Source organism: Mesoplodon mirus (genome assembly GCF_964341445.2).
Source record: "Mesoplodon mirus genome assembly, chromosome: 18".
Taxonomy (NCBI): domain Eukaryota; kingdom Metazoa; phylum Chordata; class Mammalia; order Artiodactyla; family Ziphiidae; genus Mesoplodon; species Mesoplodon mirus.
In genome coordinates, this window is record NC_138994.1 from 37,652,473 (window position 1) to 37,796,651 (window position 144,179).

The window sequence follows — 144,179 nt, forward strand, 5'->3', positions numbered from 1 at the left end:
TAGTTCACGAAGTACAAACTGTAGGATACTTTTGGAGAATCCCATCGCAGCTAGATAATTGGTCCAGGACCAAAAGTAAATACTGGAAGAAAAATGAAATCAACAGTGTACCACAGAGGTGGTAGGCACACTGGCCTGCACTAAGACATGTTCAGTAATAGATAATAAGGGTGGGGATTTGTAAGCATCATTCTCGTCCCACTGTGGACTTCCTTCTGCAGCAGTATAAGGATACCACCAGATCATCTTGAAATCAAGTCATGAAATGTACTTTTATATACTTAAAAATCAATGATTGTCCTTAAATTAACTTTTATTATTAACTTAGTCATGGTGCTCTTTTACTTCTAAAACATTAAATCTTATTTGATTAGAGACAGACTTCAAAAAATAAAAATAAACTGTGATCAAATAGCAGGAACAAACAGTAGTAACTGAAATTTCTTCAATCTGAACTGGAGATGATTTCTGTATCTCTGTCTTTTACATTTGTCTCCATTAGGGGAAAAAATATGTACCTCATAATTAACTTGGCTGGAATGAATCAGACTGCATTTGTAAAAGTTTCAGAAGACCAATGAGCTGTGCTAAACAGTACCACTATCCACCTGAGCAGAAATTACTATCCTTAAGTTTCTATACATAACTAACAAAACAAAAATTTAAACAAAAGAAGACCTACTAGAAAAAAATTAGAGATTCATGTTTTTAAGTCAGTAATTTGCCTTTAGTCAGTAATTTGCCTCATACATTATGATTTTCCCTGTGGAAACCCAATTATTATCCTGAAAACAAGACCACTTTAGAAAGCAAATGCATTGTGACAAAAGAAAGTAAAGGCAGATTGATACACTATTAAAATAACTCACACGCCATACCCTGAGGAGTAAGGAAGCCATGGCAGAGCAGGCCCCCTTCTCCTCCATGGACAGCACAGCTGTGGGGAAGACAATGCAGCTAGCAGAAGCGTGTCACACTTCCTCAGGGAGGAAGCAAGTTACAGACAACTCTAGAGAGGGCACCCATAAACTGACGGCCACGCTCATTACCCAACGTCCAGGCCACCCACAGGCTGACTGCAGCCCAACGTTCCCACCATTCCCACACAGGCCCCAGGAACCGTCAGGCCTCTGAGGCTCTGCCAATGCCCTTCCCTCTACCCAAATATCCTTTCCCTCCTCTCTCCGGACCTCAATCCTGCCCAGCTCTAAATGAGCACTTCAAGGCCTATTTCCCTAAGAATGCCTCTCTCAAAACCAAAATTACTTCCTCGAGAATGATCTGCCTCTTACTCATCCATCATTATCTTGGATTAAATACATCATGTAAGATGCTGACCAACACAACTAGTTTAGAAATAAGAGTCATGTTTTAGACCATCTATGACATGACATGACAACCATTCAGCTCACTAAAACCATTCAATAAATACTCTAATTGAACTGCCCAAAGAGTTGACCTAAAATAACCTAAATGCCAAGCATTCCAAGAACCGTCCTGAACCAAATTCACTTCTCATTCGAATGCCAATGTCATAGACAGGGATGTTGTATTGTCCTTCAATGTACTTGCCTTTATCCAAAACTAGAATCTCTGATGAATCTATGGGACACACATGTAAAATATTCTGCAAAGTAAAAAAGCTTTATTTAGTGTACTGGGCTTAATATTCAGCCAGACCTGCATTTTTCTCTAAACCTTATACAATTACTGAGTATGCAAGAAGCATGAGAAGAGAGACTAAGTCTATTGAGAAGAATACTGGAAGCGAAGGTCATCAATCATTTTCTACTTTCAATAATCTCTTTCATAAAGAGGTAAATCCTCCTAAATTCCAGAATGAATGGAATTCAATACAGCAAAGTAAAATGCTTTAAATACATAAAATAAATATCTTGGTGGACCTTCCACCATCTGTTTTACTAACTTAAATTATAAAAAACACCCTAAATTTAAGAAAAGTTATCTCAACAGCTAAAATTGAGATTGTTTTTCCATCTATTACTTTGATTTTCCTGACCCATTTTTGAGAATTGTCAGCATTCTGGATCAATAATTCCAAATTATTTCTTGAAGACAGTGAGATTCCTCCCAAGTCATCTAACATGCTTACTAATCAATAAAGATAAAACAAACAAGAAAGCCATATTTATGAAGCAAGCAAATTATATTAAAAGACTGACTTTGAGAAAAGGTTGCTGCTTGCCAAGAAAATTTTATTATTATAAAACATTTTCTGTCATTTGTATTACTTCATTTTCCCTTCCAGATTATCTGTGTAGCCTTGTAAACACATCATAATCCAAAGCAGTTGAGCTTTACCAATAAAATGTAAATCAACACAAGAGAGCCAACTGCATAATTAAAACAAAAGTGTACCGGGCTTCCCTGGTGGAGCAGTGGTTGAGAGTCTGCCTGCCGATGCAGGGGCCCTGGGTTCGTGCCTCGGTCCGGGAAGATCCCACATGCCGCGGAGCGGCTGGGCCCGTGAGCCATGGCCACTGAGCCTGCGGGTCGGGAGCCTGTGCTCCGTAACGGGAGAGGCCACAACAGTGAGAGGCCCACGTACTGAAAAAAAAAAAAAACATACCACCATCAACCCAAGCAGATTACACAATAGCAAGCAGATTTTAAAATAATAGTCTACAAGCCTGCTTTTTTAAATATATAACTAAATGCATTGAATACCTTATATAAAAAGCCAAGAGATAGAGTTGAAACCGAATATTAAAAGTAAACATCTCCTTCCCCAAAACCCTAACTCCACTCCAGTCATGAGGAGAACATCACACAAAACCAAGTTGAAGGACAGTCTATGAAATACGTGAACCAGGACTCTTCAAAATTGTCATTAAGAAAAGGAAAGTCTGGGACATTCCTGGTGGTGCACTAGTTAAGAATCCGTCTGCCAATGCAGGGGACACGGGTTCCAGCCCTGCTCCGGGAAGATCCCACATGCCGCTGAGCAAGTAAGCCCGTACATCACAACTATTGAGCCTGCGCTGTAGAGCCCGCGAGCCACAACTACTGAGGCCACACGCTGCAACTAATGAAGCCCGCGCACTCTAGGGCCTGTGTGCCGCAAATACTGAGCCCAGGTGCTGCAATTACTGAAGCCCGCACTCTTAGAGCCCATGCTCCGCAACAAGAGAAGCCACCACAATGAGAAGTCCGCGCACCACAACAAAGAGTAGCCCCCACTTGCCACAACTAGAGAAAGCCTGCGCGCAGCAACAAAGACTCAACCCAGCCAAATATAAACAATAATAAAAAAATAAATAAAGGCATCATCACATAAAAACAAATGAGGAAATATTTTTTTAAAAAACAGAATAACGGACGGGGCAGTGGTTAAGAATCCGCCTGCCAGTGCAGGGGACACGGGTTTGAGCCCTGGTCCGGGAAGATCCCACATGCTGCAGTGCAACTAAGCCCGTGAGCCACAACTACTGAGCCTGCGCTTCTGGAGCCTGTGCTCCGCAACAAGAGGCGCCACGGCAGTGAGAGGCCCACGAACCACGATGAGGAGTGGCCCCTGCTCGCCGCAACTAGAGAAGGCCCTCGCACAGAAACGAAGACCCAACACAGCCAAAAATAAATAAAATATAAATAAAAATAAATACATTTAAAAGGAAAACCTATACATTTCCCTTTCTGCAAATGTAGGTTTTCGAGGCAAGAGTAGAGCCTCAGAAAGAATGTCCGCAAACAGAACAATCACTAGTTCACGAAGTACAAACTGTAGGATACTTTTGGAGAATCCCATCGCAGGTAGATAATTGGTCCAGGACCAAAAGTAAATACTGGAAGAAAAATGAAATCAACAGTGTACCACAGAGGTGGTAGGCACACTGGCCTGCACTAAGACATGTTCAGTAATAGATAATAAGGGTGGGGATTTGTAAGCATCATTCTCGTCCCACTGTGGACTTCCTTCTGCAGCAGTATAAGGATACCACCAGATCATCTTGAAATCAAGTCATGAAATGTACTTTTATATACTTAAAAATCAATGATTGTCCTTAAATTAACTTTTATTATTAATTTAGTCATGGTGCTCTTTTACTTCTAAAACATTAAATCTTATTTGATTAGAGACAGACTTCAAAAAATAAAAATAAACTGTGATCAAATAGCAGGAACAAACAGTAGTAACTGAAATTTCTTCAATCTAAACTGGAGATGATTTCTGTATCTCTGTCTTTTACATTTGTCTCCATTAGGGGAAAAAATATGTACCTCATAATTAACTTGGCTGGAATGAATCAGACTGCATTTGTAAAAGTTTCAGAAGACCAATGAGCTGTGCTAAACAGTACCACTATCCACCTGAGCAGAAATTACTATCCTTAAGTTTCTATACATAACTAACAAAACAAAAATTTAAACAAAAGAAGACCTACTAGAAAAAAATTAGAGATTCATGTTTTTAAGTTAGTAATTTGGCTTTAGTCAGTAATTTGCCTCATACATTATGATTTTCCCTGTGGAAACCCAATTATTATCCTGAAAACAAGACCACTTTAGAAAGCAAATGCATTGTGACAAAAGAAAGTAAAGGCAGATTGATACATTATTAAAATAACTCACACGCCATACCCTGAGGAGTAAGGAAGCCATGGCAGAGCAGGCCCCCTTCTCCTCCATGGACAGCATAGCAGTGGGGAAGACACTGCGGCTAGCAGAAGCGTGTCACACTTCCTCAGGGAGGAAGCAACTTACAGACAACTCTAGAGAGGGCACCCATAAACTGACGGCCACGCTCATTACCCAACGTCCAGGCCACCCACAGGCTGACTGCAGCCCAACTATCCCACCATTCCCACACAGGCCCCGGAAACAGTCAGGCCTCTGAGGCTCTGCCAATGCCCTTCCCTCTACCCAAATACCCTTTCCCTCCTCTCTCCGGACCACAATCCTGCCCAGCTCTAAATGAGGACTGCAAGGCCTATTTCCCTAAGAATGCCTCTCTCAAAACCAAAATTACTTCCTCGAGAATGATCTGCCTCTTACTCATCCATCATTATCTTGGATTAAATACATCATGTAAGATGCTGACCAACACAACTAGTTTAGAAATAAGAGTCATGTTTTAGACCATCTATGACATGACATGACAACCATTCAGCTCACTAAAACCATTCAATAAATACTCTAATTGAACTGACCAAAGAGTTGACCTAAAATAACCTAAATGCCAAGCATTCCAAGAACCGTCCTGAACCAAATTCACTTCTCATTCGAATGCCAATGTCATAGACAGGGATGTTGTATTGTCCTTCAATGTACTTGCCTTTATCCAAAACTAGAATCTCTGATGAATCTATGGGACACACATGTAAAATATTCTGCAAAGTAAAAAAGCTTTATTTAGTGTACTGGGCTTAATATTCAGCCAGACCTGCATTTTTCTCTAAACCTTATACAATTACTGAGTATGCAAGAAGCATGAGAAGAGAGACTAAGTCTATTGAGAAGAATACTGGAAGCGAAGGTCATCAATCATTTTCTACTTTCAATAATCTCTTTCATAAAGAGGTCAATTCTCCTAAATTCCAGAATGAATGGAATTCAATACAGCAAAGGAAAATGCTTTAAATACATAAAATATATATCTTGGTGGACCTTCCACCATCTGTTTTACTAACTTAAATTATAAAAAACACCCTAAATTTAAGAAAAGTTATCTCAACAGCTAAAATTGAGATTGTTTTTCCATCTATTACTTTGATTTTCCTGACCCATTTTTGAGAATTGTCAGCATTCTGGATCAATAATTCCAAATTATTTCTTGAAGACAGTGAGATTCCTCCCAAGTCATCTAACATGCTCACTAATCAATAAAGATAAGAACAAACAAGAAAGCCATATTTATGAAGCAAGCAAATTATATTAAAAGACTGACTTTGAGAAAAGGTTGCTGCTTGCCAAGAAAATTTTATTATTATAAAACATTTTCTGTCATTTGTATTTCTTCATTTTCCCTTCCAGATTATCTGTGTAGCCTTGTAAACACATCATCATCCAAAGCAGTTGAGTTTTATCAATAAAATGTAAATCAACACAAGGGAGCCAACTGCATAAATAAAACAAAAGTGTACCGGGATTCCCTGGTGGAGCAGTGGTTGAGAGTCTGCCTGCCGATGCAGGGGACATGGGATCGTGCCTCGGTCAGGGAAGATCCCACATGCTGCGGAGCGGCTAGGCCCGTGAGCCATGGCCAATGAGCCTGCGGGTCGGGAGCCTGTGCTCCGTAACGGGAGAGGCCACAACAGTGAGAAGACCACGTACTGAAAAAAAAAACATACCACCATCAACCCAAGCAGATTACAAAATAGCAAGCAGATTTTAAAATAATAGTCTACAAGCCTGCTTTTTTTAATATATAACTAAATGCATTGAATATCTTGTATAAAAAGCCAAGAGATAGAGTTGAAACCGAATATTAAAAGTAAACACCTCCTTCCCCAAAACCTAACTCCATTCCAGTCATGAGGAGAACATCACACAAAACCAAGTTGAAGGACAGTCTATGAAATACGTGAACCAGGACTCTTCAAAATTGTCATTAAGAAAAGGAAAGTCTGGGACTTTCCTGGTGGTGCACTAGTTAAGAATCCGTCTGCCAATGCAGGGGACACGGGTTCCAGCCCTGGTCCGGGAAGATCCCACATGCCGCTGAGCAAGTAAGCCCTTACATCACAACTACTGAGCCTGGGCTCTAGAGCCCGCCAGCCACAACAACTGAGGCCACACGCTGCAACTAATGAAGCCCGCGCACTCTAGGGCCTGTGTGCCGCAAATACTGAGCCCAGGTGCTGCAATTACTGAAGCCCGCACTCTTAGAGCCCATGCTCCGCAACAAGAGAAGCCACCATAATGAGAAGTCCGCGCACCACAACAAAGAGTAGCCCCCACTTGCCACAACTAGAGAAAGCCTGCGCGCAGCATCAAAGACACAACCCAGCCAAATATAAACAATAATAAAAAAATAAATAAAGGCATCATCACATAAAAACAAATGAGGAAATATTTTTTTAAAAAACAGAATAACGGACAGGGCAGTGGTTAAGAATCCGCCTGCCAGTGCAGGGGACATGGGTTTGAGCCCTGGTCCGGGAAGATCCCACATGCTGCAGTGCAACTAAGCCCGTGAGCCACAACTACTGAGCCTGCGCTTCTGGAGCCTGTGCTCCGCAACAAGAGGCGCCACGGCAGTGAGAGGCCCACGAACCACGATGAGGAGTGGCCCCTGCTCGCCGCAACTAGAGAAGGCCCTCGCACAGAAACGAAGACCCAACACAGCCAAAAATAAATAAAATATAAATAAAAATAAATACATTTAAAAGGAAAACCTATACATTTCCCTTTCTGCAAATGTAGGTTTTCGAGGCAAGAGTAGAGCCTCAGAAAGAATGTCTGCAAACAGAACAATCACTAGTTCACTAAGAACAAACTCTAGGATACTTTTGGAGAATCCCATCACAGCTAGATAATTGGTCCAGGACCAAAAGTAAATACTGGAAGAAAAATGAAATCAGCAGTGTACCACAGAGGTGGTAGGCACACTGGCCTGGACTAAGACATGTTCAGTAATAGATAATAAGGGTGGGGATTTGTAAGCATCATTCTCGTCCCACTGTGGACTTCCTTCTGCAGCAGTATAAGGATACCACCAGATCATCTTGAAATCAAGTCATGAAATGTACTTTTATATACTTAAAAATCAATGATTGTCCTTAAATTAACTTTTATTATTAATTTAGTCATGGTGCTCTTTTACTTCTAAAACATTAAATCTTATTTGATTAGAGACAGACTTCAAAAAATAAAAATAAACTGTGATCAAATAGCAGGAACAAACAGTAGTAACTAAAATTTCTTCAATCTAAACTGGAGACGATTTCTGTATCTCTGTCTTTTACATTTGTCTCTATTAGGGGAAAAAATATGTACCTCATAATTAACTTGGCTGGAATGAATCAGACTGCATTTGTAAAAGTTTCAGAAGACCAATGAGCTGAGCTAAACAGTACCACTACCCACCTGAGCAGAAATTACTATCCTTAAGTTTCTATACATAACTAACAAAACAAAAATTTAAACAAAAGAAGAACTACTAGAAAAAAATTAGAGATTCATGTCTTTAAGTCAGTAATTTGCCTTTAGTCAGTAATTTGCCTCATACATTATGATTTTCCCTGTGGAAACCCAATTATTATCCTGAAAACAAGACCACTTTAGAAAGCAAATGCATTGTGACAAAAGAAAGTAAAGGCAGATTGATACACTATTAAAATAACTCACATGCCATACCCTGAGGAGTAAGGAAGCCATGGCAGAGCAGGCCCCCTTCTCCTCCATGGACAGCACAGCTGTGGGGAAGACACTGCAGCTAGCAGAAGCGTGTCACACTTCCTCAGGGAGGAAGCAACTTACAGACAACTCTAGAGAGGGCACCCATAAACTGACGGCCACGCTCATTACCCAACGTCCAGGCCACCCACAGGCTGACTGCAGCCCAACTTTCCCACCATTCCCACACAGGCCCCAGGAACCGTCAGGCCTCTGAGGCTCTGCCAATGCCCTTCCCTCTACCCAAATATCCTTTCCCTCCTCTCTCCGGACCTCAATCCTGCCCAGCTCTAAATGAGGACTGCAAGGCCTATTTCCCTAAGAATGCCTCTCTCAAAACCAAAATTACTTCCTCGAGAATGATCTGCCTCTTACTCATCCATCATTATCTTGGATTAAATACATCATGTAAGATGCTGACCAACACAACTAGTTTAGAAATAAGAGTCATGTTTTAGACCATCTATGACATGACATGACAACCATTCAGCTCACTAAAACCATTCAATAAATACTCTAATTGAACTGACCAAAGAGTTGACCTAAAATAACCTAAATGCCAAGCATTCCAAGAACCGTCCTGAACCAAATTCACTTCTCATTCGAATGCCAATGTCATAGACAGGGATGTTGTATTGTCCTTCAATGTACTTGCCTTTATCCAAAACTAGAATCTCTGATGAATCTATGGGACACACATGTAAAATATTCTGCAAAGTAAAAAAGCTTTATTTAGTGTACTGGGCTTAATATTCAGCCAGACCTGCATTTTTCTCTAAACCTTATACAATTACTGAGTATGCAAGAAGCATGAGAAGAGAGACTAAGTCTATTGAGAAGAATACTGGAAGCGAAGGTCATCAATCATTTTCTACTTTCAATAATCTCTTTCATAAAGAGGTAAATCCTCCTAAATTCCAGAATGAATGGAATTCAATACAGCAAAGTAAAATGCTTTAAATACATAAAATAAATATCTTGGTGGACCTTCCACCATCTGTTTTACTAACTTAAATTATAAAAAACACCCTAAATTTAAGAAAAGTTATCTCAACAGCTAAAATTGAGATTGTTTTTCCATCTATTACTTTGATTTTCCTGACCCATTTTTGAGAATGGTCAGCATTCTGGATCAATAATTCCAAATTATTTCTTGAAGACAGTGAGATTCCTCCCAAGTCATCTAACATGCTTACTAATCAATAAAGATAAAACAAACAAGAAAGCCATATTTATGAAGCAAGCAAATTATATTAAAAGACTGACTTTGAGAAAAGGTTGCTGCTTGCCAAGAAAATTTTATTATTATAAAACATTTTCTGTCATTTGTATTACTTCATTTTCCCTTCCAGATTATCTGTGTAGCCTTGTAAACACATCATAATCCAAAGCAGTTGAGCTTTACCAATAAAATGTAAATCACCACAAGAGAGCCAACTGCATAATTAAAACAAAAGTGTACCGGGCTTCCCTGGTGGAGCAGTGGTTGAGAGTCTGCCTGCCGATGCAGGGGCCCTGGGTTCGTGCCTCGGTCCGGGAAGATCCCACATGCTGCGGAGCGGCTGGGCCCGTGAGCCATGGCCACTGAGCCTGCGGTTCGGGAGCCTGTGCTCCGTAACGGGAAAGGCCACAACAGTGAGAGGCCCACGTACTGAAAAAAAAAAAACATACCACCATCAACCCAAGCAGATTACAAAATAGCAAGCAGATTTTAAAATAATAGTCTACAAGCCTGCTTTTTTAAATATATAACTAAATGCATTGAATATCTTATATAAAAAGCCAAGAGATAGAGTTGAAACCGAATATTAAAAGTAAACATCTCCTTCCCCAAAACCCTAACTCCACTCCAGTCATGAGGAGAACATCACACAAAACCAAGTTGAAGGACAGTCTATGAAATACGTGAACCAAGACTCTTCAAAATTGTCATTAAGAAAAGGAAAGTCTGGGACTTTCCTGGTGGTGCACTAGTTAAGAATCCGTCTGCCAATGCAGGGGACACAGGTTCCAGCCCTGCTCCGGGAAGATCCCACATGCCGCTGAGCAAGTAAGCCCGTACATCACAACTATTGAGCCTGCGCTGTAGAGCCCGCGAGCCACAACTACTGAGGCCACACGCTGCAACTAATGAAGCCCGCGCAATCTAGGGCCTGTGTGCCGCAAATACTGAGCCCAGGTGCTGCAATTACTGAAGCCCGCACTCTTAGAGCCCATGCTCCGCAACAAGAGAAGCCACCACAATGAGAAGTCCGCGCACCACAACAAAGAGTAGCCCCCACTTGCCACAACTAGAGAAAGCCTGCACGCAGCAACAAAGACTCAACCCAGCCAAATATAAACAATAATAAAAAATAAATAAAGGCATCATCACATAAAAACAAATGAGGAAATATTTTTTTAAAAAACAGAATAACGGACGGGGCAGTGGTTAAGAATCCGCCTGCCAGTGCAGCGGACACGGGTTTGAGCCCTGGTCCGGGAAGATCCCACATGCTGCAGTGCAACTAAGCCCGTGAGCCACAACTACTGAGCCTGCGCTTCTGGAGCCTGTGCTCCGCAACAAGAGGCGCCACGGCAGTGAGAGGCCCACGAACCACGATGAGGAGTGGCCCCTGCTCGCCGCAACTAGAGAAGGCCCTCGCACAGAAACGAAGACCCAACACAGCCAAAAATAAATAAAATATAAATAAAAATAAATACATTTAAAAGGAAAACCTATACATTTCCCTTTCTGCAAATGTAGGTTTTCGAGGCAAGAGTAGAGCCTCAGAAAGAATGTCGGCAAACAGAACAATCACTAGTTCACGAAGTACAAACTGTAGGATACTTTTGGAGAATCCCATCGCAGCTAGATAATTGGTCCAGGACCAAAAGTAAATACTGGAAGAAAAATGAAATCAACAGTGTACCACAGAGGTGGTAGGCACACTGGCCTGCACTAAGACATGTTCAGTAATAGATAATAAGGGTGGGGATTTGTAAGCATCATTCTCGTCCCACTGTGGACTTCCTTCTGCAGCAGTATAAGGATACCACCAGATCATCTTGAAATCAAGTCATGAAATGTACTTTTATATACTTAAAAATCAATGATTGTCCTTAAATTAACTTTTATTATTAACTTAGTCATGGTGCTCTTTTACTTCTAAAACATTAAATCTTATTTGATTAGAGACAGACTTCAAAAAATAAAAATAAACTGTGATCAAATAGCAGGAACAAACAGTAGTAACTGAAATTTCTTCAATCTGAACTGGAGATGATTTCTGTATCTCTGTCTTTTACATTTGTCTCCATTAGGGGAAAAAATATGTACCTCATAATTAACTTGGCTGGAATGAATCAGACTGCATTTGTAAAAGTTTCAGAAGACCAATGAGCTGTGCTAAACAGTACCACTATCCACCTGAGCAGAAATTACTATCCTTAAGTTTCTATACATAACTAACAAAACAAAAATTTAAACAAAAGAAGACCTACTAGAAAAAAATTAGAGATTCATGTTTTTAAGTCAGTAATTTGCCTTTAGTCAGTAATTTGCCTCATACATTATGATTTTCCCTGTGGAAACCCAATTATTATCCTGAAAACAAGACCACTTTAGAAAGCAAATGCATTGTGACAAAAGAAAGTAAAGGCAGATTGATACACTATTAAAATAACTCACACGCCATACCCTGAGGAGTAAGGAAGCCATGGCAGAGCAGGCCCCCTTCTCCTCCATGGACAGCACAGCTGTGGGGAAGACAATGCAGCTAGCAGAAGCGTGTCACACTTCCTCAGGGAGGAAGCAAGTTACAGACAACTCTAGAGAGGGCACCCATAAACTGACGGCCACGCTCATTACCCAACGTCCAGGCCACCCACAGGCTGACTGCAGCCCAACGTTCCCACCATTCCCACACAGGCCCCAGGAACCGTCAGGCCTCTGAGGCTCTGCCAATGCCCTTCCCTCTACCCAAATATCCTTTCCCTCCTCTCTCCGGACCTCAATCCTGCCCAGCTCTAAATGAGCACTTCAAGGCCTATTTCCCTAAGAATGCCTCTCTCAAAACCAAAATTACTTCCTCGAGAATGATCTGCCTCTTACTCATCCATCATTATCTTGGATTAAATACATCATGTAAGATGCTGACCAACACAACTAGTTTAGAAATAAGAGTCATGTTTTAGACCATCTATGACATGACATGACAACCATTCAGCTCACTAAAACCATTCAATAAATACTCTAATTGAACTGCCCAAAGAGTTGACCTAAAATAACCTAAATGCCAAGCATTCCAAGAACCGTCCTGAACCAAATTCACTTCTCATTCGAATGCCAATGTCATAGACAGGGATGTTGTATTGTCCTTCAATGTACTTGCCTTTATCCAAAACTAGAATCTCTGATGAATCTATGGGACACACATGTAAAATATTCTGCAAAGTAAAAAAGCTTTATTTAGTGTACTGGGCTTAATATTCAGCCAGACCTGCATTTTTCTCTAAACCTTATACAATTACTGAGTATGCAAGAAGCATTAGAAGAGAGACTAAGTCTATTGAGAAGAATACTGGAAGCGAAGGTCATCAATCATTTTCTACTTTCAATAATCTCTTTCATAAAGAGGTAAATCCTCCTAAATTCCAGAATGAATGGAATTCAATACAGCAAAGTAAAATGCTTTAAATACATAAAATAAATATCTTGGTGGACCTTCCACCATCTGTTTTACTAACTTAAATTATAAAAAACACCCTAAATTTAAGAAAAGTTATCTCAACAGCTAAAATTGAGATTGTTTTTCCATCTATTACTTTGATTTTCCTGACCCATTTTTGAGAATTGTCAGCATTCTGGATCAATAATTCCAAATTATTTCTTGAAGACAGTGAGATTCCTCCCAAGTCATCTAACATGCTTACTAATCAATAAAGATAAAACAAACAAGAAAGCCATATTTATGAAGCAAGCAAATTATATTAAAAGACTGACTTTGAGAAAAGGTTGCTGCTTGCCAAGAAAATTTTATTATTATAAAACATTTTCTGTCATTTGTATTACTTCATTTTCCCTTCCAGATTATCTGTGTAGCCTTGTAAACACATCATAATCCAAAGCAGTTGAGCTTTACCAATAAAATGTAAATCAACACAAGAGAGCCAACTGCATAATTAAAACAAAAGTGTACCGGGCTTCCCTGGTGGAGCAGTGGTTGAGAGTCTGCCTGCCGATGCAGGGGCCCTGGGTTCGTGCCTCGGTCCGGGAAGATCCCACATGCCGCGGAGCGGCTGGGCCCGTGAGCCATGGCCACTGAGCCTGCGGGTCGGGAGCCTGTGCTCCGTAACGGGAGAGGCCACAACAGTGAGAGGCCCACGTACTGAAAAAAAAAAAAAACATACCACCATCAACCCAAGCAGATTACACAATAGCAAGCAGATTTTAAAATAATAGTCTACAAGCCTGCTTTTTTTAATATATAACTAAATGCATTGAATATCTTGTATAAAAAGCCAAGAGATAGAGTTGAAACCGAATATTAAAAGTAAACACCTCCTTCCCCAAAACCTAACTCCATTCCAGTCATGAGGAGAACATCACACAAAACCAAGTTGAAGGACAGTCTATGAAATACGTGAACCAGGACTCTTCAAAATTGTCATTAAGAAAAGGAAAGTCTGGGACTTTCCTGGTGGTGCACTAGTTAAGAATCCGTCTGCCAATGCAGGGGACACGGGTTCCAGCCCTGGTCCGGGAAGATCCCACATGCCGCTGAGCAAGTAAGCCCTTACATCACAACTACTGAGCCTGGGCTCTAGAGCCCGCCAGCCACAACAACTGAGGCCACACGCTGCAACTAATGAAGCCCGCGCACTCTAGGGCCTGTGTGCCGCAAATACTGAGCCCAGGTGCTGCAATTACTGAAGCCCGCACTCTTAGAGCCCATGCTCCGCAACAAGAGAAGCCACCATAATGAGAAGTCCGCGCACCACAACAAAGAGTAGCCCCCACTTGCCACAACTAGAGAAAGCCTGCGCGCAGCATCAAAGACACAACCCAGCCAAATATAAACAATAATAAAAAAATAAATAAAGGCATCATCACATAAAAACAAATGAGGAAATATTTTTTTAAAAAACAGAATAACGGACAGGGCAGTGGTTAAGAATCCGCCTGCCAGTGCAGGGGACATGGGTTTGAGCCCTGGTCCGGGAAGATCCCACATGCTGCAGTGCAACTAAGCCCGTGAGCCACAACTACTGAGCCTGCGCTTCTGGAGCCTGTGCTCCGCAACAAGAGGCGCCACGGCAGTGAGAGGCCCACGAACCACGATGAGGAGTGGCCCCTGCTCGCCGCAACTAGAGAAGGCCCTCGCACAGAAACGAAGACCCAACACAGCCAAAAATAAATAAAATATAAATAAAAATAAATACATTTAAAAGGAAAACCTATACATTTCCCTTTCTGCAAATGTAGGTTTTCGAGGCAAGAGTAGAGCCTCAGAAAGAATGTCTGCAAACAGAACAATCACTAGTTCACTAAGAACAAACTCTAGGATACTTTTGGAGAATCCCATCACAGCTAGATAATTGGTCCAGGACCAAAAGTAAATACTGGAAGAAAAATGAAATCAGCAGTGTACCACAGAGGTGGTAGGCACACTGGCCTGGACTAAGACATGTTCAGTAATAGATAATAAGGGTGGGAATTTGTAAGCATCATTCTCGTCCCACTGTGGACTTCCTTCTGCAGCAGTATAAGGATACCACCAGATCATCTTGAAATCAAGTCATGAAATGTACTTTTATATATTTAAAAATCAATGATTGTCCTTAAATTAACTTTTATTATTAATTTAGTCATGGTGCTCTTTTACTTCTAAAACATTAAATCTTATTTGATTAGAGACAGACTTCAAAAAATAAAAATAAACTGTGATCAAATAGCAGGAACAAACAGTAGTAACTAAAATTTCTTCAATCTAAACTGGAGACGATTTCTGTATCTCTGTCTTTTACATTTGTCTCTATTAGGGGAAAAAATATGTACCTCATAATTAACTTGGCTGGAATGAATCAGACTGCATTTGTAAAAGTTTCAGAAGACCAATGAGCTGAGCTAAACAGTACCACTACCCACCTGAGCAGAAATTACTATCCTTAAGTTTCTATACATAACTAACAAAACAAAAATTTAAACAAAAGAAGAACTACTAGAAAAAAATTAGAGATTCATGTCTTTAAGTCAGTAATTTGCCTTTAGTCAGTAATTTGCCTCATACATTATGATTTTCCCTGTGGAAACCCAATTATTATCCTGAAAACAAGACCACTTTAGAAAGCAAATGCATTGTGACAAAAGAAAGTAAAGGCAGATTGATACACTATTAAAATAACTCACATGCCATACCCTGAGGAGTAAGGAAGCCATGGCAGAGCAGGCCCCCTTCTCCTCCATGGACAGCACAGCTGTGGGGAAGACACTGCAGCTAGCAGAAGCGTGTCACACTTCCTCAGGGAGGAAGCAACTTACAGACAACTCTAGAGAGGGCACCCATAAACTGACGGCCACGCTCATTACCCAACGTCCAGGCCACCCACAGGCTGACTGCAGCCCAACTTTCCCACCATTCCCACACAGGCCCCAGGAACCGTCAGGCCTCTGAGGCTCTGCCAATGCCCTTCCCTCTACCCAAATATCCTTTCCCTCCTCTCTCCGGACCTCAATCCTGCCCAGCTCTAAATGAGGACTGCAAGGCCTATTTCCCTAAGAATGCCTCTCTCAAAACCAAAATTACTTCCTCGAGAATGATCTGCCTCTTACTCATCCATCATTGTCTTGGATTAAATACATCATGTAAGATCCTGACCAACACAACTAGTTTAGAAATAAGAGTCATGTTTTAGACCATCTATGACATGACATGACAACCATTCAGCTCACTAAAACCATTCAATAAATACTCTAATTGAACTGCCCAAAGAGTTGACCTAAAATAACCTAAATGCCAAGCATTCCAAGAACCGTCCTCAACCAAATTCACTTCTCATTCGAATGCCAATGTCATACACAGGGATGTTGTATTGTCCTTCAATGTACTTGCCTTTATCCAAAACTAGAATCTCTGATGAATCTATGGGACACACATGTAAAATATTCTGCAAAGGAAAAAAGCTTTATTTAGTGTACTGGGCTTAATATTCAGCCAGACCTGCATTTTTCTCTAAACCTTATACAATTACTGAGTATGCAAGAAGCATGAGAAGAGAGACTAAGTCTATTGAGAAGAATACTGGAAGCGAAGGTCATCAATCATTTTCTACTTTCAATAATCTCTTTCATAAAGAGGTCAATCCTCCTAAATTCCAGAATGAATGGAATTCAATACAGCAAAGTAAAATGCTTTAAATACATAAAATAAATATCTTGGTGGACCTTCCACCATCTGTTTTACTAACTTAAATTATAAAAAACACCCTAAATTTAAGAAAAGTTATCTCAACAGCTAAAATTGAGATTGTTTTTCCATCTATTACTTTGATTTTCCTGACCCATTTTTGAGAATGGTCAGCATTCTGGATCAATAATTCCAAATTATTTCTTGAAGACAGTGAGATTCCTCCCAAGTCATCTAACATGCTTACTAATCAATAAAGATAAAACAAACAAGAAAGCCATATTTATGAAGCAAGCAAATTATATTAAAAGACTGACTTTGAGAAAAGGTTGCTGCTTGCCAAGAAAATTTTATTATTATAAAACATTTTCTGTCATTTGTATTACTTCATTTTCCCTTCCAGATTATCTGTGTAGCCTTGTAAACACATCATAATCCAAAGCAGTTGAGCTTTACCAATAAAATGTAAATCAACACAAGAGAGCCAACTGCATAATTAAAACAAAAGTGTACCGGGCTTCCCTGGTGGAGCAGTGGTTGAGAGTCTGCCTGCCGATGCAGGGGCCCTGGGTTCGTGCCTCGGTCCGGGAAGATCCCACATGCCGCGGAGCGGCTGGGCCCGTGAGCCATGGCCACTGAGCCTGCGGTTCGGGAGCCTGTGCTCCGTAACGGGAAAGGCCACAACAGTGAGAGGCCCACGTACTGAAAAAAAAAAAACATACCACCATCAACCCAAGCAGATTACAAAATAGCAAGCAGATTTTAAAATAATAGTCTACAAGCCTGCTTTTTTAAATATATAACTAAATGCATTGAATATCTTATATAAAAAGCCAAGAGATAGAGTTGAAACCGAATATTAAAAGTAAACATCTCCTTCCCCAAAACCCTAACTCCACTCCAGTCATGAGGAGAACATCACACAAAACCAAGTTGAAGGACAGTCTATGAAATACGTGAACCAAGACTCTTCAAAATTGTCATTAAGAAAAGGAAAGTCTGGGACTTTCCTGGTGGTGCACTAGTTAAGAATCCGTCTGCCAATGCAGGGGACACAGGTTCCAGCCCTGCTCCGGGAAGATCCCACATGCCGCTGAGCAAGTAAGCCCGTACATCACAACTATTGAGCCTGGGCTCTAGAGCCCGCGAGCCACAACTACTGAGGCCACACGCTGCAACTAATGAAGCCCGCGCACTCTAGGGCCTGTGTGCCGCAAATACTGAGCCCAGGTGCTGCAATTACTGAAGCCCGCACTCTTAGAGCCCATGCTCCGCAACAAGAGAAGCCACCACAATGAGAAGTCCGCGCACCACAACAAAGAGTAGCCCCCACTTGCCACAACTAGAGAAAGCCTGCACGCAGCAACAAAGACTCAACCCAGCCAAATATAAACAATAATAAAAAATAAATAAAGGCATCATCACATAAAAACAAATGAGGAAATATTTTTTTAAAAAACAGAATAACGGACGGGGCAGTGGTTAAGAATCCGCCTGCCAGTGCAGCGGACACGGGTTTGAGCCCTGGTCCGGGAAGATCCCACATGCTGCAGTGCAACTAAGCCCGTGAGCCACAACTACTGAGCCTGCGCTTCTGGAGCCTGTGCTCCGCAACAAGAGGCGCCACGGCAGTGAGAGGCCCACGAACCACGATGAGGCGTGGCCCCTGCTCGCCGCAACTAGAGAAGGCCCTCGCACAGAAACGAAGACCCAACACAGCCAAAAATAAATAAAATATAAATAAAAATAAATACATTTAAAAGGAAAACCTATACATTTCCCTTTCTGCAAATGTAGGTTTTCGAGGCAAGAGTAGAGCCTCAGAAAGAATGTCTGCAAACAGAACAATCACTAGTTCACTAAGTACAAACTGTAGGATACTTTTGGAGAATCCCATCGCAGCTAGATAATTGGTCCAGGACCAAAAGTAAATACTGGAAGAAAAATGAAATCAACAGTGTACCACAGAGGTGGTAGGCACACTGGCCTGGACTAAGACATGTTCAGTAATAGATAATAAGGGTGGGGATTTGTAAGCATCATTCTCGTCCCACTGTGGACTTCCTTCTGCAGCAGTATAAGGATACCACCAGATCATCTTGAAATCAAGTCATGAAATGTACTTTTATATACTTAAAAATCAATGATTGTCCTTAAATTAACTTTTATTATTAACTTAGTCATGGTGCTCTTTTACTTCTAAAACATTAAATCTTATTTGATTAGAGACAGACTTCAAAAAATAAAAATAAACTGTGATCAAATAGCAGGAACAAACAGTAGTAACTGAAATTTCTTCAATCTGAACTGGAGATGATTTCTGTATCTCTGTCTTTTACATTTGTCTCCATTAGGGGAAAAAATATGTACCTCATAATTAACTTGGCTGGAATGAATCAGACTGCATTTGTAAAAGTTTCAGAAGACCAATGAGCTGTGCTAAACAGTACCACTATCCACCTGAGCAGAAATTACTATCCTTAAGTTTCTATACATAACTAACAAAACAAAAATTTAAACAAAAGAAGACCTACTAGAAAAAAATTAGAGATTCATGTTTTTAAGTCAGTAATTTGCCTTTAGTCAGTAATTTGCCTCATACATTATGATTTTCCCTGTGGAAACCCAATTATTATCCTGAAAACAAGACCACTTTAGAAAGCAAATGCATTGTGACAAAAGAAAGTAAAGGCAGATTGATACACTATTAAAATAACTCACACGCCATACCCTGAGGAGTAAGGAAGCCATGGCAGAGCAGGCCCCCTTCTCCTCCATGGACAGCACAGCTGTGGGGAAGACACTGCAGCTAGCAGAAGCGTGTCACACTTCCTCAGGGAGGAAGCAAGTTACAGACAACTCTAGAGAGGGCACCCATATACTGACGGCCATGCTCATTACCCAAAGTCCAGGCCACCCACAGGCTGACTGCAGCCCAACTTTCCCACCATTCCCACACAGGCCCCAGGAACCGTCAGGCCTCTGAGGCTCTGCCAATGCCCTTCCCTCTACCCAAATATCCTTTCCCTCCTCTCTCCGGACCTCAATCCTGCCCAGCTCTAAATGAGGACTGCAAGGCCTATTTCCCTAAGAATGCCTCTCTCAAAACCAAAATTACTTCCTCGAGAATGATCTGCCTCTTACTCATCCATCATTGTCTTGGATTAAATACATCATGTAAGATCCTGACCAACACAACTAGTTTAGAAATAAGAGTCATGTTTTAGACCATCTATGACATGACATGACAACCATTCAGCTCACTAAAACCATTCAATAAATACTCTAATTGAACTGCCCAAAGAGTTGACCTAAAATAACCTAAATGCCAAGCATTCCAAGAACCGTCCTCAACCAAATTCACTTCTCATTCGAATGCCAATGTCATACACAGGGATGTTGTATTGTCCTTCAATGTACTTGCCTTTATCCAAAACTAGAATCTCTGATGAATCTATGGGACACACATGTAAAATATTCTGCAAAGGAAAAAAGCTTTATTTAGTGTACTGGGCTTAATATTCAGCCAGACCTGCATTTTTCTCTAAACCTTATACAATTACTGAGTATGCAAGAAGCATGAGAAGAGAGACTAAGTCTATTGAGAAGAATACTGGAAGCGAAGGTCATCAATCATTTTCTACTTTCAATAATCTCTTTCATAAAGAGGTCAATCCTCCTAAATTCCAGAATGAATGGAATTCAATACAGCAAAGTAAAATGCTTTAAATACATAAAATAAATATCTTGGTGGACCTTCCACCATCTGTTTTACTAACTTAAATTATAAAAAACACCCTAAATTTAAGAAAAGTTATCTCAACAGCTAAAATTGAGATTGTTTTTCCATCTATTACTTTGATTTTCCTGACCCATTTTTGAGAATTGTCAGCATTCTGGATCAATAATTCCAAATTATTTCTTGAAGACAGTGAGATTCCTCCCAAGTCATCTAACATGCTCACTAATCAATAAAGATAAGAACAAACAAGAAAGCCATATTTATGAAGCAAGCAAATTATATTAAAAGACTGACTTTGAGAAGAGGTTGCTGCTTGCCAAGAAAATTTTATTATTATAAAACACTTTCTGTCATTTGTATTACTTCATTTTCCCTTCCAGATTATCTGTGTAGCCTTATAAACACATCATCATCCAAAGCAGTTGAGCTTTATCAATAAAATGTAAATCAACACAAGAGAGCCAAATGCATAATTAAAACAAAAGTGTACCGGGCTTCCCTGGTGGCACAGTGGTTGAGAGTCTGCCTGCCGATGCAGGGGACATAGGATCGTGCCTCGGTCAGGGAAGATCCCACATGCCGCGGAGCGGCTAGGCCCGTGAGCCATGGCCACTGAGCCTGCGGGTCGGGAGCCTGTGCTCCGTAACGGGAGAGGCCACAACAGTGAGAGACCCACGTACTGAAAAAAAAAATACCACCATCAACCCAAGCAGATTACAAAATAGCAAGCAGATTTTAAAATAATAGTGTACAAGCCTGCTTTTTTAAATATATAACTAAGTGCACTGAATATCTTATATGAAAAGCCAAGAGATAGAGTTGAAACCGAATATTAAAAGTAAACATCTCCTTCCCCAAAACCCTAAATCCATTCCAGTCATGAGGAGAACATCACACAAAACCAAGTTGAAGGACAGTCTATGAAATACGTGAACCAGGACTCTTCAAAATTGTCATTAAGAATAGGAAAGTCTGGGACTTTCCTGGTGGTACACTAGTTAAGAATCCGTCTGCCAATGCAGGGGACACGGGTTCCAGCCCTGCTCCGGGAAGATCCCACATGCCGCTGAGCAAGTAAGCCCGTACATCACAACTACTGAACCTGCGCTCTAGAGCCTGCCAGCCACAACAACTGAGGCCACACGCTGCAACTAATGAAGCCCGCGCACTCTAGGGCCTGTGTGCCGCAAATACTGAGCCCAGGTGCTGCAATTACTGAAGCCCGCACTCTTAAAGCCCATGCTCTGCAACAAGAGAAGCCACCACAATGAGAAGTCCACGCACCACAACAAAGAGTAGCCCCCACTTGCCACAACTAGAGAAAGCCTGCGCGCAGCAACAAAGACCCAACACAGCCAAACATAAACAATAATAAAGATAAATAAATAAAGGCATCATCACATAAAAACAAATGAGGAAATAATTTTTTTAAAAAAAAGAATAACTGTTGCGGCAGTGTTTAAGAATCTGCCTGCCAGTTCAGGGGAAACGGGTTTGAGCCCTGGTCCGGGAAGATCCCACATGCTGCAGAGCAACTAAGCCCATGCGCCACAACAGCTGAAGCCCGCACACCTAGAGCCCGTGCTCCACAACAAGGGAAGCCACCACAGTGAGAAGCACGTGTACCGCAATGAAGAGTAGCCCCTTCTCACTGCAACTAGAGAAAGCCCGCACACAGCAACGAAGACCCAATGCATCCAAAAATAAATAAATTAAATTCATTAATTTAAAAACAAAGAAACTAAAGAGTCAAAAACAAACTAAAAAAATAAAATACATTTTTGGAAGAAATATGAAAAATTATACATGAACTTGATATCTGATAGTCTAACTATTAGTATTACTGAATTATCTTCTTAGGTGGGAGAATGGTCTTATGTTTATGAAGAACTATGTCCTCATTCTTAGGAGACACATGATGAAGTATGAACAAAATGCCATCTAAGATGTCTGCCACTTACTTGTAGCTGGCTCAGGAAAAAAATTTCTATCTATTTGACAGAGAAAGAGAGACAAGGCAAATTATGACATAACGGTAACAATTGGGTATTGATTATACTATTCTTAAAACTTTGCTGTAGGCATATAGGTTTTCATAATATAAATTAAACTAACAGTTTTCTTTAACTTAAAAAAGATTCAAAACCCAAACTAATCCAGAAGTTATAATCTTCTCGTAAATATAAAATATATTTTATTTTATGCTGCTTAACTCATCTCCTCCAAATTAAAAAAAAATTGAAAAGGGATGACTTATTTTACATAGTAAGGAATTATAGCTAACATCCAGGAGTAATATTTAGGTTTCCTTCAAATTGATATTCAATACAGTCTTTTTAATCATCTGAGCAGTTTATACTGATCTTGGGCTCATTAATTGCTAACTTACTGACTTTTTTTAAAAATAAGAATATTTATTTGAATACAATTACCTTATCCCTTAAAGAAGCTGGAAAGAAGATGAAATAACCCAGAAGACACAGTTGGAAACTGTAAAGAAGTATAAGAAAGAGAGTCACTGGCAGAAGAGAAGAGCAGATCTCTTGCAAAGCTGCATTCCATGTACCCTGCCTGGGTCAGACATAGTTCATCTTGAGCTGAAGATACAGTAGAGACCCGTCTGACCAAAATGCCTTTCTCCAACTGAGAAAGAAGTGAAAATGCTAAGACATATGAGAACATTCGTTGCTGTCTACAGCTAATTGAATCAGAAATCTTTAATACCATTTCCAGTCCTGAAATTCTATTATTCTACATAAAACACCTTTAAAAACAAGTATATATTATCATTTCACACCCATTAGGATGGCTACTATCAAAAAAAATAGAACATAACTGTTTGAGAGGGTGTGGAGAAATTGGAACCCTTTTTTCATTTCTGGTGGACATAAAATGGTGCTACTGCTATGGAATAGAATATGGGGATTCCTCAAAAAATTAAACACAGAATTACCATATGATCTAACAATTCCACTTCTGGGTATTTCCCGAAAGAACTGAAAGTAGGGACCTGAACAGATATGTATACACCCAAGTTCACAGCAACATTGTTCACAACAGCCAAAACGTGGAAGCAACCTGAGTGTCTATCAAAAACCGGATGGATTTTAAAAAATGTGGTATTTACGTACAATGGCATAGTATTTAGCCTTAAAAAGGAAGAAAATGCTGCCACATGCTACAATATGGATGAACCTTGAAGACAGGCTAAGTGAAATTAGCCAGTCACAAAAAGACAAATATTGTATCAGTGCACTTATATGAGGTACCTATGGTATGAATGGACCCTATTCAAATTCTTAGAAAGTAGAATGATGTTTGCCAGGTGCTTGAGGGAGAGGGGGATAGAGGGTTAGTGTTTAATGAGTACAGACTTCAATTTGGGAAGATGATGAAGTTCTGGAGATGGATGGTGGTGATGGTTGTACAACAATGTGAATGCACTTAATGACACTGAACATTGTATGCTAAAATGATTAAAATGGTAAATTTTATGTTATGTATATTTTAACAATATTCAAAAAAAAACCCACAGGTATGCAAGCCATAATACCCTCCTAACCCTCCTTAAAAGGAATGAGGCCCTTGTCCTAATCCTGATGCAAACTTAAGGAATGCTCACTGCCCATTTCCCCATCTTCCCTGCCCAGGAAGGAGAACCACGAGCTGGCAGGGCAGAGCCAGATCCAGGGGCGGGAAATTGGTCCTGACGTTAGTACCACTGAAGAAACTCAGAAGAGCCACAACAAAGCCACAACAAAGCCCAAGAAGACGGACAGAGGCAGGCTAGGGAAGAGAAGGCAAAGGCAGAAGGAAGGAAATCCCTGAGAACATGGGCAGCTGATGACACTGGGAAGGGACACCACAGCTGTGAGGAAAAGGAGGATCAGACAACAGGGGAAATCAGAGAAGGGAACTGCCCCAAGGTAAGGAAAGAGAGGAGTAGGAGAAGAAAGAAGAATTGTAAGCAAGAAGGAGATTCATCCAAGAAGAGACTCTTCCCAAGTACCAGCAGGAAAATGACTTCGTTCCACTGAGGTGGCCATTTGTATCTAAAGAAACCAAGAAAGTTGCTGAAGCCTATAAAAAGTTAGGAAGAAAAATTCTTTTCTGTGTAAGAATACTAATATACCCCCATCCACAGAGAACTGTGTACTGCCATTGTTTTCCTTTGTTTTTGTCTTTTTTTCTCCCACAAGAAGAGAACACTTACTTGTTTAGGAATAATTTCAATCAGGGCCTACCTTTTGTATTTGTACCAAACACTAGTAGGCCATGAATGAGCTAAAGCGTTTTAATGGCACAGGGGTAAGAGTACAGGCTTGAAGCCAGCTCTGCCTGAAACTGAATCCCGGCATTGTGACCTGAGGCAATCTGCTTAAAAATCTGCTTTGATTTCCAAATTTGCAAAATGGGAATAATAACAGGGCTACACTTCAAGGCATTACTGCAAGAATTAAATAGGCTAAAATATGAAAGCACTCAGAACAGTGTCTGGCCCACACTAATCACTATGAAGGTATTAACATCCTATTATACTCCAGACCTAGAACATGAGTTCCAGGAGAGCTGAGATTTTGTCTGTTTTGTTCCCTGTTATTCTTTGTTGAATAATAACAATGTATTGAATGCCAGCAACACAGAAGCCCAAAGGAATAGCACTACCTTTCTGTTATTACCAACAACTGAAATCTGCATAACACTCTTCAGGCTCACAGTTCACAGAGCATTTTCTACACCTTATCTCAGGTGATTCTGTGACACTGCCATTATTACTTCCATCTCACAGACAAACGAAGGCTCAGAAGACGTAAATGATTTGCCCAGGAATCCTGGCAATTAATGCTACTTCTGTTCACTCTAGACCCCCACCCAGAAAGCTCAGAACATACCCTACTGAACTGTTCAATTCTCCTTAACTACAGATACCCAGAGTTCAAGTTCACCAAAACACTTTATCTGATTTGCTTCAATAGAATTGATGGAGAGGGAGGAAACAGATGAAACAACATTACTAACTATTAAAGTTGAACAACGGGTACAGTGGGATTGATTATACCCTTTCCACTTCTATACATCTGAAATTTTCCATAATAAAAATGTCATTGAAAAATAAGCTCTTCACTCCCAACATAAGCTCTGCCACTTCCAACTTCCTATTGAGCACACCTAGGTGCGAGGAAAACACCACGGCAGAGAAGTTTCTCAGTCTGAGGCACTGAAGAAAGTGCTGCACTGGGAATCAGGAAGCTTCAGTCTTCACTCTGCTTTATCTAACTGTGAGACCTCACTGGTCCCTCAAGCTCCTCTGGGCCCCGAACTTCCTCATCTGTTCCTTCCAGGGTTAAGATTCTGATTTCACCTTTCTACTAGTTCCTTAAACTCAACACACAAAACCAAAATCGTCTTTTCTCTATTCTAAACCCCTAAGACCTGCTCTTCCTCCTGACTTCTGTATTCCTGCTGTCCCATTCTGCCAGCCATCCAACCACAAATACCTCAGCATCATCTCTGACTTAAGACACAGAACGGACTGTTCCTTCCCCTCCTACCTAATCAGTCACCACATCTCTCTGTTCAACCTCCAAAGTATCTCCTGACTTCACCACCTCCTTTCATTCCCAAGCACACTAACTCAGGCACTCATCATCCCTCACCTGGAGTAGTGCCATGAACTCGACTGAAAACCCTGTCTCTAGTTTCTCCTCACTCACAATCCATCATATGCATTCTCCAAAACCCAGTCATGACCTCTCAACAGCCTCACTGTCCACTATGTTCCTTCATGTAACCCAGGGTCTGGGTAATTTGGATACTCAGTTTCCAGACATCCACCTCATTTCCAACACCACCACTCAGCCTTTGCTCAAACTACCCATCCCTCCAGAATGCCCTTTTCTTGCCCTGGCGCCTCAATTTCACAGTGGTACAATTTAAATGCCACCTCCTCAGTTGAAGTGTTCCCTTACATCCCCAAGGGGGCAGTATCACTCCCTCCACTGAACCCCTAAGCACCTTGTCTGAACCCCTCTTACAGCGCCCTTCAAATTCCTATTAGTCCTTTCTTGTTTAGGTGCCCCTACTCTCTCTAGTAGATGATTTGCTCCTTGTCAGAGGAAATGATGCTTTATTCGTCTTTGTATCCTTCAGAACAGAGCTTCTCAAAGACTGTGCCATGGCACTGTGGTATGCCATGAATGAGCTAAAGAGGTTCTAGTCAGTCATCCCCTCAGCCCTCCACAAAGAGACGTCAGCAGCCAAAGTCCCACAAGTGAAGCCTCAAGCAGCCTCAGGCAGCCTCCTCCTTCAGCCAAGTATACGCCACGATGACTTGAGGAGCACTAAGAGGATGCAACACGTGGTACACAATGGATGCGCACTAAACATGTGCTGAGCTGAACCTTGGAATAACTCACCCGTTCCCCTTCAACCACTATGTTCTCAAGAAAACTTACCATCCAGACTAGACTCTCTCTGAACATTCTCCCTGAACATGTTCTGATCATTATTTTAATAATCACCTGTTTATTAGCTGGTTATACTTGTCTTACCATCCAAAGCCCACATCGATAGTTTACTGATTAAAATAGCAAAGGATATGAACAAACAATTCACCATGAAGAGACTCAAAGAGAAAAATTCAACATTATAGAACAAAGAAGTACAAATGCCACTTTACACTATTAAATAAGCAAAAACTTTTAAGGAAAATATGTATATCCAGTTATGGTGAAACAGGTACATCTGTATATCTGTTAGTAGTACAAACTGGTATAACATTCTTGAAAAACAGTATGGCGATATATATATCAAAAGCCATAAAAACATTCATACCATTTAACACAATAATGCATTCAAACATTTATCCTAGAGATATAATTAGCCAGAAAAAAATACAATAATATCTACAATAACGTAGATTAAATATTAACTGAAAACCAGCCAGCAACATAAATATCTAATATAAAAAGATTTAAGTAAATTATTGATGGCATGACTTGATGAAATATTTTGCAGCCTCTCAAAGTGTAATCATGTCAATTAAAATTGTGACAACTATAACATGGAAATGTTTCATAATCTAATAAGTAGAAAAAATTCAAATTATATGCATTATAATTAAAAATGAGTACAATAATATATGTGTGTGGTGTGTGTGTATGTATGCGTGTATGTGTGTGTATATATATATATATATATATTTTTTTTTTTTTAACAGAATGCCAAAAAGAAAATCAACTGTTTTTTGGGTAGTAACCCAAATATTTAACAATTTACTTAATAGCAATGCTTAAATTATTTTATAATTTAAGAGAGAAAGTTCTACCATACTGAGGAAACTTAGGGGTCCCAGGATGCAAACTCAATATAGTCTCAGGAAGAGGTCCACACCTCTCTTTTACTGCTCACTTTGGCCTTAACTGAGAACGCTCATGTACTTCTTATCACAATGACCTATGACAACCCAGATCCCAGTTTTCCAAGGACTAAGAAACCAGCTCAACTAGCCTTCTGATCATCCCCATGAACCTGTGGGGGATGAATCGTGCAAACCTCCCTAACTCAAGAAACAAAGAACCCCTACAACAATGTTTTACTTTAGCAATCAATAAGTAGCCAAGGGCTTCCCTGGTGGCGCAGTGGTTGAGAGTCCGCCTGCCGATGCAGGGGACACGGGTTCATGCCCCGATCCCGGAAGATCCCACATGCCGCGGAGCGGCTGGGCCCGCAAGCCATGGCCGCGGAGCCTGTGTGTCCGGAGCCTGTGCTCCGCAACGGGAGAGGCCACAGCAATGAGAGGCCCGCGTACAGCAAAAAAAAAAAAAAAATAAGTAGCCAAGCCTAAGTTTAATTATAAACCCTAAAAGTATATAGCATTGTCTCATTATAGTCTCCGGGACTAGCATTAAAAATACATCAAAAAATAATTTTAGCACTGATGCCCCACAAGGACAATATTAAAACTGTCTTCTAATTGTTTTCTCTGTAGTACTACCATTTTCTTAGTTTAATACTGAATGGCCAAGATACTATAATGGACCAAGAAGATTAATTACTGTGAAATAATAAATACTCAAGACTAAAATGTCATTCTTAGGGCATTTCAGCAATATACAAATAATCTAAAGGACTAATACAACCATTAGGAAAAACGTTTAACCTTCTGTTTCCATTGATATGTTCCTGGTATCCAGATCCTCAAAAATGTGGATATATAGTCATTCATGACAATACACATATAGTAGATAACAGGAAAACAAACAATTTAATACTTAACCCGTTCATCAGAGCACTGGGTGATCAACACTCAAGAATGTTGACACAAAAACTGAAGGGCCTCTGAAGATCCAATCATATGCAGATAGGTTGAATCCCTGTGCAGTTACTCATTCAAAACAGAAGTGGAAGATTAACCTACCCTCACTTCTCTTCAAACAAACTGACAAAGCATCAGGCAGTCTGTTTGGAGTAGGTTCACCATCATCCAGTCGGCTCCAGAAGTAACCAATTCAGCCAGGTCACCACTGCCGCACCAGGGCCCTACTTCCTCCACCTTGTCCCACCTCATCTTGCTGACCAGACACCCTCCTCTAGATTAAGTCCCTTTTGTCTTTTCCTCAGGCATTACCAAGTCCTTGCTTTGTAAATAAGGCTCTCCCAGACCTTACTCACCTGCAGTTCACTGCACTGGGTATCACCCAAAGAGCCCATCAGAGCTCTTTATAATTTCTGAAACAGAAAGAAGGAACCTTTTAATACATACTAGAAAACACCACTGCTGATGTATCAGTTCTGAAGCATTTGTATCCAGTGGTCACAGCATATGGTCCTTTGGTCCACAGTACTGCAGTAAAATGTAGCATAACCAGCCAGGACCAAGAGTCCTGAGATAAGGGTCCAGAGATAAAAGATTGCTTTAATGTTGCTACTAATCAGCTGTGTGACCTTGGGAAAGTCACTTGACTTCTCCAGGCCTCAACTTCCTCATCTGGAAAATAAGACAGACTAGATAGAAGCTATAGTAAGTATACTGTGCATCTCATCATGAAATTCCACAGATGATAATTACCAACATTACTCCCAGCCCTAAGGTTACGTGAATTCAATTTCCAAATATTTATTTCCTTACAAGATCAACAAATCAAAACTTTACCAACCTGACAATGCAATTAACTGTTTGAGTGGTTCACTAACAATTCAATTACAGTTATCTTAAACTAATGGAAGTTTAAGATTATCAATATTAATTAACATCACAGGAAATAAGGGAGGAATACCTGCCTAACATCTAAACGGGTTCCGTGGCCATGCCTTCCATGACTTCTCCCTCTGCTTTCACTACTGCCCGCGCACCTAGGCAACAGAGGTCTTCTCAACACCAAGTAACACCAACTGCTTTCTACGGTCAGATTAGGGGGACATGGCTAACGATGGAGGAAGGAGAGCAGAGGCTTTTTATCTTTTTTCCTATATACACTTAGCACTGCTTGGATTTGTTTACCATAGCATGCATCAGTTTTACATAAAAATAAATAGTTTTTTAAACTATATTAGTTACACATATTGCCTACTGAAAGGAAGCTCGCCTCACAGGAATATTTTCACCACCAGGAGAATATCGACAGAAGAAAGCAAAAAGGCAAATTCAGATGTTCTGAGAACACCTAAAATATGGCACAGAAATAACAAAAATCACAAACATTCACACGTCACAATGGTTTACTCAAAAAAATGTGCCTGCATTCTTTGAAGAACCTAATGATGAATCAGGGTTTCTGGGGGTCAAAACAAGTTGAACACACAAATTCTGGCTTTACCAGACAACTTCCTGCCCTTGGACAAACTGACCCAGTACAATTTACACCAGTAAACAAGTTGGTATGACCTTTAGTAGTATGCTGAAAAACTTTCAATTTGCTTTAGACAATTGGTAGCTTTTAAAATAAAGATAGATACATATATAAATATATGTACATACATATATAGACATATAAATTAAAAATCTTCATGTTATATCTACTATTTATTTTTGAAAGAGGAATATTAACCTTATTAAATTCAGGATAGCTCAAAAGTATAATCTCAGCCACCGGTGAAGTGACAGACTACTAAGTTTTATGCGGCTCCTAGCCAGTGCTACTGAAGTCATCCTGACTACACCCAGCAATTTAAATGAACTACAAGCTGCTGCGGCCACACTCTCCACACATATCATACTTCTCTCCTAGAAAACAATTCAAACTATTATTTAGAAATCAAATTATATTTGCATGTATACTTATCTAAGTTGATGGAAATAAACAGCCATAACAATTTGTTTATAATTTTTAAGTAGCTCCTCCCCATCTCTTGTTTATTGACAAGTTGATAAACTTGGCCCCAAATCTACTATGCATTTAGAACTGCTAAGCATTTAAAACAACAGACCAAAGGACCTTACTTCTTGTGCTGGCCCTGTATTTAGAATCTTAGGGCTTCCCTGGTGGCACAGTGGTTGAGAGTCTGCATGCCGATGCAGGGGACACAGGTCCGTGCCTCGGTCCGGAAAGACCCCACATGCCGCGGAACGGCTGGGCCCGTGAGCCATGGCCGCTGAGCTTGCGTGGTCGGAGCCTGTGCTCCACAACGGGAGGGGCCACAACAGTGAGAGGCCCGTGTACCGCAAAAAAAAAAAAAAATAGAATCTTAAATTTAGTCTGACAGATAATTATAGACTAATTTGCATTTAATATCAATACCATGCCTACTTCTTAAACAGAGGACAAAAATGCATGTGTAAGATCTGGTCTACTTATTGGTAGGTCCCTCTGCAATATTCTTAGCCTTTCATGAATATGCTCTATAGTTTTAAACTACACAAGGTGCTTTGCAAGCAGGAATGATTTCCCCTGTTATTTTGGCATCACTCCCTTCTCCAGTAAAACACTGGACTGTGCATAAATGTATACAGACTTTAAAACAATGTAGATTGAATACTTATGGTATTAGAAATGAAACTTCTTGCTAACAACTGCAAAAATCAAGCACACCAGCTGATAGAGAGGCACTTACTGACTCCCCAAAACTCCCGCCTTACCTAAAAATAGTGTCCCAGCTTCCCAGCCAAAAGGACAGACTAAAAAAGCTATGTCTTCATTCAACTCAAAGACACAGACCCTCGCTTCACCACAAACTTCAGAACTATGGCATTTCCCATTTTAGAATGCTTCGTGTGACAACCTGTTCGGTGGCCAACCACCAACTTCACTTTGAAGTCAATACTAACACTTCACATGGTCTACACGTGTGAAAATTGTGGAAGATGTCTTGACACACCTCAGGCCAAACAACACTAGCCACACAAGATGACCTATTTCTAAATATTCCCTTTTGGATTATAAACAAACATCTCCATAGGCCCTAAAGTAGATCATTGGTTCTTTCCACAAAGTAATATGTATTTTCAAAAAAAGATAAAAGGTACAGATTGGGAGGTCTAAGGCATGAATATGCCTCCATCTGTAAGCTGAAAATAAATAAATTTTACAATCCATATTTGCTCTGCTAAGAATAAAAATAAAAATATATGTAATACACACAAGCACTTCTGAGTTTCAAACACAAGCAAATGTGGTGTGTGCACTTACAAAATGATCTTGGTTTATGTCCACCTTCCTCTCCCAAGTTTTTTTTTTAAGGCAAAAATGTCAATTGTATGCCTCAATCTGGAATAAAATAAAGCACAGCTTACTCTTCTTAAACAGATGTGTGATAGAGATGAAAACTTTGTGAGTGAATTTCAAAATTCAAAGGCTACTCAGATGTGTTAAAGGAAAAATAAACAAAACCCTGCAGTAACCAATCTACCATAACAACTTACATTTTCTCAATAAACCATAGTAAAATATTTTACAGACACACACACTCACACACACTGTAGTATAGTACATCTACAATGACTAAAATAAAAAAAATAAAAAGATATATTTTTAAATTTGAGAAAATTGCTTGTGAAGAATGTAAAATTAGCAACACTGTCCTTCTCACCAGTACAGAATACTGACTGTTCATTGACCCTGTATTCATAATGTTCTATAAATCCAAAGCCTTATGAGTTAGATTAAATAAAGCAACACTCTGAATTCACACACTACATGTGACCAGAAGATAATGACAAGCCAGTCTTATCCCTAATAACCTAGCCAAAATGCAACACTATCATTTTTATTTCCAAATAATTATGAGAGAGCCAAGCACTGTTCCATTTTTCAGAAAATAAAAGCAGGATTTGCCTGAAATCATTCTTTCCAATGCAAAGGGTGTACTTTACACGAGTCCCACAAACTGTAGACACACAAAATCCGCATACACAATCACTAACACTCAATGCAGACTAAGTGATGGACACCAAAGCACAGATAAAATTAAGACATTCAATTAAAGTTACACAAGGGAATTTAAATAGGCAAACTATAATTACCCCTGGTGAAGATACTAATCAAGGATGGCTGCAAATAACATTTGGCTCTGGATAAGCTCCAGTAGCTGAAAAGTTTGGTATACTTGACACAGTTGTCCTTTCCAAATCTAGCCCTGCCTCTACTCCCATTTGACTGGGTGAGTGATTTAGAAATAAAGATGGCCCCATCAAGTTACTTAGTTGCAGTCTCACCCTCATGACTTGATTAAAATAAAGAAGGAAAAAAGGTAAATCATTTTTAACTGCAGTCTCACCTTACACATCTCACCAGCACTGCAGTTCTTTAGTCATCAATGACTTCATCCAATTCCTGAGATAAACAGAAAAGTAAAATGTGTCTAGACAACACCAGTAAGAGACATGTAGCAAACATTCTATCAGCCTGAAGTGAAAGGGCATATAAATTTCAAATGGAAAAAGTTACCAAAATGGTACAGTATGCAGCTTTGTAAATGAGTCTGTTGGCTTTACTTTAAAACAAAAACATTTCCTCTCTGTGTGAGAAAAGAATAATTATAAAGTGTTCTTAAAATCCAAACATAAAAATGTCATATCTGACTGACCTTACTTTCAAAAAATCAAATGAAAAAGAAAGAGAAAAAAGAAGAGATGATGGAGAAGAAATCCATTCATACGAGTTTAAGAGAGGGCAGAATTACGAACTAGCCAGGACGACGCCTTCCTCCCCCCTCTCCCCGCCCAACTCTAGGAATCCACTGTCTCTGGAGTTACACATCTATAAATGATTTGCCTGAAAAGCGTAAGTGGTGAGGATGAAGGAACAACAATTTTGAGTTTCAAACACAACCTGAGGGTCTCAATCCAAGAAGAATCCTAAGACCCTGATTTCCAACCCTGGCTGGACGATCCTCAGCACAGGGGAGGGTGAAGGAGGCTCAAATAATTTGGGGGGAGAGCAATCAAAGTTCCTTAGATAAAGCTGCGGTCCCTTAGCTCAAGAAAAGGGAAGTCTTGAAGGAATCTCCAGGAAAGGATCCTCTGTTTTTGTTTTTGTTGATGTGCTTGTGGGCCAATGAGAATTTCCGAGGAGGGGGCGGAGAAAGGGGGTAAAGAAAGTGAAGCTCAGGCAACAGCCCTCGGCGGGGGACGGAGGGGTGCACCCCTGACCCACTTTTCCCCGCGCTCACCCTCCGGCCCCCGCCCCACCCCGCGTGGAAGTCCGAGCCCAGAGGGGGCAATCGAGCGGGGCATGGGAGGCCTGCACGCTCCCCACCCCCAGCCGCGACCCGGAGGAGGGGAGCGTGCAAGGCGGCTCGACTCCCCCTCCCGGCGTGCCGTGGGCTGGACAAACCTCCCGCAGGCTCGCGGCCGGGGTCTGCGAGGCCCCCTCCACGGCCTGGGCCGAGAGCTCCGCGGCCCCCACCGGAGGGGAAGGGGGCCAGGGAGGGAAAGAAGCTGTAAGCAGCCCCAGCGTCCGGGCCTCGCCTCGAAGAGCCCCGCTTCCCAGGCCCCGCCGCGGGCCGTCTGGGCCCCAGGCCCGCCCCGGGGCCGACCCTCCCGGGACTTGGAGGACCGGAGGGGAGTCCGGTTCTCTCTCTGGAGGGCTCCGGCAGCTCGCGGAGCAATCCCAGCAGCAAAGAAGGGGGAATTCAGGACTTACCTCTCATTACTTTCTACGCCATCTTGGATCCACTATGGCAACGCCCCCACAAAGCATTATGGGTAAGAAAGAGCCTTTAAAGTGACCGCCCCCCCCGCCCTCGGCCTCGGACTCCCGCCTCCCGCCGCCGGCACCGCCCCTCGGGCCGCACCTCCCACCTGGAAAGTTGCCCCGGGTGGCTTGGAGGCCCAGAGGCCCGCAGCCCTGTCCCCACCTCCCCCGTACTGTTTTCCTTTAAAACCGCCCCCCATGTTTAAAAACGTGGCTTTGGGACTTTCCCGTCGCTCCTGCCCCGGCCTCCCTTCCCCCCCACCCTTCGCCTCCACGCCGGTTCCCTGTACCCCGCCGCCCTCCTGTCCTGGCAGACACCCCGCGTCTGCATTTAATCAGCCCGAGGTTTCTCTGCTGCTGGCAGCAAAGAGCCGCTCATTGATTTATTTATGCATCTGTTATTGCTCTAGATCTTCGTTGCCCGGAGGCGGGCTTCGTTGCCCGGATAGGGGTCGCCCTCGGGGCCCTGGAGCCTGGCAGCCCTGCAGGCCAACCGGCGCTCTGACTGCAGCATCCGCGTATGGAAAGATGCTTGTGTCCTGCCAAACCGTTCCGGGGCAGTCGGGCTCCGGAACCTGGGCGGACACTGTGTCCCCGAGCCTACAGGCATCGCAGCGCTTTAGGGAGGGGGAGGGGGAGTACTAAGCGAAAAGCAAATTTTACCCCTGTTGACTGTCCCTTCCGCTGTCTCCTCCCCTCGACCGGTAATGCGATCTGCGACCCTCTAGATGGGGACCCCACCCCTCCCCTAGGAATGTGGTTTTGGGCTCTGCCGAATCCACCCTTTTACAGTGCGGGCTACTTGCGAACTGGGACTTCCCGAGGCAGGTAACACGGGGGCGCAGATAGCGAGCTCTGGCCGGCGAGCAGAGGCACGCAAGGGCTCGAGGGAGGGTCCGGGAGAGGGGCCGGAGCCGAAAGGAGGGTGCACACGCCACAGTCCACCTGCCGGGTCCCAGCCGGGCGGCGAGCGCCGGCGCCCAAGCGAGCGGAGGACTGCGGGCAGAACTCTGGCCCAAGGCTGGTTGGGGGCCGCTCAGGTCGCCTGGCTGCGATGGGGCGCGCTGGAAGTAGGGGCGCCTAGATGCCAGCCAGGGAACCAGGCGAGCGACCCCGCAGTCCACGCCCGCCGCCTGGGCTTCTGCTCCTGCCCGAGGGCTCGCTGCAGGGGAGCTGAGCGCTCTCGCGATACTCGACGCCCGCTTTCGGTTGCGCGGGAGAGCAGAGCTTCGGCAGGCGCCCTCGCGCGGTGGTCCCCTTGCCTCGGGGCCCGTTGGTCAGTCCGCCGCACTCTCGCCTCCCATTGCCACTGGTCTCTGCTTTGCAGACTTTGGGGGCCTACTCTGGTTGCTTTTTGGTTTCCCCCAAGCAAATTTTGACCAAGAGGTGTCCAAGGGAAAATTCCTCCAGGACACCAAGACTTGCGAAATTGTATTCGGTATAAAATGCTGTTGAAAGGCTCTGAAATTAGAAGAATGCACAGGCATTAAAGCCCTCCTTCGGTGCACGGGGAGGGCCTGGGGCCTTCGGGTCCACCCAAGGGTTTTACGCTCCACCAGACCCTAGGAGAAGCCTCTCTCAAGGAACCTGGACGGTTGCTGACAGAAGCCCTGCCCCCGGGGAGCTAAAAACTCCACCAAGCAATTGTCCCGGCCAAGTGAGAAGAGTGGGGTGTAGACTCCTTAAGGGATTGGCCCGGGGTCAGCGGTGAGGGAGGGAGCAAGGTGGTGAATCACTGCAGGCCGGCTGAGAACGCGGCGTGCTGGGAGGGCCCTCGCCTGAATCACTGCTTCTCTGAGCTCCGAGTGAGTTGGGAAACTGGAGCCCGGAGCCAAGTTCTTGGACAATCCAGGCCCCGCCGCCACGCGGGGCCGTGGGCTGGGGGTGGGGAGGCAGCGCTGCTCGCGACCCTCTGCCGCTGCCCGCTGCAAGATGAGGCGCCCTGCCCGTCTGGAGAAGGCTCCAAAGTCTCCCCTTTACGCGGTAGCCAGTTACTGTTTCCAGTCCCCCTTCTGCACCTAGTCAACCCCTCCTATGCACTGACTTATTGGTTGCTTTGTGTTTACCCGGCACCTTAATATGTGTGGCCTGAGTTTCCTGTAATTCAGCATTCAGTAAGCTGAGGGCAAGGACTGTACCTCGCCCATGTTTCTTTAGGAGGTGCTTTTCTTGGCCTTGCATGGGCCTGGACCCAGAGAAGAGCTTGATATATGTATGACTGCCTGACCCACCTGTTCGTTCAAGACAACGTGCATCCTGGCCCATCCTAGTGCAAGATGCCACCTGTGGCCTCAGCTCGAAAACCCTCCTAACTCCTTTCGCTGCCTCCACTCTGCCCCCTACTGTGTGCTCTCCATCTGACCAACCCAGTGAGGTCTGTGAAATGTTGTCACGTGAGTCCTCTGCTTAAACCCACGGGAGGTGTCCTCGTCACACTTAGAATAAAACCAAATTCCTAACCATAGCCTCCAAGGTCCCATGTGAGGGGGCTCCTCACCATGATCAGCACACTGGCCTTCAACATTCCCCTGCAGCACTGCAAGCCTCCCTCCAGCCAGATCCTTGACCCCCAGATCTGATGGCCATCATCCTTTTAGCGCTCAGGTCTCAGCTCGGATGTCCCCTCCTGGAAGAGAATTTTCATGATCCCCTGCACCAAAGCAGGGCATTCTCTATTCTTTTACCCTGGATTAGGAATGTTCCTGTTTGTCTATTTGTTGATTTTTTATTTTCTGCCCCAGCCCCCTTATGGAGTATAAGCTCCATAAGGGCACAGGCCTTGTCTAGCTTGTTCACTCAGGGCCTGGCACATATATAGGCATTCAGTAAAGATTTGTTGAATGAATGACCAAACCTTTATGAGAGCGAGGGGTGGTGGTGAAAGAGTGCAGAAGCATGGAATGAGCAGCTGACGGCCCTGCCCATCATCAGACCACTGGGATTGTACACAGCTAGAGGCAGGCAGGTAGGAGTGGAGTTGTGGGGAAACAGACCCCTTGGTCACCATTAATGGTGCTCCATTCTGATTCTGATCTGATGAACCACAGCCCCAAATAATTCCCCACTCACGCCCGCTTCCTTCCCTCACTTTTTTTCTCCCCATCCCCAGCAATGGCCACATCTTATTCTGTCCAGACCTAAGGCTCAGCCCTTGGGTCTCTCTTTTTCAACTACACTGCCTGCCCTTCTCTTTCGGTCTCAAGGCTTTGAGTAGCGCCTTTACCCTGAGAAAGGACTCTAAACCTGTAACTCAAGCCCAGGGCTTTCTCCTGAGCTTCAGACCCTAGTCCAGCAGCTTTTTAGCGTCTCCACATGAAACTCGCATGGATGTAGCAAGCTCAACATGTCCAGAGGTGAGTTCTTGAGTTCCCTCCACAAACGTGCTCCACCATAGTCTTCCCTAGCTCCATCTCTTAATTGCTCAGGCCACAGTCACTCCTGTCTTTCTCTCAAACTCCATCTTCAATCCATCTACAAATCCTGCTTTGCCTTCAAATTGTATCTAGCAACCGACATCTCTTATCACCTCCATTGTTGCCACTCTGGTCCCATGCACTTTTATCTCCTTCCCTTTGCCCCCATTCAGTGTATTACCAATGTAGCCACCACACTGGTCTCGATAAAGTGCAGATCGAATCCTAGCTCTCCTCTGCTCACACCCATCTGATTTCTTCTCATCTCATTCAGAGGATAAATCTAGAGTCCCACACGATTTGCCTCTGATTTGTTTGACCTCATCTTCTGCCTCTCTCCGCTGGCTCTGTTTCAGCCATAATGGGCTCCTTTTTGAGTGTTCCCTCTTCCAGTCACACCGTCTCCCCTATATTCACATGGCTCACGCCTCTGCTTCCTTCAAGCTTTGCTCAGCCCCGTGAGTCCATCTCTCGCCAGTCTATTTAAATTTTCAATACTCCCCCCTCCCAGACACTCTATTTCTTTCCTGCATTTTTCCCATAGCATTTATCACCTCCTAAAGTAATAAATAATTTGTTATTCAGCTTCTTGTCTGTATCTTTCCATGTGAAGAATCAGTTTGCTGGTCACCAAAGACTTGTGTTTGTTACTCGGAACTACATTTCCCAGCCATGCCCTTGCCTTTGGGGCCATGTGACTAGTTCTTGCCAATAGACGTGAAGCAGAAGTGTGACTCTGAATGAGCAGGGCGGATCTGCATGACCAAAAATACATGCAAGGACTCTCAGCTGAGCAGACAACAGACCTTTATTACGTTAACCTGCTGAGAAGTTGTGATCTGTTTGTTACAGCATTTAGCACCTCAATCACTGTACCTTGGGTACAGTGGCCCACTAGAACAGAAGCTCAGTGAGGGCAAGGGCTTGTGTAGGTTTTGTTCATTTGTTTCTCCTCAGTGCCCAGAACAGAGCTTGGCATATAGTGGGTACCTAATAAATATTTGTTGAGTGAATGAATTAGTTTCCTTTTTTCACGACCAGTCATGAAAATAAGTGAATGGTTGGCAAGGAAAGGACAATGTGAAAGGAATTTTTTGTTTGTTTGCTTGTTAAACAAGTAGTAACTCTGGATTTCTACAGAAGCACTGGCTACAGGTCTTGGTAAAACTAAATGGAGCTTCCTTTAATTCTCTTCTCCCTGCTTCATCTTTCTCTTTTCTTCTTCCCACTTTTCTGCCTTCTCCATCTCTATCCCTCTAGGTCCTCCTTCTCTCTCCCCTTCTTCTTCCACTCCTTTTTCTTCCATGGATTTTCTTCTCTTTTTATTCCCACTTAATCTAAAAAAAAAATCACTGCCTGTTAATGTGAGCTACTGCGAGTACTCAGCCAGGATATCTACTCCAGGTTACTTAAAATAGAGACTTGGGAAATAACGTGGTTTAAAAAATAAAGAAATATTAAATCCATGGACTCCTACTCTCCTTCTACCTTTAAGGCCCACTTCATTTCTTCTTGAAATACAGAAAAGAAGTGATGGTGGTCCAGATAATTCAGACTAACCCTCCCACTAAGGACTACTAAAACAAAATAGACAATGTATTCCTCAAAACATCTGCTTGGAAACATCTGGTGGGTTAATAAGAGTGAAAACTATCAGGGGTAGACAGAACAGGGAGGTGACTCTAAGGTTTGGGGTCCTTGTGCCCTAAGGTCCTTTGCTTTTGACAGCAACTTAGGTCCAGAGTAAGTATCACCTCGCACACTTAAGACAACTGTTATCAAAACAAAAGCAAAAAATAGAAAATAACAAGTGTTGGCAAAGATGTAGTGAAATTAAAATACTTGTGCATTGCTGGTAGGAATGTAAAATGGTGCGACCACCATGGAAAACATTATGGCAGTTTCTCAAAAAATTAAACAATGACCATATGACCCAGCACTTCCACTTCTGGCTATATAACCAAAAGAATTGAAAGCAAGGACTCAAACAGATATTAAACACTCATGTTCATAGCAGCATTATTCACAATCACACAAAGGTGGGAGCAACCCAAGCGTCCATCAAGAGATGAACAGATTTTTTTTAATGTGGCATATACACACCATGGAATATTACTCAGCCTTAAAAAGGGAGGAAATGTTACACATGCTACAACATGGATGAACCTTGACAACATTGTGCTATGTGGAATAAACCAGCAGCAAGAAACAAACAACTGTCTGATTGTATTTGTACGAGGGCATCTAGAGTAGACAAATTCTTCGAGAGTAGGAAGGGTGATTACCAAGCAGGGGGTGGGGCGGAAGGATGGGGAATTGTTACCTGGATACACATATAGCGTCTTCAGTGTGGTAAGATGAAAAGACTTCTGGAGATTAATTGCAGAACAATGTAAATGTACTTTACTGTACACTTTAAAATGACTAAAATGGTAAACTTCATGTTAACAGAGATTTTACCACAATTTTTAAAACTTTTAATGGTTAAGACAGTAAATTGTGCATTGCACCACAATTTTTGAAAGAAGAACAAAAATTTAAAAAGACAAACCATGCAAAAACTACCAAAAGAAAGTAGGCATTATGGCAAAAAAGCATGACTGGAAGTAAAGAGGGATGCTTCATAATGATGGTATGCTTCATTCACCAAGAAGACATAACAGTTCTGAATTTGTGTGTGCCTAATACACATAGCCTCAAAATATAGAAAGCAAAACCATGGACAGAATTGCAAGAAGGTAGAGACAAATCTACAAATACAGTGGAAGATGCATATATCAGTAACTGTTAAAATAAGCAGATGGAGAGCTAGTAAGAAATAGATCTGATCAACTGGATAAGCAGACCTTACCTAATAGATATATAGAGAATACTGCACCCACAACTGCAGATCACAAATTCTTCTCCAGTCTACATGGAATGTTTATGAAAATGCTGGGCCATATAACAAGTCTCAGCAAATTCAAATGATCTAAATCATACAGAGTACATTCTCAGACAGTGATGCAATTAAGAGAAAACAAGTAAGAAAATATCTACATATTTCAAAAATTTTTTTTTTTTTTGCAGTATGCGGGCCTCTCTCTGTTGGGGCCTCTCCCGTTGTGGAGCACAGGCTCCGGACGCGCAGGCTCAGCGGCCATGACTGACGCCTCCGCGGCATGTGGGATCTTCCCGGACTGGGGCACGAAGCCATGTCCCCTGCATCGGCAGGCGGACGTTCAACCACTGCACCATCAGGGAAGCCCAAGAGGTGGTTATTATGTAGTCATTAAGAACAATGAGGTCGGGAATTCCCTGGCGGTCCAGTGGTTAGAACTCTGGTGCTTTCACTGCTGAGGCCTGGGTTCAGCCCCTGGTTGGTGAAATAAGATCCCGCAAGCTGCTCGCAGCGGGCCAAAAAAAAAAAAAACAATGAGGCAATGAGGTCAATCCATAAGTACAGACATGGAAAGATGTCTACAGTACATTAGGAAAAAAAGCAACGTGCAGATCAATAAGAGTAATATCCCAATTAGGTAAAATATCAAAATAAAGCAAAACAGAAAACCTGAATGTGTTTATATATGTATAGGAAAATCTGGAAGGCTGCAAACTGATTGTTAATATTGGAGTTACCTTTCATAGTGTTGGATTATCACTTTTTTTTTTTCTCGTGGTACGCGGGCCTCTCACTGTTGTGGCCTCTCCCGTTGCAGAGCACAGGCTCCAGATGCGCAGGCTCAGCGGCCATGGCTCACGGACCCAGCTGCTCCGTGGCACGTGGGATTTTCCTGGACCGGGGCACGAACCCATGTCCCCTGCATTGGCAGGCAGATTCTCAACCACTGTGCCACCAGGGAAGCCCAGATTATCACTTTTTAAATTATGTACTTCTTTGTATTTTTTTTTTTTTTTTTTTTTGCGGTACGTGGGCCTCTCACTGTTGTGGCCTCTCCCGTTGCAGAGCACAGGCTCCGGACGCGCAGGCTCAGCGGCCATGGCTCACGGGCCCAGCCGCTCCACGGCATGTGGGATCTTCCCGGACCGGGGCACGAACCCGTGTCCCCTGCATCGGCAGGCGGACTCTCAACCACTGCGCCACCAGGGAAGCCCTCTTCTTTGTATTTTTTTGTCAAAGACATGTATTACTTATATAATTTTTAAATTTTGTTTATTTATTTAATTTATTTTTCGCTGTGTTGGGTCTTCGCTGCTGGGCGCGGGCTTTCTCTAGTTGCAGCAAGCGGGAGCCACTCTTCACTGTGGTGCGTGAACTTCTCATTGTGGTGGCTTCTCTTGTTGCGGAGCACGGGCTCTAGGCATGTAGGCTTCAGTCGTTGTGGCACGTGGGCTCAGTAGTTGTGGCGCACAGGCTTAGTTGCTCCGCGGCATGCGGGATCTTCCTGGACAAGAGCTCGAACACGTTTCCCCTGCATTGGCAGGTGGATTCTTAACCATTGCACCACCAGGGAAGTCCGTATAATTTTTTTTAAATAGATAAAAACATGAATAACAAAAGCAGCACTGTAGCATTAGAATTGACTTGAGCAGTTAGAGGTGCTTAAATACAATTTTGTTACTTTCCTTTTATTTTTGTGACCTTAAGCTTAAAGTATGTTATTGAAATGCCATGTAGATGAAGATTTTTCAAATATATGAAAACGTAATAGGATTTCCATAGCCAGTTTTTCCATATTTTAATTTTTTCTTTTCATTTCCTTTCCTTTTTATTTTTAAATTTTTTTCCCATATTTTAATTTTGTATGAAGTTATTTTTAAGTACAATTCCATTTTCTACAATAATCAAGGATATAACTCCATTGGTCCAAATGTAAATAGGTGAAGATTAGTATTTTTCACTTATAGGCAGGATATCTAATTTATTTTACCATGACCTCAATTTTAAAAAAAATACCAAAAGGAGGGAAGATTGATTAGAGATCTTGCAATAAAAACTCCCAATTAGGGCTTCCCTGGTGGCACAGTGGTTGAGAGTCCGCCTTCCGATGCAGGGGACATGGGTTCATGCCCCGGTCCAGGAAGATCCCACATGCCGTGGAGTGGCTGGGCCCGTGAGCCATGGCCACTGAGCCTGTGTGTCCAGAGCCTGTGTTCTGCAACGCGAGAGGCCACAACGGTGAGAGGCCCACGTACCGCAAAACAGAACAAAACAAAAAAAACCTCCCATTTAGCATGAGATAGTGACTCAAATCCAAAATATACTTTGCTTCATCTTTTACTCTATTCAAATTATCACAATTTTATTGCTTACTCAGCGTCTTTGAATTTTGTTAGTTTTATAAATATAAAGTTTCAAAAACCTTAAAATCTTTTATTTGGAATCATGCCATGACAATAAATAAATTGCTATTTCCTAGAGGCCTAAACAGTTGAGTTTTTTCCCCTAACCCTTTTTCTGTAGACCAACATATTTCAGTAATATCATAGATTTGGAAAGAAAAGTTATTTTAAATTAGAATAAAATTAGAGTTTCTGTTTGTTAACGTTTAGGGTACCCTTTAAATACAGATTTGTAGAAAGACGGGAAGGATGTTTAACTGCCCTTTATTGCGTGATGTGATAATACATAGTGGTTTGGTGGCAAATGTCAGAATATCTCACTGGGACAGACATAAATTCTGGAATTCACTGAGCAACACTGAATTTCATTGTGATGTTAGGAATATGCCCTAATATCTTAATTCACTGGGTAAATTATTTAAGTTAGTGAATTCTAAGATTTTTCTCTTTGTTCTCTTGCTGAGTAACAAATAGTTGTATTTTTCTTCATGGATAGTTGAAAAAAGAATGTGAATAGCTCCTTAAAAGTTTTTATATTGATTACCTATTGAAATAATATTTTGGATATATTGGGATATTGGGATATCCAACATTGGGATAAATAAAATATATTCAAATTAATTTTGCTTATTTTTACTTTTAAAAAATGTGGCTATTAGATAATTTAAAATTACATATGTGGCTTGCATTTATGGCTCATGGTATACATATATATTTTTTTGGCCACGCCACGCGGCATATGGGATCTTAGTTCTGGGACCAGGGATTGAACCCATTCCCCCTACAGTGGAAGCATGGAGTCTTAACTACTGGACCTCCAGGGAAGTCCCGTGTTAGCGCATTTATGTTCAGTGCTGATCTGGAAGAACAGTACTAGTGTAATTTTCTTCCCTTGTAAGTAATTTGATTTTTGTTTGTCTGGATACCTTTTTTTCTTTAATACTTTTTTAAAAATAATGAAAAAATATTGTATTAGCACTGGTCATTCTGGCCACACATTATGGTTGTTTTTTTTTTCTTGATATTTATTTTTATTGTGGTAAAAATACATAACATTAAACTTACCATCTTAACCATTTTCAAATGTACAGTTCATTAGTGTTAAAATCTCTAGAACTTTTTCTTCTTGCAAAACAAACTCTGTACCCATTAAACACGAATTCCCCTTTTCCCCTCCCACTCATACCTTATGTTTTAAATATAATTTGGTTAAGAAATTATAGCCAACTAATAACGGAAAGCTTGCAGGTTATCTACTAGTCATATGTTTTTTCCTGTTAGCAAACAGGCAAATAAGTGTTTTAGTGCAGTTCTTTTTCCCCTGCCATTTCTGATTTTAGAGTGCAGTTCACACTAAGAAGCAAAAAATGTGTGCAAATTGTCCAGAAGGCATTTTTTTCAAGGATTGTTAGTGTGTTTGGTGTTCCCATCTTCTGATGTGGCTGCTCTAGGTCACTGTGCCCTGATCCACACCTCTGGGCAGCCTGGGCACACAGGCAGGATGCTTTAGCTAGGCTGCAGATAGCAAGTTTGCTCTCCCTCTAGTCTAACTGGGGTTATTAGTGAGGTGCATTTCAAAGAGAGGAAAAAACAAAATTTCAGTTGTCTTAAGTTTAATTTTCCTTTTACCTGATGAGGCATTTCTATTTTAAGTGCACCAAGGAAGATCAGCTTTTCCCAGGAACGTGGCATTGACGCCTCTCCTGAAATGAAAACTCCCCTTTTCATTTGCGGATTATTGACCTTAAGTTTAGGTCTTTGTATATGTGTGCTCTTGATTTCTAATGCTACAGTTAGCTCTGCACTGCTTTCTGGATGATTACTTTTAATGTCACAGCTCCCCCCAGAATGGCATTTCCAATAGAACACTGTCATCTTTAACACTTTAACCCTGAAGCCATTAGTGCTCTTCTCTTGCTAGGATCAAATCTCCATGGATTTCATTGTCCCCACATCCCCCACCTGACTGCTCCCAGGTACTGGAAACTCAGCGTGTCCCACATTGAGCTCAACCTGTACCACTCCAGACACCAAACCTGCTTCTCCTGGTTCTTTATTCATGATTTGGGCAAGCCATCCATCCATCAATGTGAACATCTTTCCCTTTTCTAATTTCACCTAATGTATAATAAATGTATAATGTCTAGTGTATAAAAAATATATTTTACTAAGGTTCAACAGTAAATGACAAATTCTTTGAGATGGCTGCATCTGCTTATGGCAACTAGGCACCTCCCCTCTCTATAAATTATGCACGTGGAAAATAGGGCTAGTAAGTGCTAGACATAAATAATTGATAATTAAGCTTTCCTAAATGATGAATCGCACTGTTGTATCACTGCAGATGGCTGCCGTGTGTTTTCGTTTTGATGGGTAACTTTCAAGGGTTCCTCGGTGATTGCTTTGGTTTTGGCTGCTGTTACTCTCAAATAATGTTTTCCTGCTTGTTATTTAATTAAAGAATTGCCTCACTTTGTGGCGAGTGATTTTATCCACGTTGTTTTGTTTAATAAATGTTTCTAGACTAAAGCAGCTCCATGTGTAGAAAATCCAAAAAATGAACATTTGGTTCCATTTTTCTGTTAGAACTTTCTTCTCTGTCTTCCTTGCTGTGGCTTCTTCACAGGCTGAAATTGCTGAATCTCATTTTTTTAAGAGTTTGCTGTATACCTTAAACATTGAAACATTTACCTGAGCCGTATAACACATAAAGAAGACTTTTGCCAATTCATAAGTTCTTTGTATTAATCTAAGAACTTGGGTATATGAGAGCATCGATAAAGTATGTTATGGTAGGAGTTGTTCACTTTGAACAGCTTGCCTTTGTGGGAGAATTAGATTATAGAAATGTGGCTTAAGAAGCATTTTTTTTTTTTGCTGGAAGGGGTGTGGTGAAAAGGGAACCCTCCTGCACTGTTGGTAGGAATGTACATTGGTACAGCCACTATGGAGAACAGTATGGAGGTTCCTTATAAAACTAAAAATAGAACTACCATATGACCCATCAACCCCACTACTGGGCATATACCCAGAGAAGACCGTAATTCAGAAAGAGACATGTACCGCAATGTTCATTGCAGCACTATTTACAATAGCCAGGACATGGAACCAAACTAAATGTCCATCAACAGATGAATGGATAAAGAAGATGTGGCACATATATACAATGGAATATTACTCAGCCATAAAAATAAATGAAACTGAGTTATTTGTAGTGATGTGGATAGACCTAGAGTATGTCATAAAGAGTGAAGTAAGTCAGAAAGAGAAAAAAATACTGTATGCTAACGCATATATATGGAATCTAAAAAAAATGGTACTGATGAACCTAGTTGCAGGGCAGGAATAAAGAGGTAGGCATAGAGAATGGACTTGCGGACTTGGGGTGAGAGTAGCATTGACATATATACACTACTGAATGTAAAATAGTTGGCTGGTGGGAAGCAGCAGCATAGCACAGGGAGATCAGCTCGGTGCCTTGTGATGACCTAGAGGGGTGGGATAGGGAGGGTGGGAGGGAGGCTCAAGAGGGAGGGGATATGGGGAAATGTATGCGTATGTCTGATTCGCATTGTTGTGCAACAGAAACTAACAGTATTGTGAAGCAATTATACTCCAATAAAGATCTATTTTTTTAAAAAAAGCATTTTTTAATTGAAGTATAGTTGATTTACAAAGTGTTCATTTCTGCTGTACAGCAAAGTGACTCAGTTATACATATACATACATTCTTTTTTCTATTCTTTTCCACTATGGTTTATCACAGGATATTGAATATAGTCCCCTTTGCTATGCAGTAGGCCCTTGTTGTTTATCCATTCTATGAGAAGCATTCGTTTAATCATCAGATTTGGAAAGTGTTCCCAGCTGGAATGTGCAGTGTTACCCAAGCCTCCCTTGGTGACTTAGTGCCATCACATCCTGGCACGGTTCTTCCTTCTATCTGGATAAGGCAGATGGGGATTCTGACCCTGACTGCTGATTGCATCTGTTTAGTGTAGAGTTGTAAATATCCCTGCCTCCTGGCTGGTCAAGGTGGGGCAAAGAGAGCCTGTGTGACTGATGTCCCTGTAACCTTGGCCATTAGCACTGCTAATGAATTTGAGACTAGGGTTTGTGTATGTGTCTATATCTTTCATAGCACTAAACCTGTCCAATTAAACTACATAATCTATGTGGTAGTTGGTAGGTAAAGCCTGGGGCAGTATTATTTAAATTTGTATTTTCCTATTAAACAATCATTTTGAAACAAATATGAAAAACAAAGAGCCTTCATTGTAGAGGGTTATGGATGTATACACATAGGTAGGTAGGTGCTGAGACTTCTGTGTATAGGTATGAGCTGGCTTATGAAAAATCTAGGTAAAGAAACATATGTGTGTATGCATGCTGATACCTACATATAAGATTCCTGAATAGGTGGAGAACAAAGAATAACAGCTTCAAGTGTAAGGAAAAAAATCAGGAACAAAACACATATATATGTTCATTAGCATATATCTATCTATCTATCTATATATATATATAACATAGATATGTTCATACATTATATGTTCAGGTGCATTGTTGGGCCTTCTGGTCTTTTGCTTCATGGTATCATAGGCAGATCCTGGTAAAGATTCAATTAAGAATGTCACAAGGAATACGGTGATCTATTTTATATTTGGTATCTTGGGTTCTCGCTGCTATGATTTTGCTTATTTTGTGCCATTATCCCCAATCAAGAGAAGAAAATTTTCCTAGGGTTAGAAATTGCTCTAATTGTTTGTTGAAGGGTTAACCTTTTTTTTTTCCGCATCAGCTTTTTCACTTGGCTTAGTTTGACTGGTTTCTGTTTGATTTTTCTGTCTCTCGCCCTCTAGGAAGCTATTTTGCCAGCCACTTCATTATGGGAGGAGAGAAGTTTGATTCAATTCATCCCGAAGGCTACCTGCGATCTGAACTTTCTGGGAAACAGACGAGTTGCAGTATGATTGTAATCCATTTACATCCACGCGGGGCTAAGTGGCCCAAGTCAAATGGTCTTGTCAAAATAAGTTTGTAATTGCTGGTTCAGCAGTGTTTGTAGTTTGGTCTGAGTTGAGAGGGGCCCTGGGAGCCAGACTGCAGCCTCTTTGATGGATCAGGGTCTCCTGGCACTAGAGGCTGCCCCGTGGAAAAGTACAGAGTCTGCCTGAGGGCGAGGACAGCTCACAAAACCCAGCTCTCCTAGGGATCTGAAGCTCTGCCTAAATGCCACCTCTGCAGACTGCCCTTGCCCAGCCCCTATCTGGCCCTCACCTCGCTTTTCGTTCCTCTTCATAGCACTTCATACCATATAAGCGTTTATTTCTCTGTCTCCTCCTGTTTATTATCTGCCTTCCCCATCAGAAGGTACATTTCACAGGGCAAGGGCTGTCCTACTACTGCATCCCAGCACCCAGGACAAAACCTGGGACATTATGATAAGCCCTTAATAAAGATCTGTTGAATGAATGACTCAAAAAGTTCCCCTTGATATCTGATCTGCTATCAGACTGTCTCTCTCTCCATTCATTCAACTCATTCCATAAATGTTTATGGAGCATTTTCTCTGCACCCAGCCTGAGGCTTTGTAATAATAGCTTCCATATGGCAATTGAGTGGCTGCTGTGTGCTAAGGAAGGCCCTAGAGACTTCTCAGGCATTATTCCTAATCTTCACAAAGACCCACCTGACAGAGGATTTATTATCAATCCCATTTTGTAAGTGAGAGAAGTGAGGTTGCAAGAAAACTGAGTTTCCGAGAGGTGAACAGCAGTAATAGCCTTATATGAAGTGCATACTATGTTCTGGGCCCTGTTCGAAGTGCTTTACAGAAAGTTTTCCCAAAGTCACATAACTAGATGTGCCTAGCCAGAGATCCATAACCTTTCCACTGCTTCTCATGCTTCAAAATATCCTGCCTTTCTCCAGAAACTCCTAGTTTAGTGGGGCAGACAAAACATAGGAACAGGAAATGTTTCAGTAGCACACAAGGCCCGAAGGGATGGGATTCTGTAGGAATAGGGAGTGGGGGAGGGGAGTGGCAAGGGCAGATGCTTCAGTGTTGGTGTGGAGAACAAGGCCTTGGAGGATGGCTGGGTGTTCACGAGGCGGGTGGGAAAGGGGCTTCCCGGGAGTGAGGTGCAGAGCACAGGCCTGAAAGCATTCACGTTTCTGTTGAATCAGCTACCATTTACTGAGAAACTACCATGGACCAGGTACCGTGATAGGAGCTGGGGATACAAAGCTGAAATGAGCATGGTTTGTTCCTCCCCTGGAACAAATGAGGAAGCCAGTCTGGTGGGAGTGGACCTTTCCTGATGGTGAAAGAAGATTGGAAAGGTAGTTGGGGACTCCATTACCTCGAGACGTTTTCCACTCTCTCCTGTAGGCTCTGGGGAATACTGAAAGTTTTTAGGCAGATAAGTGCCCTGGAGAAATTATCTGTTTGTTTGTTTGTTTGTTTGTTTTTTAGGAAGGTTAATCTGGTGACTCTTCCATCTGGAGCTTTAATTAAAAAACGTTGTTGTTGGTGGTGGTGGTTTTCATTGTTTTCTTCCTTTCTATCTGGGGTGACAATCCTCCCCTTCAACACCTTCTAATTCTGAGTCCAATAGTACTTTAGAAAATACCAAGTCCTTTCTGCTTCAGATTCACTTATGACAGCTCACACTTATCAAATGTCTGTTCTCTGATTTTGCTGCTACTACCTTAGCCATTAGAGTGGAAAGATTTTTTTTTTCTGATTGAGCCAGATAAGTACTCTTCCTCATTCACCGAGAGTCAGCTTATGCCTGGAAAATGCCCTTTCTTCTCACATGGACTTGCTGTTTGCGTCCATTTCTTCCTCCCTTTTTTCTTTCCTCTGGTGTCAGAATAGATTATGTACTTTAAAAAAGTGTAGTTGTTTTTTTTTACCTTTTCAGGCCATAAAGATTATTTTATTTATTTATTTTTGGCTGCTTTGGGTCTTTGTTGCTGTGCGTGGCTTTCTCTAGTCACGGTGAGCAGGGGCTGCTCTTCGTTGTGGTGCATGGGCTTCTCATTGCGGTGGCTTCTCTTGTTGCAGAGCACGGGCTCTAGGCACGTGGGCTTCAGTAGTTGTGGCTCATGGGCTCTAGAGTGCAGGCTCAGTAGTTGTGGTGCACGGGCTTAGCTGCTCTTCAGCATGTGGGATCTTCCCGGACCAGGGCTCGAACCCGTGTCCCCTGCATTGGCAGGCGGATTCTTAACCACTGCACCACCAGAGACATCCCAAAGATGATTTTAAAACAATGGAACACTCATTTAGGTTCATTTTGAGGTTTATGCCAGCTAACAAACCTTCGCAAAGTTTAACCGCCTTGTTTACACTTCTCTGTGAGCCTGTGAATGACTGAGCTCTTCCAGGAGCACAGGAGAGCAGACTTGACCTTCACTTGCAGGCTGTCTCCCAAAGGAGCATCAACACTGGCCATTTTGTTGTTGTTTTTATGAAGTAGTCATTAACTGTGCTTCATGTTGCACAGAGCAAATGTTTTCAAAAAGCATCATGATTTCATGTTAAGAAAGCAAATCAGGGTCACTTCAAAGAGGGAGGTAGAAGCAGAGAAAACAGAAGAAATGTAGCACATTTCCCTTTGCTTTCCCCCTTTCTTAGTTAATAATAATAATAGCTAACATTTATTGAACACTTACTGTTTGCCAGGCCTGGTTGTTCTAAGCTCTCCGTACATGTTCTCTCTCTGTGTTCTCACCCTAACGAGTAGGGTCCTGATTTGACAGATGAAGAACAAAGAGACACAAAGAATTGAAACAAAGATCGCAAAGCCTGGAAGTGACTAAATCGGGATTTGATCCCAGCAGTCCAGCTCCAGAGCCTGGGGTCCTCTGCCCTTTCCTGCTGGTCAGGTCAGGTGCACTCAGGACCCCTGCACATGTCCTGTCTGTGAAGCTGTCTAAGTAGATCATCAAGTGAGGTTTGTGAGATATGGAGAGACAACCATCCGAAAGTAGCCAGCATGGCCATGACATGTTCTCCTGAGTGTCTCTTGACAGAGTCCATATCTGGTGTGTAATTCCACCTGCCGACCTGACCTGGGGAGTCCGCCATTACCACACGTCAGCTTGTTTAGTGGAAGGCCCATCGATTGAAGGTTGACTGGTCGCTTGAGTTCTGCAGAGCTGACCTCTACTCTCTAGTAATGTATTTCGGTGTCGGTAAATGGGCGTCAGGTTGCAGAGGAAAGTGAACAGCCTTATAAAGCCATCCAGCAGCTTCAGGCAGGAACAGCACCTCTTTCCAGAGAGATGGGGACAAAATATGTTGAAATAAATTATTAGATTAAATTATAAATGCCATAGACTTCCTGGCTTCTGGGTCTTGTTTTTCCTGTCATTTCTGAATGATCAGACCAAGATGAGTACCATTCAGTTCTCGCTCAGCCTGTAGTTTTTACTGGAGTTGATCTCCCACTTAGGATAATCCATCAAAGTCAAATGTATTATCAAGTCTTCAGGTCAGATTTAAAGAACCAGATATATATAGAAGGATGTACATATAGAAGGATGGTTGAAGAGAGGTTGGAATCAAGATTGGAAGTTTTATGTACCTTAAACTCTTTGCAACCTTGGCAAGTCTATCACTCAGGCTCTCAAATTACCCACTTGTAAAGTGGAGGCAGTTCTGACTTTATAGGAATGTCATGCTTGAAAAATGCATTTCAACTGCTGGATGCAATGAAGTATGGAGCAAGGTTAGCTTCACTCACTAGGCTTTCAGGTTGGTTATTTCTGCAGTTACTGATAGTTCTGGGTGGAGAGAATACCCACTGTTTTTTAAGCAACTGTCTTAAGTAGTGAACAGGGCTTCTGAAGGCCTTTCTGCCCTGGTCCCTATATAGAGGAGATAAGATGGTTGTGTTTGTACATCACAGTTGAGTAAAGGCCATTCGTCCTCTTCTTAGGTGGCAGAAGAGCTGGTGCTGATTTTTTTGGTCCTTTATTGCATTAGATCTTATTTTGTTGAGGTAAATTTCTTCTAAAACTCTAAATTATTTGGAGGCTTAGTGACCTTAGGATTGTCAGATATCAAGTGTTCTCTTGACTCTCCCAGAGTTCAGATCTCTCCTGTCATCTGAGAGGAAGCAGCTGAGTTTTCGTTGGGCCCCTAATACTCCACATCCTCTTGGGTGTTTTGTCGCTTCTTCCTCATGCTCCCTACAGCCAGGCTGCACAGCTAATGTTGAGAACCAAGGCACACACAGGTGGGCTTTCCTTCTTCCTCTCATAGAGATGGACCCCCAAATTGTGCTTAAATCCAGTTGCCATAAACTGAACGCTTTTATTCACATATGGGCAGGGAGAGCAAGTTAGTTAAAGGAACTTGGCAATATATCCATTTATGAAGCAGGATTTTACACATATAGAGCTTTGTGTTAGCCATGGTGCCGTTTATTCATTCAGTAAATACCTGTGAGTCATATATTGTGCTCGCAACTGGGAATGCAAAGGTGAGAAGGATTTGGCTCCTGCCCCGAGGAGCTCTGACAGAGTGGGGTGGGCAGATTGCCCCTGACTGTGATGGATCGTGGTAAGTTCTCCAAGAGAGACAGGGCCAGAGTAACCTGAAAGCGCAGGGGAGTGGGGATGCCCTCCTCCCAGGGAACTGGCTCTGAGAGGAGTCCTGGAACCTGGAGGGATGAGCAGGACTTCCCGGGTGGAGACTGGGAAGGTCATTAAGGCAGAATTCACAAGCACTGCAAGAAAGCACAAAGATGCAGAAGTGCACATCGGGCTTCCAGAATGGCAAGTAGTCTGTAAGGACTGGATCGTGAGGGATGTTGGTGGGAGATGAGGTTGGAAATACAAACTGGGCCCGTGTTCGAAGGGCTGTGAATATTGTACTGAGAAGCTTATACTCTTCTATGGCAGTAGAGAAGGTCATAGTCATGAGTGGCTTTGCCATTGACTAGCTTTGTGGTGTAGGTTAAGGTATTGGCCATCACTGAGCCTCTGTTTCCCCATCTATAAAAGTACCCATCTTGGGGCTTCCCTGGTGGCGCAGTGGTTGAGAGTCCGCCTGCCAATGCAGGGGATACGGGTTCATGCCCCAGTCCAGGAAGATCCCACATGCCGTGGAGCAGCTAGGCCTGTGAGCCATGGCCGCTGAGCCTGCGTGTCCGGAGCCTGTGCTCCACAATGGGAGAGGCCACAACAGTGAGAGGCCCTCGTACCAGAAAAAAAACAAAAACCATCTTGGGAATTTCCCGGTGCTCCAGTGGTTAGGACTCCATGCTCCCACTGCTGCAGGCCGGGGTTCAATCCCTGGTCAGGGAACTAAGATCCCACAAGCCACACGGTGCAGCCAAAAAATTTAAAATTAAAAAAAAAGAAAGTTAAAAAAATATCCATCTTGCTGGAATATTTTCAGAATTCAAATAATGACAACTATTGTGATTTGATTTCCATTTTAGAAAGTTAGCTCTTTAAATCAACTCACAGTGTAGAGTGAATCAGAAAGGGAGGAGATTAAGGAGACCAGTTAAGAGGTCGTAGTTTTAGTTAAGAATGAAAACTACCTGAACTAGGATAGCAGCATTAAAAAATAAGGATGGTGCAGATTCAAAAGTTGTGGGCAGTGTGAGTTGAGGGAAGGGGAGAAGTTAGGGCAGAGGACACGGAGAAGCAGCCCCTGGGGTCAGCTACCACTTAAATGGGATCCTCTGCACGGGTTTTGTCTGCAGGTTGGTTTGTGCCCAGGCCCCAGTGTAACCAGACCGGTTGGTCACAAGTACCCCAGTATCTACTGCCTTGGAGCCTGTATTCATATGCCCAGGCTGCCGTAATAAAATAGCACAGGCTGGGTGGCTTAAACAACACATACTCACTTCTCACAGTTCCGGAGGCTGAGAACTCCAAGATCAAGGTGCCGGCAGACTGGGTTGCTGGTGAAGGCCCTCTTCCTGGCTTGCAATGACTGCCTTCTTACTGTGTCCTCACATGGCAGAAAGAGACTGGGAGTTCCCTGGTTGCTTAGTGGTTAGGATTCCCAGATTTCACTACCATGGCCCGGGTTCAGCCCCTGGTTGGGGAACTGAAATCCTGCAAGCCTCACTGTGTGGCCAAAAAGAAAAAAAAGAGAGAGAGACTGATATCTCTATTTCTGTTCTTATAAAGCCACTAATCCCATCTGGAGGGGCCCACCCTTATGACCTTATCTAACCCTAATTATCTCTCAAAAGCCCCATCTCCAAATATAGTCACATTGGAAGTTGGGCTTCAACGTATGAATGGGGGAGGAGGACATGAGTCCATAGCACAATGTAAAGTCCATGGAAGGAGTGGGCCTCTTTTCCGAGTGAGTGTGTGTGTGTGTATGTATTAGATTGGATTTTTTGCCTTTTGTCTGCTATCTTCTTTCCTTCTTCCTTCCTTTATAATTGTACTACAACTCTTTTTGTTTTGGGCATTCAGTTTGGCAATATTTAGTAAATTTTCAGCTGTGGCCCAGCTATTTCACTTCTCTGAGTGTCCATGTAAAGGAAAAACATACTCCTGTGTGTTTCCTCTGCTCTCAGTATTCTACTACAATGCTGATTCACTTTTTTTAAATTAATTAATTAATTAATTAATTTTTATTTATTTTATTTTTGGCTGCATTGGGTCTTTGTTAGCTATGCGCCGGCTTTCTCTAGTTGTGGTGAGCAGGGGTTACTCTTCATTGTGGTGCACAGACTTCTCCTTGCAGTGGCTTCTCTTGTTGTGGAGCATGGGCTCTAGGTGTGTAGGCTTCAGTAATTGTGCCATGTGGGCTCAGTAGTTGGGGTGCACTGGCTTAGTTGCTCCATGGTATGTGGGATCTTCCCAGACCAGGGCTCAAACCCGTGTCCCCTACATTGGCAGGTAGTTTTTTATTTTTTTAAATTTATTTTTATTTATTTATTTATTTATTTATTGCGGTATGCAGGCTTCTCACTGTTGTGGCCTCTCCCATCACGGAGCACAGGCTCTGGACACGCAGGCTCAGCGGCCATGGCTCACGGGCCCAGCCACTCCGCGGCATGGGGGATCTTCCCGGACCTGGGCAGGAACCCGTGTCCCCTGCATTGGCAGGTGGACTCCCAACCACTGCACCACCAGGGAAGCCCTGGCAGGCAGTTTTTAACCACTGTGCCACCAGGGAAGTCCCCTGATTCACTTTTTTTTCCCAATTTACTTTTAATTAATTAATTAATTTATTTATTTATTTTTGGCTGCATTGGGTCTTTGTTGCTGCATGCAGTTCTCTCTAGTTATGGTGAGCAGGGGCTACTCTTCATTGCAGTGCGCAGGCTTCTCACTGCGGTGGCTTCTCTTGTTGCAGAGCACAGGCTCTAGGCATGTGGGCTTCAGTAGTTGTGGCACACTGGCTCAGTAGTTGTGGCTTACTGGCTCTAGAGCACAGGCTCAGTAGTTGTGGCACACAGGCTTAGTTGCTCCACGGCATGTGGGATCTTCCCAGACCAGGTTTCAAACTCATGTCCCCTGCATTGGCAGGCAGATTCTCAACCACTGGGCCACCAGGGAAGTCCCTCCTGATTCACTTTTGACACTAGATATGTGTGGGTTTTCCACACATCAGGCAGGAATTGTTAAATAAATTATAGTGTATCTATACTATGAACTGGTATTCAGCCAAAAATAAAGTAGAGCTGTATCCACTGAGGTGCAAATATATCTATGACCACATCGTTTACCAAAAATAAAAGCAAGTTCCTATATATAATGTAGAGTCTGGTTTCATTTCTTTATTTTATTTTTTTAATATTTCTTTATTTATTTGGTTGCACTGGGTCTTAGTTTCTGCCGGCAGGCTCCTTAGTTATGGCTCACTGGCTCCTTAGCTGTGGCATGTGAACTCTTAGTTGTGGCATGCACGTGGGAGATAATTCCATGACCAGGGATCGAACCCAGGCCCCTTGCATTGGGAGCTCGAAATCTTAACCACCGCGCCACCAGGGAAGTCCCTGGTTTCATTTCTGATAAAAATAACAGTGTATAAAAATATATGTATACATTTATGTTGATATTTACAAGTGCATAAAAATACATGAGCACAATGCATTTTAACCTGTGATGGGGTAACTCTTGGGGGTGCATCAGTGAGGGGAGGTACTTCCTTCATATTCTTCTATGTTGTTTGAATTTTCCCCATTGAACATGTTTTCACTTTTCAATTAAAAGCATTTAATTTTTTTCTAAAAATAGAGAAGGGATTACTGCTGAGCACAGGAAGGAAATAAAATATACAGAGGAGAATATATAGAGGTAGGAAAAGTAAGGAAATTCATAGAATAATGGTTTTAATTTTTTTTAATGAACTGCAAGAAGGGTGTGGTCTGCTGAGTGGTTACAGGCTTGTGGAAAATGAGAAAAACATCAGAATAAACATGGAGAGGGATGGAGTGTCAGCCTTTGGGTGTCAGGCTGTGATGGTTCAGCTTTAGAAAAGTCAGATTAGGTGTGGATGTGACCTGCTTTTAACAAGCTGAGAGTAAAAGAAAACACAGATTTAAAAGAACTAAACTAGGGAATAAATATTCATACTTTTAATTTTTTTAAATTTATTTAATTTATTTATTTTTGGCTGTGTTGGGTCTTCGTTGCTGTGTGCAGGCTTTCTGTAGTTGATACGAGCGGGGGCTATTCTTCATTGCAGTGCAGGTTCTTCTCCTTGCGGTGGCTTCTCTTGTTGAGGAGCATGAGCTCTAGGCACACGGGCTTCAATAGTTGTGGCACGCTAGGTCCAGAATACAGGCTCAGTAGTTGTGGTGCACGGGCTTAGTTGCTCTGCCGCATGTGGGATCTCCCTGGACCAGGGCTCAAACCCATGTCCCCTGCATTGGCAGGCAGATTCTTAACCACTGTGCCACCAGGGGAACCCAAATATGCATACTGTTTAAATGCTTTAAGGCTTTACAGACAGCTTTACGTAAGGATTTTTTAAAACAGCATTTTTATAATACATGTCTTCCTACTTCTGGGCTCTCCCCAGAGGTGACCACACTGCTTATTTCAATAAGTGATCTTCTCGATCTTTTACTTTCAGTTTTTTTAAAAAATTGTGACAAAATACACATAACATAAATGGTATCATCTTAACCGTTTTAAGTATGTAGTTCAGTACATTGACATTGTTTTACACGCAGTCTCCAGAACTCTTTTCATCTTGCAAAACTGAAACTCTCTCCCCATTAAATACTAACTCCTCCTTTTCCTCTCCCCCTAGCCCCTGGCAACCACCATTCTACTTTCTGTCTCTAGGAATTTGACTACTCCAGTACCTCATCTAAGTGGGTTCTTACACTATTTGTCTTTTTGTGACTGGTTTATTTCACTGAGCATAATGACTTCAGGGTTCATCCATATTATAGCCTGTGTCAGAATTTCCTTCCTTTTGAAGGCTGAATAATATTCCACTGTTTGGATAGAGCACATTTTGTTTTTCCATTTATCTGTCTGTGGACACTTGGGTTGCTTCCACTTCTTGGCTGTTATGAATAATGCTGCTATGAACATGAGTATTGCATTCAGTTTTTAAGGCACACGTGCACACCAGTATTGGCCTAGGGAAGAAATGACCATTCAGTTTTAGGAACTTATTTTAATAAAGTTATTGTAGGTCTTCAATTTTGTAATTTAACTTGTTTTTATATCCTCCCCCCCCAAAAAATCCTTCTATTTATGTTACCTTTTAGTTCTTAATAAAGATGAAGAAATCATTTCAAATACCTTCTTCTAGGGAAAGTTGCTTCCTGACACTTAGTGAATAAATATCAAATACATAAACCAAGACTATTTTGCAGTGTACAGGTAACGTCCTAGTCATTTTCCCAAATACCGAGAGAATATAACCAAATTGTAGATTTTATTCAAGAGTTAGTTTCAACTGTCTCTTGACTCCAGAGATAACATGAGAAACATGAGAAAGCTGGTTACTTTTACATGCAGAGTAGGATAGATTATTTTTTAGGTAAATGAAAGCATAAAATATGAGACTTAACAGTATGTGTAACGTTAGCGCCACCTTTCGATAGTAAGTTATAACATAAAAGAGACAACTTTGGAAGCTAGTTGGTTGGGTCCAAGCGTTTGCTACTTGGCACTAAGAAAAGGATTTTAGTGGCTTCTGTCTTAGTTTTCCACCCTGAAAATTCTGTTTTATGGAGATGGGTTTCTGTAGTAGATGGATCATGGGATGGACAGGGGTCCCATTGGTATGACAGAGACCAGCGAGTCACACTATCCAGGGCAGCTACACTTCATGCTGAGGTCCCAGTGATGAGAGGGTGTGCCCCCAAAGAAGTCAAATCAGCTGATAGGACTGCTCCTGCCATATGTTCCTTTTTTTTTTTTTTTTTTTTTTTTTTGCGGTATGCGGGCCTCTCACTGTCGTGGCCTCTCCCATTGCGGAGCACAGGCTCCGGATGCGCAGGCTCAGCGGCCATGGCTCACGGGCCCAGCCGCTCCACATGTGGGATCCTCCCGGACCGGGGCACGAACCCGCCTCCCCTGCACCGGCAGGCGGACTCTCAACCACTGCGCCACCAGGGAAGCACCCCCCCTTTTTTTTAAATTACCTTTTCTGGAAACAAAACCCAACTGCTTTTAATTTACTTTCTATTGTTTTTTTTTCTTTTCACTTTCATCTTCTGGAAACAAAACCCAACTGCTTTTAATTTACTTTCTATCATTGTTTTTTTTTCTTTTCACTTTTGTCTTGTGAATTGTGAAATATTTATATGGAAGTATAGAAAGCACATATCTACAGGTAAAGAAACTGCAAACAAACACCCTTGGACTCGCCACCCAGATCAAGAAATGGAATATCGCCAGCACCTTAGAAGTTCACCCTATGCCTGACCCTGGTCACATCTGCATTGCTTTGTTAAATAAAAGCTTTATTGAGATATAATTCACCATGGGTTTCTCCATGGTAGAGTTACCATCTTTCCCTTTGTAGTTGATAAGTACCTTTGGGAGGATAGTTTGAAACTGCTGCCTAGATTTCTTTTTTTTTTTAATGCTCACTGTATTCTTTTTTTGTTTGTTTTAATATTTATTTATTTATTTATTTATTTGGCTGTGCTGGGTCTTAGTTGTGACATGCGAACTCTTAGCTGTGGCATGCATGTGGGATCTAGTTCCTGGACCAGGGATTGAACCTGGGCCCCCTACATTGGGAGCATGGAGTCTTAACCACTTTGCCACCAGGGAAGTCCCAGATTTCTTTTTTTTTAATTGCTCCTTTCTTAACTAACAGGATGCTGCATATTAGATCTACTGAATTGCTTAGGGATATAAGACAGGGATCATGGTTCTGTCTGTCTGGTGTGTAGGCTTCAGGGTATAGTTTTATGGATTAGAGCTATAGAAAGGGGTTGTAATGTAGCCTGAAATTATGAGAGTAAGCAAAAAAAATTCTCTGGAGAAGAAACTTTGCTGGAGATGATGAGGAATAAGAACAGTGTTTAGTAGTTGTTGACCTAGTGGGTTACCTTCCCGATATAAGAATTTCAAAATCAATTTGGATTATAAAATTATGCACTGGGAGAAGAAAGGAGAGGGGGAGAAGGAAACAGTTTCTTCTCCGTTCTTATCATAATTTGGTTTCTGTCCTAGTTGAGCAGATAGTTTTCTTTGATAATCATGAGGCCATGCCCACGTTGATCCCCCCCCATTACACAAATCGTTGATTGATTGACTCATTCAGTCATTCTTCATATGGGTTCATTTGACTGAACCCCTATCATCCTCCAGGCTCATGTTCAACGCTAGAGATACAAAGATTAAATGAAACCCCTGCCTGAAGGAACATACTTTATAACCAGGACATACGCACGAGTTGGAGGAGGGGCCGAAGAGCAAAGGCACAGAAGCATCTAACCAAGGTGACAGCTCTGCACTACAGATGATTCAATAAAATTAAAGTGTAGGGTCCAGAGGGTGCAGGGGAGACACAGCAAGAGATAAGGCTGTGGATCCTGGCCTAGGCCAAGGGGCCTTGTGTGCCTTCCTGCAAACTTTGGACGTTTATCCTATAGGAATGGGGAACCATTCATGTGGTATAAACTGGGAGTCATTTAATATACATTTTGAAAGATCACTCCGATGACAATGTAGAAAATCAATTAAGAGATGATTATTTTTACTGTGGGAACATAAAGCAGAGCCCGTTGTCCAGATGAGAGCTGATGAGGTGTGATCTCAGGTTGCAGTCAGAATAAAGAAGAGGGCCCTGATCCGTGAGGCAGAATCAGTGTTGGTGACCAACATTGGAGGCAGAGTCTAGGCTTTGGTACTCAGACTGTATCTCCCGGGCCCTCCCAAAGGATACAGCCAGCTCATGGGTTTCCCTGCTTTATGTGGAAGACCCATTCTAGTGTGCCGGCTCCTCTAAACCTTTTGGTCTTTGCTTCCAAAGACTTCTGTGCCAGTTCTGGAATCGCTTAGTGTGGGCCATTGCTCATCCAAGCTCCTAAGAGGCCCCCTCCCCCAGCAGCTGTGAGACCCAGGCCTTCGCCAGCGTGTTAATTTTGAGTCATGAGAGGATGTCCTCGTATCAGCAGCTCCTCCTCATTCTGCTTTATAGGCCACACCCATGACCAGCACCCTCAGGACCCACACATCCTTCCAGCTCCTGCCAACACGTGTGTCAGCCCAGTCCCCTGGGATGTTTGCAATAATACCCCCTCCTCTCTTAGCCGGCCCAGCTGGCCCCAAGTGAGTGATGCAGCCAGGAGGAAGATGGGGGCAGTCCATTGTAGGGCAAGCGGTGTCCTGTAAGAGGCTTGTCTTGTTTGAGAGTGCTGCCATGGTCTTCAAGCAAGGGGGATTCCTCTGTTTTCCAAGGAGAGGGAGTTGGCCACTTTGAGGGCCCAGAGAATCTGGGGTTTACAGTTCTCAAGTAAATAGATACAGACATCCCATCTCAGGCCTTAGAGTTCACCCTTTCCATCAGGGCCCTGACTTTGACATAGGAGACTTGCCTGGACTGAGTTCAGCCTTCTTAGAGCTGCCACCCCTAAACATCAGGTCCTGAGCCTGAGGGAGGTAAGTGTCTTTAGGCTGGCTGACTGTCATACTCGGCTTCAAGTTACTGGTTGTTTTATCTGAGACTGTCTTTTTATGTTTTCACTGGGCAGACGGCTCTTAACAACAGCCACCCAGTTCCACAGTCCTTCTCGTGACCATTTCTTCTGCACCTCCTGTACCAGAGACGTTAAACCAGTCAGCGTGTCCCCAGCCACAGGTCGCACTACTACAGCACCCCAGGGGCCGTCACACCACTTATAGGTCCATGTTGCCATCTGGCTGGTAAGCGACCCACCCTCAGAATTCCACCTGCTGAGTCCACTTCCGTAGGCAACTTCTGATGCCACCTGGTCTAAGGCAGACTCTGGAAGCAAACCTGTGCTAGAGACTTTTGTGAAAACTCTTTACTGAAGAAGTGCTCTTTGGAGAAGGGGCATAAGGGAAGCCAGATGGGGCAGGGGAGCAAAACTAGGCAGCAGTGTGGTCTTGGCACAGACTTGCTCCAGCCTGGTCCTTTGGGAAAGCTCTGGAGTACAGCTTGCACCACAGAATCCCCCCATCTCGAGGCCAGGGTGCTGGTCTTTTTACTCCTCACCGTGCTGTCGTGAATATTCCATTGGGTTGGCCAAAAAGCTCGTTCGGTTTTAAGTGAAACTGAGACAGTTTTCATTTCATGAAGGACTTTATTGATCAACGAACGTACTCACTACCCGAGCAAATGCAGCATTCTGTGTATTTTGTTCAGCATGTGTATGCATATTTGTAGGAGTACGCCTGCAGCTGGCATTGCTGGGCACACAGTATACTGGAGAAGATACTGCCAAATGGTTTTCCAAAGCAACTATACCAATTTTACTCCTGTCAGGAGTGTTTGGAGTCCCCAGCACCTAGTATTTTCCATCTTTTTCATCATAGCCATTCTGGTGGGAGTGCAGAATTAACTTCCATTTTCCTGATGACCCATGAGGTTGAGCACCATGACATATATTTACTGGCCATTTGGATCCCTCCTTTGCGAAGTGTCACTTCAAATCTCTTCTCTTAGCTGAGCTGCTTTTTCTTTCTTAGTAAGGAAATAATAAGAAAAACATGAGCCCTTTCTCAGATAAATATATTGCAAATATATTCTCCTAGTCTCTGCTTGCTTTTCACTCTCTCTTTTTATTTTGTTTTTATTTTTGTATTCAGTATGTCGGTTTGCTTGTTTTTGCTTAAAACAAACTTTTGGTAAATCTTGGCCAGAGGTAAAAATGTGAGAAGTTCTATTTAACAACCGTAATTTATTAGTTTTCAAATGCTGCTCTAACAAATTGTTATAAACTTAGTAGCTTAAAAGAACATGAATTTATTTTCTTATAGTTCTAGAGGTCTAAAATTAAGGTGTTGGAAGGACCTTCTGGAGGCTTTAGAAGAGAATCCATTTCCTTTAATTTTCCTTTCCTAGAGGTTCCCTGCATTCCTTGACACATGGTCCCTTCCTCTGTCTTCAAAGTACATCACTCTAGCCTCAGGTACCATCTTCACAACTCCTTTTTACTCTCTCTTTTTAAAAATAATTTATTTATGGAGTTCCCTGGCGGACCAGTGGTTAGGACTCAGTGCTTTCACTGCCGTGGCCCAGGTTCAATCCCTGGTTGGGGAGCTGAGATCCCACAAGCCACACAGTGTAGCCAAAAATAAAAAATAAATAAGAATTAATTTATTTTTATTGAGATATAATTGACATAGAACATTGTGTTAGTGTGAGGTGTACAATGTGTTGATTTGATAGATTTATATATTGCAATATGATTACCACCAATGTGTTAGCTAACACCAGCATCAGGGCCCGTAATTATTATTTCTTTTTGTGGTGAGAACATTTAAGATCTAGTCTCTTAGCAGCTTTGAAGCTTATGCCTTTTCACTCTCTTCCCAGTATCTTTAGTTGAACAGAAGTTCTAAATGTTAATATAGTCCAATTTATCTGTTTTTTGCTTATATGGTAGCACTTTTTGTATCCTATTTAAGAAATCTTTCAAATACCCAAATCATGAAGATGCTCTGGTTTTCCTCTAATAGCTTTGTTTAACCTTTCACACTTAGGCTTGTCCCCCATCTGGAATTGATTTTGGGGTGTGCTGTGAAGTAGGGGCCAAGGTTCTTTTCCTCCTTTTCCTTTTGTTTAAATTGACCCAGCACCGACCGTGGAAAAGACCATCCATCCTTTCTCATGGCACTGCAGGATCGCCTTTGTCATAAATCAAGTGACGGTAACTAGTTTCTCCAGTGAAGAATCCACTCATGTCCAACCTGGGGGTGGGGGACAGAGGGGAAAGGGTTGAAAGTCTGACGGCCTGGTTCCAGGAGATGAGCGGGGAAGGGGCTGTGTGGTCTCAGCAAGCCTCTGTGTGGAGACCTTGACTTAGGCCTGTGTTTGCAAAGAGCTCCCTTGCCCTTGGCTGTGCCCCGTGTCCCTGGGACTGTCAAATCCTCTGACTGGTAAACGCGTTCTCTTAGAGAGGGGACAGGTAGAATCCTGGCCACGTGGCATCAGGGAAAAGATCTCAGAGTCGAAATGCGCTTCATTCAGACCTTCCCAGTCTCCTCTTTCAAACCTCAGTGTACCCCACTTTTAGGACGACCTGTTGCCTCCAATTCCTAAGCCTTTCTGGGACTCTGGGCATAAATATGTTTCTGCCATTTCGAATTTCAGCCTTTTCTGTTCTCCTAAATCAGTTTCCACTTGTCTGTCTGTGATACAGCTTCCAGTTGTTTATTTCCTCTCCCATTCTCTCTGTTCTTGTGGTTTTACACTTTTTTTCTTCTTTTTCAATCCCTTTGCTGTCATTTCAGTGGGAATTCAGAAGGGAACAGAAGTCAGTACAAGTATTGAATCTGTTGTGGGCACTGGGAGGCCTATCCTAAACTTTTGCCTTCATTTCTTCAAGTTTTCAAATCTGTGCTGATGGGAGCTGGGAAGCACTGTTTGACTTTAAATTCCCTATCATTTCTTCAAACTACATCTCAAAATTTTTTATAAATTTATTTATTTTTTATTTTTGTTTTTGGCTGCATTGGATCTTTATTGCTGCATGCGGGCTTTCTCTAGTTACAGCGAGTGGGAGCTACTCTTTGTTGCAGTGCGTGGGCTTCTCATGGCGATGGCTTCTCTTGTTGCAGAGCAAGGGCTCTAGGCGCACGGGCTTCAGTTGTTGTGGCATGCGGGCTCAGTAGTTGTGGCGCTCGAGCTCTAGAGCACAGTCTCAGTAGTTGTGGCGCACGGGCTTAGTTGCTCCACGGCATGTTGTATCTTCCCGGGCCAGGGCTTGAACCTGCGTCCCCTGCATTGGCAGGTGATTCTTAACCACTGCGCCACCAGGGAAGCCCCATACATCTCACAATTTGATAGATAACCCCTTATATATCTAATATGAAATATAAGATATAATATAAAATAATTTATTACATAGAGTAGAAAAGGAATGTGTAAACAATATAATTGGGGCTTTGAAATTACAGGGCAAGGATTTTCTATGTAAAAATTTTAAATTAAAAAAAAAGCTGTAATGTGACCTTGTATTGTGCTAGAAGGTAATTTGCAATTTCCCTCAGTCTCGATTTGCCAGGGAGCTCGTCATTGTCCCTTGTTTTGCATTTATACGTTCTTTGTACTCTGCTTCATGTTAGCCTGAAGTTGTGTAGGAAGCTCTTGAGTGATTCTTAAAGAATTCAGTAAAAGTTCAGTATTTTGCTAGGCACAAAATAACCCACTGTGCGGTCAAGCCAAATCTGATAGGCTGGAAGAACATTCTACTGGAACTCAAGCTTTTTAGCTTAACAGAATTTTCTTATTAATGTATATTCTATTTCAGCTACAGTAATTTATGTTTTCTTTTAATACCAAAAGCTCAACCAAACCAGAAGGAAATCTGGTTGTGTCTTGTACCATATGACCATGGAAGAAGGAACCCGGATATTTCATAGAGAGGCACTTTAAAATAAGAGGTCTTTGTCTTTGGATGGAGAAGAGCTGCTTCCCAGCTCACGAGGACACGTCCTGCTCCCTGTAGAGCTTGTGATGTCATCCATGCCACAGTGAATGGTGCTGCCCTTCGCACCCACCAGCCCCTGTGTTCTCCCCTCCAGATGTACACGAGAGGCTCCTAGGGCAGCTGAACATATGGTGATCTGTGCAGAGTTCACTGAGGCCTCTGGCTATTTTTTTAAAGCATGTAAAGAATGTGTCTTGTCATTCTGGAAAGGACAAAACTGTGGGGATGTGAAACAGATGAATGGTTGCTAGACACTGGGGGTGCAGGGAGGGGTTGGCTGCAGAAGGGAATGAAGGAACACTGTGGGGGGATGGGAGGGTGCTGTACGTTGATTACAATGGTGGTTACAGAGCTGTATACATTTGTCAAAATTCATAGAACTGTACAGTAAAATGGGTGAATTTTAATGGATGTAAAATACACCTCGATAAACCTGACTTTAAAAAAAAAGGAATGTCTTGGAAAGAAGGAGTGGTTCACAGACATGCCAGTGCTCTCTGTGGCCTGGTGTCCATGTGGCCCAGGGAGCCCCTGCTTATGGCCATGTACCAACAAGAGGCAGTGGACGTGTGCCCCAGATGCCATGTGTGCACGTGGCAGTGGGGTGGGGGCAGGGGGCGGGTCAGCATTGCTTCTGCATCAGCAGCCCTCAGCCAGAGGGGTTAATCCTAGTACCCCAGCAGCAGGGAAAAACTATAATGGAAAAGAATATTAAAAAACGATTGTCTATTTGCGTAAAACGGAGTCACTTTGCTGTACAGAGATTGGCACAGCATTGTAAATAAACTACACTTCAATAAAAAGGTAAGAAAATAAAAACCAAAAAACACATGGCGATCTGTTTTTTAGTTATTTTGTGAGAATTAATTGTGCCAACCTGCCATTTAGGGCAAATATCCACAATCCAGATGGTCACCACATGCTGTGCTCTTCTGAAGACCTTATTCATATATTCATTCTACACATACCTATTTTTATCTTTTATGTGTGCTGGTCTAATCACTCTGGGTGATACAAAGATATCTTTAACCTAGAGTTTGCCCTCAAGTTTATAATCTCGCAGGAAGCTCGGACACTATATACACACAAGGAGGGAAGTGATAAATGAAGTGTAGACAGAGCTTCCAGAAGCTCTGAGAAAGGAACTTTGCTTTGTGACATAAGTTTTGCTGACTTGGAGAGTGCCACTAAACGCTTGAACTTTTGGTTTGTTGTTTAAGGCTGTGTTTCTTAACAAACCAGAGCACAAGAATTGCTGCAGTTTTCAACAGTGAAACGAAAACATCTGTGTTGTAGGAAGTCCCTCGACATTTCTCTGAAACCTACTGAAACTAAGTGTGCACACTCTCACCTCTGTTTCCTGTTGTCAGGGTCTGCCCCAGCTTTCGGGAAACTATATGTATTGGAGTTGCATTTCAAAGAAAAATTTGGTTAACTTTTTTCAGCTTTTAAAGAGATGCATAATGGCCTTAAATTGTAATGAAAGTGTTTTTACAAAAGTCTATAAAAGTCAAAGACTTCTGGGTCAAATAGCTTGGTTACATGTAAATAGCATCCCTGAGCAACACACATATTCCACTCAACTAAAATAGTAGCCCTGACTATTACAGAAATGAATCAGACATATGCTTTACCTTTAGAAAACAGCTCTGACAAAGCGAGCTTTGCGGTAAAGCTTGCTATAATTATAGAATAGAATGTAGTCCCATATTTTCCATTTATTAAAATTTTAAATCCTTTTAACACCAAAGGTGCATATCCTCTGTTAATCCATACTGTTAAATATTTATAAAGAAAGGGGAGAGGACTTCCCTGGGGGTCCAGTGGGTAAGACTCCGTGCTTCCACTGCAGGGGGCACGGGTTCGACCCCCTGGTCCGGGAACTAAGATCCCCACAAGATGCGTGGCGTGGCAAAAAAAAAAAGAGGGAGAGTTATCTCAGGCACTTAATGGAAGTAATGAAATTAATAAGTACTAGTGGGTAACATTTACAGTCTACAAAGTTGTTTCATAGTTCACAGTTCAGCTGTTGTCTCCCAGCCCCAAACCACCCTCTAACCTGGGCTGGGTAATTCTGGGGCAGGGACTCTTCGGCCAGGTTTCTCCACTTCCAGGCTCTGCCAATGGAGGGCGCCAGAGGGTCTTCAGGGCTGGAGGAAGAGAAAGGGTGGTACCCAGAGACCAGAGTCCCACCCCCATGGGCCTCTAGGCTGATAGCCCCCACCTCTCCCCTTGATTCCCTCAGCCCCAGGGGTTGTAGCCGCTTCCTGAGGTGACACTGTGTCAGCTCAGTGTCCCCTTTTTGTGTTTTGGTTCTCTGGTGCCTGTTTAACCAGTTCGATTAAATTCTCTGTTAAAATACCTGGTGTGGTTTGTTTTCCTGACTGGACTAATACAACCTTTATTTTTATTTATTTATTGTCTGCATTGGGTCTTCGTTGCAGTGCGGGCTTTCTCTAGTTGTGGCGAACAGGGGCTACTCTTCATTGCGGTGTGTGGGCTTCTCACTGCGGTGGCTTCTCTTTGTTGCGGAGCATGGGCTCTAGGCCTCCGGGCTTCAGTAGTTGTGCCGGGAGGGCTCAGAGGTTGTGGCTTGCGGGCTTAGTTGCTCCGTGGCATGTGGGATCTTCCCGGACCAGGGCTTGAACCCGTTTCCCCGTGCAGGCAGATTCTTAACCACTGTGCCACCAGGGAAGTCCCTAATACAACCTTTAATCTCACAAATTATAAGGTAGCTATTATCAAGCACATTTTACTGGTGAGGAAATAGAGACTTAGTAGGGTACAGCAATTTGTGTAAAATTGCACAACCACTAATACAAGGGCCAAGACCTACACCTTCCACTTTGGGATCCTTTGCTCTTCATTTCCTCTCAGAACTTCTCTTGCTGAACTTTTTTTTAATACTTTACAGAAGAATTGCAAAGGTAGTAGGGAATTCCCATATGCCCTCCACCCAGCTATCTCTGATGTTAACGTCTTACACAACCATGGAGCATTTATCCAAACTAAAAGTTAGCATAGGTACATTACTATTTTTCAAAACTACAGATTTTATTAGGACTACACCGGTGTTTCCACTAATGTCTTTTTTTCATCCCAGTTACCTTTGGTTGTCATGTCTCCTTCATTTCTTCCAATCTTTAACAGTTTCTCAGTTTTTCCTTGTTTTTCATGACCGTGACAGTTTTGAGATTTACTAGTTAGATATTTTGTAGAACTCTCATCAATTTGGGTTTTCTGATGTTTTCTTGTGATTAGACTAGGGTTATGGATTTGCAGAAAGAATACCACAGAGGTTAAGTGCACTTATTACATCATATAAGAGGCATATAACAGTTCATGACATACTCCCAGTGATGGCAGCCTTGATCACTTAGTGAAGGTGGTGTCTGTCAGGTTTACCCACTACGAATCTTTCCTTTTCCGTAATTTATTTGTTTAGAAGCCAGTCACTAAATCCTCTTGCTGAACTTTTGACTTCCCACTTAATCCTGGGGCTGTGCTTTCTTGGTGGATTATTAAGTAGTGCTTAAAGAATCTTTGAATTGGCCAGACTGAGCATTATAAACCCAGGAGCAAGACTGTGTTAGGAGATATGACCATGTATTGCTCCTTGGGAAATTATTATCTGTTGTGCCATCTTTGTTTTGCACTACGTTTAAACTTGGAACTTGGCTCTTTTTAGTCTCAGAAAGCTTATGGTTAAGGCTAGGACACCTGCTTTTTTCTTGATGAACTGGAATCACTTCTGACAAGCCTGGAAAGATGATCAGAAGCCCAGGGTCTTAATAGCATGCAGGAAATCAGTAAAAAGAGGAAGAGCCATAAAGAAGTGTTTGCTGAGAATAGGAAAATTGGAGGTGTTGAAGGATGTGGTTAAAGGAGTGAAGATTTACGAGGATGGACTGAGAGGTGATAGGTGATTGGTGGAGGGACACAGAGATGTCAGGTAGGAGGTCAAGAAAGGGATGAGGATGGAACACAGGATGAGAGAGAAGCCAGTGATGTGAATCAGCCTTGGGATTGGACTCTGTGCATGATATTTTGTAAATAATTATATTTTGTCTCTGAGATTCACCATCTAGAACATCAGAGTTATACTTCTAGCTCTAGATTTCATTACAGACAGACTTTAAGTGAGCTTAGACTTTAATATATTTAATATATATTTAATATGTGAGCCTAAGAAATTAGTTCAGTTGGTTTATATAACCTTGGCTACTCACTGCTATTTTTTAAATTTATTTTGGCTGCGTTGGGTCTTTGTTGCTGCACATGGGCTTCCTCTAGTTGCGGCGAGCGGGACCTACTCTTCATTGCGGTGCACAGACTTCTCATTGCAGTGGCTTCTATTGTTGCAGAGCACAGGCTCTAGGCATGCAGGCTTCAGCAGTTGTGGCGTGTGGGCTCAGTAGTTGTGGCTCGCGGGTTCTAGAGTGCAGGCTCAGTAGTTGTGGCGCAGAGGCTTAGCTCTTCCCTGACATGTGGGATCTTTCCAGACCAGGGCTCAAACCTGTGTGCCCCGTACAGGCAGGCGGATTCTTGACCAGTCCTATGCACTGCTATTAAGGAGTGAGTGAAAAATAATCAGAGCTCTCAAGACTTTTGGAAGCTTAGCAGGGCAAAGTGAAACAGATTGTTACCTTGTTAAATTAGCTGCAAATTACAGATTTTTTTAAATTAAATATTTATTTATTTATTTTTGGCTGTGTTGGGTCTTAGTTGTGGCATGCGGAATCTTTCATTGAGGTGTGTGGGCTTCTCTCTAGTTGTGGCGCGTTGGCTCTGGAGTTGTGGTGTGCTGGCTTAGTTGCCCTGCAGCATGTGGAATCCTAGTTCCCTGACCAGGGATCGAACCCCCGTCCCCTGAAATGGAAGGCAGGCTCTTAACCACTGGACCACCAGGGAAGTCCCTACAGAGCTTAATATTAACAATTTAGAAATTAAAACTATCATACATATGCTATAGGGTTTTTTTTTTTGGTTTATAAACAGCAGTAATTTTTTTTATTTTTATTTTCTTTTTATATATTTATTTTTTGACTGTGTTGAGCCTTTTTTTTTTTACATCTTTATTGGAGTATAATTGCTTAACAATGGTGTGTTAGGGCTTCCCTGGTGGCACAGTGGTTGAGAGTCTGCCTGCCAGTGCAGGGGACACGGGTTTGTGCCCCAGTCCGGGAAGATCCCACATGCGGCGGAGCAGCTGGACCTGTGAGCCATGGCCGCTGAGCCTGCGTATCCGGAGCCTGTGCTCCACAAAGGGAGAGACCACAACAGTGAGAGGCCTGCATACTGCAAAAAAAAAAAAAATACAATGGTGTGTTAGTTTCTGCTGTATAACTTATAGGTTTTTATTTTACGCTATTTTGTTCCAATTATATGGGGTTTCCATATCTCATGATGAGCTAAGCAAAATAAAATCTCATTAGGGTGTTTGAATTACTAATGGCCTTCTTTCTGGGCCTAGGGCTGTACCTGAAAATAGGTAGCTTAGCCAAAGAAACTGACCTTACCTGGGCTTAGAATTCTGTATTTGATTGGCTTATAAACTTAACTGTTTCTGTATTTCATACTATTCTTTTTCTGAAGCTGAGGTTCCTAACATAGCAGACTTCAGAGCATATTTTTTAAGATTTATTAATTATTTATTTATTTTATTTATTTTTGGCTGCATTGGGTCTCAGCTGCGGCACACGGGATCTTTGCTGAGGTGTGCGGGCTCTTCATTCTGGCGCGTGGGCTTCTCTCTAGTTGTGGCGTGTGGGTTTTTCCCTTCATTAGTTGTGGTGCATGGGTTCCAGAGCATGTGGGCTCTGTAGTTTGCGGCACGTGGGCTTTAGTTGAGGCACGTGAGCTCAGTAGTTGTGACGCATGGGCTTAGTTGCCCCGTGGCATGTGGGATCTTAGTTCCCTGACCAGGGATCGAACCCCTGTCCCCTGCATTGTAATGTGGATTCTTTACTGCTGGACCACCAGGGAAGTCCCTCAGAGCATATTTCCTTCCAGAAATATGAGAGATGGAGACTTGAAACTCTTGTAATTGATCTTGGCTCTTACAGAGATCGTTTTAGGGTCAGTATATTTCAGGAGGGGCACAGGTGGGCAGCTTGGAGTTTTTCAACTTGAAGAGCAACTTACAGTTTTTAGTTTTTAAAATATAGACTGGGGAAGACTTCGGTGCACTTGCTCTTCTTAATAACTGGCCTACTAAAAACACCTCTGTTAAATAAAATGACTGGAAAACTAATACTTGGTGGCATTAGAACATTCATATGCTTCTTTGGAAAAAATGTATATGTTGTGTATTTTATTTTTTTAATTATTTTTAAATTTTTTAACATGTTTATTGGAGTATAATTGCTTTACAATGGTGTGTTAGTTTCTGCTTTATTGTTGTGTATTTTAAAATACCTGTTTTGGCTGATACTGGTGCTTTGGGCATATTCTTTACCTACAGTATTATGCATCTCAAAATCTCTTACTTAAAACTGGATTCTTATTTGTGAGCTGGGTTACCAGTCTCCTGACCAGATGAAATCTGGAAGTCAGGCGTCTAGAATGGGGTGCTGGTCTGAAAGGAGTCGTTTCTCTGACCCTTAGTCATTATTTACCAACTTGCTGGAGGGAAAAGATGACAGTGTCTGCTTTACTAAAAGCACTTTTTTCCCTTTTAACTCTCCTTAAAATTAGCTGGTGTTAGGCAGAACCCTCTGTATCTAAAAGCAGCTCATCTTCAGAAAGATACTTTTATTGTAGAAGCACAGGATGATTGGGTAGTGTTTTATCCCGATGGGAGGGGCTTTCAATCAGGGGAACCGGAAGTTGAGTAGGTTTCACTTGTCATCAAAGCAGCACACACAGCCCTGGAGGTGCATTTGATGTCCGAGTGTGTGCAACCTGTTGCCCGGTCTGAGTACTCCTGAACAATATGAGTCAAGACCCAAACCATAAGTAGAGGGAGAAAATGGGTCTGTGATGGTTGTCCACAAAGACCAGGGTGATTTTGTGATGGGTGCTTTTCTCTGCAGTGGATCTTTCATGCCCTTGTTATCAAAGAGAACTGGTTAAGTGGGCACACTCGTAGTAGGGTTTAAATATTTTGGAAAGATCAACCTTAGAGGTGATGTCATATAGACAGGACATTGGTCCCATGTGCACCCTGCCAGGGGACCCAGCGGAGGAGTTAACAGACTATAAATAGACTGCCATCTTGGATGGATTCCTTTGGTAACCAAACCTGGACACAGAGCATCTTTGAGTTAAGGTCATCATGTGACGCCCTCGTGGTATCTCCCTCACGTCTTTGATTTGAGTGAAAAAAATGTCTTTTCACATCTTGTCAGCTTTGTGGTCACCAGTCTTTCTACATGGGTGATTGACTCCCCACGAGGATTGGATGGAAAATTAGTGAAAAGGAGTTTGACTGCTGTAAATATAGCTCATTGATGTTTTGGTGGACAGCAGGCACAATACAGTCTGTCCCAGGGCTACAGCTGGTTAAATAGGCAAATTTGTATTCATTTCACATCATTCAACCAGGGTAAACTGTTCTCCCTGATGTGGATCTAAGAAAAGGTTATAAAGTATCACAAGTCTAAATATATCCACTGGTAAGTCTTGGACACACTACATAGCTGAGAAGAGGGGAAGTAGAGAAAGCTGAGAAAATAACCAGGCATCAAATAAAAAAGGAACTGAATTTTAAATATAAAACCCCTAAAATCTATAAAAGCAAGAGCTTATGTAAATGAGTGCTGTAAATGAGCTCTTCATATGATCCCAGATGTTGATTTCCATATTAACTATTATTTATTTCTCTGACACAAATATTACATGTCTATGTGTAAAATGAGTACTTTTCTCTTTTAGTCATAAATTGCCTAAAAATAATTTCCTTTCTCTTCAGAGGCAGATTTTTGGCATTTGGGGCTTTTTTCTTCTTAAGTAAAGACTGCATTAGGTCATATTCATTTGTTTTTCTTTTACATCACCCCCCCTCCTTTTTCCTATTAAGTTTCCTTTCAGGGAATGTTTATTGCATCATTGTTTGTAATATTGAAAACTGGAAGCAGAACAAGTGTTCATTGGTAAAAGATTAGTGAATACATGATGGTCTGAGGTAGATGTCTCTAAAAAGGAACCAGGGATTCTTGGAGACATGATCAGTTCCAGGGAGGGGACAGAAAAACACAGCATGAACTTGGAATATCTTGTGGTGCCAGAAAGTAAGGAGGAAGTGCTCAGAAAAGTGATGGGGCAAATCAAAAGGACACAGGAGCCAACTGAGGGAGTTCCCAGTGGCCAAATCCAGGATGCGATGTGTGTATATGATCAGGCCTGAATTTAATAGCAAATGTTAGCAAATTATGTACCTTAAAAAAACTTTTTGTTGAAATAAATTATTTATTTTTATGAATGGATTATAGTCCCTTTTACAGACTACTGGGAATTACCCAATAATTTACAATTGAAGTAAGATCCTTTAATCTCGTATGCACTGGGACCATATTTTCTACAGCAAAAATGTGAGTGCAGACATGGGGGTAGTTTAACAAAATACTTAAAATTAGAATGGTTAGAAAATCTAGGATACATAGTTGATATATACATACATATATGTGTGTATATGAATATATACGTATGTGTACCCCTACACACACACACACACACACACACACACACACACACACACCCATACCCATATCCGGTCTATCTAAACCGGCAGTTCCACATTTGGCCGCCAAGTGGCGCTTTGCTGGTGTAAGGAAAACGAACAAGGAACCTGATGAGCACCAGGATAAATGGTCAAAGAGGCACTTGCTCTGTATTCATATGAGCCTTGATCGCCAACCCCCTGGGGCCCATTGAGAGAGTTCCTCTGGCCGAGTGGGTACTATACTCCCATCCTGGGCTTGAGGTGTTTGGGATGTAAATTATTCTGAGATTTAGGCTTATTTTGGCGTGGACACAAGCAGGCCGGTCCTGGGCGGGGGCGCGGCGGTGGGGGGGGGGTAGTGTGCTGCTGGTACCTGAGTGCAGGGCGCCAGATGCACGCTCTGTTGTGGGCCCCTTACAGGTGGAACTAAGAGAGGCGTGCCTGGTCCATCCCCGAATCCAGGCTAGCATAGCGCTCAGGGCATAGTGAACGTGTTGAATGAATTGGTAGATGTCTTTGTTCTTTGAAAATAATTTAGAGGAGAAACCACCGTGCTTTAGGAATATCTATCAGTAACACATATTGGAGCATCTTGGGCAGAAGGTAAACAGTGATGAACATCTCCCCTGCTTCTGCTGGCAGTGTTCTCTGACGTCACACCCGGAATATACCTTTGTGTCTTCTACAGGTGCTGTTAGCTCTTACAGACAAAAGGAATTCGTCATGCAGTGCTCCAAGAAAGCTTTCCTCTGAGAAGACCTTAGATACTCCTGTTAAAATTTAAAAGGAGTGTGGCATTAGGTATGCTTTTGCATGTACTGCTGCCTAAGCATAAGGGTGTAATCCAGAGAGTTTCGACCAGCCTCTAGAACCTGAACAGGATTCGGTACCTTTTGCAGTGATCATTTAACGTTCAGACTCTCTCCACACTCAACTCAAGTACCTGGAACACTCCTGGCATCAGAACATGTAGCCTTGCCCTGCTGTAGCCAAGGCAGCTGCAGGACAAACAGTGTGGCTTTTGGATTCAGATCCTGGTTCTGCTACTCATTAGCCCTGAGACCTTGAATAATTACATGAATCTTTTGAGTCTCAGTTTCTTTATCTGCAAAGTGGGGGTGTTAAAACTGATATTCTTCATTTATCCAGTCAACCAACATATTTCTCTTTAGACTCTCCTCCAAGAGCTTACAGTCTGGTGGGCATGGCCCACATGTCTATTAGTGTTTAGAATATTAAGTAAGAATGTATCTAAACCAGAACTCCATGGGAGTGATGACAGCACAGGACATGTGAATGCATTTGCTGCCACTGGACTGTGTGCTTAAAAATGGTTAAGGTGATACATTTCATGTTATGTATATTTTATAAATTAAATAAAGTAAAATGAAAAAAAAATCTAAAGGACCCAGCATGATGCCCAGCCCATAGTAAGTACTCAGTAAACGTTTCCCTATGTTCTCTTTTTTCATGGATGGGTGTTGGCAAGCTGTCGTTGCAACAGTTACCCAAATTTTACCCCATTAAGAGGGCTTTCTTCTGGCAGCATTTCTGCTTAGATGAATAGAGTAGAGGGACCTGAGCCTTAATTCTCTGTCAACACATTACTGACCCAGCAGGTTTGGGCCACAAGTCCCTGAGCAGACCCGATTTCATTCTTTGCACACTAGTCTTTATAAGCCTGTCTTCATTATGAAAAGTGAAAGAGAATCCTGGAAGCTGTTTTTAAGGTCCTTCATAAGGTGGTGAGAGTTTATTTACTCCAGGATGTTGTCTGAGAAACAGGAAGACGTCTCCTAAGCCCATACTGAGCTTGAGGCAAGAAGTGAGGATACGGCTTGCAGAAGGCCTGTGGGTCCCCCTCCATCTGTGCGCCTGGTGGCATGTTGTGTGCAAGACAGAAAAGGCCACTTCTTCCCGTTTACTGACCTAGTTGTGCCAGGGCGCTTGCATCTGAGAAAAATAAATTCTGTCTGATCTTTCTTTTCATCACTCACTCCCTAATGAGGTACAACTGGGGCTGAGAAAATTACGGTTCCAAGGTCATAAGAAAGCAAGTGGAAACTGTGGATGTGAACTGAGAAACGGTTATTGATGCTTTTCTGAGCACAGTGAATGACCGGTGAGCGGCTCCTTCAGGGCAGTGCGTGGACCGGAGTCCATCCTGACCTTCATCTCCTTCGGTCCCAAGAAGATGTTACTTTGCTTTCATGTCACACATATCTGTTAGCATAGGAGTGAAATCTCTGGTCTTGAATTGAACTAAGATACTTTTTTTTGCTCTAAATATAATACAGTAATGGTGCGTGTGTTAAAGAGGTACTGTAGGCAAACAAAAAAGTTCATCAGTGCCTTGCTAAGAAAAAAGAATGAACAAAGACATAGGTTAGTGTTTTCAGATAGCTTTTAATAACTGGTACTTCAATCCCTTTGTCATCTCTAGGTTAAGCAGCTGTATCCAGGAGCATCTTAGAGAAAGATGGAGGTAGAATGTGTTCAAACTCCAACTCTTCTCCTTAAAACTTGTGGAACTTTGGAAGGTGTTACTGAACCTGTTGCTAAGTCAATGTCCTTATCTGCAAAAACAGAACAACCATCTCTCCCTCCCAGGATTGTTCCAAGGATCACTAAGATAATGTATGTAAAGAGCTTAGCATAGTGCCTGGCACCTAGTAAGTGCTCAATAAATGATCGTTTTAAAAGCGAAGATCACAAAGACGCTTAGAGTCACAGTGGGCTAACCTGGCCTAGAGAGGTAGGGGAGCCGACTCTAAGAGCAGAATATTTTCTTTAGTTTTCCTCTGTTCCTGCTGTTTCCTCTGTCTTCCCTGTCATCTCTTAATTTACAAATTACCTTTATCCTTCAAGATCCCAGATCAAATACCACCTCCTCCATGAAGCCTTCCAGATTACCTCAGCCAGAAGTGATCGCTCCCTGTATCGTTGCCCTTTCTGTGGCATTTCTGTTTAGTGTCATAGTTATTTGTGTAACTGTATCATCTTCCTTATAATGCTGCTTCCTGAAAGAGCAGGACCTTATCTTTTCCACTTTAAGTCTCTCTTTACACCCAGCACTGAGTGTTGCCGGTAGACTCTGGTTGGGTACATGAACGGCCACTAAGGCTGAAGCTTTGGTAGGTAAGAGCCTACAAACAGGATTAGTTTCTCCTAAACAGATTTTCAATGGTTTTCTTTTGGCGAGGCAGAGGGTAAAGAGCTAAAAATGTAAGTGTGGATTTATTATACTATAAGGATAGTTTATATATGTAAACAATTGATCCCACGATGCCTTTCCCTGAGCAGTGAATAACTTGTGTTCCATTCCAGTTATCATCAAATGTAATATTCTAAATGGAAGGTGAAGAACACTAACTCCCCCCACCTTCCTTTTGTTTTTCTTTTTCTTTTTGCGGGGGTGGGGAGGATCTAGAGGGGAAAGGGCAAAGAGTGAAGGGAAAGCCTCTATTTTTTTTTGGACTCAGGTAGGAGTTAAGGATAACTCCCAAGTACCCGTGCAAATGAATATGATTAAATTCGCTACTCCAGAAAAAAATTTTAATCCCAAAGTCATTTATTTTGGCTTTAGAATAGACAAGCATTTGTGTTGGGTTTTCCTGCCTAATTACTTTTTGATTAAGCTTATTTAAAAATTGTTTAAAATTCCTTATGTGTGACAGCCCAGCAAAGGGGGTGGGTGGTGTGGAGAAATGGGCCACAGATGGGATCTGAACTAGGATTTCAGCTTTCCTGTATAAAAGCCTCCTGATACGCTGCAAGCAGGAGAGCAAAGTTGGAATCAGCTTTCCGGAGAACAATTTGGCAAAATAGTTTTAAAAGTCTTAAAAATATGCTTACTCTTTGATCCAGTAATTCCACTTCTAGGAATGTCTTAAGGAAATAATCAAAGAGGCACGCAGAAATGTAGGGACAAAGCATTCACCACGACATTTATATCAGGAAAAAAAAAGTAAAACCAACTCAAAACACTGAATAATGTGGAATTGATTAAAGTAGGCCCCAGTCTCTAATGTGTGTAGTTATATTGTCAAATTATAGGCTTTAAAACATTTGCCACATCTTTCTAAGTGAAAGAGAGACAATAAAATAGAAGGTACAGTTTGAAACAGTGCAGAGAAATAGAGGGGGGGGAGCTAGGGAGGAGGTGGGTGGGTGGATGGATGCCTATCCAAAAAGACACATTCTGCAAATGTTAACTTTGGTATCACTGAGTGGTGAAATTATGGCTGATTTTGTACTTTTTTGTGTTTTTCAAGTTTTCTGCTTGAACGTGTATTGCTTTGTAATCAGAAAAACCACCTATCATATATTTTAAAAGAATATATGTTTAAGGTGAGAATTCCCTGGCAGTCCAGTGGTTAGGACTCCACACTTCCACTGCAGAGGGCCCGGGTTCGATCCCTGGTCGGGGAACTAAGATCCTGCAAGATGCTCCACATGGCCAAAAAAAAAAAAAAAAAAAAGAAGAAGAATATATGTTTAAGGTATCAATGAAAAAATAAAATATCGCTAGACAATACCCACAAAGCAATCATCTGAATGCACAGCTGATAGTTTGGATTAAATGTATTTTCTTAAGGGTCACATTCATACACATGAAGTATCAGGGATCACACTGAATACACAAAATCAAACATACCATAGGTTCAATTATGTTTCCCAAGTAAAACAGCAAACATCTGTGAAGACACAGAGTCTCCTGTGGACGTCCTGTTTTCTGAGACCAGCATGAGGGGGTAGACTCTTCAGAGCTGGAGGACCACGGTTTTGCAAAGCTCCAGATACTAGTGGGTCTTCTGGGAATCACATGTCAAAACTGTTTACTGCCCAAATGACATTAGAAGACTAGCGGGAACAGTTTAAATCATGCTTAATCTTCTCAAAGCAGTTCCCAATGAAATGTTTTACTGTGTCCCCTTTCTTATCTCCTCATTGTCATCAACTCACTACTCCAAACCCACATGTTTAAACAGGGAAAGAGAGTGAAAGCATAAGGTAAATGATGGACAACCACAAACCTTTGACGACCCCAAAAGAACTATTTGGCTCACGTTTTTTTTTTATATGATCAACTGCAGAGGAAATTTGTTCTTCACTGTTTGCAGGCCTCCACTCTGTACACATGATGGGGTTCTCTTGTGTTTGCAGTTCCTAAATTCTTCAGACACCATGTGGCTTCACTGAAGGAAAATCCTTGCAGGTCCGACTCCCCATTGTGTAAGGTCAGGTGGAAAAGCCTTTTGTGATTAACTCGGCCACTGTGTGTCCCTTGGTATTTGGAACTTCAGTGGGAGTTTTTATTAGGTGTCCGCATTTTGAATGCTGACTCACATAAGCTTCATCTAATTGGAAAAGCAGATAAATGTAGTGCTTTGGACACCAAGTCGGATCCCAGCTCTCCCACTAGCTGTGACCTCGAGCAGGTCCACTTACTATGGTTATCCGTCTTTCTAAACACAGTCTTCTCCCACTTTGTTTCCGACACAGTTTCCTTACACTGCCCCTCCTCCCCAAGAACCAGTGAAGACTCTGAGAAGCCTGATCAACATCCGAAAGGATACACTAAGACTCATGAAGTAAGTTCAAGTTCCCAGCCAGCGGGGGCCATGTTCCAGGGGCCCTTCTTCGTGAAGGGGCAGCCAACTCCCCAGGGGACCCACAGAACAGTTTCTGCCAGACCCAGAGCCCAGCATCTAGGCCTCCGGGCCGTGGGCTGCTTGCATGTGGGGTCTCCGCACCTAGATTGTTGAGAACTTTCTCTTATAGTCAGTGTTTGGGAAGAACTTTCACTCTCCTGGAAGCTGTCATGATTACCCCGGTATGGTGAACCTTCCAGAAAAAGAACAGTTGGAGGAGAAAGTGAATTCTGCAGATACCTCAACAAGCCTGTGTGAAGATGGGATGTTTGAACTTGGTGCAGGAAATCCTTATTTTATTGCCTATATTTCCTTTTTAATTTATTCTTAATCTCATGTTCCCTTCCTCTGGTGCACTGGGTTTGTTGTTTAATCACCACTGTCAGTACTAATTATCATCAACATTTGCCTTCTTTGTGCTGTCCCTGAGATAGCACGATTTTTTTTTTTGACTGCATGGCGAGGCTTGTGAGATCTTAGTTTCCTGACTGGGGATTGAACCCGGGCCCCCTGCAGTGGAAGCACAGAGTTCTAACCCTGGATCACCAGGGAAGTCTCAGAGATAATGTGATTTTTAAACAGATGCTGCTCTCCAGATAGCAAGTCTGTGTACTAAGACTCACTGGTTCCCTGGGGAGACAGATTTGGTTAGGGCAAACCAGAGGTCCCACATTTTTCTCAATTGACAAAGGAAGATGACTCAGAGACCATTTTATGCTTGTATAGATCAGGGAGTTTATTTCTCTCTGATCATCTTTTTAAAATATAACCACTTCAGGGACTTCCCTGGCGGTCCAGTGATTAAGACTTCACCTTCCAATGCAGGGGGTGTGGGTTCGATCTCTGCTCGGGGAGCTAAGATCCCACATGCCTCGAGGCCAAAAAACCAAAACATAAAACAGAAGCAATATGGTAACAAATTCAATAAAGACTTTAAAAATGGTCCACATCAAAAATATCTTAAAAAATAAATTTTTAGGAATAAAATATAACCACTTCATTGAGATATAGTTCATATACCATACAGTTCATGCATTTAAAGTGTACAATTCAGTGATTTTTTTAAGTATTTATTTTTTATTTGGTTGCACCGGGTCTTAGTTGCAGCAGGCAGGCTCCTTAGTTGTGGCATGCAAACTCTTAATTGCAGCATGTGAAGTCTTAGTTGCGGCATGCATGTGGAATCTACTTCCCTGAGTGGGGATCAAACCCGGGTCCCCTGCATTGGGATCGCGGACTCTTATACGCTGCGCCACCAGGGAGGTCCCCCGATTCAGTGATTTTTAGTTATTCACAGAGTTGTGCAACCATCACTACTATCTAATTTTACAACATTTTCATCACCTCGAAAAGAAACCCGATACTTATTATTACCCGATACTCATTATTAATCATCCCCCATTTCCCCCCGAAACCCCTCTTCCCGGCCTAAGCAACCACTAATCTGTTTTGTCTCAGTTTTTTAATATTTTATTTGTCCCTGAGGTTTTCAACTGCCTCCGCAGCCACTCGTACCCCCGGGGTCAACCCTGGGGATGGCACAGCCAGGGGGAAACTCTTTAGCTGCAGAAGAATCTGCAGCCGGGAGTCACCCCTCCACCAGGGAGTTCCTGATGCAGCAGGATAGATGGAGGCTACTGAGGCCTTGGGAGCCTGCCAGCTGTCAGCTGCTCCGGCCACTTGTTTCTCTCATCACATATGGTCTGCTCGCGTATTTGATGGAGATGGATTCAAGGGTCTGAGCCCCCTTGAGGTCCTGGCCTCGGACGTGGCAGCCTGGCTGCAGCTCTAGAATAAAATGAGGCAACTGCTCTGAGCTTCTGGTTCTCACCTGTAAAATAGTGAACCAACCTTACCTTTCATGGCTGTTGTCAAATTTAAAGGGGATAATGAAAGGGAAAGCACCTGGTGATCAATACATGTTAAGGGCTTCCCTGGTGGCGCAGTGGTTGAGAGTCCGCCCACCGATGCAGGAGACATGGGTTCATGCCCCGGTCCGGGAGGATCCCATGTGCCGCGGAGCGGCTGGGCCCGTGAGCCATGGCTGCTGAGCCTGTGTGTCCGGAGCCTGTGCTCCAAAACGGGAGAGGCCACAACAGTGAGAGGCCTGCATACAACACAAAAAAAGGAAAAAAATAAAAGTTATCTATTCAGCCCACATATCCACAGAAAGGTAGCTTAATAGATTTTTTTTTTTTTTAGCGTTACACGGGCCTCTCACTGTTGTGGCCTCTCCCGTTGCGGAGCACAGGCTCTGGATGCGCAGGCTCAGCAGCCATGGCTCACGGGCCCAGCCGCTCCGTGGCATGTGGGATCCTCCCGGACCAGGGCAAGAACCCGTGTCCCCTGCATCGGCGGGCGGACTCTCAACCACTGAGCCACCAGGGAAGCCCTGAAGAGATAACTTTAATAGCATCACCAAGCAAGGGCAAAGGAAAGAGATTATAAAGATCTTTTCTTCTCTTTTCTCTTCCAGTCTATACTGAGAACCTGTTGAGAACAGGCATGAGACAGAGGAAACTGTCAGATAGTAACCTTTGCTTTGCTTCCCACTTTGACCAACAGCTACATCCCCAAAGACAACAGCCTGCAGTCAGAGACGGTGCACTACAAGCGTGGGGTGTGCCAGCAGTTCTGCCTGCCCTCCCACACCGTGGACCCCTCCGAGTGGGCTGAAGAGGAGGTGAGCTGCCGGCTGGCGGAGGGGACCGGCCGCTGGGAGGAAGTGCAGGGCAGGTTCTGCCCACAGACCCCCAGGGCGTGGGAGCTACTCAGGACCCTGGCCAGCAGCAAAGGATAGGCCCGGGTACTCGATGGCCATGCTCCCCTTCAGCCTTGTAACGTCTTCATGTCCTGGGAAGGATACATCTAATTTTTCTGTCCCAAAGTAGCCCATTAACCCAGGATATTTTGAGAAAGCCATGCCCAAAGGCAAGACCTGCAGGTTAGAAGCCTTTACATCTATGAGATTTTTTACAAAGAGGCTGGTGGCCTTCAATTCCACGGACTTAGGTAGTTAACCAGGTTGATGGATGAAGAGCAGAGATGAGGTTCAGGCTTCCTGATGAGACCTCCCTTTCTGACAGATTACTGTGCCCTTTAAATGTGTTAAGCCCCTTTTTTTTCCCTTTTCTTTCAGCTTGGCTTTGACCTGGATAGAGAGGTTTACCCGTTAGTGGTCCATGCTGTGGTGGATGAAGGAGATGGTACGGGTGCTTCCTGTCTTCTTTGGCTGCACACGTGCCCATATGTAGCGTGCAGGCTTGGCAGCGCCTGCAGCCTCAGAAAAACACGCCTCCCCCGTGGGTATCAGGCAGTTCCCACATCCCCACGCACTCTTGCTCCCACGCTCCTCGGGGGAGAGTCCTATTGGGTGACGTAACCTGCCCCTTCCTGTGACAGCCAGAGGGTTCGTTTTGCCAGACTGTGGGACCCGGAGAAGGTGAGTGGAATCGAGGTGTGTTGTTGGCTTTCTTCTTCTTCATCCTTGTGCCTTTATTTGTTTCAGAGTATTTTGGCCATTGCCACGTCCTGCTGGGCACTTTTGAAAAGGTCAGTGGGTAATGTTATAGGGCCTCACTTTGGTACATGTTGCTCTGTCTTTCCTGTGAGGACACGTGGAGCCCTGTTCGCTGGCTGCCTGGGCTCGGCAGAGTGGGTCCGGCTCGGAGGCTGCGCAGGGAGCTGGGGGAAGCACCACACCGGGGGCTATGCCACCAACTTGCTGCATGACCTTCAACTCCTTAGGCCCCGTTTCCTCTTCTTCTTTTTTTAAAATATTTATTTGTTTATTTATTGGCTGCGTCAGGTCTTATTTATGGCACTCAGGATCTTCTTTGTGCTGCCAGGGCTTCTCTCTAGTTGTAGTGCATGGGCTCAGTAGTTGCGGCGCTCGGGCTTAGTTGTCCCACAGCATGTGGGATCTTAGTTCCCTGACCGATTCTTAGCCACTGGACGACCAGGGAAGTCCATCATTTCCTCTTCTTAAAGCAGGAGGGCTAGATTATGTGCTTGAAAACACTTCCTGTATTAGGAGTCTGTCATTCCACACTGGCAGGGTGTGGGGGCTTGGGTGGGGCGCCTCCAGGAGGTGTGTAATTGAGAGAAGTAACAAAAGAACAGCTGATCCTCATTGCCCTCCTTCATAACTGTGTATTTTCGCTCCAGCACACAGATGGGACTTTCTGTGTCAAGCCCCTCAAGCAGAAACAAGTAGTAAGTATTAGAGGGCCAGGGATGGGTGGTGTACCCCCTTCTCTCTCTCCACTCCTTTGCTAAAGCACTCTTCTTTCCCTTCCACCACCACCACCCCCTTTTTTAAAATCAAAGAAGAAAAGCAAACAGGGAATGCTTTTCTGTGTTGGAAACTACTTGGGTGGCCTGAAAGGAATACTGATTTTTGGTATCTCTGTTGTTCCAGAATTGTTGGTGGTGAGGCAGCCATTATCTGAGCAGAGGACTTTAGAAAATGAAAGGGCAAGATTTATCTCCTGACTTTAGGTTTAGGGAGAATGTTGTTATTTAAAATGCCAGGGTGAGAAACATTTCCAGCTAAAGGATAAAAGTACTGGGGTCCAGTTCAAGGCCAATTGGAGCTCTTGGCTTAATTTATCCCAACACTCCTTTTCTCACATTCCAAGTTTGCTGGCTATCTGCCCCCTTCCAGAATGATCAGACAAGTTATGCATATGTGTGCTGGAAGTCCTAAGCCACACTGTGTGCCAACACTTTCCTTCCACTCTTGCAGAGGCAGGAGCAGGGTCATGGAAGACAAGGAGGTGTGTCATTGCCAAGGGAAGGTGTGTCATCACACGGAGGGTGTGGAGCAGTCGGGTGGGGGGCAGGGTAGGCCTCGGGTTGAGATGAAAAGAAAGGTGCCCCCCGCAGATGGATGACAGATATCTTAAATTCTACATCATTCATTCTTTCAGGTATCAAGTGCCATCCACCCTTAATGAGGTCAATAGTAGTCAGTAATACTTTAGTATAAATTTGTTGATAATGTCCTTTCCAACATAATCACTGTGTTAAAGCAAGTTTTAAGAGAGGCAGAGGAGATAACAGATCCTGAGCCCAGGGTACAGCCTGGAAAGGCCTGGCCTCCGTGAGTTGCCTCTTGGGAAGGCCTGGTTCCCCAGGACTCCTGGATGGGATGGAAAGGCTAGGGTAGCTCAAGGGAAATGGTTTATCTCTTCTTCTGTTGCTAGATTGACATCAGCAACAGCCTTTGTCAGACTGGAGAGTGGGATGTGAAATCGGTGACAGGGTGGGCCTTAGGGACGGGAATCACTGGGACAGGGTGGGGGGGCAGGGGAGAGGAGTGGGCAGTCATAAAGAAACAAGGGAGGGGCCAGCTTTGGCACCAACATGGCCCAAGCTAGTGGGAGTCAAACTGGGCATTGAAGTTGAGGTTCTAATGTTTTTTTGGGTTTTTTTTGAGGGGGGATGTTTGGCTCTGCCTTGGGGCTTGCGGGATCTTAGTTCCTTGACCAAGTATTGAACCCAGGCCCCCTGGTGGTGAGAACGCTGAGTCCTAACCACTGGACCTCCAGGCAGTTCCCAAGTTGAGGTTTTAAGGAGCAGGGCCAAGAGAGTTCACCTTTTGCCGCGTGTTGGAGACGGGGTGGCTCCGTGGCCAGGGAGGGGGTGCAATCGGCCCCTCCTTCAAGGTCCTGCTCTCTCTTTGCTTCTGCATTTTCCCTTCCCCTCTTTTCCTTGCCCATTTCTTCTCTTTCTTTCCCATTCCCATTGCTTCCCGTTTATAATGTCTAAACTTAGCTTTTATTACATAGCCAATGCTTCTGACACATGGTCTTCCATCCTTTTCCTAGTTTCTGCCTTCCTTGACTGTCGTTATAGCAACCTGCAGTATGAGTGTTACTGTTGTATTTGCGCACGTTCCCTGTTGGGGATAAGGGCGGGTGAATTAAGCATTTGATTTTCGTTCCCCTCCCAAAGAGAACACATAAGTAAATAAGAGCCTCCTTTACTCTCCTAGGCCTTTGATTTTTTTCATTGTGAATCAGTAGTCCTTGGTTACCGAAGGAGGTTGGGGGGTGGGGGTGAGTTCCCACTCATCTCTCGGGAGAACCAGCCTGCCCTTGAACTTTTCCATTTGCTCTTCAGGTGGATGCGGTCAGCTACCTCCTTCAGGAGATCTATGGAATTGAAAACAAGTACAACACGCAAGAGTCTAAGGCAATTTCCATCCACAGTTCTGAATGCACTCTTCCCAGGAGGCAGAGTGAGAACTTCTCTGATCCAGCCAGGATCTAGGAACTTAGCATGCCAGACTCTGGAATCCATTTGGTCCTAGAAGGGTATTTCTTCTTCCTCGTTTCAGATGATTATACTTATATAACTTTGGAAATGAGCACATAGGCTGGTTTGGATCGGTTCTTTGGCAGGGCTCTGCTCACTCAGTTCATTGCTCCCCACTTCCCTGGGTGGCCTCCTGGGCCCCTTCAGCTCTGACTTTCAGACAGGACCGGATCTCAACCTCAGAGGATGAGCTTGAGACAAACAGTTGCCAGAAGAAGTGAAACTCAGTGTGCCAATGCACTTGGTAAACTACCAAGTTCAATGTAGTTTACCAAGTGCATTGTCTCAGCTCTGCAGGCAGGCCGCCTTCTAAAGAAAGTATGTGACGTGAGGGTCTTTGTGACTCTGGCTAAATTTCTGTCCCCCGGCCAGGTGGCTGAGGATGAAGTGAGTGATAACAGTGCCAAATGTGTGGTGTGTCTCTCAGACGTGCGGGACACCTTGATTCTGCCATGTCGTCACCTCTGCCTGTGTAACACCTGCGCCGACACCCTGCGCTACCAGGCCAACAACTGCCCCATCTGCTGACTGCATAAGCCCCGGAGGCCCTGCTGGGTCGCCGAGGTCAGCCCTCGGGGGAGAAGGGGTCGTGGCTTCTGTGCGGGCCCTTGTCCATCTTGACTCCTGCATCACCGTGTCCTGATGGCCTGTTTTCTTCTTCACAGCTTTCCGGGCACGGCTTCAGATCAGAGCCATGAGGAAGAAACTGGGCCCTCTGTCCCCAACCAGCTTTAACCCCATCCTCTCATCCCAGACATCCGACTCAGAAGAGCATTCAGTAAGTTGGGCTTTTTTCACCTTTTGTCCTTCTTCACGTGACTTTGTGGCAAGTAATTAAACCTTGGCATTCTCAAGTACTAAGTAAGCTGGCTGAGATCATGTTGTGTTAAACACCAGCCAATAGTACAGTGGAAAATGAGGTTCTGATCATTAAAACCTCCCCTTTCCACCTTGGGGGCTCAGCGTCCAGTTAACATTTACCATCCCTAGAGCTGTCAGCTTGCTGTTTCACTCAAGTGTCCGGGCAGATGGGGGTGGGGATGGGGTCCTGCTCTGGAACGTCCCCAAGCAGAAACAAGGGGATGATTGTTTGGGATTTAGATACAATTTACCATTTTTTATCTGAATCTTCCGAGAAGGTAACTGTTTTTCTTTGTCTTATTTTGTGGCTTCAGGGACTGGGAGCCACGTAGATGATATAATTCACCTCTGTCTCGTGGTGTAAGTGATGGTGTCAAGACTCCACACTTTGTAGTTATAGACCAGAAGGTCTTGTCTTTAGGTTAACATGCTAGTGGAAGAGATTAATTATCAATTATTCAGTAAATGGTATTGGAATGATGAGGTAGTGCTTTAGGGAGGAACAATCAGTTTAGCACTTCACTCCTTACCAGATAACAAATTCCAGGTGGAGTAACTAGTTAACTGCACTAAAAACAGAGCAAGCCAAACATTAAAAACCTAGAATAAATTATAGATGATTCTTTAGTTGACTATGGATGGGAGAGGGCTCTCTAAGCTTGAAAACAATGGAATGCTACCAAAAAAAGAAACTGTAGATTTTTTTTTTTGGCCACGCTGCATGGCATGTGGGATCTTAGTTCCCCAACCAGAAATCAAACGCTCACCCGCTGCAGTGGAAGTGCGGAGTCTTAACCACTGGACTGCCAGTGAAATCCCGAACATGTAGATTTTTTTTTAATGTTTTTTTTGTTTGTGTGTTTGTTTGTTTTTTTTGCGGTACGCAGGCCTCTCACTGTTGTGTCCTCTTCCATTGCAGAACACAGGCTCCGGACGCACAGGTTCAGTGGCCATGGCTCATGGGCCCAGCCACTCCACGGCATGTGGGATCCTCCCGGACCGGGGGGGTCACGAACCCGTGTCCCCTACATCAGCAGGCGGACTCTCAACCACTGTGCCACCAGGGAAGCACCCCGAACATGTAGATTTTATCGCATAAAAATGTTTAAACTTTAGATGTGTAAAAGATGACCAAAGTTAAAAACAAACAGCAAATCATCTAAAGAAAAAAAAATGTACTCACAACGTTTGCATCAGAGGAAAGGCTAGTATCTTTATCATAACCCACTTGAATGAAATAGTAGATAAATGGGGCAAAGGATATAAAAAATTTCTCAGAAGAGGAAACATAGCTGGTCAACTGTCATTTTTTAAAAAGTCAACCACGTGAAAAATCAACAACATGCAAATTAAGATGAGAGACCATTTTTCACCTTTCACATTTAAAAACTTCCTTTTTTAAGATACCCCATGCTGGCCAAGAAGCAATTAAAACAGGTAGTCTGTACTGCTTGTAAGGGTGTAACTAGAAAGATCACTGAAAATAAACAAAACAAAACAGCTGTATATATTAAGAGCCTTAAAAACATTTGTACTTGGTAATCTAAGGTCTTAGAATTTAATACCCAGAAAATGATCTGAAAAAAAGAGATTTATGCCCAATAGATGAACAGATGTTCATCAAAGTGTTGTTTACAGTAGGAAATGGACACAACTAAATAGCCAGCACCAATGGAAGAGTAAGGAAATGTATGGTATCTATGAAAAGGGATGCATGTGAAGGAAAATATTTATGTTCTGTGAGGTAAGCGGGGTATAAAATTATCATTAACACATTGATCACAACTGTGTAAACAGTACAGAGGAAAAAACATTGGAAGAAAATAACACTAGAATGCTAACAAAAGTTATCACTTTGGGTGATTTGATGGTTGATGACTTTTTTCCTTCTTTCCACCTTTATGTATTTTCCAAATTTCCTGTAATGAACATATATTTCTACTATAATCGGAAAAAATCAACAGTATTAAGAAGAAGTCCATCGGTAAGCAGAGTCAAGGAACATGTGGTTCTCTGTTATTTTATCTTTCTTCCACTTCTGATACAGCTTTCCTTTGCCAGAGCCCCAGACTAGATATAAAAGACAGTGTTTTTCCAACGCAGAGGAAGAAACACGCTCGTACCATAAAACGAAGAGTATTTAATTAATTTCCCAACCTGTCTCTGATTCCCGTAGTCCTCGGAGAACATTCCACCGGGTTATGAAGTGGTGTCTCTTCTGGAGGCCCTCAACGGGCCCCTTACCCCATCCCCGGCAGTCCCCGCACTCCACGTGCTTGGAGACAGACACCTGTCGGTAATGCTGCCTTCCTACAGCAGTGACGGCCACCTGCCTCCTGTCCAGATGCTCTCCCCCCTTGACCGCCTGTCTGACTGCAGCAGCCCAGGACTCAAGCTCAGAAATAGTCTCTCCAAGTGAGTAGTCAGCATGCAATAGCGTTGGCCCTGGGGTCCTTGATGAGATGCTCTCAATCCATCTTTCACCTCCTCGGTGCTGGCTCGAGTCCCAAGTCCCAGGGCAGTGTAGACCCTCTGGGCTGTTCCCAGAGCTGCTCATTGCACTGAAGACCTGGGCCAGCACCCATCCCTTGGGAGAGGAAAATAAGATGGTACATGGGTACTTAGGAGGATCCAGACAGACGAACCTCTCACGTATTCTGTTGTGGGAAGAGAGTATGGGGTATAGGGATGATGACATCATTAGGGTCATTCAGGCCCCTGGGAGCATCACTTAGTCTGAGGACCGAAGGAACCTTGTGATCTGTGTTTCTTAGGCGTTTACATCCAACTAGGAGCAAGTCATAATAAGTTTCCACGGCAGAGGAAAGGAGGGTAATTTTACAGATGAAAATATTGAAACCCTCAAAATGTTAGTGGATTTCCCCCAGTTCAGACACAATTGTTTGAAAGAGCTAGAGGTAAAACTCTGATTTTCCGATGCCCAGAAGAGGACTCAGACCCTCTGGTGCCCTTTCTCACGTCCCCACTCCTTCCTAAGATTTAGGTTCCCTCCGGTTCCCCTCAGGGCCCTCTTCTCCCTGTGACGTCTGGTTAATGGGAGTGCAGGCGAGTTCTGTTCTTTAAGGGGCATTGGCTGCAGCTGCTTCTCCCTCCGGGCTTATGCAGGTCCATCTCCCAGAATTCTTCTGTGCTGCACGAAGAGGGAGATGAGCGTTCATGCAGCGAATCTGAGACGCCCCTGTCTCAGAGACCGTCAGCCCAACATCTCAGAGAGGTAATGTGCATTGTCCTTCCTTGTTTGGTTTTGGACTCCAGGTGCTCTCCTTCCTGCCTGCTGGCCTCTCCCGGCCCGTCTGGTCTCATTCATTCATCAAATGCCTTTTGAGCACTCTCTGAGACAGCAGCAAGGGTGTCACCAGACTCAGTCTTTTCTCAGTGTACGGGGCCTGTGTTACTGACCAGGCATGATCCTTTATGCTGAGGACAGCAGCAGTGGGGAGACACAAAAGTCCTGCCCTCCTGGCGCTTACAGTCTTCGTGGTTGGGGTGGGGGTGCACACAAAAGACAGTCAGTACAAAACAATTGTGTCAGGTGTTACCGGGGATCCGTGTGTCACGTAAGGGTGGGGAGTCTCGCTTTAAAAAGTGGTCCATGGACAAGGGGACTCCCCTGGCTGTCCAGTGGTTAGGACTCTGTGCTTCCACTGCAAGGGCTGTGGGTTCGATCCCTGGTTGGGGAAATAAGATCCCACATGCCACGCAGTTGCAGGCAAAAAAAAAAAAAGTGGTCCATGGACAGAGGAGGTGAGACGAACTGGGCAGATGTCTGAGGAGGGCAAGTTCTGGATGCAGGCTCAGCTGGTGGAAAAGCCGGGCAGCTGAGTGGAAGATGGGATCCTCTACCCTGTGCGCCCTCACAGGCTTTATGTAACAGAGGTCAGCGGGCTGTCGAGCCCACCCCTGGCAAGGCGGTGGGCAGGGTGCAGTGGAGCATAGGAAGGTGTAAAGCGGTTCCTGTCCTGAGGAGCTCATGGTCCAGTAGGAGACAGGACATGTACATGAATAACAACATCACATCTGGCACATAGGTGTTAGTAAGTGTTTGTTGAATGAGTGAATGAATTTTAACCAGAGAAAGGAAGGGTTCCCAAAACAGAGACACTGACGTGCTGTGGAGGATCACGTCAAGTGAAGGGAACCAGAAGCAGTGATGGCGGACCAGCGTTTGAGCTGAATATCAAAATTTCTTAGACACGAAGAGATAGGTGAGAGAAACATTCCTGGTGGCAGGGACAGTACACGTGAAGGATGGAGCAGAAGTGGGGGCCCTGAGCAGGCCAGTGGTATGGTGGGAATGTGGCTTCACGAGGGCCCACATGGCGGAGGTGTGCAGACTGGATTACGCAGGAGACAGACCAAGCCAGGCAGGAGGGTTGCCTGAACCAAGGTTTTTTTAAAATTTATTTATTTTATTTATTTATTATTTTGGCTGCGCTGGGTCTCCGTTGCTGCGCACAGGCTTTCTCTAGTTGTGGCGGGCGGGGGCTACTCTTCATCATGGAGCGTGGGCTTCTCATTGCGGCGGCTTCCCTTGTTGCAGAGCACGGGCTCTGGGCACGCGGGCTTCAGTAGTTGTGGCACGCGGGCTCAGTAGTTGTGGCACACGGGCTCAGTAGTTGTGGCTTATGGGCATAGTTGCTCCGTGGCATGTGGGATTTTCCCAGACCAGAGCTTGAACCCATATCCGCTGCATTGGTAGGCGGATTCTTAACGACTGCTCCACCAGGGAAGCCCATGAACCAAGGTTTTAAGAAAAGAAGACCTGGAAGAGAGAACAGAGGCTGTAGAAAGAGAATCAGTAGGCCTTTGCATCTGCCCTGGGGTGCACCGAGGTTGCGAGCCCAGGTGACTGATGGGGGTGCCGGCCGTGGGCTGGGGGACAGGCGGTGTTTGTATTAGATCCATCAAGCTGGAACTAACCCTCCATCCCAGAGGAGAAGCCCAGCAGGTACCGGGGCCTCCGCTGGTTTTGTGTTCTCTCCCTTCAGAAGAAGAGCTGTTTGTCCGCGTACCACAAAAAACAAAAAAAGGAGAGGTGTGTAATCCTGGGGAAACCTGGGGTGTTCCCATGTCACAGCTGCTGGGTGACCTGTGTTACCTGAGCTGTGGTCTTTGTGTGGCTCCAGCAGCTGCTGGGCCTCGGGCAGGATGTGCTTGCACCTCCCCCTGGGAGACAGCCACTCCGGGTCAGGGGTGCACAGAAGTGATGAGAGGAGAGACCAGCCATCCCTATGCATGTCGCCTCCTGCCGCCCTTCCCAGATCCCCTTTCCTCCTCCTCGCCCGGGGCCCCTGCCCTGACCCATCCCCTCTAACATGTTTGACTGGCGCTTACTTCTTTCCCACCCAGGAATGTGGCATCACCCCAGAAAGTGAGAACCTGACCTTGTCACCGAAAGGAGCTATTGACCAGTCGTCCTGCACGGGGACGCCTCTCTCCTCCACAATTTCCTCCCCAGAAGGTACATGATGGTGGGTGGGAACAACTGCAGGTCCTTCCCCGTCAGCCGAGTCCATAGTGCTTCTAATATTTCCTCCTGGATGGACTAGGGAGCAGCACTTTAATACCTAAGCGGCAGACAAAATAGGCCTCAGCTTGAGAGGAAGTGAGACTCGCTCCCTTGCAATGAGAGGGCGGTCTAGCGGCTGAGCTGGGGGAGAAGCAGGTATCTCACTCCCAGTCCTGCTGTCGTAAGGGTTTCTTTAACATTATGACAGGGAAAAGCAAATCCCTCATCCCTGAGGTTGAGTTTGGAGTTCTAAAACATAAAGGAGCCAAACCTCGGAAAACCTTCCATCTAAACCCTATTTGGTGAGGGCAAGGCCAGGCCGCTGGTGTCCTCACTGCCCGGGTGCAGCGAGAGAGCTCTGCTCCCAGTGCACTCACAGCAGCCGGGCCTGACCTCCGAGTCCTTCCTCCAACTCCCGTCTCCAAAGACCCTGCCAGCAGCAGTCTGGCCCAGTCGGTCATGTCCATGGTGTCCTCCCAGATCAGCACCGACACCGTCTCCTCCATGTCCGGCTCCTACATCGCCCCTGGCACAGAAGAGGACGGGGAGGCTCTCCCCCGCCCCCGGGCCGCCAGCAGGACCCCCTCAGAAGAAGCAGAGGTAAGAGAGGAGCATGGGATCGCCCTCGCCGCTCTGCTATGCTCTTTACTCGAGTCCCAAGGAGCTCAGTCCAGGGCCTGCCAGGGAGATCGGCAAAGCCCCCCAGTGCTCGACAGGGGAGCCCTGAAAAACAGGGTAAGTTGTCGTTGAATCCAAGACTCCCTCAGATGTGATCTTCCGTGTGGCACCACTTCGGTCCTGAGGACTTCGTTTGGGTTTGCTGCCAGGCGAGCTGGGTAGGAGAGCCGGTGGCATCTGCACCTTGACTTTTGTTGCTCCTTTGCAGGTGACACCAGTGGCGTCTCCGGACTGCAACTTTGCTGGCCTCGCCACCACCGCCGAAGAGCAGGCTGCAGAGGTAAGAGCAAGGTGGACGCTGGTGCCCCCTCCGTGGTCAGAGGGACTGCCGGCGCTGGCAGAGGATGCAAATACGATGGGGGTTGTTCTGGGAGAAGCCTTCCAAGGTGGTGCACTTGGATCTGTTAGAGGGAGGGTGCAGAGCAGAGGGACTGTCCGATTAGCAGAGGGCGCTGGTCTCAGCGTAAGAGGCGTGGGGTGAGTTCCAGAGGGAAGTCTTCCAGGGCAGACCCTTGAGAGGATGTTTGTCCTCCAATTCACTGAGTATTTACCTGGCACAGGCATCTCACATCTTCCTGGCACTGGGGGACACAAAGACAGAGTGACATGGCTTTTGCCTGCCCATGCCCCCAATCCACCCATCCCACCCATCCCGGAGCTCCGTCTGATGGAGGAATCAGAGTTATAACTCAGCGTGAGAAGTGCTCTGACGGAGGTGTGCCTGAAGTATATAGAATGCCCAGCTCCCAGTGGGGACTCTACAACTTTCTCTTGAGCCAGATGTTCTCAAAGGAGTATCTGGATGGGATTGGGGATCCTAAAGGGTTTCTGAAAGGTTTATGATCTCACGGTTGGCTTTTTCATTTGACAACTTTTATTTCTACCTGAAAGAAACAGTGTGAGCTAAACTATTACCAAGGCTATTCCTGACAGTCCCAGGGTCCCTCTGTAAGGTGCCTCAGAGCTGGTCCCTCTGGAACGTGCCTCAGACCTGGTCCCTATGGGCCGATCCTGCCTCGCCAAGCAAAATCTGCCTCTGCTGGGCCTCACGGCCATCTCACACGGACAGGAAATGTATGGATACCATGAGGGTGATTAGTTCTGTCTTCTGACAATCAGTAGACTCATTTCACTGCTTTATGGACTCACAGTGCCTTCCTTCTGTCCTAGGGAAATGAGGTTCTAGAAGAAGAGGACGGATCACCCACACAAGAAGATGGTAAAAGACCTGGTCTTTTGCTCCCTTTTATTATATTTCTTTCCCGGGTATTCTCTAAAGGGTACAGAAAGGGGCACTGGTATGACTTGGTGGCACTGATCAAGGGTGTGGCTTTGGGAAAAGGTTGTCTTCTTGATGGAATATCAAAGCAAGCAGGGTATCTGAGGACCTCAGCAGCCTTCCTGGCTCTTTCTGGGCCTCTGAGCCAAGGCTGCAGAAGATACATGGAGTTCTCCATCTACGTTGAGTAGATCCTGAAGCTTCTTGGGCAACTGCCATCACCTTCCTTCCTGCTTCAGCTTCTCAGCCGAGTCTCACAGAACTGCTCTAGCAGCCCCAAAGTTCATCTGCAGCAGGAGAACAGCTTCCTCCCCTTGGGGGAACCGACTGTTAGGCAGTAGGTTTTCCTGCTTTAGTGAAGAAAACGGCTGATGTTACAGTAGCAGAAGGATCACAGCCCTGGCGGCACAGCAAAGGTGAGGGGAAGAGACGTTAGCAGCTCAGCGTACACTAGTGTTTGTAGGCTATTGGAACGATTCTTTTTACCATCATTCAGGCCTCAAGTAGATATTTTTTTAAATTAGAATAGTTGGTTTACAAAGTTGTGTTAGTTTCTGCTGTACAGCAACGTGAATCAACTATACATATACATATATCCACTCTGTTTTTAGATTCTTTTCCCATATAGGCCATTACAGGGTACTGAGTAGAGTCCCCTGTGCTCTACAGCAGGTCCTTATTAGTTATCTATTTTTTATATATAAGTGTGTATATGTCAATCCCAATCTCCCAATTTATCCCTCCCCTCCCTTCCCCCCCTCCATAACCATAAGTTGGTTTTCTACATCTTTGACTCTATTTCTGTTTTGTAAATAAGGCCAATTATATCTTCAGTCAGAAGAGTTTTGTTTTTAGTAAGCTGAGAAGCAAAGGAACGACCTACATATAGAGCAAGGAAGCAGGTGGGGGGGAAGGAGAGCTGGGAATCCCACCTGCGAGTGTAGGACCAGTTGTCCCAGGAACTGGTGTCTCTTCCCTCTGCTCCTCTGAGGTGCCTCCACAGAAGGGCAACCTCCAGAGCAAACCTGGATCCCAGCCTGGATGCAGATGTCATGCTAGTCGCTTCTGCTTTGGCCATGGCAGTTGCTTGGGGGGCGGTGTGGTGTGCAGGGGGTGCGCATGTGCACTTGACCACTCTCTCCTGGCCAAGTAGTGCCGGAGGAGGGGTGGTCGCCCAGGCTTTGCCTCTGCTGCACACGCACAACAATGAAGCCGGTGTTAGGAACTACCTCCCCTCGGTTGATAGCTTCAGGGCGCAAGGCTCCGAGTTCTCCATTGTGATTGTCGTCCCCAGTAGGATATTTGCTTCTAAAAGGCACAGGGTAGTACATGGTTTCCGCCTGACATTCCATATGTGGTTTCCACCTGACATGTCGTAAGCAGTAGATGTATGTTTCTTCCTCTCCCTTTCACCAAGGATAAAGAACCGGGTGGGGGGCTTGAAAAGATAACATCTAAAACTGTCCCCTGCCCATCTTACATGACTGTATGTTTCTGGTCAGCCCCTTAAAACATACTCAGAATAGCAAATTAAGTCTCAAAGAAAATAAATCATAACTTTGTGAAGGAAGCGATTCTTTGATTTGAGGTTCAAAATTACAGGATTAAAGAGCTTTAATTGCCATTTTATGTATTAGTCATTTCGCAGAGCCTTGTGGTCGTAAACACACCCCACGTGCACCGACAGACACAGGCTGAAGCCTGGGGTCACTTCCCCCGTGGCTCTCCTAGCTCTTCCAGCCTGGCTTAGCTCTGCTCTGGGCCCGGGTCTGCGTGTCCGAATCCCACACACGTCCCCAGGGTCTGATTTCCCAGGAACGAAGGCTGGAAAGGGGCTAGTTAAGGAAACAGAGCAGAACAGAGTGAGAACACAAACATACCCACAAAATTTCCTTTATTGTCCACTCTACCCACTTAATTATTGTCTTTTTTTTTAACATATGATTTGATGTTTTTTGTCTCCATCCTTAAGATTTTTATTTTAAGGACAGCAAAGCAGAGAAAAACACAGCCAGGTCCTCTCTAACTGCCTTAACTCCGTTATAGGCCAGAGGACATTTGCATTTCTAGGTATGGAGTGTGACAATAACAATGACTTTGACATTGCAAGCATGAGAGCACTGGACAATAAGCTGTGCTCTGAGGTCTCCTTACCCGGTGAGTGGCAGTCTGCTGAACATGAACATGGTGGGAGACGCTCCCCTGCTCACACCCCTGCTCTCACCCTGGGACACCCATCTCCTGCCCTGCAGTTCCTGCAAGAAGGCATGGGCTTTGCTAAGGGGCTGGGAGCCAGTTGCTGAAAGGAAGTGAGGCGTCCTCGGGAGAGTCTTTGGGCAAAGAGTGGCTCTGTTCTAAGCAAAACTATTTGGGCATGGAGAAAGGTGCAAAAATACCTCCAAAGCCTTCCGATTTGGCCTGACCGTGCCCCCTCCATCATGATCTTGCAGATCCCATGGCAGGGGGCCTGGTCTTGTTTCCATCAACAGGCAGTTTAAGGCAGACACAGCCTCTTTGATAAGGTCTTGGAAAGAGAGCCTGAGCCCTTGAAAAGGGAACCTGTAGCCCCTCAGAGGAGTGTGTTTAGTTAGGATCAGAGAGGAATTTCAAAGCCAGCATTTTATAGACTAGCTCTGTGACCCAGTGAGCCCTGGGCTACCACCAGTTGCCTTGTGCTCCCTAGATTTGGATCCCAAAGGAACGATCAGGGGTCGAGGGTGATTCTTCTCCCTGGATCCCTAACTCTATAAATTCAATCAGGGCCATCAACGTGCCCCTTATTCCTTCTCATGACACTAAACTGAATCCAGGATGAGTTCTCAGGAGGAGCCCACCTGTCAGTCACACTCTGGGCACTGATGTCTCTCTGCCCCATGCTCACCAAGGGCTTCACCAACCATGGCTCTAAAGCCAGGTCTTGCCCGGTGGACTAGGTCGAAATTGCCCCTCCTGGGTTCACGGTAGAGACTGCCTTCATGTTGCGTGGTTTGTAATCTCTTAAACATGGCCTGGACATGTTTAAGCTTCAGGACAGCCACGTCCCGTCGTAGTTCCAGTGCTTTACTCTCTTGGTGATGTGGCCACAGTTGCTGGAGGGACACAAACTCCTGTGGTTGCCACTCTCCATCAGTGTGCAAAAGACCCAGGTCCTCACCCCTCTGGCCCCATGCAGGCTTGTGGTGGAAGAAGCCGGTCCCTTCCCACTTAGCGTTGACCCAGCCAGGCCTGGGCCAGAGCGGCTGATGTCCAGGGTACACTTCACTTCCTGCCTTCCCACTCTTTATCTGGCTTCTGTCTGTCCATTTGTTTCTCATGTCTTTTTGCCAAATGTACGTCTGTCTGTCCAGTTTGTTTATTTTGAAACTCATTTAGGTTATGCAGACTTCGTGTGAAAGTTCATGTTCACCCACACCCAACCCCAAGCTTGGTGGGCACTCACACATCCGAGGGGCCGTCGCTGAGGCTTCCATTCCCAACTGGCAAGAGCCTGTATTTAATATGCTGAAAATTTCCAGGAAAAAAACATATTTGTGAGACTAGATTAATCCCTGTTCACAAAAGCGGGGATGCTTCTGTGGCAAAGGTTACAGGCAGGATTTGTTTTGGTCACTAGTTGGGGAAGATGCCATCTCTGCCCTCACTCCGCCCTGAGTCTGTGGCAGCTGTGCCGGCCAGCCGCTCACTGGGCTTCAAGAAAGGAATCTAGGCTCCTGCCTCCCCGCAGTGGCTCCCCACCAACCCCCGTGTTTGGCAGAGAGAGCTCCTGGGAATTGTTTCAGCCACCCATGCTGGTGGAAACTGACCCCAGGCCTTGTGCTTCCTCCTCTCCCTAACTCCTTCGGGCCAACCTGCTGGTGGATGTTTATTCCACTCTGGGATTGCAGCAGGGGAGCGAGACCTGGAAGGAAAACAATGCCTGGGCTTCTTTACGGTGATCTCGGGAGACAGCCATTCTCAGATTAAACTGGCTTCACAGTTCAGGCCAGACATGAAACCGAATGACAGTGGCGGCTGCCGGGAGCGGGAGTTGAGGGTCGCATCATAGCCTCACCCCGAGGTCTCAAGGGCACTTACAGGAGAAGGAAAGTGCATCTGCTCTCTTGGTAAAATGTTTCTCGGTTTCTGCTGTTAGCGTCCCACTGGTAGTAAAGAGCTGGGGAACTCTCCGGAAGCATCTGTCAGGTTAATGTCGGGTTAATGACAGGAGCATCCACTGTGGTAGGTCCCGTGGAATCAACAGACCTCACCACGCTCAGCTATAAGTTCAAAGTTCCATCCTATGACTGAGGTACCTCAGGCTGGCTTGGCCATCAGGACAGTTTCTTAGGCACTTGCGCCCCCTCTCCACGCTGTTTACCTCCCCACACGGATGCCACTCCCCTCACGGAGCGCCCACAAGGAGGGAGCCCGGGGAGCACCCCATGGTCCACCCTCCCCAGGCCCACAGGTGCTCTGCCAGGAGCCCCAGCTGGCGGCAAGTATGGCTCAGGTCCCCATCCTTGCTGCTCTCATCACCCTTGTGGGAGTGATGCTGAGAAAGTACCTGTGTCATTCCAGCACCTCTTCCCTTAAGAAGCCTCTGGGTCTTCTTTGGCCCCAAGACCAAGGGGTGGGGGCGGTGGTATGTTCTGAGATTGTTCTGCAAGGTTCTCAAATGGAGGAATTCTGAGTTGACCATTGTAGGTGGTGAGCCGATTAGAATCGCGAGGCCGTGCTAGGTAGACGGGCCTCCAAGGAATCTGATGGAGTATCACACAGGTGGCAGGATAGTGGCCAGGGGAACAGTGACATTTTTGTGAAACGGCTCTGGGGTGTGTCATGGGTAAAAGCAAAGATAATTTGAGTTTATTAGTGGAAATACAAATGTTTTTGTTTTGTTTTGTTTTTTTGTGGTACGTGGTCCTCTCACTGTTGTGGCCTCTCCCGTTGCAGAGCACAGGCTCTGGATGCGCCAGCTCAGCGGCCATGGCTCACGGGCCCAGCCACTCTGTGGCATGTGGGATCTTCCCAGACCGGGGCACGAACCAGTGTCCCCTGCATTGGCAGTCAGACGCTCAATCACTGCACCACCAGGGAAGCCCGATACAGATGTTTTTAAATGACCGCATTGGACAGGAGTGGGCATACCGATGAAATCTAAAAGTACTTATGGAGGGAATTCCCTGGCAGTCCAGTGGTTAGGACTCAGCCCTTTCACTGCAGTGGCCTGGTTCAATCCCTGGTCAGAGAACTAAGATCCTCCAAGCCACTGTGCAGCCAAAAACAAAACAAAGAAAAGTACTTATGGAGACCTGAAATAACCCAAGACTAAGACGCCACTAGGAAGGCTTATGCTTCGCAGATACGAAGGAAAAATCGGAATTAACTTTCTCTTTTCCTGGAGAGAAACTCTACAAGATGGTGGAACTGTTACAGACCTTAAATTTAATTAGTGGCTGGGTAGAGGCAGGAAAAAGGTGTGTGGAATCCCCCTAGATGTGCTCCCCAAATCTGCCTCTAGAGGTCTCTTCACTCCCCCGTTTCTGAGCCTGAGGATGGAATTAAGTGGGAACCACCATTCTCTACCTCCCGTGAAGGAGTTTGAATCTCCAGGCTCCCTTTTCTGGCTGAGGGCTGGACAGAATGGTAGCACTCGCTCAGGAAGTCCTCCTGCGACTTCCAGGCTTACCTTCTGCATCCAGGATGCACGGAGCAGCAGGGTTTCGCCGAGGGTCTGGCAGAATCCTTTTTAGAGGAAAGAGCACCACCGACTGTACCAAGAGGCTGGGGAGATCAGAGACTTCAGGTCTGAGTCTTGAGGCTGTTTCGGAAGGAGCCAGTTTTCAGCCGTGGCTCAGAATCTGGACCGGTGGTGTTTGTAGCAAGGACTCATGAATTCAGAGCCAGGCAGCCTGGCAGCCAGTGGTGGTGGCGACAAGGCTGCGGCAGTGTTTTGATTTGACTTTGTGTGTGTGTGTGTGCATGTGTGTGTGTGTGTATGTGTGTCTCTTCTCTCCTGTTTACCATTTGCTTTTGGTCTTTCCTACCAAACAGCCGCAGTTCCGGAGTCCTGCCCCATAAACACAGAGGAATAAGTATGAGATCTACCAAATTATATAAAATGAAGGAACAACTTATTTCATCTGGGGGTTCCTAACTTAAAAGGGCAATCTGGCTTGCTCTTCATCCTGTCACCCTTAGAGGGGAAAAGAACTGTGGACCCATGTGCTGGACTCCGGTACCCCCAGGGAGTCGAGATCCCCACATCCATCTGGCTGTGAGAGATACCTAAACATTTCCTGTCCCACTCACTCCCCTTCCCCTGGGGTTCACCTCCACAAGACAATTATTAGAGCCTTAGGGTGGATTAGCACACCAGGACATTTATGTGTATACACAATTTATACCCTCTTAATCCTAGTGTTTCTGCCATTAAAGGGTTTTGTGTCTTGGGCTGGCCTAACCTGAAGCTGACCCCAGACATTTGTGAGTGGCCTCCCTCAAACGTGACGCAGTGAGCCTCACGCCCACCCTCCAGGGTCAGCTGGCTCCGTCCACGAACTGAGCCCACTGATGGGCGTGGCTCTCGGCTCTGCCCTGGAGGAGATCACTGTGTGCTGGAGGATCCAGCAATTTCCACACAGCATGAGAAATGGGGTGGTGGTACGGGCCAGTGGGGGAGCACTTCAGAGCACGCTGGACCCCATCTGGTTTCAGGGTGGGGCCTTCTGTGAGCAGGTGCTGGAAGAGGCAGCTCAGCAGTCCATGGAAAGATGATGGAAGGCTTTCCAAAACCTTACGGGGTTAGGGCTTCATCCTCACCCTTCAGAAGGGGCATCTCGCTTCACTGGGGGGAATGAATCAGATGGAGTCAGTCTGTGGGCTGGGAGGACGACTTGGGGGAGATGAGTGTAGCCCGAACAAGGCCTGGGGGGCGGCTGGTTGTCGCACACATTCTGTGAGTCAGGCGCCCTGCTCACCACTCTCCCATGTCACCTCGCTTAATCTCACAGCATCCCTGGGGGGTAAGTACTCGTCTCCCATCTGATGGATGGGAAAACCAGGGCTCCAAGTACAGTGACCTGCCCAAGGTCACACAGGCAGTATGTTACAAGCTGGCGCTGTATTCCGGTTTTCTGACTACAGATTTAGACCTTACTAGAGCTTGAACAAGCAGGAGGTCAGGATGGATTGGATACAGAGCATGAAGGAGAGAGAAGCACCAGGAGTGGGTTTCCAGCATGGGCAGCGGGTGCTTCTCGTGCACGAACTGCAGGACAAGGGGTTAAGATGATTAGTTTCGTGGATGGTACCCAGGGGACCCCAAAGCTCTGGAGCTAATGTCTCCTGGGTTTGGTGGCACCGGCTGATAGAAATCTCGGTGGGCTGTTCGGGTGCAGAAAGAGAGGAAGAGCCGTCACTCTGTTCTCTGCCATGCCATTTGGTCCCTGGCACCCTGCTGGGCAGCCAGTCCCTTCCTGCCCCACCCTGGCCCCCACAGCAAACACTAACTCTGAGCCCAAATTAACACACTCTTCTCCCTCCCCTTCACCTCCTCCTGCTCTCGTGAAAGTCTCAGCCAGACACAGTTTCTGTTCTTGGTCCGCTGTAACACTGAGGCAAACTTCAAGACCAAATAAAGATACAAAAGTGGATCCTAGGGCAAGCTCAGAAAACAAGGACCATCCTGCATGTCCCTCCATCAGTGGTCCACAGTGGCCATGAGTGTCCCTAGCCCAGTGGGCGCCACTGCTCCCAAGTTTCACGTGCTGTGGTTTGTACCCTCTTGGAGTTCCAGATAATGCGCATCTTGCCAGTTTTCATGCCAACCTCCCAGACTGTCCTGCCAGAGACACCATCTGGACCAAACCAAAGATCTGGTAACCTTCCTTTCTTCTTCTCAGGTGGCTGGCAGGGTGACGACAACATGGTCAGTCATGGGAACACGCAGCACTGACACTTATCATCTGGCAGCCTGGAGGACCCGAGAAGAGGCTCTGCATGTGGGGTCCTTTGGCCACCTGAGAGCCTCAGACCCTGTACCAGGGCTCTCCTCCCGTTCTCACATCCCATCCTGGCCTCATGACACCACTGACCTCTTGGGCATCCTCAGCAAGACACACGGAGACTTTTTAGGCCCACGTGAAAGCTGGATGCTGAGGGCACCTGCCCCTTCTCCCAGACTCATCTTCTTCTGCAACCGTGATCCTTCCCCTCTCAGAGGGGACTGGAAACTTCTTTTCTCCTTGTGGGCTAAAGCCACTCGAACTGCAGCTCATGAGACCCTTTGCAGAGAGTCTCTGGAATGTTTCCACTGTATCTTGATCTTCAGGTAGAGCTGTGGTCTACAAACTGGTTATTTCTTGTGCATCTTTTTTTTTTCTCCTTAGGAGGTAGACCAAGAAGACTGAAGAGTTTGGGTGACTTCATTACAAACACCCATCTGGCATTTTCTATTCTCTGGGACATCATAACCAATCTGAAACCTGCAGTTTGGGGTGGCGTTGGGGGATGACTCCTGTGAGAAGGGAAAGCCATATTGCACTGTAAGTGGGGTTTCCCTCAAAATGCATTAGGAGCTCCTCTCTCAAGGACAAGAAGCAGTGGCAACCACCAGAAGGTTGGTTGGGAAAACAGTTCTTGCTTCTGGTAGCAGAGGCTATGCCTCGTGTGTCTGCTTAGGAAGGAGGCCTTGAATCTGAGAACCCCTCAGTTAAATGATGACGTACCGGGGAGTTCTTTATGATCAGGTGCACTCAGGAAGGCCTGGGGCTCCATCCTAAGGTGACACTGCAAAGGCATTTTTGACCCCCTCTATGTACCAGGCACTTGCTAGGGACTGTCGTATATTATCACGTTTCATCTCTACCGCCCTGTCAGGTGGCATTCTTATCCCTGCTGCCCCCGTCTCCACCCCGCTTTTCTGAAAGAGTTGAAGAAAGAAGCTGAGAGAGGGGTGGACCGGTGGTTCTCATTTGGTGCCCAGGAACCCCAAAGGAGGTTGGGGGCAGGGCTGAGCTGGGGTCAGTGGTGGTCTGGGAGGCTCCCCACCCCACCGGTTTTCCTCCCCTGTCCTCCAGATCAGCTGAGCCTGATGGGGGGAGGGGGAGGTACTGCCTTCCATAGGCTCATCAGAGATTTAGAGATATTGTTCAAATCACATGTCCACCCCACCTCAGTCCAGTGTAGGGCATATAAATAACAGCCTGAAACAGCAAGACCGTAAGCTGTTGGCTGTCCCTCTCTCAACACTAGTGTTATCAATGGATTCCTCATAGCTCTCTGATAGATGCATTGTCTGCTGGCTTTTGGAAGAGGTGGTTATTTAGTGGAGCATGAGATTGAGAAGCAAAGTGGGATCCAACAGTTTGTGAGGCTGAGATGTGACAGAGCCCTCGGCTATGCCCACCATGATGGCCTGAATTAGTAGTTGGAATTGTTGCCCTAGAGGAGCTTTTCAGGGTCCTTCCCAAGGCCTCAAAGAGAGCCCAGTGCCGGGGGATCTTTTGCACCTCCTGTGTGGCTTCTTTGCGCCGCCAGGTGCGTGGTGACCCTCACTGCCTGGTGGTTGTGATTCACATCCTGCCCTGGGGGTGGGCAGGGGGAGGCCTGTGGTCCTGACAGACACTACATGAGCCAAGCCTGAATCTCAGCTTCTGCCTTGAGTTCCCGTGTCCACCCGCTCTGAAATCCTGCAGTGGGCTCTGCTGTGTCAGGCCCCATTTAATGTCCTTTCTTTCCCCGAAACATTCTTACAGCCCCTTTCATATTGAAGATGCGAGCAATAACCATACTTCCGGATTTCCTTGAGGTCTGAGCCCCAAAGGCACTAGGGAAGGGGGCCCTCCCTTAGCCTGGGGTGGTGGCATACAGATCCACCTCCTCTCCCGGCAGGTAGTATTCACAGTGTGGTGTTACCTGAGATGAAGGAGATGCAGGTAAACAGTTGCCACAGTGGCCAGGAACCCTAAGAGGAAGCCATTGTCTTCACCCTTTCTGGAGGGTCTGTCTTCTCCCAGGAAGAGGCTCAGAGAGATTCCTCAAGGCCTTGGTTCCATAACCAAGACATACCCAGGTGAGAAGTGGCCCTTCACTCCTGTTTCTCAGACAGTTCCTGCTCTCTCCCCCATCCCCTCACCACTTTGCCATCATTTAGCTCTTTGGCGAGCAGAAATATCCCATCCAAAAGGGCTGGGATCAGGGAACAGGGCACAGAGCCTTGTCGGGGAAGAGGGCAGCCGCCCCAGTCATCATCTGGAGATGGTCATGTTGTTAGCAGTTGACCCACAGAGAATATGACGGGGCCTGGTTTCTCACACAAGGACGCAGACTAACCAGAGGCCTGGGGCTCCTTCCTGCCACACTCAGGTCGGAGCTCACCTATGAGCTCACTTCCGGGTGGTGTGGTGATCCCAGCCTTCTCACAGAGCCCTTTTTCCTTCTCCTCCCCAGTCCCATCCCACCAGAGGTCATGCCCACGCTGGGGCATCTCCTGGGCACGGATCCACACACGTTAAGCCATCTCACCTGGGGAGAGTTTGTGTCCTGTTCACCTGACCTTGGCATGCTGCTTGCTCACTGTGCTTTAGGATCTGCCCACCTAGTGTGTGTAAGTATGTGTGTACTGTTGTGCCATCTGTGTACCCCTCACTCCCTGGAGTACACTCATGGGCACACTACAGTGGGGACGTCAAGGATGCAATATTTATGGACTGCTGCATGATTCTTAAAAATGAATAAAACTGTTCACAAGGGAAGGAGAGCTGTTAACTGCGCAGTTGGCTTATTTGTGAAAGTTTCCGTCCGACTTTCTCCAGCACGCCTTTAATTCTTTGACTGAAGACAAGCTGGACATGGAGGAGTGAGAGAGGGCAAGGGGTAGAGGGAAAGACATGTTTCTGGGTGGGAGCTGGTGTACCATCCCCCGGGCACAGCTCCTGCGCAGAGGCCTGATAAGGAGCCCTCACCTCCACCCCCCCACCTCCACCCCTTCAACTGGAGAACTTCCAACTGCAGCTCCTCAATAATTGAAGAGCAGGAAAGCTGGTGACTGGAGGGAGGCTAGGGGAGGGGAGGAGGAAGGACCACAGTCCACCGTTAGTCCGTCACTTAAAGGCTGGTGAAATTAATGGGGCAAATGACCCCAGTAAAAGAATTTGGCAAGTCCACGGCTTTCCTGGGTTTCACCCACCGGCTCTGTTTCCTCGGCTATCTGGAAAGGAGGGAGAGCACTTCCGAAGAAGCCTCTGGAATGTCAGCTTCTGGGAATCTTGCTGAGGACGGGGCGGGGAGGGAGCGCTTACCGGGAAACACTGGATTACCCTAGCCGCCATGGGGTGTCTGCGACCGGGGCTGCGGTTTCTGCGGACCTGAGCGGCAGGTGGCATCGGAGAGTCAGACCTGCTTGCGGGCACCAAGACGACCCTCGGTCGGGAGACAGGGACAGGCCGCAGAAACGTGAGGAAGTGCCACTCGCAGCCCAGAGGAGAGGAAAGGAAAGCCCCAAGCATGCACCCAGCCCTGGCCCCCGCGCCACGGGCTGCGTCCCAGGAGCCGTCGACGCCTGTGAGCAGCCCAGATGGGAAGGGGGTGGGGCGGAGTACGGTTCCCGCGGCGAACTGCTCGCTGAGGGCCCTGGGGCCTCTGTGGGAGCGCAGAGCCGCGCGCCTCTCCGAGCCCTGCGCGGGGCCCTCGGGCGGGAATGGGCGGAGCCGGGACGCGGTGGCGGTTAGGGGGCTGCGTCGCGCGCGGGAGAGGGCGGCAGGAGGGAGTTTGAAGAGAGTTACCGCGTGAGAGAGCGGTTAAGAGCCCTCGGTCTCTTTGGTGACGCCCTGGCCAATGGCAGAAGCGGAAGATGTTTATATGGGCGGGGCATCGCCATGGCAGCAGGAGACGCCTTGCCAGCGGCTACTGAGTGCCGGTCCCCGGGCCCCTGTCTTTCAGAGAGGCGCCGTCGGGTATGAGTGGCGACGAGGATTGATGGCTGAGCCCTCGAGCTGGGAGCAGACGAGGACTGCTGGCTGGGCCCTCGAGCTGGGAGCAGAGAGCCGCGTTGAGGGTGGACAGTGGGAGGAATTTCTTTGAGAACCTTCCTTTGGCCCGGGCTGCGCTCTGAGCCAGGTAAGGGACACGGGGAGGGCTGCAAGCCTGGGAAGGGAGGGCGTCGGTACCAGCCTGCTCTCCCATCCGTCCCCGACGGAAGTGGTGGGCCCGGGGACTGACATCAGAGGCGTTTGGGGGACACTCACTTCCCGCCCCCTTATAACTCTCTGTTTGGTTTCATTCCTTCCCCTTGATCCCCATCCTAATATCCCTTTTCAAAGATCAGACGACCTCCCCCACCCCCCGACCCGTCGTACTGCCCTCCTGGACTCTCTTGCCCCATGTCCATTTGTGTGGAGGGAGAGAGGGGGGTTAATTCCCCGCTTTGAGGGAGAAAGGGGTGGCCTCGCATGCCCCTACACTATTCCCTCATTTGGCTAATTAAGTCTCCTCCAAAAGATCCAAGAAGAAAAGAGCGAGGCGAACCCTGTGTGGGTCGGACCCCCGGGCACAGCTTCTGTTTCCCAGACCTCGGCAGTAAATGATCCTCCCCAGCTGCAGGAAGGATTTTAGTAAGAGCCTCCCCCCTCGCACACACTCTCCCCTCGGGGGTGGAGAAAGGGCGCTCAGTTCCCGCTATGGTCCCTGCAGGCACCACATTCAGTTCAGAGGAGGCTACCCACGGATCGCGGGATGGAAGCACGCTTCCGGGAGGCTGCGTAACTGAAGCCGCGGGAGTCAGCGGGCCGGAGAGCTCGGGCGGCCACCCTCGGCTCGGCTCGTGGATCTTGACCGCCCCCTCAGAGAGTCCCCGCAGATATGGCGGAGAGCTGGCTATGCGTCTCGGGAGCAGGGGCAGCGGAGGAGGCCGGACCGGAAGGCGGCCTGGAGGAGTGCAACACCCTGAATGACAACCTTACCAGCCTGCAGTGGCTGCAGGAATTCTCTATTCTCAACGCCAAGGCCCCCGCCCTGCCTTCGGGGGACACAGACCCCCACGGCTCCCACGAGCTGGCAGGCTCGGCCGAGCCGGTCTCTCCCCTGGCGGTGGACCCTGCCTGCCTGGGGCAGCTGCACACGCCCGGCAAGCCCACGTCCTCGTGCACGCCGCGGAGTGCCCCCTCGGGACTGCAGGCCCTGCCGCCCAACGACGAGGACTACGCCACCAACCCGCACGTGAAGCCGCCCTACTCGTATGCCACGCTCATCTGCATGGCCATGCAGGCCAGCAAGGCCACCAAGATCATCCTGTCGGCCATCTACAATTGGATCACGGACAACTTCTGCTACTTCCACCACGCTGATCCCACCTGGCAGGTAGGGGAGTCCCTCCCTCCCTCCACATGCCCGCGCAGACTGGACTCACATCCAAGATCCGCAGGCCAAGTAGGCGCGGTATGGCCAGGGCCCTGAGAGAGGAAGGCCGTCCAGGAAGGACCTCAAGGGATCCCAGTGCTTGGACTGCTGCACCTTTGACTTCAGAGAGGGAGGAGGGAGGATGTTCAGAGGGCTGTAGGGGTGCCGACATAGAGGTTCAAGTGGAAAGAACTTGTCACTCATCCAACAGGCTCAACCCAAAGACCAGGGCTGAACTATGCGTGGACACAGCCCCCCAGGGTAGGTTGATGGACTGAGGGACACATTTTTCCCAAGTCCTAGAATTCCTAGACACTACCCTCCTCAAGTTCAGTTTGTCAGGGCCTGACTGGAAGCAGAGCATTGTTCCTGACAGGCTCTGCATCCTGCCTGCTTTGAGTTGGCTGGATTGGTTCTGGGAGGGGAGAGGGGCGTGCTGCGGCGTGTGAAGCCCATCTGTGTCCCCGTGGAAGGGCTCCGGGGCCTTCCGAAAGCTGCAGTGCCAGCCCCCACCCCAAGCCCTCCCTAGTTTCCTTCCTACACTCCTCCCCCTCTTCTCATCAACCTCCCTCGGTGGACAATTACCTCAGCCAGGTGCTTTCCACAGGGGCTCTTTCTTCCCACACTGGTTTCATGTTCCAAGTCTCCGGAACCTGGCACAGAGCAGCCAAGGGGCCCAGGCCACCATGTAAACATCCCAGTCTTGCCAGGGGGCACTACTCACCTGCCGGCCCCACCCACCAGGCCCCAAACCCCTGTGCCCCAGCATGGTTTGGACTGTGCACCCAGGCATGAACAAGGCAGGATGGTGATTCAGGCTGGGCACACACTGCTGTGAGCATCTTCGACCATCAGAATCAGGGGCTACTTGGGGACAGAGACCCTGAGGTTGCACAGATCCTTCCTTGTGGCACAGGTCACAGGATCACAGTTCCTGTGATCACAGCTATTCCACGTTTGCTTGGGCCCTCACCCTGGGGCAGGTACTATTTGTAACCTTGGTGAGAAAGCAGAGACCCTCCACCACCCCCAAACCTACACCAAGCCTGAGAGGCCCCAGGAATGAGCGCTATGCTCTTGGCTGGTTGATAATCAACTGAGGCCTCAGAGCCTGGGGTGGGAGGAGGGGGACATGGTGGGTGAGGGCCCAGGCCAGCAGCCGGCTCTACAAACAAGGAAAGTCATCAGATCCTCCCACACTTCATCCCCCCCCACACACACACCCACTCCCTCATTTCACAAACAGAGAAGGCCAGCCAGGCCAAGGCAGAGGGAGATGGCTGTCCAGGCACTGGGGGGAGCCAAGGCTTTTGGACAGAGGCCTCAAGCGGCGGGGTAAGGGAGGGAGGGCAGGACAGGTTGGCACTGAGAGCCACCTGCGGCTCAGGGCTTGGATAACTGAGCAGGCAGATATCCTGGCAAAAGGGAACAAAAGCCCCCGACAGCACTCCCAGCTCCTGGTGCCCCATGGCTGGTGTCCCAGAGCGTCCCGCTCGGAGCAGCGCCTCTGTCTCCCCTGCCCCCATCGGAGAGAAGGTGGTGGTGGGGCTGGCAGTGATGCTAGGAAACCCCCATCACTGACACCACCCACTCTCCCAGCTGTCTTCCTTCTCTCCTATCTCCCTGTGTCCAGAACTCCATCCGCCACAACCTGTCCCTGTACAAGGTCTTCATCAAGGTGCCTCGGGAGAAGGACGAGCCACGCAAGGGGGTCTTCTGGAGCATCGACCCCCAGTACGCCGAGCAGCTGCTGAGTGGGGCCTTGAAGAAGCGGCGGCTGCCCCCAGTCCACATCCACCCGGCCATTGCCCTCCAGGCCGCGCCGGAGCCCAGCGCTGCCCTATGGGCCGGGCCACTGACCGTGAACACCGAGGTCCTGCAGGTGCTGCGGGAGTTCGAGGAGGCCACTGGGGAGGCGGGCTGGGTTGCAGGCGAGGGCAGGCTGGGGCGTAAGCATAAACAGCCGCTTCCCAAGCAGGTGGCAAAGGTCCCGCGGCCCTCCAGTCCCCTGCTGCTGACCCAGGAGGAGCAGGGTGAGCTGGAACCCCTCAAGGGCAACTTTGACTGGGAGGCCATCTTGGACGCTGGCACGCTGGACGGGGAGCTGGGCACGCTGGAGACCTTGGAGCTGAACCCACCGCTGAGCCCCGCCTCACACGGGGACGTGGACCTCACCATCCATGGCCACCACATCGACTGCCCTGTTACCTGGGGGACTCCAGTGGAGCACGCTACCGACAGCCTGGACTTTGATGAGACCTTCCTGGCCACATCCTACCTACAGCACCCCTGGAGGAGAGAACCCGTAGCTCCCTGCCCCCCGAGGCCCTCTTTTAGGCCGGGGATGCCACACTGGCCTCTGACGTGCATGACTGGGCGAGCCTGAGCGCCTTCTTGTAAGAATCCAGGCCCTGCCCCACCTCCATTCAGCACTGAATTCTGGGCCCAGACTGCCCCCCTCCCGGACAGTTCAGGCCCATGGACACCCTACCGCCCAGGCAGGGGCTGGGCCAGGTCAACCCATGAGGCCACACAGCCCCCAGCCCAGGCCATCCTCAGATTCTAGTCCAGCAGGCTGAGAATTGGGGCCCAGGACCCAAATTGCTGCCTCCGCTCCCCAGCCCCGCATACACACAGTGTTTCATTGATCCACTTCTTCCCTGCCCCAGAGACACCCTAAGGGCCCTGCACTATGAGAGCTGCGGCTTGGAGGGGCCCTGGCCAAGCTGGAAACACCAGTACAGGGCCCGCCCCAGGACATCTTAGCTTCGAAGCTTCTCTCTCTCCCGCTCTCCTCCCCAGGTCTCTATCCAGAGCAAGTTCCCAGGTACAACAAATGCTGATTAGGTGACTGCAAATTAACACCCTAGAGGCCTCTCCCAGCAGACCTTCCCTGGGGCTGGGGTCGGCAGTTTGTGAGGCGGAGCTAGGCGGCTGGGGGGAAGAGAGAGGAGACAGAAAGGAGGCCGGGGTGCCGGGTGGAGCCAGGAGATTTTCTAAGGCCTCTGGGATCTTCTGGCTTCATCCCTAGAGGTGGGGCAGATGGTATGTGTCCCTAATCTTTGAGCCCAACTTGAGACTGAGAGCAGCGGGGAGTTGGGGATCTGGAGGTTAGGGGCTGGGGCAGCCAAGCTGCAGAGGGAAAGGGGACAGACACACTAATGTAGTGAGTGTAGCTATAGTTGAGGCTTAACTGGGAGGGACGCAGTGCTTGCTAGAACCACTGGGACCAGGAAGGGGGGATGGCCCCTTGCCCTTGCTTGCACTCCTGCGGGGGAGTGTCTTGCTCTACCATAAACCCCCTGGGCTGCATCCCACATCCACTCTCCTAACCCATCGGGCAATTTAACCTTTTTCATGGAAAGTTATTTACAGTAAAAACATTTTTAAAAATAAAGTTTTTAAAAATGTCAAAATGGACCTGCTTGCAACTTTCTCTGGGGAAAAGCATGGGCCAGTTTTGGGGAGGCCACGGCCCAAGGGGGAATGGCTGGGAGGAAGATGGGGGTCACCAAAGGCCTGCAGAGTGTCCCCTGATGCACTCCTCATGATCTCTGGGTCCCCAGAAAGAAAGGTGTTGAGAGGCAGCCCTCGCGGGTCCCCTGCAGCCAATGCCTTGGCACCTCTATGTTTGCAATGGGGATACTGTATCCACAGCCCCCAGGAGCAGGCGGCAAAGGAGGCACAGACCCCTCCCTGGCCCTGGGGACTCACAAAGGCCGAGCTTGCTCAGGATCCGGCTCATGTTCCCCATCTCGCCCACCTTGAGGGCCTGCCCAGACTCGCCTGCGGTCCTCACCTGGCCCTGTCTCCAGCTCCTCCCTCCCTTGGTTCCTTCCTGAAGGGACAGAGTGTGAGGTCAGAGGGCCCCAGCCCCTGGGGCCCCACTTGCCACCCTGGGGTTCATTCACTCCGCCCAGCACCTTCCCTCCAATGCAGGTTGGGGCTGAGGGAGGCCATCAGGGCAGACGGAAGACAGGGTGCCTAGACCCTACAGCTCCAGCCTGTGAGGAATCAACGTACCAGAGTTCTGATGGGGAAACTGAGGCACAGCAAATATGTGACACTCAGCAGGCACCTTTCAACCCCCTCAACCCAGCTTTGCCTGGAACCCATCTCTCCACCGAGCCAGCACCTGGCCCCCACAGCACGCTCTTGTGGTGCACAGCCCCTTCCCCCAGCACTCACGCGCGCGTGCGTGCACACACACACACACACACACACACACAAACGTGCACTGTCCTACACAATCCTGCCCAGCCTCCACGGGCCCCTTTCTCCTGAAGCCCCTTTCTTTCCTTGCACTGGAGACTGGCTCCAGGCTTACCTGGGAATCCCCCGCCATCTTGCTGCTTTCCCTTGCTAATTATTCCAAATATTTCAGTGCACACACTGCAGGGCCAGCCGGGTTGGGGCCTTACAGAGCTCAGGAGGCAGCCCATCCCCTTCCCACCGCTTGCTGAGGAGGCTGTCCCAGCCTCCCTCTGAGATTCCCTTCACCCCCTAAGCAACGACTCCCTCCCTCTCGCCACCACCCTCCGGCCTTCCTCCCCACGCTCCCCAGCACTGGGGGAACATGGGGGCTCCAGCCTCTCCACTGGTCCCCAGGCTCAGCCTCCAGCCCCCGACAAAAGGGGTACACCCTGGATTGACAGGTGGGGCCGGTCACTGTCCCTCCTCCTCACCCTGTGCCTGGGCCCATGCTGGGGAAAGAGGGGCAAGGTCAGGGTCTGGCAGAACTGCCTGCCAGGTAAGGAAAGGCTGAAGAAGCTTCTGGCTGCCAGGAAGAATCCCCAGGAGCTCCTGAAAATCCCTATGCTTGGGACTAGCATCTCTGGGGCTGAGACCCAAACACTGGCACTTTTAAGGGTCCGTGGACGCTGCCAACGAGCAGCCAAAGCTAAGAGGGGGCTCCGAAGCGGCCAGAACACGGGGCTTCACACACCCTTTCAGCAGGCAGCGTTTGGGGGTTGGCGGTGGAGGGGGCGGGAAGCGTGAGTGGATCCTGTCCCTCCTATTCATCCCTGCCCCGGCCCTTGGCTGGGTGGCTTTTTCAAAAAGACATTCAGTGACTCCGTATTTATTTAGAGATTCGATGTAATCCCAGTCAATATATATTTTGCGCCCTTAACAGTAAGTTGCAGACAGGATGCCCCATTAGCACTAGACACTTTAGTGTGTGTTTCCTTAGAACAAGGACACGCCTCCATAATCCCAGTACCACCATCACAATCAGGAAATGAACACTGACCTGGTAATCCCATGTAACCGCAGACCCCCTTCACGTCTTGCAGATCACCCCAGGAATGCTCCTCTCCATTCCAGCATCCCAATCCAGGACCCCATGTTGAACTGAGTTGTCCTTTCTCTTTTGCACTGTGTGGTTTGAGCTCATGACTCAAGCTCTCTGGGCAGGTTTCGCATTTCCTTTGATCTCCACTTTTGAGGTGAGAAGCCCTTCAGCCACTTCACCCTCAGGTGTGGTACAGTCCCTTCCCAAAGCAAGAAGCCAGCTTTCTGTCTCCTCACTTTCCACCTCTTCCCTATCCTCCCTCCCCCATATATGCCCAGCCAGGAAAGGAATGAGGGGGAAAGTTCAGGAACTCAGTCTTTGGGGACCCTCCCCATCTGCCCATGGGACAGGCCACCCCCAGCTCCATTGACTGGAAGGACCCCAGGATGGGATTCCACGCTGGCCTGAAGCAAATGCGCCAGGCCTCCTGAAGAGCTGAGCTGAGGGCAGGAAACACTCTTCTCCCTGCCTCTGCCCCCCTCAACATCCTGGGGACCCAGACTTGCAGAAGGAATCAGGTGAGGTGGAGGGCAGGAAAGAAGGCATGTAAGGGCGGGTGGGAGGAGATGGTCAGGAGTCAGGCTAGCTTCCATCCCCGGGCTGAGGCCCAAAGGTAAACAGGTGTATTTGGACTCCTGGCAGGCGGGAGTGGGCTGGCCCTGTGGGGCAGGCCTGGGCCTATCAGGGATGGGGCTGTGGAGAGGGGCTGCATTAACAATGGGGTGGGAGAGGGGCCCCAGGTCCTGCTGACATTCTTGTGTGATGAAGAGGAAAACACAGGTGACAAGGGAGGTGAGGCACTTGGACAGGGGAGGGCGCTTTGTGAGGCCACCCAGGCTTGGCCTGCACTGGCCAGTGTGAGCCAAGGAGGTGCATGGAGGCCCTGGGGGGTCACCTTCCTCCTGGGGCACGTGTGTCCAGTCCACTCTGAGGCTCCCAGGTGGGACAGGTCAGAGCCACCGTGACTGGCATGCTGGGCCTGAGCTTTCCCTGTGAGTGCAGAAGCTGGGAGGGAGCAGCTGAAGGGTAGGGTCCCCCAGAAGCCAGCCAGGCTGAGCGGCATTGGAGGGGAGGCGGGGTACACAATAACCAAGGCGGGAGACAGGGCCACAGGTCTCACTGCTGCCCCCCCCACCCCGACTCCAGCTCCCAGCAGAGCCCTGTCGCCCAGATGCTGATCTGAGGGCAGGACAGCAGCCTGGGTCCGAGTCCCAGACCCCTTCCTCCTTGAAGGAAGCAGCTCGCTGAGGTCCCAGGAAAGCAAGAGCTCCAGGAACTGGGGAGCGCCGGCTGCTTGCACACATCCCACCCTACCCACGGCCCCCAAGACCCTTTGAAGCCACAGTGGATTGCCGGCAGCCCTCCCAGGGCTGCTATTCGCCCAGGGAATTAAGCTGAGGCTGAGAGGCTGCCAACTGGTCTCCGCCCTTCACCCAGCCACCCCCCTTCTGTCAGTGGCTCTGCCCCCTTGCCCAGACCACCCTGCACCCCGCTCCTGCCTCACTCTGCGTACCAAGCCCTATCCCCAACCCTAGCGGCATCCCAGCTCCCTCCAACTTGCTCAAAGTGAACTGTGGGCGGGGGAGGTGGGAGGGGCAGGGTGGCATGCAGACCCCGCCTCTGAGAGTTTCAGCCTCAGAAGCCCATGTGTCTGCAGACCCCTGTGGGCAGATAACCTGCCGCATTCCTACATTTGCTACATCCAGCACAGGGCCCGGCGTTTTAAGTATAGAATGAATGAATGAGCTGCTGAGCAGATCGTCAAAAGGTGGAAAAACAGCCAAGTCGCCTTGGAAAAATGTGACCGCAGACAGTAAACACTAAGGAGTTCTCGGTCACTGGGCCCCGGGTGCTTCCTGATGCCCCCAGGGGTGCAGAGCATTCAGCCAGGGTGGCCTCTGAGGAAACCCCACACTGCCCTGTCCTGGAAACAATTAAGAGGCCACCCTTGCTGACTCTGTGGGCTTGGGTGAGGTAATAAAGGAGGGAGTAGGGCCCTGAGTGCCAGCTGAAGCTTGATGGGGCCTGTGGCTGGTGTGAGCCAGGGGAGGGCGGAGGGAGGGGGGATCCGGGACAAGAGGGAAGGGATGGAGGGCAGCGGGAGAGGCCTGGCCTTTCTCATTCTCATCTGCTCCTTTGTGGTCCCCAGCTCCCCTGGAGCCTAGGCCCTGGGGATAAGGACCACAGAGGCCCGAGATGCAGGGTTGGTGCGGTGAAACCAGCATTCAACCCCTTCACACGCATATCTTTTATTACCCCACCCAAGTCCACAGGGTCAGCAAATGGCCTTTGAGATGTTTGCACCCGACAACAAGGTCACCAGGTCAGACCTGTGCCCAGCTCAGCTGTCCCTGCTGGGCTCACCCCACTGTACACCAGGACAGGCCCTGGGGCCACTGAGCTCGACAGCTGTGGAGCCCAGCTACTCAGGGTCCAAACTGGGGCTGGGAGCTCTGTGAGGGGCCCGAGAGACCCTGGTGCCTGCTGTTTGGCTAAAGATGAAGCCTGGCCTGATGGAGATGGCCCGGGAGGCTGGGCCCAGAGTTGGCACTGTGCCACAGGGCCGGGTGGGCTTGGGCCTACAGTTCAAGGCCAGTTTTGGAGAGAAGGGTGGGGTGTCCAGGTGTGGTGGGCGGACCTCACAGGGGGCTGGGGCTCAACCTCCAGCCACATTCCCTGGCTCTATTTCATGTATGGGTTCTATTACGAGGGGGATTAAGGGTCTCCCAGGCAAAGAGGAAGAGAAACAGCAACTAGGCCCAACGACCTCCATGCAGGGAGAAGTGGGTCACAAAGAGAAGGAAAACCCCACCCTGGCCCCCCACCCAAATGCTCAGCTCAAAGGCCCTCACCCTTGGGTGCAGGAAGCTTTTATCTGTAGGACAAGTTGCCTCCCAGACTCCTCTACGAAGATGACCCGTGGTGACCTCCAAAGGGACTTGGGAAGAGACAGGTATAAGTGACAACCAAAGATGTGGCTACAAAATGAAAATGAATCCCACCTGGAGAAATGGAGGACCGTGTGAAGGAGTGGAGCGTGACAGACATGTGTTGAATTCGCAGGGAATGGATAACCATATGAAATAGCAAATGAAGTGGAGCCATTTGGGGGAGGGGGGAGATGACAATGGCGTTAGTCCTGTCCTGTGGAGGTCACCACAGGTTATGCAGTGGAGATGGTGGAATCTGTTGGCGAACAAACATGATGCTCAAAACCGGAATGAGATAGAGCCAGGACTAAGACACAGTCCCAGGGGACCTGGTGAATGTAAAGGCTGCAACCCAGGTGCACAGACTCTTCCAGAAGGGAGACCAGAGAGGAGAGCAGAGAGTAAGGAGCCTGGAGAAGGGCCACCATTAGGACAGGAGGGAGCCACCTCCCCCACCCCCTCCCCCCCTCCTCGCCCCCTACACACACCTACACGGACGCACCTGTTCCTGGCTGTCCCTGCCCCACGGAGCCTGCAGTGAGAGTCAACAGGCCAGAGTGGGCTCTGGAAGGAAGGAAGCCAGCATTCGCCCAGGGTAGGCCTGTGGCCTCCCACAGGGCATTTCATTAGCAGGACAGGGGTAGAACCCAGAGTCTGAGAGCAGGCAGCAAACTCCGAGATCAGATCAGGGTGAAAGGGAGGAGAGGGCAGGCAGTGATGAAGACAGGACAAAGGGAAGCTTTTGTGTGTGTGTGGGTGGGCCTCTCACTGCTTTGGCCTCTCCCGTTGCAGAGCACAGGCTCCGGACGTGCAGGCTTAGCGGCCATGGCCCATGGGCCCAGCCGCTCTGTGGCATGTGGGATCTTCCCGGACCGGGACACGAACCTGTGTCCCCTGCATTTGCAGGCAGACTCTCAACCACTGCACCACCAGGGAAGCCCTAAGGGAACCTTTTTTAAGATCGGGTGACCTGCGTGTGCTTGAAGGAAGGAAGGGGCTAGGCCGGGGAGAGGGTGAATTGCAGATGCTGGGGAGATGGGATGCTGGGAGAGCAAGGACGGACCCTTCTGGTGGGAGCAGGAGGCAAAGGGTCTCAGAGGAGGCAGGAAGGGTGAGCTCTGCCCCAGCCCAGGGCAGCAGTCACTCTGCAGTGCCTCTTGCTTGCAGAGGGAAGAAGAAGGTGGCAGGGCGGGGGTGGGGTGAGGAGTAGCGGGGGCGGGGGCTGTGCCGGGATGCACAAGAGGATTGTGGGACCTCTGGTTCCAGCTCCAGCTACAGGGCAGCGCAATGGGAGTAAGGAGGGAGGAGAGATCTGGAGGGACGTGGGAGGGCACTCAGGAGCCGGGGACACGAAAAGGAGGAACGGGAACAAGGGGAGGCCAGCCTTGGCCCTTGAAACTCTGCAATGGGCCAGCCCCGCCGGCATGTCTGCCTCCAGCTGGCAGGACTCAGGGGGATTCCCAGCTGCGGGGAGGAAGGCCAGGGTCCCAGGTGCTGGAAACCCTGGTCAGTCATCACCTGGTTGCTTGGTCAATGTTTCCTTTCGTCTGTGGACCTGAGTCTGCGTGGACACAAAGATGAGTGAGACCTGTTCTTAGAGAGATTTCCCAACCCACTGAGCTGGGTGGCGGCGTGGTCTTGCAAGGACAACTCTCCAATTTCATTCGCACGATCAGGCAGAGGGGTTTTCTCAGGGCTCACAGGCCACAAGAGATGACTGGGGACTGGAGGCCGGTGGTGCCATCGTCCCCTGAGTGGGGAATGAAGCATGAAAGAGAAGGAAAGGGGGGGAGTTCGGCTGGGGGTACAGAGAGTTTGAGGCACATGTGGCACGGTTGAGGGGTGGCTGAGAGGCTTCTGGGTAATGAAGGATGGCTCTAGGAGACTCAGCTTGGAAAAGGAACCACACTGTGTGAGCAGAGCCCAGTCAGCCCCTCCTGGCCCCTCCACTCCCCAAGCAACAATTCGATTTCTACCGCCATAGGTCAGCTTTTCCTATTCTACAATTTCATATAAATGGCATCATACACTTTTACTCTGTGTTTGGCTTCTTTCACTGAACATATTATTTTTGAAATTTAACTACGTTGTCACATGCATCAGTAGTTTGTTCCTTTTCACGGCTGAGTAGTATTCCATCAGATGACTATAGCAATTTGTTTATCCATTCTCCACTAGAGGAATACCTGGGCTGCTTCCAGTTTGGGGCTATTGTAAATGAAGCTGCTATGAACATTCTTGTACAAGGTTTTTTGTGGGGGTCTTTTTGTTTTGTTTTGTTTTGTTTGCTGTACCACACAGCAAGCGGGATTTTAGTTCCCTGACCAGTGATTGAACTTGGGCCCCCTGCAGTGCAAGTGTGGAGTCTTAACCGTTGGACTGCCAGAGAAGTCTCAGGGTTCTTTTGTAGTAGGGTTTTTAAAAAAAAATCCTTTTCATTTGAAAAGCGCTTGGGAAGAGAAGACATAAACATGTGTGGCCCAGCTGCCATGCTTCACTGGACTATGCTGAGTTGATTCTTAAAAGGGTCAGCGGGGGTATCCAGCAAGACGCAGAGAGGACAGGAGTTACAGGCAGAAGGAGAGGAGGTGGGAAAGCGCATGCAGGTGGACACCCAGCTGGCTGGCTCAGTGCAGGGGAGGCTTAGTGAGACTCTTCTCAAGTACACTTCTGGCCATGTCACTCATCTGTGGAGAACCCTACAATGACTTGCCTCGCCTACAGAAGACTCTAAACACCATCAAGATCCGCCCCTGCTCGCCACTCATCTTCCCACCTACCCCTCCCTCCGTGATCAGTCACACTGATGTATCGCCCAGAATCACTGTTTCCTCCCTCTGTCTCCTACCCCTGCCCCCTTCCCTGCGTGAACACCCTCCCACTTCACCTGCGTAACTTTTCAGGACCTAGTTTCAGGGTCCCATCATGAGTCCCCAGCTGTGGTCCCCCAGCTGGAAGGACCCTAACATCCTGGTAGAACTCACACCAACCCTTTTTGCACTTCTGCTTGAGAAGGCAGTTGGTTACACATATTGGGGTCCCCAGACTGGTACCGAAACTGAGGACAGCACCAGCTTGGCCACATCCTCAAGGAAGGGTGGGGCAGGCTGGAGCAGTGTCCCCAGCCAATGGCTGTGCCTCCAGCTGGCCAGAGTTCTGGAAAGCCCACCCACCACGGTCCGCTCTTGACCCTGAACCCTTTTATTTGGTGGATCTAGAACTCAGTTTGGGGCATGACCTCCATCACAACCCCTTTTCCTTCTTCACCCCAGCAGTCTGTTGCATAACTCAAGGTCAGAGGACAAGTTCTGGGGGTTCTGTCCTCCTCCTGCCCGGTGCTCATGCCCTTCCCCTGCTGCCAGCACAGACTGCCCAACTCGGGGCTCCTGGCTGCTGTCTGGAATTCAGGTTTGTTGGGGAAGGTCTTGGGCAGAGCCCTGAGCTCCAGGAGCCGACCACATCAGCTGGCTGGGCCTCTGGCAGACCCCAGGATCTTCAAGCCCAGACTCCGGGGGATGAGGGGGCAACGTTGGTCTGTTTGCTCCCTCTGCAGGAACGAGGGGGCAGCTGGAATGGTCCTCAGTCATAGAGGCCTAGACCTTAATCTGCAGGAAGGATTAGGAGCCTTCTGGTATCACCTGCAGAAGAGGAAACTAAGGCACAGAGAGAGGACCCAGCTCTGAGGATGTCAGCACAGATGAGGTTGGCTTCTCCTGGGCACTACTGGCTGCGGGACCCATCTGGACATCTGCCACCTCTCCACCCACTGCCATCCTCCAGTGCCCTTTATTTCACCACGCTGGCAGCATGGGGCTCTCCTGCTGGACTGGGAGCTCCAGGAAGGCAGAGGCAGTGCCTGGTTCTCCATGGCACCTGCCAGGAGCTGGGAGAGGCACATGGTGTGTGCTCAACAGAGCATGGCGGAACGGATGGAGGGGGTGGGAGTGCACGCCCCAATTCCCACAGTGACCTAGATCCAGAAGCCAGCACTCTGAGCTGGGCAGACAGTGGAGAGCCAGAGGAAAGGCAGCTCGGCCTGTCTTCCCTGCCCCCACGGACACCAGGCCTTGCCTCCCAGCTCACCCCTCTTCCTTGTCCTTATTAAAAAGCCCTTGCTGAAGATGTGACTGTGTGTGGTGCCCTGCCGGTGGTGTACACTGAGAACCGCGTGTGCCCGTCACTGGTCTCTGTGCTCATTCACTCATTCAACAGATCTCAGACACATGGGAAGACACTTCCACTGGGTGTGGAGGGCATGCACACAACAGAAGACCAAACGCATAGAGCAAGTGAGTCCCAAGAGTGTACCAAGGGACGTCCCTGGCGGTCCAGTGGTTAGGACTCTGCACTTCCACTGCCAGGGGCCCAGGTTTGATCCCTGGTCTGGGAACTAAGATCCCCCAAGCCATGCACAGCCAAAAAAAAAGAAAAGATTGTACAGGGGAGTTCCCCCTTCCCAGGCAGTGTCATCTCACTCAATCCCCTGCCTCAGGGCAGCTATCAAGTCAGGGAAGGAGGCCTCCTGGTTTCCCATGGCAAAGGCAGGATCCATCTGTCCTCAGCACCTTTGGGGGAAGAACTGGCACTCAGCCTGCTCCTGGCAGGTCTTTCCTGTGGCCCCTCCCTCCCAGCCAGCAGATCTAGAGTCCCCCCATCCTGGGCTCCACTACCTGAGCAACGCCATTTTCTCTCACTGCCATCTCCCTGTGTCCACTCTAGTTATCATACAGGTCATGACCATAGCCTGCTCACTTAGGTCCCAGCTCCAGGCCACCCTGCTGAGGCACCTCACCAAATACAGTCTAACCCTAGCCGATGCTTGGTCCCAGAGGCCACTCAGCCAGTCTCCTCTCTGGACACCCTGCCTACCTCCCAGCTGCCATAAGGCTGGGCCCTCTTCCTGGGGTCCCTCTTCCCATCCTTCAAAATCCAATCCACACAGTTGTGCCCTCCAAAGTCTCCCTGATCTGCCCAGGGGTCTGGGAACACTGTTTCCCCCAGGCCAGGCCTGGAGACCTTTGTCCCTCCTGTGCCCTGAATTCCACAGGCCAGCAGTGCACCCCAAATTCCCAGATATTTCCTAGAGAACTATCTTACCCGCAATCTTAGCCAGTAAGAAAGACAGATACTGTATGATCTCACTTAGATGTGGAATTTAGAAAAACTACCAAACTCAAAGAAAAAGAGATCATATTTGTGGTTACAACAAGCAGGGGTGGGGGCAGGGGGAATCGGAGGAAGGTGATTAAAAGGGAACAAACTTCCAGTTATCAGATAAATAAGAACTAGGGATGGGGACTTCCCTGGTGGTCCAGTGGCTAAGACTCCACACTCCCAATGCAGGGGGCCCTGGTTTGATCCCTGGTCAGGGAACTAGATGCTATGTGCTACAACAAAGTGTTCACATGCTGCAACTCAGGATCCCACAACTAAGACCCAGCACAGCCAAATAAGTTTTAAAAAAATTAGGGATGTAATGTACAACATGATGACTCTAGTTAACACTGCTATGTGATAGATAGGAAAGTTGTCAACAGAGTAGATCCTGAGTTCTCATTGCAAGGAGAATTTTTTTTTCTTTTCTTTTGATTCTATTTGAGATGATGGATGACAACTAAACCCACTGTGGTAATCATTTCACAACACAGTTGACCCTTGAGCAGCAGGGGTTAGAGGAACTGACCCTAGGGCAGTGGAAAATTCACACAGAACTTTAGAGTTGGCCTTCCCTATCCTTAGTACTATTGTGTACTACCGTAGTATGTACTCATTGAAAAAACTCCAGGTATAAGTGGACGCCCAGAGTTCAAACCCATGTTGTTCAAGGATCAACTGTATGTGTCAATCAAACCATCTTGCTGTACACCCCCCACCTCCTACCCGCCCAGGTCTGCGGTTCAGGTTCTAGGTTAGCGGGACCTGCGCGCCCCCCAGCGGCACAGCCACATCCTCAAAACCCACTCTCTGGGTTCTGGAAAGTGGAAAGCGGCCTCCAGAAAAAGGCACCTTGAGACTGAAGATAAGCAGGCTGGGGAAGAGGCAGATGTTGCTGCTAGCTAAGGTAGAAGGAAGAGTAAAGTCTCAATTTTTTTAAATTGTTGTTTGCTTTTTTTTAATTTTTAAAATTTTATTTGATATTAGAGTATATTTGGTTTACAATGTTGTGTTAGTTTCAGGTGTACAGCAAAGTGACTCCTTTATACATATACATATATCCATTCTTTTTCAAATTCTTTTCCCATGTAGCTTATTACAGAATATTGAGTAGAGTTCCCTGTGCTCTACAGGAGTTCCTTGTTGATTATCTACTTTATGTACAGTAGTATGTATTTGTTAATCCCAAATTCCTAATTTATCCCTCCCCGCCCCACATTTCCCCTTTGGTAACCATAAGTTTGTCTGTGAGTCTGTTTCTGTTTTGTAAATAAGTTCAGAAAAGTCTCAAAATTCTTCACCCATTTTTCCGTAGAGTTAACACAGGGATGTGCTGGGAAGTGTGCAGTTTGAAATGGAGGGAAACGTGTGTGTTTTGGGACAGGGGCAGAGGTGGGGGAATCGAGCCAGGAGTAAAGGGACAGGGAGGGAGCAGTAGCCACGAGGAATCATCTGGCCTTGGTGGACTGGGCCTCCCCAGCTGGCCTTCGGCCAGGCCTTAACCCTGGGGTCAGAAGAAAATCCCTGCCGTCCTCCAAGCCCCACTGACGAGAGTTTAAAAAGCGAATGGGAAATGTTCCCTCAAGTGTCGGTCCCCCTCCAAATCCAGACAGTGGAGAGCCTCTTGCCTGGCGACCAGGGTCCCTGAGCAAAGGCTCACCAGGCCCAGGGACAGCAGCAGGGCTGTGACACGCAGACTCCAGCAACAGGGAAGTAGCTGGGTGCCTCCTTGACCCACTCTCTCTCTTTGGGACCCGAAAGGCTGAGTCCTTCAGGGTCTCCCCAGGTGGGACGGTGGCTGTGGGCCTGAAGTGTTCCAGCTAGTCCCAGGAGGGTCATTCTGATGTATCTGTGTGAGCCAGCCTGCCACATGATGAAGGATAAAAATGGAGCATCTGCTTCCTGGCTCTGGCATCTTCCAGACACTTCTGTGCACCTTGGTTCCCCCTCCCATTAAAACAAAAATACTCACCTCCCCCCGCAGTACACACAGGTGGTTGTGAGGACTCGGAGGTGACCATTTTAAAGGCTCAGCATGGTGCCAGCACATGGTAGCGCTCATACCTCAGGCTTACTTCCTGGTCTGTAAAATGTGGTCAGTGTCACTCATGTGTTCCCCTCAGCCAGTGCCTTGTGGCCTCTGCTCTTTAAACAATCCATCAGCATTTGGGTCTCACTACCTCTTTTTTCCTTTAATTGAAGTATAGTTGATTTACAATGTTGTGTTCGTTTCAGGTGTACAGCAAAGTGATTCAGATATATATATTTTTTCTTTTTCAGATTCTTTTCCCTTATGGGTTATTACAAGATATTGAGTAGAGTTCCCTGTGCTATACAGTAAGTCCTTGTTGGTTCTCTATTTTATATATAGTATTGTGTATATGTTCATCCCAAACTGCTAATTTATCCCTCCCCCCTTTCCCCTTTGGCAACCGTAATTTTGTTTTCTATCTCTGTGAGTCTGTTTCTGCTTTGTAAATAAGTTCATTTGTATCATATTTTAGATTCCACATATACCTGATATCATGTGGCATTGGTCTTTCTCTGTCTGACTCCACTTAGTATGATAATCTCTAGGTCCATCCATGTTGCTGCAGTGGCATTATTTCATTCTTTTTATGGCTGAGTAATATTCTATTGTATATAGAATAGATGTATAGCACATCTTCTTTATCCATTTATCTGTCGGTGGACATTTAGGTTACTTCCATATCTTGGCTATTGTAAATAGAGCTGCAGCGAACATTGGGGTGCATCCTTGATCTTTAAGAATGACCTCAGTGGATGGGACCAGGGCCAGGCCACTCAGGATGCTGTCGGTGACTCAGGACTGTTTTGGGGGCAGACAGCAGGAGTTGATGAGGTTCCAAAGGTGCTAGATAAATCAACAATTTGGATCTCAGAACACATTTCTAGGGGACTTCCCTGGCAGTTCAGTGGTAGGGCTCTACGCTTCCACTGCAAGGGGCACAGTTCAATCCCTGGTCAGGGAAATAAGATCCCATAAGTTGCACAGCACAGCCAAAAAAAATTTTCTATGCAGAAATCAATTTAGTTCCTAATATACTCCAGCTATAGCTGGAAAGGCCAGCCAAGGAAGGGCTGGGGTGGACACTGGTTAACATCCCTTGAGCACCTGCTATGTGTCGGGCCCTTTGTATTTGCTGTGTCACCTAATTCCCGTGAAATGTTATTCAGAGGGTCCCTCCTTTAGCTGAAGTCACATGGCTCATGGGTGGCAGGGCTGGGAGCAGATGAGTCCATCTGACCTCACACCTGGTTCTCACTCTCCCTCTCTCTGCCGTTATCGCCCTGGCTGTGATTGTCACAGGGGTCAGCAACCACGTGGAACACACTCCTATGGGAACACGTGTCCAAAGCCAGACCCCCACCTGCTCCACAGACCTCTCCTGGCACCTCCCCTGAGTGAGGGTGGGAGGCTGGGGCGGGGGTCCCCAGAGGGGCAGGAATGGTCAGTGATTCTCTCCAGCCACATCTCTGTGGGGTGTTTCTGCCCCTCCTGAGTGTGTTGCTGTAATTCTCAGCGCAGATAGTCTCACAGTGGCCTCAAAATAGTACACCTCCCCTCCTTCCCCTGTTTCCCCGTTCTGGAACACATACCCACCAGTTTCTCTCACCCTTTTGGTCCTCCCTCCAGGCCCCTGCTCCTCCCTTGCCCTCCTGGATTTAGCTGTCACACACTTATTTGTTCCTCACAGATTTGCTGGGCATCCTCTCTGTGTCAGGCCAAGGCTGGGAGCTGGAGACAGCCCTTTAGAAGGCTGGCCCAAGGTCTTCCTGTCACCTAGCTTTCTTCTCGCTTTTGTCACTCAACTGTGAAGAACAATTGCTTCATGCCTGCCTCTGATCTGCCTTCAGCAAGGCTCCCTTGTCCTGGCCACTCCTCGCTCCAGCTCTTGCCTGTGAGGTCCGTCTTCTAGGTGTGGCCACTTAACAGGTTCTGCTGGAAGGACTGTGGTCCAGCCTTCCAGCCCTCCCTTTCCAAGCTCACTTTGCCTCCATCCCTCAAGCAGGCATGGATCCCCAAGTGATGTCCCAGCCTTTTTGAGGACCTTCATTCAAACCAGTTTACTCTGGGGACATTCAATTTGCAGTTGTGAAAATAATGTTAAAGCTCACCTGAAAAAAATAAACAAAATTAGAATATCTAGGAAGTTTTTATTAATTAAAAAAAAGGGGAAGACGGAAGGGTATGCCCACCAAATATTAAATTAAATATAATTAAGTCATAAAGCTACATTACCTTAGCTGGTTTGGTACTGGTGCTGAAATAGGTAAAAGCAGTTCATTTGAATAGAATATACCCCAAATATCTATGGGGAGTTATTTATGATATGGGTGGCGTTTCAAACCAGTGGTTGAATAATTATTGAAAAAATGATATTGGGACAATTGGGTGTCCATCCAGGAAAATATGCAGATGGCTCAGTGTTGTAAACATTAAAAAAAATGCAGATGAAGAAAAAGGAAGAAATTAGTAGATAAAAAGAAGCGCATTCTAAAAAAAAAAAAAGAAAGGGCTTCCTTGGTGGCACAGTGGTTAAGAATCTGCCTGCCAATGCAGGAGACATGGGTTCGAGCCCTGGTCCGGGAAGATCCCACATGTCACGGAGCAACTAAGCCCATGTGCCACAACTACTGAACCTGCGCCCTAGAGCCCATAAGCCACAAGTACTGAGCCTGCGTGCCACAACTACTGAAGCCTGCGTGCCTAGAGCCTGTGCTCTGCAACAAGAGAGGCCACCACCATGAGAAGCCCGTGCATCGCAATGAAGAGTAGCCCCCACTCGCTGCAACTAGAGAAAAGCCAGCATGCAGCAACGAAGACTCAATGCAGCCAAAACTAAATAAATAAAATAAATAAATTTATTGAAAAACAAAAAAGCTTAGACCAAGGTAAGCCTTTACAAGCAAGGCACAAAACCAAAAAGCTATAAAATAAAGAGTTTGATCAATATGAATAAATTAAAAAATTAAAACTCTAGTAGAAAAAAATCAGCAAAAACAAAATACTAAGCCACATAATAACAACAAAAGGAAACAAATTTTTCCACATAAATGTTAAACGATAATTTCTTTAATATTTAAAAAATTCTGAAAAACTAATATGGCCATTAAACAAGAAAGATACTCAACTTTTTAAAAAAATATTTATTTATTTATTTATTTATTTTTGGCTGTGTTGTGTCTTCATTGCAGCGTGCGGGTTTCTCTCTAGTTGTGGTATGCGGGCTTCTCTCTAGTTGTGGCGCACAGGCTCCAGAGCACAAGGGCTCTGTAGTTTGCAGCACGCAGGCTCTCTTGTTGAGGCACGTGAGCTCAGTAGTTGTGGCGCACGGGCTTAGTTGCCCCACAGCATGTGGGATCTTAGTTCCCTGAACAGGGATGAACCCCTGTCTCCTGCATTGTAAGGTGAATTCTATACCATTGGACCACCAGGGAAGTCCCTCAACTTACTTTTTTTAAAAGGATTTTATTTATTTATTTATTTTTGCCTGCGTTGGGTCTTCACTGCTGTACGCAGGCTTTCTCTAGTTGCAGTGAGCAGGGGCTGCTGTTTGTTGTGGTGCACGGGCTTCTCCTTGCAGTGGCTTCTCTTGTTGCAGAGAACAGGCTCTAGGCGCACAGGCTTCAGTAGTTGTGGCACTCGAGCTCTAGAGCTCAGGCTCAGTAACTGTGGTGCACGGGCTTAGTTGCTCCGAGGCATGTGGGATCTTCCTGGACCAGGGCTTGAACCCATGTCCCCTGCATTGGCAGGCGGATTCTTAACCACTGTGCCACCAGGGAAGTCCCTCAACTTACTTTTTTTTTTTTTTTTTTTTTTTTTTTTTTTTGCGGTATGCGGGCCTCTCACTGTTGTGGCCTCCCCCGTTGCGGAGCACAGGCTCCGGACGCGCAGGCCCAGCGGCCATGGCTCACGGGTCCAGCCGCTCCGCGGCATATGGGATCCTCCCAGACCGGGGCACGAACCCGTATCCCCTGCATCGGCAGGCGGACTCTCAACCACTGCGCCACCAGGGAGGCCCCCTCAACTTACTTTTAATTGAAGAGAAAAATTGAACATGAGATGCCATTGAAAGATTTTTTATTAATAGACTTTATTTTTTAGTGAAGTTTTATGTTTACAGAAAATAATTGTGCAGAAAGTACAGAGTTCCCATATGCCCCTTCTTTTCTTATTGCATTAGCTAGGATTTCTAGTATGATGTTGAATAAGAGTGGTGAGAAGAGGACATCCTTGCCTTTCTCCCAGTCTTACAGTGAAAGCATCTAGTTTCTCACTATTAAATATGATATTAACTGTAGGTTTGTTGTAGATGTTTTTATCGAATTGCAGAAATTATTCACTATTCCTAGTTTGCTGAGAATTTTTATTGCAAATGGATATTGGATTTTGTCAAATGCTCTTTTGTTTTTTTGCATTTGTTGATATGATCATATGATTTTTCTTCTTTAGCTTGTTCATGTGATGGATTACCTTAATTGAGTTTCAAATATTGAACCAGTCTTGCATACCTGAAATTAATCCCGCTTAGTCATGCTGTATAATTTATTTTTATACATTGTTGGATTCTATATGCTAACATTTTGAGTATTTTTGCATCCATATTCATGAGCGATATTAGTCTATAGTTTTTCTTTCTTGTAATGTCTTTCACTTTTAGTTAAAGACATTAGTACTAGGGTAATTCTGACTTCACAGAATAAGTTTAGAAGTATTCCCTCTGCTTCTATTTTCTGGAAGAGATTGTAGAGAGTTGGTATCATTTCTTCTTTAAATGTTTGGTAGAATTCACCAGTAAAACCATCGGGGCCTGGTGTTTTCTATTTTGGAAGTTTATTAATGACTGATTCAATTTCTTTAATAGATATAGGCCTATTTGTTTCTCCTTGTGTGAGTTTTGGGAGATTGTGCCTTTCAAGAAATTGGTCCAATTTCACCTAAGTTATCAAATTTAGAGACATAGAATTGTTCACTGTATTCCTTTATTATCCTTTTAAAGCCCATGGGATCAGTAATGATGACCCGTATTTCATTTCTGATATTAGTAGTTTGTGTCTTCTTTTGGTCTTGTTTAGCCTGACTAGAGGTTATCAATTTTATTCATTTTTTCAAAGAACCAACTTTTTTTTTTCGGCCGCTCCATGCAGCAGTGAAAGTGCAGAGTCCTAACCACTGGACAAGGGAATTGCCTCAAAGAACCAACTTTTGATTTTCTTGACTTTCTCTACTAATTTCCTGTCTTCTATTTCTTTTCTTCTGCCTATTTCAGATTTAATTTGCTTTTATTATGCTTGTTTCCTAAGGTGGAAGCTTAGATTACTGATTTTAGATCTTTCTTTTCGAATGTATCTATTCAGTGTTATAAATCTCCCTCCAAGCACAATTTTCACTGCATCCCACACATTTTTGTTTTATTTTCCTTTCCATTTAGTTCAAAAATTAAACATGAGGGACTTCCCTGCTGGTTCGGCGGTTAAGACTCCACACTCCCAATGCAGGGGGCCCAGGTTCGATCCCTGGTCAGGGAACTAGAGCCCGCATGCCACAACTAAGAGCCCACATGCCACAAAGAAGATCCCGCTCATGGCACTGTGCTGCAACTAAGACCCAGAGCAGCCAAATAAATAAATATTTTAAAAACTTAAACATGGTATGCCATTTTTCATCTATCAGAATGGCCAAATATTAAAGCTTGATAATATTTAGTGTGGGTTAAAGTGGTATAAGGGAGTATAAGGCACATTTGTACATTGCTATTGGAAATATAGACTAGTTCAACCATTTTGGATGGCAATTTGTACATATCTGTACAAATTTAAAAGGGGTATACATTTTGATTTAGCAATTCCACTCTCAGAAGGCTGAGAGCAGAGTGTATGTACGTACAGGGGGCAGAGTTTGCGATAGTAAAATACCAGGGAACAACCTAAATGTCCAATAATAGAGACTGCTTCCATATATAATATCTATTCAGTGAAATACTATGCAAAGACTATGCAAAGAATACCCTGTTATTGAAAGATGGTCAAGGTATACTGTTAAGTGAACATGCAGGCTACAAGAATAGTATGTTTAATGAGATAGCATTTGTGGTTTTTTTTCTTAAGGATAGCTTATTCTGTTTATAATATGCTTGGATTTGTATGGCTACATCTGGGAAGTCATAACTGCGGTTATATCTTGTACAGAGATGCTTGGGGCCAAGGAGGAGGTGGGCACTTTCTGTTCTTCACTTTATACCTTCTTTACAGTTTGAATTTTTAACCTTGAATAAGTATTACATTTAATTTGAAGAGCAGTTTTAAACTCAAATTGCAGATTTGAGCCCACAGGTGGCTTGAAGGACGCTAAGCATTTCCTTTGCTGTCTCTGCCTTATATGAGAGCATGAGAAAGGCTGCTGATCCCCGGGCTTTGGGCACCCAGGTCCTTTCTCTCATTTTATATATAAGAAGATTTCAAGTGGAAAGAAAGAAAGAAAGAAAACCCTCCTGACCACTGTGTCAGATGGCACTGTTGATGGCCGGCTGGTGGTTTCTAAAAGAGGAAAAGAGACTAATTTTAATCACTACAGAAAAAATAAAGATTTGTTTCCTTCCTTTGTTATTTTTCTTTTTTGGCCATGTGGAATCTTAGTTCCCTGACCAGGGACTGAACCTGAGCCCTTGGCAGTGAAAGTACAAGGTCCTAACCACTGGATTGCCAGGGAATTCCCTAGATTTGTTTTCTTAGATGTGTTTTATAGAAAGGTAATTTAAACTCATCATCTTTACAAACTAGAGAAAAAGAATCATCCATCTCCTCTACTTACCATTTTAGTGTTTTGTGGTGTTTCCCTGACTTTTTTTGCAATGCAGCTATCATATTTTAAATGGCTGTCATCCCAGGGAACATATACACTTGTGATCTGCTTTTGTGGCTGTTATGTCATACCGTATTCATTTTCAATATTGCTGCAGGGCCAGGAAACATTAATTTGGAGGAATTATATAGCTAATTCCTCAGAAAGAGCACCAAGTCCGGAATTAGGAAGTTACCAAACTAAAGAACCGGCTGTTGGGACTTCCCTGGTGGTCCAGTGGTTAAGACTAGGCACTTCCACTTCAGGGGGTGTGGTTCGATCCCTGGTGGTGGAGCTAAGATCCGACATGCCCTCCCGTGCAGCCAAAAAACACAAAAAAAACAAAGGGTGTACAGCAAGATGGTTTGATTTATACATACAATTGATCCTTGAACAACATGGGTTTGAACTCTGGGCGTCCACTTATACCTGGAGTTTTTTCAATGAGTACATACTACGGTAGTACACAATAGTACTAAGGATAGGGAAGGCCAACTCTAAAGTTCTGTGTGAATTTTCCACTGCCCTAGGGTCAGTTCCTCTAACCCCTGCTGCTCAAGGGTCAACTGTGTTGTGAAATGATTACCACAGTGGGTTTAGTTGTCATCCATCATCTCAAATAGAATCAAAAGAAAAGAAAAAAAAATTCTCCTTGCAATGAGAACTCAGGATCTACTCTGTTGACAACTTTCCTATCTATCACATAGCAGTGTTAACTAGAGTCATCATGTTGTACATTACATCCCTAATTTTTTTAAAACTTATTTGGCTGTGCTGGGTCTTAGTTGTGGGATCCTGAGTTGCAGCATGTGAACACTTTGTTGTAGCACATAGCATCTAGTTCCCTGACCAGGGATCAAACCAGGGCCCCCTGCATTGGGAGTGTGGAGTCTTAGCCACTGGACCACCAGGGAAGTCCCCATCCCTAGTTCTTATTTATCTGATAACTGGAAGTTTGTTCCCTTTTAATCACCTTCCTCCGATTCCCCCTGCCCCCACCCCTGCTTGTTGTAACCACAAATATGATCTCTTTTTCTTTGAGTTTGGTAGTTTTTCTAAATTCCACATCTAAGTGAGATCATACAGTATCTGTCTTTCTTACTGGCTAAGATTGCGGGTAAGATAGTTCTCTAGGAAATATCTGGGAATTTGGGGTGCACTGCTGGCCTGTGGAATTCAGGGCACAGGAGGGACAAAGGTCTCCAGGCCTGGCCTGGGGGAAACAGTGTTCCCAGACCCCTGGGCAGATCAGGGAGACTTTGGAGGGCACAACTGTGTGGATTGGATTTTGAAGGATGGGAAGAGGGACCCCAGGAAGAGGGCCCAGCCTTATGGCAGCTGGGAGGTAGGCAGGGTGTCCAGAGAGGAGACTGGCTGAGTGGCCTCTGGGACCAAGCATCGGCTAGGGTTAGACTGTATTTGGTGAGGTGCCTCAGCAGGGTGGCCTGGAGCTGGGACCTAAGTGAGCAGGCTATGGTCATGACCTGTATGATAACTAGAGTGGACACAGGGAGATGGCAGTGAGAGAAAATGGCGTTGCTCAGGTAGTGGAGCCCAGGATGGGGGGACTCTAGATCTGCTGGCTGGGAGGGAGGGGCCACAGGAAAGACCTGCCAGGAGCAGGCTGAGTGCCAGTTCTTCCCCCAAAGGTGCTGAGGACAGATGGATCCTGCCTTTGCCATGGGAAACCAGGAGGCCTCCTTCCCTGACTTGATAGCTGCCCTGAGGCAGGGGATTGAGTGAGATGACACTGCCTGGGAAGGGGGAACTCCCCTGTACAATCTTTTCTTTTTTTTTGGCTGTGCATGGCTTGGGGGATCTTAGTTCCCAGACCAGGGATCAAACCTGGGCCCCTGGCAGTGGAAGTGCAGAGTCCTAACCACTGGACCGCCAGGGACGTCCCTTGGTACACTCTTGGGACTCACTTGCTCTATGCGTTTGGTCTTCTGTTGTGTGCATGCCCTCCACACCCAGTGGAAGTGTCTTCCCATGTGTCTGAGATCTGTTGAATGAGTGAATGAGCACAGAGACCAGTGACGGGCACACGCGGTTCTCAGTGTACACCACCGGCAGGGCACCACACACAGTCACATCTTCAGCAAGGGCTTTTTAATAAGGACAAGGAAGAGGGGTGAGCTGGGAGGCAAGGCCTGGTGTCCGTGGGGGCAGGGAAGACAGGCCGAGCTGCCTTTCCTCTGGCTCTCCACTGTCTGCCCAGCTCAGAGTGCTGGCTTCTGGATCTAGGTCACTGTGGGAATTGGGGCGTGCACTCCCACCCCCTCCATCCGTTCCGCCATGCTCTGTTGAGCACACACCATGTGCCTCTCCCAGCTCCTGGCAGGTGCCATGGAGAACCAGGCACTGCCTCTGCCTTCCTGGAGCTCCCAGTCCAGCAGGAGAGCCCCATGCTGCCAGCATGGTGAAATAAAGGGCACTGGAGGATGGCAGTGGGTGGAGAGGTGGCAGATGTCCAGATGGGTCCCGCAGCCAGTAGTGCCCAGGAGAAGCCAACCTCATCTGTGCTGACATCCTCAGAGCTGGGTCCTCTCTCTGTGCCTTAGTTTCCTCTTCTGCAGGTGATACCAGAAGGCTCCTAATCCTTCCTGCAGATTAAGGTCTAGGCCTCTATGACTGAGGACCATTCCAGCTGCCCCCTCGTTCCTGCAGAGGGAGCAAACAGACCAACGTTGCCCCCTCATCCCCCGGAGTCTGGGCTTGAAGATCCTGGGGTCTGCCAGAGGCCCAGCCAGCTGATGTGGTCGGCTCCTGGAGCTCAGGGCTCTGCCCAAGACCTTCCCCAACAAACCTGAATTCCAGACAGCAGCCAGGAGCCCCGAGTTGGGCAGTCTGTGCTGGCAGCAGGGGAAGGGCATGAGCACCGGGCAGGAGGAGGACAGAACCCCCAGAACTTGTCCTCTGACCTTGAGTTATGCAACAGACTGCTGGGGTGAAGAAGGAAAAGGGGTTGTGATGGAGGTCATGCCCCAAACTGAGTTCTAGATCCACCAAATAAAAGGGTTCAGGGTCAAGAGCGGACCGTGGTGGGTGGGCTTTCCAGAACTCTGGCCAGCTGGAGGCACAGCCATTGGCTGGGGACACTGCTCCAGCCTGCCCCACCCTTCCTTGAGGATGTGGCCAAGCTGGTGCTGTCCTCAGTTTCGGTACCAGTCTGGGGACCCCAATATGTGTAACCAACTGCCTTCTCAAGCAGAAGTGCAAAAAGGGTTGGTGTGAGTTCTACCAGGATGTTAGGGTCCTTCCAGCTGGGGGACCACAGCTGGGGACTCATGATGGGACCCTGAAACTAGGTCCTGAAAAGTTACGCAGGTGAAGTGGGAGGGTGTTCACGCAGGGAAGGGGGCAGGGGTAGGAGACAGAGGGAGGAAACAGTGATTCTGGGCGATACATCAGTGTGACTGATCACGGAGGGAGGGGTAGGTGGGAAGATGAGTGGCGAGCAGGGGCGGATCTTGATGGTGTTTAGAGTCTTCTGTAGGCGAGGCAAGTCATTGTAGGGTTCTCCACAGATGAGTGACATGGCCAGAAGTGTACTTGAGAAGAGTCTCACTAAGCCTCCCCTGCACTGAGCCAGCCAGCTGGGTGTCCACCTGCATGCGCTTTCCCACCTCCTCTCCTTCTGCCTGTAACTCCTGTCCTCTCTGCGTCTTGCTGGATACCCCCGCTGACCCTTTTAAGAATCAACTCAGCATAGTCCAGTGAAGCATGGCAGCTGGGCCACACATGTTTATGTCTTCTCTTCCCAAGCGCTTTTCAAATGAAAAGGATTTTTTTTTAAAAACCCTACTACAAAAGAACCCTGAGACTTCTCTGGCAGTCCAACGGTTAAGACTCCACACTTGCACTGCAGGGGGCCCAAGTTCAATCACTGGTCAGGGAACTAAAATCCCGCTTGCTGTGTGGTACAGCAAACAAAACAAAACAAAACAAAAAGACCCCCACAAAAAACCTTGTACAAGAATGTTCATAGCAGCTTCATTTACAATAGCCCCAAACTGGAAGCAGCCCAGGTATTCCTCTAGTGGAGAATGGATAAACAAATTGCTATAGTCATCTGATGGAATACTACTCAGCCGTGAAAAGGAACAAACTACTGATGCATGTGACAACGTAGTTAAATTTCAAAAATAATATGTTCAGTGAAAGAAGCCAAACACAGAGTAAAAGTGTATGATGCCATTTATATGAAATTGTAGAATAGGAAAAGCTGACCTATGGCGGTAGAAATCGAATTGTTGCTTGGGGAGTGGAGGGGCCAGGAGGGGCTGACTGGGCTCTGCTCACACAGTGTGGTTCCTTTTCCAAGCTGAGTCTCCTAGAGCCATCCTTCATTACCCAGAAGCCTCTCAGCCACCCCTCAACCGTGCCACATGTGCCTCAAACTCTCTGTACCCCCAGCCGAACTCCCCCCCTTTCCTTCTCTTTCATGCTTCATTCCCCACTCAGGGGACGATGGCACCACCGGCCTCCAGTCCCCAGTCATCTCTTGTGGCCTGTGAGCCCTGAGAAAACCCCTCTGCCTGATCGTGCGAATGAAATTGGAGAGTTGTCCTTGCAAGACCACGCCGCCACCCAGCTCAGTGGGTTGGGAAATCTCTCTAAGAACAGGTCTCACTCATCTTTGTGTCCACGCAGACTCAGGTCCACAGACGAAAGGAAACATTGACCAAGCAACCAGGTGATGACTGACCAGGGTTTCCAGCACCTGGGACCCTGGCCTTCCTCCCCGCAGCTGGGAATCCCCCTGAGTCCTGCCAGCTGGAGGCAGACATGCCGGCGGGGCTGGCCCATTGCAGAGTTTCAAGGGCCAAGGCTGGCCTCCCCTTGTTCCCGTTCCTCCTTTTCGTGTCCCCGGCTCCTGAGTGCCCTCCCACGTCCCTCCAGATCTCTCCTCCCTCCTTACTCCCATTGCGCTGCCCTGTAGCTGGAGCTGGAACCAGAGGTCCCACAATCCTCTTGTGCATCCCGGCACAGCCCCCGCCCCCGCTACTCCTCACCCCACCCCCGCCCTGCCACCTTCTTCTTCCCTCTGCAAGCAAGAGGCACTGCAGAGTGACTGCTGCCCTGGGCTGGGGCAGAGCTCACCCTTCCTGCCTCCTCTGAGACCCTTTGCCTCCTGCTCCCACCAGAAGGGTCCGTCCTTGCTCTCCCAGCATCCCATCTCCCCAGCATCTGCAATTCACCCTCTCCCCGGCCTAGCCCCTTCCTTCCTTCAAGCACACGCAGGTCACCCGATCTTAAAAAAGGTTCCCTTAGGGCTTCCCTGGTGGTGCAGTGGTTGAGAGTCTGCCTGCAAATGCAGGGGACACAGGTTCGTGTCCCGGTCCGGGAAGATCCCACATGCCACAGAGCGGCTGGGCCCATGGGCCATGGCCGCTAAGCCTGCACGTCCGGAGCCTGTGCTCTGCAACGGGAGAGGCCAAAGCAGTGAGAGGCCCACCCACACACACACAAAAGCTTCCCTTTGTCCTGTCTTCATCACTGCCTGCCCTCTCCTCCCTTTCACCCTGATCTGATCTCGGAGTTTGCTGCCTGCTCTCAGACTCTGGGTTCTACCCCTGTCCTGCTAATGAAATGCCCTGTGGGAGGCCACAGGCCTACCCTGGGCGAATGCTGGCTTCCTTCCTTCCAGAGCCCACTCTGGCCTGTTGACTCTCACTGCAGGCTCCGTGGGGCAGGGACAGCCAGGAACAGGTGCGTCCGTGTAGGTGTGTGTAGGGGGCGAGGAGGGGGGGAGGGGGTGGGGGAGGTGGCTCCCTCCTGTCCTAATGGTGGCCCTTCTCCAGGCTCCTTACTCTCTGCTCTCCTCTCTGGTCTCCCTTCTGGAAGAGTCTGTGCACCTGGGTTGCAGCCTTTACATTCACCAGGTCCCCTGGGACTGTGTCTTAGTCCTGGCTCTATCTCATTCCGGTTTTGAGCATCATGTTTGTTCGCCAACAGATTCCACCATCTCCACTGCATAACCTGTGGTGACCTCCACAGGACAGGACTAACGCCATTGTCATCTCCCCCCTCCCCCAAATGGCTCCACTTCATTTGCTATTTCATATGGTTATCCATTCCCTGCGAATTCAACACATGTCTGTCACGCTCCACTCCTTCACACGGTCCTCCATTTCTCCAGGTGGGATTCATTTTCATTTTGTAGCCACATCTTTGGTTGTCACTTATACCTGTCTCTTCCCAAGTCCCTTTGGAGGTCACCACGGGTCATCTTCGTAGAGGAGTCTGGGAGGCGACTTGTCCTACAGATAAAAGCTTCCTGCACCCAAGGGTGAGGGCCTTTGAGCTGAGCATTTGGGTGGGGGGCCAGGGTGGGGTTTTCCTTCTCTTTGTGACCCACTTCTCCCTGCATGGAGGTCGTTGGGCCTAGTTGCTGTTTCTCTTCCTCTTTGCCTGGGAGACCCTTAATCCCCCTCGTAATAGAACCCATACATGAAATAGAGCCAGGGAATGTGGCTGGAGGTTGAGCCCCAGCCCCCTGTGAGGTCCGCCCACCACACCTGGACACCCCACCCTTCTCTCCAAAACTGGCCTTGAACTGTAGGCCCAAGCCCACCCGGCCCTGTGGCACAGTGCCAACTCTGGGCCCAGCCTCCCGGGCCATCTCCATCAGGCCAGGCTTCATCTTTAGCCAAACAGCAGGCACCAGGGTCTCTCGGGCCCCTCACAGAGCTCCCAGCCCCAGTTTGGACCCTGAGTAGCTGGGCTCCACAGCTGTCGAGCTCAGTGGCCCCAGGGCCTGTCCTGGTGTACAGTGGGGTGAGCCCAGCAGGGACAGCTGAGCTGGGCACAGGTCTGACCTGGTGACCTTGTTGTCGGGTGCAAACATCTCAAAGGCCATTTGCTGACCCTGTGGACTTGGGTGGGGTAATAAAAGATATGCGTGTGAAGGGGTTGAATGCTGGTTTCACCGCACCAACCCTGCATCTCGGGCCTCTGTGGTCCTTATCCCCAGGGCCTAGGCTCCAGGGGAGCTGGGGACCACAAAGGAGCAGATGAGAATGAGAAAGGCCAGGCCTCTCCCGCTGCCCTCCATCCCTTCCCTCTTGTCCCGGATCCCCCCTCCCTCCGCCCTCCCCTGGCTCACACCAGCCACAGGCCCCATCAAGCTTCAGCTGGCACTCAGGGCCCTACTCCCTCCTTTATTACCTCACCCAAGCCCACAGAGTCAGCAAGGGTGGCCTCTTAATTGTTTCCAGGACAGGGCAGTGTGGGGTTTCCTCAGAGGCCACCCTGGCTGAATGCTCTGCACCCCTGGGGGCATCAGGAAGCACCCGGGGCCCAGTGACCGAGAACTCCTTAGTGTTTACTGTCTGCGGTCACATTTTTCCAAGGCGACTTGGCTGTTTTTCCACCTTTTGACGATCTGCTCAGCAGCTCATTCATTCATTCTATACTTAAAACGCCGGGCCCTGTGCTGGATGTAGCAAATGTAGGAATGCGGCAGGTTATCTGCCCACAGGGGTCTGCAGACACATGGGCTTCTGAGGCTGAAACTCTCAGAGGCGGGGTCTGCATGCCACCCTGCCCCTCCCACCTCCCCCGCCCACAGTTCACTTTGAGCAAGTTGGAGGGAGCTGGGATGCCGCTAGGGTTGGGGATAGGGCTTGGTACGCAGAGTGAGGCAGGAGCGGGGTGCAGGGTGGTCTGGGCAAGGGGGCAGAGCCACTGACAGAAGGGGGGTGGCTGGGTGAAGGGCGGAGACCAGTTGGCAGCCTCTCAGCCTCAGCTTAATTCCCTGGGCGAATAGCAGCCCTGGGAGGGCTGCCGGCAATCCACTGTGGCTTCAAAGGGTCTTGGGGGCCGTGGGTAGGGTGGGATGTGTGCAAGCAGCCGGCGCTCCCCAGTTCCTGGAGCTCTTGCTTTCCTGGGACCTCAGCGAGCTGCTTCCTTCAAGGAGGAAGGGGTCTGGGACTCGGACCCAGGCTGCTGTCCTGCCCTCAGATCAGCATCTGGGCGACAGGGCTCTGCTGGGAGCTGGAGTCGGGGTGGGGGGGGCAGCAGTGAGACCTGTGGCCCTGTCTCCCGCCTTGGTTATTGTGTACCCCGCCTCCCCTCCAATGCCGCTCAGCCTGGCTGGCTTCTGGGGGACCCTACCCTTCAGCTGCTCCCTCCCAGCTTCTGCACTCACAGGGAAAGCTCAGGCCCAGCATGCCAGTCACGGTGGCTCTGACCTGTCCCACCTGGGAGCCTCAGAGTGGACTGGACACACGTGCCCCAGGAGGAAGGTGACCCCCCAGGGCCTCCATGCACCTCCTTGGCTCACACTGGCCAGTGCAGGCCAAGCCTGGGTGGCCTCACAAAGCGCCCTCCCCTGTCCAAGTGCCTCACCTCCCTTGTCACCTGTGTTTTCCTCTTCATCACACAAGAATGTCAGCAGGACCTGGGGCCCCTCTCCCACCCCATTGTTAATGCAGCCCCTCTCCACAGCCCCATCCCTGATAGGCCCAGGCCTGCCCCACAGGGCCAGCCCACTCCCGCCTGCCAGGAGTCCAAATACACCTGTTTACCTTTGGGCCTCAGCCCGGGGATGGAAGCTAGCCTGACTCCTGACCATCTCCTCCCACCCGCCCTTACATGCCTTCTTTCCTGCCCTCCACCTCACCTGATTCCTTCTGCAAGTCTGGGTCCCCAGGATGTTGAGGGGGGCAGAGGCAGGGAGAAGAGTGTTTCCTGCCCTCAGCTCAGCTCTTCAGGAGGCCTGGCGCATTTGCTTCAGGCCAGCGTGGAATCCCATCCTGGGGTCCTTCCAGTCAATGGAGCTGGGGGTGGCCTGTCCCATGGGCAGATGGGGAGGGTCCCCAAAGACTGAGTTCCTGAACTTTCCCCCTCATTCCTTTCCTGGCTGGGCATATATGGGGGAGGGAGGATAGGGAAGAGGTGGAAAGTGAGGAGACAGAAAGCTGGCTTCTTGCTTTGGGAAGGGACTGTACCACACCTGAGGGTGAAGTGGCTGAAGGGCTTCTCACCTCAAAAGTGGAGATCAAAGGAAATGCGAAACCTGCCCAGAGAGCTTGAGTCATGAGCTCAAACCACACAGTGCAAAAGAGAAAGGACAACTCAGTTCAACATGGGGTCCTGGATTGGGATGCTGGAATGGAGAGGAGCATTCCTGGGGTGATCTGCAAGACGTGAAGGGGGTCTGCGGTTACATGGGATTACCAGGTCAGTGTTCATTTCCTGATTGTGATGGTGGTACTGGGATTATGGAGGCGTGTCCTTGTTCTAAGGAAACACACACTAAAGTGTCTAGTGCTAATGGGGCATCCTGTCTGCAACTTACTGTTAAGGGCGCAAAATATATATTGACTGGGATTACATCGAATCTCTAAATAAATACGGAGTCACTGAATGTCTTTTTGAAAAAGCCACCCAGCCAAGGGCCGGGGCAGGGATGAATAGGAGGGACAGGATCCACTCACGCTTCCCGCCCCCTCCACCGCCAACCCCCAAACGCTGCCTGCTGAAAGGGTGTGTGAAGCCCCGTGTTCTGGCCGCTTCGGAGCCCCCTCTTAGCTTTGGCTGCTCGTTGGCAGCGTCCACGGACCCTTAAAAGTGCCAGTGTTTGGGTCTCAGCCCCAGAGATGCTAGTCCCAAGCATAGGGATTTTCAGGAGCTCCTGGGGATTCTTCCTGGCAGCCAGAAGCTTCTTCAGCCTTTCCTTACCTGGCAGGCAGTTCTGCCAGACCCTGACCTTGCCCCTCTTTCCCCAGCATGGGCCCAGGCACAGGGTGAGGAGGAGGGACAGTGACCGGCCCCACCTGTCAATCCAGGGTGTACCCCTTTTGTCGGGGGCTGGAGGCTGAGCCTGGGGACCAGTGGAGAGGCTGGAGCCCCCATGTTCCCCCAGTGCTGGGGAGCGTGGGGAGGAAGGCCGGAGGGTGGTGGCGAGAGGGAGGGAGTCGTTGCTTAGGGGGTGAAGGGAATCTCAGAGGGAGGCTGGGACAGCCTCCTCAGCAAGCGGTGGGAAGGGGATGGGCTGCCTCCTGAGCTCTGTAAGGCCCCAACCCGGCTGGCCCTGCAGTGTGTGCACTGAAATATTTGGAATAATTAGCAAGGGAAAGCAGCAAGATGGCGGGGGATTCCCAGGTAAGCCTGGAGCCAGTCTCCAGTGCAAGGAAAGAAAGGGGCTTCAGGAGAAAGGGGCCCGTGGAGGCTGGGCAGGATTGTGTAGGACAGTGCACGTTTGTGTGTGTGTGTGTGTGTGTGTGTGTGCACGCACGCGCGCGTGAGTGCTGGGGGAAGGGGCTGTGCACCACAAGAGCGTGCTGTGGGGGCCAGGTGCTGGCTCGGTGGAGAGATGGGTTCCAGGCAAAGCTGGGTTGAGGGGGTTGAAAGGTGCCTGCTGAGTGTCACATATTTGCTGTGCCTCAGTTTCCCCATCAGAACTCTGGTACGTTGATTCCTCACAGGCTGGAGCTGTAGGGTCTAGGCACCCTGTCTTCCGTCTGCCCTGATGGCCTCCCTCAGCCCCAACCTGCATTGGAGGGAAGGTGCTGGGCGGAGTGAATGAACCCCAGGGTGGCAAGTGGGGCCCCAGGGGCTGGGGCCCTCTGACCTCACACTCTGTCCCTTCAGGAAGGAACCAAGGGAGGGAGGAGCTGGAGACAGGGCCAGGTGAGGACCGCAGGCGAGTCTGGGCAGGCCCTCAAGGTGGGCGAGATGGGGAACATGAGCCGGATCCTGAGCAAGCTCGGCCTTTGTGAGTCCCCAGGGCCAGGGAGGGGTCTGTGCCTCCTTTGCCGCCTGCTCCTGGGGGCTGTGGATACAGTATCCCCATTGCAAACATAGAGGTGCCAAGGCATTGGCTGCAGGGGACCCGCGAGGGCTGCCTCTCAACACCTTTCTTTCTGGGGACACAGAGATCATGAGGAGTGCATCAGGGGACACTCTGCAGGCCTTTGGTGACCCCCATCTTCCTCCCAGCCATTCCCCCTTGGGCCGTGGCCTCCCCAAAACTGGCCCATGCTTTTCCCCAGAGAAAGTTGCAAGCAGGTCCATTTTGACATTTTTAAAAACTTTATTTTTAAAAATGTTTTTACTGTAAATAACTTTCCATGAAAAAGGTTAAATTGCCCGATGGGTTAGGAGAGTGGATGTGGGATGCAGCCCAGGGGGTTTATGGTAGAGCAAGACACTCCCCCGCAGGAGTGCAAGCAAGGGCAAGGGGCCATCCCCCCTTCCTGGTCCCAGTGGTTCTAGCAAGCACTGCGTCCCTCCCAGTTAAGCCTCAACTATAGCTACACTCACTACATTAGTGTGTCTGTCCCCTTTCCCTCTGCAGCTTGGCTGCCCCAGCCCCTAACCTCCAGATCCCCAACTCCCCGCTGCTCTCAGTCTCAAGTTGGGCTCAAAGATTAGGGACACATACCATCTGCCCCACCTCTAGGGATGAAGCCAGAAGATCCCAGAGGCCTTAGAAAATCTCCTGGCTCCACCCGGCACCCCGGCCTCCTTTCTGTCTCCTCTCTCTTCCCCCCAGCCGCCTAGCTCCGCCTCACAAACTGCCGACCCCAGCCCCAGGGAAGGTCTGCTGGGAGAGGCCTCTAGGGTGTTAATTTGCAGTCACCTAATCAGCATTTGTTGTACCTGGGAACTTGCTCTGGATAGAGACCTGGGGAGGAGAGCGGGAGAGAGAGAAGCTTCGAAGCTAAGATGTCCTGGGGCGGGCCCTGTACTGGTGTTTCCAGCTTGGCCAGGGCCCCTCCAAGCCGCAGCTCTCATAGTGCAGGGCCCTTAGGGTGTCTCTGGGGCAGGGAAGAAGTGGATCAATGAAACACTGTGTGTATGCGGGGCTGGGGAGCGGAGGCAGCAATTTGGGTCCTGGGCCCCAATTCTCAGCCTGCTGGACTAGAATCTGAGGATGGCCTGGGCTGGGGGCTGTGTGGCCTCATGGGTTGACCTGGCCCAGCCCCTGCCTGGGCGGTAGGGTGTCCATGGGCCTGAACTGTCCGGGAGGGGGGCAGTCTGGGCCCAGAATTCAGTGCTGAATGGAGGTGGGGCAGGGCCTGGATTCTTACAAGAAGGCGCTCAGGCTCGCCCAGTCATGCACGTCAGAGGCCAGTGTGGCATCCCCGGCCTAAAAGAGGGCCTCGGGGGGCAGGGAGCTACGGGTTCTCTCCTCCAGGGGTGCTGTAGGTAGGATGTGGCCAGGAAGGTCTCATCAAAGTCCAGGCTGTCGGTAGCGTGCTCCACTGGAGTCCCCCAGGTAACAGGGCAGTCGATGTGGTGGCCATGGATGGTGAGGTCCACGTCCCCGTGTGAGGTGGGGCTCAGCGGTGGGTTCAGCTCCAAGGTCTCCAGCGTGCCCAGCTCCCCGTCCAGCGTGCCAGCGTCCAAGATGGCCTCCCAGTCAAAGTTGCCCTTGAGGGGTTCCAGCTCACCCTGCTCCTCCTGGGTCAGCAGCAGGGGACTGGAGGGCCGCGGGACCTTTGCCACCTGCTTGGGAAGCGGCTGTTTATGCTTACGCCCCAGCCTGCCCTCGCCTGCAACCCAGCCCGCCTCCCCAGTGGCCTCCTCGAACTCCCGCAGCACCTGCAGGACCTCGGTGTTCACGGTCAGTGGCCCGGCCCATAGGGCAGCGCTGGGCTCCGGCGCGGCCTGGAGGGCAATGGCCGGGTGGATGTGGACTGGGGGCAGCCGCCGCTTCTTCAAGGCCCCACTCAGCAGCTGCTCGGCGTACTGGGGGTCGATGCTCCAGAAGACCCCCTTGCGTGGCTCGTCCTTCTCCCGAGGCACCTTGATGAAGACCTTGTACAGGGACAGGTTGTGGCGGATGGAGTTCTGGACACAGGGAGATAGGAGAGAAGGAAGACAGCTGGGAGAGTGGGTGGTGTCAGTGATGGGGGTTTCCTAGCATCACTGCCAGCCCCACCACCACCTTCTCTCCGATGGGGGCAGGGGAGACAGAGGCGCTGCTCCGAGCGGGACGCTCTGGGACACCAGCCATGGGGCACCAGGAGCTGGGAGTGCTGTCGGGGGCTTTTGTTCCCTTTTGCCAGGATATCTGCCTGCTCAGTTATCCAAGCCCTGAGCCGCAGGTGGCTCTCAGTGCCAACCTGTCCTGCCCTCCCTCCCTTACCCCGCCGCTTGAGGCCTCTGTCCAAAAGCCTTGGCTCCCCCCAGTGCCTGGACAGCCATCTCCCTCTGCCTTGGCCTGGCTGGCCTTCTCTGTTTGTGAAATGAGGGAGTGGGTGTGTGGGGGGGGGGGATGAAGTGTGGGAGGATCTGATGACTTTCCTTGTTTGTAGAGCCGGCTGCTGGCCTGGGCCCTCACCCACCATGTCCCCCTCCTCCCACCCCAGGCTCTGAGGCCTCAGTTGATTATCAACCAGCCAAGAGCATAGCGCTCATTCCTGGGGCCTCTCAGGCTTGGTGTAGGTTTGGGGGTGGTGGAGGGTCTCTGCTTTCTCACCAAGGTTACAAATAGTACCTGCCCCAGGGTGAGGGCCCAAGCAAACGTGGAATAGCTGTGATCACAGGAACTGTGATCCTGTGACCTGTGCCACAAGGAAGGATCTGTGCAACCTCAGGGTCTCTGTCCCCAAGTAGCCCCTGATTCTGATGGTCGAAGATGCTCACAGCAGTGTGTGCCCAGCCTGAATCACCATCCTGCCTTGTTCATGCCTGGGTGCACAGTCCAAACCATGCTGGGGCACAGGGGTTTGGGGCCTGGTGGGTGGGGCCGGCAGGTGAGTAGTGCCCCCTGGCAAGACTGGGATGTTTACATGGTGGCCTGGGCCCCTTGGCTGCTCTGTGCCAGGTTCCGGAGACTTGGAACATGAAACCAGTGTGGGAAGAAAGAGCCCCTGTGGAAAGCACCTGGCTGAGGTAATTGTCCACCGAGGGAGGTTGATGAGAAGAGGGGGAGGAGTGTAGGAAGGAAACTAGGGAGGGCTTGGGGTGGGGGCTGGCACTGCAGCTTTCGGAAGGCCCCGGAGCCCTTCCACGGGGACACAGATGGGCTTCACACGCCGCAGCACGCCCCTCTCCCCTCCCAGAACCAATCCAGCCAACTCAAAGCAGGCAGGATGCAGAGCCTGTCAGGAACAATGCTCTGCTTCCAGTCAGGCCCTGACAAACTGAACTTGAGGAGGGTAGTGTCTAGGAATTCTAGGACTTGGGAAAAATGTGTCCCTCAGTCCATCAAC

The 144,179-nt window shown here is 47.1% G+C and overlaps 1 long non-coding RNA gene and 1 pseudogene across 2 annotated transcripts; one reads left to right on the forward strand and one right to left on the reverse strand.

The window, feature by feature from the left end:
* Positions 1-28,910: 28,910 nt before the first annotated feature.
* On the reverse strand, positions 28,911-34,613 carry LOC309793473. The gene is made up of 3 exons (XR_014291915.1): positions 34,566-34,613; positions 33,199-33,254; positions 28,911-29,214 (listed from the first exon to the last, which is right to left on the reverse strand). It is a non-coding gene; the product is annotated as an uncharacterized lncRNA (long non-coding RNA).
* A 3,346-nt stretch (positions 34,614-37,959) lies between these two features.
* Positions 37,960-102,495, forward strand: LOC309794215 (E3 ubiquitin ligase RNF157-like; annotated as a pseudogene). Its single transcript has 18 exons — positions 37,960-37,969; positions 48,175-48,279; positions 79,571-79,710; positions 82,247-82,402; positions 82,859-82,925; positions 83,228-83,271; positions 83,887-83,934; positions 85,846-85,917; positions 86,413-86,572; positions 86,706-86,818; positions 89,078-89,316; positions 90,028-90,136; positions 92,272-92,383; positions 92,859-93,031; positions 93,318-93,389; positions 94,280-94,328; positions 96,435-96,545; positions 102,272-102,495. The product of its transcript is annotated as an E3 ubiquitin ligase RNF157-like (transcript).
* Positions 102,496-144,179: the final 41,684 nt, after the last annotated feature.